The sequence below is a fragment of the Anabas testudineus genome, chromosome 9 (genome assembly GCF_900324465.2).
Source record: "Anabas testudineus chromosome 9, fAnaTes1.2, whole genome shotgun sequence".
NCBI lineage: Eukaryota > Metazoa > Chordata > Actinopteri > Anabantiformes > Anabantidae > Anabas > Anabas testudineus.
The window spans coordinates 10,240,874-10,384,674 of NC_046618.1; the positions used below are offsets into that span (position 1 = coordinate 10,240,874).

The following is a 143,801-nucleotide window of genomic DNA, read 5'->3' on the forward strand; positions in this document are numbered from 1 at the left end:
CTGCTGGTTGTGTTCGTACTAATGAGAGAACACAAAGTGTGGCACCTCACACTCTTCCAAACCACATCAACATTCCTGGCAAGAAAAGGCACTTCATTTTCTTTGTGCTTTTTTAAATTAAATTTTAGGAAGTAGCTTCTATGATAAGAATTTATTATGTGTTTGATCTTGAATCTGTGTGTTAAAGTTGTTTTTCAGTTCTATGCAATATGTCCTTTTTGGTTGTAGCGATGCCACTGAAATAACAACGCAGTGCATATTTGGAAAGTTCTTTTATGTTTTGGCTCTAGACTCCAGCGCATTGCATTTCAAATACAACAATGCCTTTGAGGGTAAAATGCTGGCCTAAGCTCTATAATTTGAAGGTGTTTATATACACATAGTTTGAATAGCGTAGGAACGTAACCCCGTCATTGTCGTCCTGCACTGCACCGAACCGTTCAGTGCTCATCCAGTATGAATCGTGTGAACACCCTTAAAGCTAAACGTCAGCACTTTGACCGCATAGTCCTTTTAATTTCATCTCGAAAACAGATCACTGTCCAAATACTCACAGGCTGCACTAAATGCACACAGGCTTGTCTTTCCGCAGGTGAGGGTGGGATTGACCTGTGTACATATAGGAGCTGTTTGCGAGAGCACTGACTCAGCACTCTCAATACCTGGCGGATCAAACGTGTTTAGTTTCACATTCTCCCTGCAGTGGAGTCTTCAGATCAGACTGCACTTTTTATGAGGATTGTGCTCATTGCTGTTTTTTTTCCATGTAGCACTTCATCTATGCTCTAATCTTATAGAATATAACTTCACTGTCCACTGGTTGGAAAATTAAACCACCATAAAATCCAACTGAAAAACATAAACAGCAACATATGCACACAAATGAAAGGAATTTCCTGTGTACCGAAGGTTGATCTTGAAAAGAAGAAGATTTTCCAGTTTCTCCTTGTTGTCTTTTTAGGAAATCATGTCATGCTTGAGAGACACGATTACTCACCAGTATCACCGTTGCAGTTACGCCACACGAGACAGAACATGAAACAGAAGCCACGGGGCCATCTTGACCTTCTTCTGACACTTCAGGTTATTTGCTTGTGTTTAAGTAATAACACCAATCATTCAACAAGAGAGAGTTAAAAAAAAAAAAAAAAAAAGAAATCTCTGCACTGTAGTGGTGTGAAGACAAGAGCAACAAGCAGAAGCAACAATAAACAGATGTGTGCAGAGGGCCCTGGATTCTTGAACGTCCTCTATTTCCTCCTCTGTGGTGCCACTCTTCGATGTAATTCCAAATTCCAGCAAGAAACATGCTGACCACTTCTTAAGCCTCTCTTCTTCATAATTAGTGTTTGATGTTCACAGAACATGCATTAAAAAACACCACTGCTTTTACTGTGGATCTCAGAAGAATGTTTTTTGGCACCGATGTGACTTTAGTGGAACCACTCGCTTGTGCTAATAAAACTGCGGAGCTTCTCTTTAGCCAGCGCGAATTAGGGTTAGAATGAGGTTGGTTTAAAGATTGGTGTTGGGAATGCATCATCCTATGGAAAGAACAACGTGTGTGTGTGTGTGTGTGTGTGTGTGTGTGTATATAGCTATAGTGGTGTTGTTGGTGGTGGTATGTAGGGTTCATACATTTCCCCACAGGTTGCAGCTTGCCACTTAAATTAGGCTGTCAGTGGCCTTTTATTTTTTTAATGAACTTCCCTAAACTGACAGGAACCGTGAAGTTCCTCAAAAGTTGTATTGTCACTTGTTTAGTTCGCCGTGGCTTCAAAACTTAAATAATGTTATGTCACATGTTAATGTGTCACACTCTTTCCCTCACGTGTTTCATACCGACCAAACAGGTCATTAACGTCTCACACACACATTTTATTGCTCTGTAAAACATAGCATGAGCGTCATTTGTACTTACACTCATCTACAGCTTCTTTCCTTCTACCTTTCTTTTTTCTTCATCCCTCTCTCTCGCACATATCCATCTGCTTGTTTCTCCTGTCAATGTGCATTCTACAGTGCTGAAATCTATCCAGGTGCAAATGTTTGGATAGGACTCGTGCTCTGGCATGAGCAACACGGCTCAGGGGATACAATGGAGATTTTTCAGGTATATTCAATAGCAGGCCTTGTAAAAATGAATAAACTTGGTATGTCGGATGCTATATTGAAGTTATCTATAAAGCATGATACGTCTGGATCTTCTTTATAGAAGGATCTATGCCCCTTGTCACGAGATGTAGTGCCTTGTCTTTGTGATTAATACACATATGTTATGTCTTTCCTTTATATGCTGAAAACAGCTAAAGATCCTCTAAAGAGCACAATAATCTGCATATGTACATGCCAATAACACAGTTGTTCCAAACACTAGCTGCTACACTTGGTGAATCCCAAAATAATGATTCAACAACATACAGGGTAATAATTTTACTGAAACAATATCTTGTAGGGCCTTAATACATCAAAGCTGGTCTAATAGTAGAATTCCAGCGGAGCCTCAGGCAACATAGTGTACCCAGCTAGATACCTCAAGATAGAAAACACATGTCCACAGCCATAATGTTGGTGAGTGCTGCTTGAGTCTGGTCTTTCAATCATCACACTGGTGGTTTTGCATGTTTTGCTTCATTAACTGCATATTGTGTGTATCGTACATTATTGCTGACAAGCTTCCAAAGCACACGTAGATTATTTTTTATAAACATTTGTCTAATTCTGCAGGGAGCCATTAAGTCTTCTTCATTTATTTGTGGTAGTTTCACTGCCATCACTCAGTGTTCAAACTGTTTACCAGAACTGTTTTAAATAGTGTAGCTGGTGATGCGTTCAATGATGCTCCACCACACTCCAGTGAATGACAGAAACCTGGCTTCGATTCCGTGATGGCTTGCATAATCGCTAATGTAATGCTGTTCAGATGCTGACTTTCAAATGTAATAGAAGTCATTTGACAAGTTGGACTTATTTTCAATTACCTGCTGTAGTATTGCTGAGGGGTACATGATAACGTTTATACCACTCCCAGGTTTGCTGGCTCCATTTCCACATGTAATAAACAAACAAAAGTGTCTCTCATCTCATTTTGTAGCTTGACAAGAGAGTGAATGAGCCCATTTCCCAAAATGTCCGGAGTTAGCAGCAGCAGATAAAGAGCATCTTGAACATTTGGAGTCATGAATATTCACCCTGTGAACGTGTGGTTAGAATGAACTTTAAGGTGCTGTGTGTTGTGTGTGACACATTGTTACATTAGTAATATGAGCTGTAAGAGAATCTGTGTATATTTTGCTTTTGAGAAATTTAAGGTTTAAAAGCAAAAAGAAAAATATAACAAATATAACATGAAAAAAAAGACATTTTTCAACAAAAATATATATATTTTTTTTTTTGCAGGGATAATCCTTTCTACATTAGATAACCTGTTATGGCATGTTATAAGTCACTGTACAAAGCCGCTATTAACTTGTCAGGATCCACAGCATATTTAGCCTTTGTGTGACACAGTAAATTCTCTGCTCAGAACTGAAACAGTGAGTGGGTGTATTAAGCTGGATGAAGAGCAGGCATGCCTACACGTCTCCATGCTTTGTTGATAAATGGCAAAAAGGCACGCCGTCTAAAAGAACCATTGGCGTGGACGACTAGGGCTGATTTGATTTATGCACTGATGGACAGAGGCCCAGTTCTGGCCTGTGGATACTGAGGTATACTAAATAAAGTGTAGCCTTAAAATAGCTGTGTAAAATACTACTGTGCACAGCATAATGACGGAGCAAGTCTCTTTTTGGAAACATAAAATCACTATTAAAGCTGAGTGAATGTAGTGATCACTGTGTTTAGTCTTGTTTCTCACTTAGCTCTTTCCTCTGGATACTGTCAAGAATCGCAGAGACATACATAACTGCATCTTGGGTATGTCACAAATATTCGATCTCTTTCCTGATCCAGTTTGGAGCTTATGCGAATGTTGTGTTATGTGCCTTTTTTCACATTTTCTTCTCCCTTTGGTAACATATAGTTCAATTCATTCTAACTAAGTCATTAATTTTCAAATGAATCAAGACTCATTGAAATCAAATAAATGATTTGATGGACAGATGAAATGAGCACACATCTTGTGTATAACAAACACACTCGTGCAACTATAAAAAAACAACAAAAAATTGAACTTTATTGTATTAATACAAAAGTATTTCCCCTCAGCCAACATACAAATATGCTCACTGTGTAGTTTATCACCCAACCATGGAATCACACACAAGATACAAACAGTTTTAAGACTTTGCTATAGTTACAAGAGAATGATGAAGTTGATATTGAACACATAATATTAAATTGCTACAATAGCTTCTGGTTGCTTTCAATTCATACAAAGGAAATGCTGGTTAGTCCTTTTACAGGGTAAAGAAAAAAAACTGCATATATAAACATAAACATACAGCAGCTTTGATATTGCTGCTGTGAAATAGCCATGGTGAAGTGAAAGTGAAAGAATATATGGGAAGAAAACGTGTCAGCTCTAAACAACAGAGTTGATGTGATCAAAGTTTCAAATGTACATTTTCCAATACTTTGATAATTCCCTGAATTCAAATGTTGAAATGACTGAAAGGCTGCATAGAAATGAGTTAAGAAGCACGTACATCTATATATCAATATTTTTATTGTATAAAAGTATGTAAAACTATATAAAAGGTGTATGAAACAACATTGGTACAAAGCATAAAATACTGTTTAAAGTGGAGTGTTATACATTAAGATCCACATATTCAAAAGAATTAATGTAATTCTGTATTTGTGAAGTAGTGTTTCTCTCTTTTACACATACACTATTGTTCTGAAAGACAATGCAGCCACCCTGTAATGCAAAGAGAGAAAGAGCCTGTTTTCACAAACACACATCTACTTTGGGAGACATCTCAACTGCTGCTGTTTTGTTGCAGAGAGGGAAAACTTGTTAGTTGGTATTTACAGTATGTGCATCTTTTAGAGTGTGTAGCAGTACATTTGGTACACACTCAGTTCACTTCTTTGGTAGCCTCTTTGGAGTTGTTGCTGTTGACGTTGGTGAGTCGGACATTCTCCGGCCCTGAGCCTCTCTTGTCCCGTGCTTCTCCCTCCACGTGGAACCCAACCATGAACTGGTAGATTAGCACACCAAGCATGGTGCCAATAAATGGGACAAAAATGGGCACCAGGAACCAGCCACTTCCAATCCTGAGGAGTTACAAAAATAAGGGTTACTATACAGAATGAGTTTTTATTTCAATGATGGTCAGTAGATAGTGAGTGCTGTGAGAGTGTTCATTACACAGTTAATGCTCAAAGTGCTTAAAGTCTGTGAACTTACGTGAAAACGCCGCCGCCCCACCCAGCTATGGCAGTGAAAAGACGTGGGCCGATGTCTCTGGCAGGATTGACAGCATACCCTGAGTTAAAGCCCATAGATAATCCAATGGCCAGAACCACAAATCCCACTGTGAAGGCCTCCAGCCCTTGGGGGATGGGGTTGTTGTATGGATCCACAATAGCCAGAATACAAACTATCAGTGCTGCTGTGCCAATTAGCTGTAGAGAGATACATGGAAAACAAAAGCAGAGTCAGGCACTTAACTTGTATCAGTTACATTACGGAAAGTTTAATGTTGTGCATTGCACGTATTTCTGCATTTCACAAAGATTACCTGGTCAAAGAAGCCATTGATAAGGGAGAGATGGGTTCCAGGATAAGTAGCAAAGATGCCAGCTGTGGAGTTGGGCCCATTAATATCAAAACCTCCGGTGTATTCGCACAGAGCATCTAAAGGAATATGAAAAACAAAACACAGTGTAAAACATTTTCTGTGATTGTTTATATGACGCAGTTGGTCTTTATGAAACAGAAATCTGTTCATATGTGGTTGGAACAAGACATTTTCTAAATTTGAATTAAATTGGACTCATCCCTCACCATAGTACATGGCATAAATTACGGCAGCACCAAAAAAAGAACCAATTGTCTGAAAGAGGAAGTACATTGGGAATTTTTTCCAAGGCTCTCTTCCCAGTACACACAGGGCGAAGGTTACTGCAGGGTTCAGATGGCCACCTGAAAAATGGGACAGTGACCGGATGTCAGTGCGTGTTATAAACCAACCAACATATGGGATAATAACATTATAGAAACATGGCAAATAATGCTTTAAATAGGCACAATGTAATTTTAAATAGAACTGATGGTTACCTGATACCTGGCCACAGACCAGGATGCCCAAGGTGGCAGCAAAGCCAAAGGCAAGATTGACAGTGAGGAAAAGGCCGTGAGAACCATTGCTCAACACCAGCTGGGCCACAGCGCCACAGCCGAACATCTGGAGAGACAGAGACGAATAGCAAGTTTACATTACTTCCTCATAGACTGTGACGTGCAACATCTTATCAGTTGTTTCTGCCTGAATGACAGTGATATCTGCTATTTTTCTAGCATTTTTCTACATTAGTGCTTTGTCAGCCAATCACAGTCATGATAAGAGGTGAACTGAGGGTGAACGAAGGGTTTATTATCAGTGGAACCAGGGAAACAAAGACACATTAAATCGGTTCCGCTCAGAATTAATAACCAGCTCTTTTGTGATGTTAATGGCACACAGGAGTACACTACACCATACTGTATGTGCAGAAAGGTCCATTTGAATGAGGGAAACTGTTTCCCCTTTTTTTTCCCCCCTCTGGACAAAGCGACAAATTCAGTCAAAAGGTTTTTCAGGAGGTGTCGTCCTCAGCAGCAGAGCTGCGTGGGCTTGTTTTGTGATAATGTGCCTGTGCTGTGTCTTCTTTGTGTGTGACTGGTCAAAGAAATACAGCATGTGTGGTCCACGATCAGGCCCCTGCTCTCTCGGTCCCCCCGATGAGGAGGCTTTTACAGACAGACCGCACGACTCAGAAGTTGAGGTTAGGTTGAGCGAACACTCAGATGGACTGGCGCCTGAAGGGTTCATCATCACTGGGCTCAGCCTAAACTCTTTTCCACCCCTGATGAGACCAGCCATTACTGGAAAAACCTGATATTTTTAGAGTGCGGGTGAACGTCTCCCTGATTTATTCCATGATACAGAAATATAAATGCAAAAACACAGGACTTTTGACTTCACTGTTCTTTAATGTCAGAGGCATCAGATTGTAAATGATGGGCCATTAGCTTTCAAGTGCCAACTTCCCTACTTGGATCATATTGCACTGGAAAGGTCTCATTTAAATGCAGCAGTGAACGTGGGAGCAGAACGTTTTATTCGTAACGGTGTGTGTATTTTCTCTTCGTTGAGGAATGACAAAACCTTGTTATGTTGCAGTCAAGTTAGAGCATGCTGCACTCCACCACCCGCTCAGCCAACATTCAGTTGGTTTGTTGAACTGGTCATGTGGCTACTCCCAGCTTTTAGCATAGCTGGGGAGTTTATAAAAAAAAAAACCCTGAAGCAGTCAGCCTACTGAGACACACATTTGGAAATTGTTTGAGAGTTGGAGGCAAAAACTCTGCTGGACAGTCTCTAAATCACTACCTGTGTGATCTTTTCAAATTCACGATGAAAGGCCCCAGAAGCCCCCCTGCAGCTCCTCTCCAGGTCAAAGCAGGAAACAGGGGTTTGAAGTGGAAAATGAAGAGCACATTTTTGGAGACATTATCTGACTATAGGCAACAAGAAATCTTATGAAATCCCCTTTGAAAAGAGTAACCTGTCAGTAACCTGACATTATACTAGAAATGTAGAAATTCCACTGTACGACGGGCAGAGAGCTGAGACATCCAAACACACTATTCATACATTACATTACTTTGAAGCACTTTGCTTTGCTGAACTTGTCACTGGTAGAAAAATGTACTGACAGGTTTATATCAGGAGAGAGAAGATGGTAAACAGAGATAATGACAGGGCCACGGAGAGACTTCTGCAATCTCAGTGAGAGGAAGTGAGACTATCTCACGTACAACCAATACCAATTGTTCTGCCATTGACCCTGTCAGCTCCGTGTACGTGGCTGTGACATAGAAACCGCACAAAAATTTGTAATGCCGAATGTGGCAGAGCACTATTATACTGTTATTTTCGTAGGAGGCAAATGTGTTATTGTGACAGAAGGTGATACTGTCAATTTCACCAGTTTATCTGGAAGTTGCGTCATGGCAAATGGACTTCCTTCTGGTTAGGTTGAAACCTTTCACTACTCATCCAAGCTGCTTCTTCAGTCTGAAGATAGTTGGTTAGAGACCATAAATTTATGCTCCAGTTTTGGTTTCACTCTACCCCTTGGCCTGAATAGGCTTGTTAGGTGAAACAATGGAAGGGGAGGTTGTGAAGGATGTAACAGCCACACCTCCACCAACCCCTCTTATCACCTCAAATGGGTCGTTAGGTGCAGATGTGAATTTACCAGTTTACTCTCATCCCTGTGCGAACCTGCCTCGACCGTGGACCAGATCTGCTTGTCTACTGCTGGGGACGAATGATCTAACGCCAGGTGAGTTCACCTCTCCTACCAAATGCATTGCTCACAAACCCACTAGAAAGACTACGTGGGCTCATGAAAATACGCCGACATGTGGCATGTAGTTTGGTAATGCTATGTGGGACTTGAATAGATCCTGAAGGTGCAGCCACTGCAGCAACAGACTCCAATCTAGATTATTGACATGAATCGATCACTCGATCAACTTCGATCCGCCCAGATTTACCTGGTTAGATGCTGTGAATTTTTAGTAAAATAATTGCTCCATCGACTTTGAACTGTATTTTTTAAATCTTTTCTTTCTCTCTCTTCAGTCTTGCTCCCTGCAAATCCTGATGTTGTGGTCCTGTGCTGCCGTCTCCTGCAGATCACCCTATCTGAAATAAACACTTCTCCTGAAACACTGAATCTGTCTCTAAAAACATGTTCCAATAAAGGTTTGTCCATTGACAGGCTCGCTTCACCTGACTCACTTTGATTAACAGCGTTATTAACTATTTTCGCAACATGTGTAGGACTGTGATCAGTTGACATTTGATCTTGTCCTAACAACAGAGTGAAACTCTGCCAACACATTCCAGACTAAAGATGAACAGTTTTGAAACTACAAACATTTGATGTTATATTTATTTCTATACATATGGTAATAAGTAAAACCTACTATTTTACACCACAATTTAGTTTTTTTTCTCATTTCAAAATGAAAAACAGTTGCAGTAATCAAGTACACAGACCCTCCCAGTGCTGCAATCAATACACATGCAATCATATGTCGTCTGTTAAATAACTGCACCACACCTCGCTTTCCTGTCAAGAGTCACAGTACATGATAAAATAGATTAATAGCACTAGATATCTAACTTAGCCAGCCCTTAGCTTTTACATATAAGTTGTTTTCCACTACATTTCATGTGCATACAATTTACTTGATTATATTTAAGCACCTTGAACTTCCAAGCTCATATAAAATACTAAGAATAATCTTTGTTTGACTTAGATTATGTTTTGGAATAGTCATGTCTACATCAATTAGTAGTGGCATGCTTCTGCACCAAAACCGAGCGTTGACTTCTAAATGAGTCACTAAACTCAGCACAGCGAAGGTTAAACCATTACAGGAGCACTTAGGCTGCTTACTAAGCTGTTTGTTGTACTAGTATTTAAAAAGTATTAACTTTACTTCCAGGACAGAGCTACGAATAATTCTTCTGGATTCATTTTACCCTGTTTAACTCCTGTCAAACACATTTCTGTTGTTTATTTGACCAAAAATCTTGAATGAAAAACACATGATGGAGACTTAATGCTGACACCTTCAAACTGTTTGTTTACCCAGTAAAGGTTTCCTTAAGATGTTCATGCACTCCCTACAATCACTGCTGTTTATTTTAACCTGAAGCATCTTGATGACTGAGGCAAAGCTGGATGACAAACTACTATTCAGTCAAATTTCCTCTTGGTCTCTTGGAATGCATCAGTCTGTGGTAAAGCTGGCTACGTTACTCATCCTTAAAAGTCCAATATATAGTTCGATGCCTGTAATACTGACTTTGGCATCTGTGTTCTTTTACACAGTGTACCCTGTAATATGATGAAAGGGCGTCATGAGGTTTTGGCGTGAGGATCCTGAATACCTCTTCCAAGCGAATGTTTTTGTGCTGTCAGAAGCTGATTTTCTCCACAGCACCAGCAGCTCTGACTAACATGTCACTTACCTGTTTCTCTTAAATCACTTTGCTAGTGTTTATACACTTAGCGAGCATTCAATCACACATGACAATATAAAAATGACAATGTTAGAATAAAAATGCAATCATAAGTTAGTAACTGAAGCACTAAACAAACAATGTCAGCATGGGGAATGATGTGAAGTTACACGCATACACAAACACTTACCACAAGGATGAGGGTGCCTAGACACTCTGCCAGGGACTGCCGAAGCAGCAGGTTTCGGATGCGAAAGAACCTTGCCATTTTGTCCAACAGCACTTTCTGTCTGCCCATCTTGCTGGAGGCTGTGGGGACTGTCAGAAGTCACACGCAGTAGGTAGATTGGGTTTTCTCCTGTGTTACTGTGCACCCGGACGGACCAGACTCTTCTTATAGAGGCAAGGTGGGCTTGAGCTTAGCCCCACCTTCTGCACCACACCTCCCTGCTTGTCACAGTGATTCATTCTGTTTTCCCACTGGCCCTCTCAGTCCCTCTCTTATACACACAGGAACGCACACACACCGCACTTACATATACTGCACATTCCTACTATTACTTGTTAGGTCCTTCCTGAACCTCATTCAATAAAATGCAACCTTTACATCACACAAATATAATTATTTGTTGGCATTTGGAGATGCAAAAGATGTATCTTGTTTTTCATTATGATCACATCCTCTCTTCTTTTGCAATCAGTATCTTTATTAGATTATGCAAACCCCAAAATAGTGAATCTTAGAATACGTTACTTGAAAGATGCCAAGCAGCCTCAGATTGAATGTTGCACAACTAAGAGTTGAAATAAAACAGACACCCACACACACACCAAAATTTGTCCACACAAGGAAGTAAAGACGTGCCCTCACGCACTCACATACATGAATGAATGCTAATCTGTTTGCAGCACTCCCAGGTTCATTCCCACTCATCTTTTACACTGTCCTTCACCTCACTATCTCTGAATCCTTGTTTTGTCGCCTGTCTGCAACCTCATTACCATATATTGTACTTTCTTTGTCTGGTTTCCATAAAGCTGAGAGAGTGTCTGCACTTTTAAAAGCCCACAGTAATGCCTTTATCTATAGGAGTCGGTGTTAGTTAGTGTACTCTGTTTAGAGATCTTTATTCTCTTTGGGTTATGCTTATTTTACTGTGATGGTGGAGTACATTATCACCTGAATCACCTTATTATTAGACAGAAAAACACTAAATAATCAGTTTTATAGCATAGTTACCGTATACACACATTTTCTATTTGTAGTATTACCTCAAATACGAAATTTCCGAGGCTGACTAAATGTGTCCCCTTATCTAAGAAAATTCCACTTTGCTGAAGGAAATCTGAGTTACAGTGCTGGTGACAACTGTATCTGCCTCATGAAAGTTAGGCAACTGCTCACAGCAAAATGTTTCTGGCAAGTGGCACAGAGAAGGGAGGGGCAGGACAAGATAATAGGGAGTGCTGTCTTCTGCAAAGGTAAATGTGAAATTGGATGGAAATAAAAAAGCATAAAACATTCTAGACACCTGGACACGTCACGCCAGGTACTGCACTTTCAGTTCAGTGGAAAAAAAGGTAGTGACTCAGTAGTGGTGCTGATCTTTGGCCTTAATGTTTTTCCACTGCCTGCATGTAATCGGGATTGGACGTTTAATTTCCTTTGCGTAGAAATTAATATGTGTGCAAGGTTTTGTCTTATAGTGTTGTCGTGCACGTTGTTCTCCGTACTCTGTGCTGAGCGCATACCTGGATAGATTTCAGTGCCCACGGATAGTGATAAGAAGCTGTGTCAAATCTGCTTTATTTGTATGGTTCTTATTTTTATAAAGCTACGCTGGATCCTTTTCTCTTGATCATTCTCAAGCCACAAACGTCACCGCTCAAACATCCTGAATCCAAATCCAGTCATTTAACAACTGGACGCTTTTTAACATTAAACATTTAACCTGACCACCCATCATATTCCACAAGGATAGTTCTAGGTGTGTGTGTGTGTGTGTGTGTGTGTGTGTGTGTGTGCGCGCGCGCGCGGGCACATATTTCTACATTGTTTTGTTTTCCTGTTTCAGTCGATTGCTTTAGGCTTCCAGAAGGAATCCCATCTAACACAACAGAGGAGCTGCATTTTTGGGCCCACATGGTTTTAGGCAAGTTTTCTGAGAATAGTTTGGCTCATGAAACAGGACAGTAAATGGTAAAGCGAAAAGAATGGTGGTACCCACAAACATTAAAGAAAGCTATAAAACCCACAGGAATTTCTATTCACACTCTGCAGTAACTAACTTCTAGCTTTATGGTTGTCATATTGGACACAGACTAGAGTTGTTCATATTTACGTAAAGCTCCTCTTTAAATAGTCACATGTTTCCCTGTTTTGAATGTTTGTGATTGATGACCATATGTAACATGTGTTTACCAGATGTCTGTCTCCACTAGGTGCGCCAAGGTGGCAGTTGTTTTCCAACAGGTGCTGGATGACACGACAGGTGTAGACATGTGAGGAAAGATTGATTTCACTCAGACAGCGCAGGTTGGCATACTGTCTCACGCCAGACGTGGATTTTGAAAATAAAGGATTAATACACTTCATTCCAGTTTAAAAGTCTTTCCTTTCTTGAGCTCCTAGGACGGCCTTCAAAATCCGACTGGCTAGGGTTTTTCAACCTCTTGTAAAACACATGGAACATTCTTAGATCTCTAGTGGTTGGATGTGCGTAGTCTGCAACAGAATAGTAAGCATAGGATGATGAACTACGAAGCATGATATCATTACTAATGCAACATGAGTACTGCCACGTGAATGCAATTCTGAGAATTTGGTGGTACTACACTTTCTTGCTAAATGAGGTTTCTACGAAAACTTCCTGTAATTGTGAACATTGTGAAGTTTTGACTCAGCAACTGCTGATTGTGATTGTGTAACATGTCACAAACGTACTCCGATCATCACTTTGAAAATATAATTGACCCCATCTCTGCGTTGGACTGGCTGAATCCTGCACATAAAGCCTGCCTCTTGTAGGTTTCAGCTTTCACTATAATGATTTGGACTTCAATGAAAAGTGTGTCCGTTTGGCAGTGAAGAGCTGCTGTGCTGTCAATGCATAATCATAGAACCCACTCAAAGCTCAAAGATTTGTGCAGTAGGTTAAGAAATGCACAATATTGATGTGGTACCAATTTTCAGGGACAATATTATCTAGCCTAACTTGGATTATACGTCATTCAGATGCAACTATTATTCTGAAAAGTACTGGACAGTATGAATAGAGAAACAAGATACAGTGTTAAAATGTATGTCAGATCTATGGGGTCTAGTACATTATATGCATAGGGAGGGGCTTCTTGTTTATTTTCATCCTAAGAAACATGATTTTGTGTGCCTAATACTTTGTTTGACATTAAAATAGATGCTCCATCTTGGGTGGAGGTGTATTTGCTCAGATTCACACCGTGCAGGTTTGAATCAGAGGTGCTGCACAGCAATGATTACATAACATGGCTGAATACTTCTTGTCCGGCGTTGTCTTTTTTTTTTTTTTTTTTTTTTAACTTGAGGATAAGTCTTAATCCCTTGTCTAGGCTTCTTGTAATTGGACCAATGCCTACAGGTGACTGTAAGCAGCACTGACTGATTTTCTAGAAATGGCAATCAGTTAGACAATCCCAGTTTATGTCAGTTTTCTAAGAATCAACAAGCCTGAGACTGACAAGTGTAGTTAACGGGCAAGTCTCTGCTTGCACATCACCTTCCAGTACTTTCAGTTTAACTGAAACCAAAGGGCAGGTGAAGATTTGAAAAACATCATACATGAAACATTCCACACATCAGATCTCTACATCGATCAGAGCGATAAAGTGCAGTTCTTCCTGTTGAATTACCAGTTTCAAGATATGTGGACAAACATGCTCAAAGATGCAACTGTTTCCTTCCTCAGTAACCTAATTTACTTGTTTACTTGTTTTTTTTTAATTGAGTAATACAACAAATGTAGCAGAGGATAAATGATGCTTTAGCTGTGATTTGCTTCATCCAACCAACAATCCAATGCTAAAGAGATCAGCTAATCTTTATATGTTTGACAAACAATAAGCAATTAACCACATAACAAATGCTCATTTTCTCATGTCAACTTCAACTTTGTAAACATGCATCATTATCAGAGACACATGACCTGGAGGAAAGAAAATCATCAAATACAAATCAAAAAGTCATTTATTAGTCATGAGACAGTTACAAATACTTGAAGGAACAGATCTGTGGAAAGTGGTGTGTGAAAAACTGTGTAGTCTAAAATGACCATTTTTCAGTTCTGGCCTCGATCGATTTGACCAAGCCCTGTCCCATGACTTGGAAGTCCTCCAGTATTGCTTCGACATTGGGAACGGTGTTTACTTCTTCCCCCCTCACCTCCACTCTTCGAGCAGATACCTGCGACGTCTGCGATGCGTGATAAGAAAGGTTTAATATTAAGGTTCGAAGGTTAGCAATGATTTAAGATAAAGTACAAGTGGATTAGACTTTACCTTAAAAGGCGCTGGGATGAAGGCCTTTGGTTTCCATAAAACTGCAATCACTGTTCCACCATAAGGATCACAGAAGAAGAGAGCCAGGTCTCCAAATGCCTCCTGAAAATAAATGAACATATGCAATGCATTCAGTTATTTATTACAATGTTTATTGAATATCAAGGAGAACATCAAATAACATAATCAAATAGGCACTTTACCCACAACTACTTAGTGAGCAGCTCTTGGACTGAGCTTTGGAGCATCACTAATGGCACAGACTTGTTCACACAGTGCACATAATGTATTGGTATTGCATGGGGAGATGGAGGAAAAAAACGGACAGGAAGCGTGACACAGACAGAAAGAGAAGAAGGGAACACAAAGAGAAGTTATACTTTATGTTCCTGCCAAGGTCATTAAGACCCCATTAAACATGAGTCATGCGCACAAGAATGTATGGAGAGGATGAGGAACACAGACAATATAAAGCCCAGTGTTGAAACAGTAAAGTTAACAGGAATGTCATCATTGTTTCTCGAAAAGCTACAATAGAGAGGTGGCCTAGATGTTGGCGCTTTGTGAACAATGCAAGTGCAGCCTAGTTTCAGTGGGCATATCTTTTCTATGCAATTTCCTTTTAATGCCAGGAAGCTATTGAACGTCAAATAGATTATTCCTCTGTCCTGAGCTGCCTGCTTGTAACTTGCATGCGTAAATCCTGCCACGCAGCTTTCCCCACGTCCTGTGTTGAGAAGTTGTTATTAACGCCACACCTTCCTTTTAACATGAAATGTATTCCTGACTAATTATACTCACTCTGAGCTCTGTCAGGTAGAGAGACACGGGGTTGTAGTCGATGACAGGCAGGGCTCCTCCAGACTGGGCCAGGCCACTTGTCACGACACCTCTGCTGAAGGTGACAGTGGGAGGGTCTACTGCCTGACTGAGCAGAGGAACCTGCTTGGGGTTCAGGTGAATCAACACATCGTAGGCATCCAGAGGAGGACGCATGGCCACCTGATAAACACACATGAATGAATCACAGTGCTCAAATATTGCATCACAGTTTGTACAGTCAATGGAGAATTTCTGAAGTGATGGAGAGCTGTGCAAACAGGAGTGTGTGCTTTTTACAAACCCTGACATCCTGCATCTGAGTGCCGTCCATCAGCTGGCGCTCCACGACCTTCAGACTCTCTGCAGCCACCACCACCACACGCTGCAGCATCTAAACACACGACCAAAAGTTGCTTTGGGCATTCTCAAGTATTTCAATAAAAAATATTCTCACGTCATAACATTGAGACCTTGTGGCTGCACAGCTGCTAAATGACAGTAGAACGCAATTTCCCAGCACTCATAAAATATGACTAACAATTGCAGACACGAAAAGGCAATAACAATGAGAATAACATTAGAAAGCGCCATATCCAGCAATTGTAATACAACGAGTAATACAAGGAGCCGCCTAACGTATTTGTTTTAACCAGTCTGATAAAAGCACGCCCTTATGTTTTTTCTGCATTAGTGCAAAGGGTCACATAGATAAACGACTGGAATCAAACACAGGTGGTGTTAGGTAATGTCTTCTGGGCTAAACTGAATGCTGGAAAGCACACTGCGTGTGTTAATCTCTGTGTCTTATTTGGGATCTCGGTTTCCATGGCATTCAATTATGTAACAAGCACGATAACAGCAAAATAGTGGAAACACCTAGATTTATTTTTGATGCAAAGTGTAAAATCAGCACCCTCAAGCTTCGGTCAAGAATGAGTTAAAGATGACTGAATAGTGACAATGACCCTCTTTTTAGCGAATGGTTCTCCACAAACCCATACGTTTAAGCGTTTTAACCTAATGATGGCTACTCCCCCTCAAAGTACAACAGCGTTTTTGTTCTGCCACTGTCGTTTGACAGATGGACCAGATTATAACCAATTCATCAAGATAATATACTTTCAATTAAACTCACTTGAAACCCCTTGTGTAATGTGAACTAATTAACATTTCTGTGGCCATGGTCATGCTGGTATTTTGATGATAAGAAGCATCTTGTCTCTTCATAAAGCAACTCTATTCTCATTCACTCCGTCACAATCTGCTCCCTAGTGGACATTTATATGTACTGAGATTACGACTAACAACAACCTGAACCATCATTCACACGCTTGTCTACATCTACATGCAAGCACAATTTCGGCTTCAGGAATCTAATCTGCGTAGGTGAACACGTTAGACAAGAGTTAAACAATAAACATACAGTACATGTCACCTGAGCAGCCAGATAAAGTCACGTGGAAATCGAAGGAGATGGCTGGGATTAGACATAGTGAATAAACCCCAAGATGACGTCCCTGTCAGGATGTCACAGAGCACAAACTTCCTGCTCTCCGCCATCATTACAAAGACATGTGCTGGGAGAGGTTCAGTGTTAAAGTAGGGCTTGTAGGGGGAGTGCAGGAAACGTATCTGGGTCAGCGGTGCACCATGGGCTGTTGTGTGTACCTTATCTGTACACTACTGTTTTCTGCTGGACTCTCTTATATCTCCGCTCACATGCAGACAGAGGAATACAAAACAAAGTATCTACCTTATTTCATTACGACAGAGGACAGCAATGAAAAGCAACTGGTGAGCTTCTCCTATCGGCCTCCAAAAAACTGCAGTTGATGTTGATTTTGACGCTTGTTAGAGTAATACATACAATTTCTGCATTTTCAGATCAATGACTTACATGAGGTTTTGGAAAGGCTACAGAATAATCAATTTCCAGCTCTGAGAAAAAAGCATGGCTTTCTGCCTGTGGTATGTCTCCCACAAACTCTGTCTCTTTGAAAATGACCTCAACTTCTAATTGATATAATCGATCTGTTCGGAGTAATACGTTAACAAGCTTTCTAAAAACCGTTTACTGTTCGAATATGACCGGTAAGTGCTTCATATCTTTTCAGTGTGATCCAGGAGACCAGTGCGCACTAAGGAAAGGCTCTAGGATTGGAAAACTATGCGACTGCTCTTTGCCAAGAACATGCAACTCTTTTCTACATCGGTGCTTGTGACTCTCTCTGTTCTAGTCTAAAAGAAAAATGCTGTAAAACGTCCTACTCAGCTACTACATGACGTAGTTCAAGTATTAAATTTTATTACTTATTTCCTTTTTTGTTTATTGTCTGTAATATTTAAAGTTTTTTTTAATTCAGTATTGAGATCAATCTATTAAATGTGTTATGAGAGTGGTGTGCTTGTTTTTTTTTTTGTTCGCTGACCTGTACACAAGGTGCTCGTTTGGTCCACATTGACAGTTTCTTGTCTTTAGGCGTAGCTATAAACATGACGGGCAGAGACTCTCTGGAGGCCATGAAGTCATTCTTGATTTCTGTGTAGTCGGCCGCTGCACGTGACAGAAAGGTGAACAACAATAAAATTAGGCAGTGAAACAGCGATGCGTACAAGCAGGATGTCAAAGTATGTAGGGTTTGTTTGTGTGTGTGCGTGTGAGAGTGCTTGCCTGTGAGGTGGTTGTTGAGGTTTACGATCAGCGGGTTGTTCCTCCAGTCAAAGGAGGAGAGAAGGTGAAGGAAACGAAGGAAGCCCACCTGAGGAGAACTGAGGAACACAGAGACTTTTTCTCACATGACCTACTGAACGAACAAAAGGAAGTGACAAAACTAAAATAAAAAAACAAAAAACAGTTTGACTGAGACAGGTGAGGTGGACAGATTCCTAAAAAGCAGAACTCTTTATTACCCAGGGGGAGTGAAGGGTGCAGGCTGCAAAAAGAGTGATGCCACCAGCAAGTCTGCTGTGTCCTCTGTAATGTCTTCACTGAAGAGTTGAGCCCCCAGCCAGCGCTTGGCCAGGCGACACACTGCCCCAAAACACGGGTGCTGCTGCTGGAGCCTACCAACAACAGGATGAAGTTCATTAGACAAAAAAATAAAAAATACAGTGGCAGAAAGGAAAACGAGTAAAACAATGCTGAAGAAAGCAAAAAAGCATTACACTACAAACAAAACTTAATGGTTTCACACAAAAACAGAGACGCTGAGTGATTTAACTTTACCCATGTAAAGTGCTGGTGAGGAGAGGCTTGTGGATTGTAGCCATCTCCAGAGCTTGAGCCTCCTCATTATCCCTTACAACCAGCAGGCCTTCGGCATTTACACTCTCCCTCAGCACCTGAGGCTCCCGATGGTACGCCACCTGGATGCGGAACACCAAGCCATCCTACACAGATAGGGATGATTAAACTGTTTAAATCGAAACGAAATACTGTGAACTGCTCTGAGAAAAAAAAAAAAAAAACTGTGCAACTCACCTGGATATAACACAGACTTATAATTAGATTACTTCATCACAGTCAAGTTTATTGGCAAGTGTGTGACATGTACATGAGCTCAAAATACCTTCCAAACATCCAGGTGTGTGGGGCTCGGCCTGCATGTGTAATTATGATGTTTCTTCAGCAACTCTCCCAGTTTGATGTGGAAGGCAGTTCGGATATGTCGGATAGCAAGGCGATCGTGAGGCCACTTTCCACTCCCCTCCATGTGGCAGATCACTACATGAACATGGCATAATGGTGGATGACTTTGTAGAGCTACATGTCTAGGATGAAGAAGCTGTTTTTTCCCTATTTCATAATAATTTAATAACTCAGTTCTTGTCTAATGTTACCTATCGTCAGACATTCAGCTTCTCCAGCAAAAGAGAAATCGAGTGACGATCTTTTTCAGTGTGAGTGAAAAGTCATGCACAGTACACTCTTTCTCTCTCTTTCTTGAGTCTAAAAGGAGTTTTCCACATTTACAGCTACACGAAACAACTTCTTCATTTGTTGCTGGTGATGAAGCACTAACCTGTGATAGGGGTGATATAAGCAGGGCATGGTTTGCCGTCCTTTGGCACCAATGATCTCTGAGTCTTTTCTCTGTCAAAGAAGGAGTAGTCCAGCTTCAGTGGCTGAGGGGGGAAGACCTGCAATGCAAAAATCAACAACAACAATAAAACATACATACACACAACCAATTACCAATAACCTAACCTAACAAAAGCACATTTAATTGCACAGCGGTAATGCTTAGAATTACAGTAAAATTATTTAACCTTTAGTAATACCTCCTCGTAAGAACAAAACGTTTACCTGTGTATATCTGAGAGCAGGGTGGGCTCCTTGCACTGATGTGATGGAGAGAGGCAGACCCTCCAGCCTCCACAGTTTTCTACTCAGGTCATCATAAGACTGAACAACCAGTAAACTCTCCTCCTCTCCAGTACTCGGCACCTATGGCGCAAAATGTACATTTAACACGTGTACCTGTACATTGTAGTGTATGCATTGTGGGATGAAAAAGAAACATGGGCAAAATCTTTTAGTTGCATAATTTTTTTGTTAAACAACGTGGTTTTAAATTAATTACACCACAATTTAAAAGTCAATTTCAGAAGGAATACAAAACAACAAAAGTAAAAGAAATTAAGACAAACATAAATTAATGTTTATTTACTTTTTTCCAATTAATCCCAACATCTCGCATTTGACTGCTATCCAACGTTATTATTCATGAGAAACATTTACATTTAATAAACAATGAAGAACTTTCAGTTAATAAATAAACAATTGTTTCATACTACCTCATTTCCTATCTGGATGACGTCATCAACCATCGCCGCCACATACCGTACACAGGAGTCGGGGAGAGCAGCATGTCTGGCGGGCGGACAATAAATATTTCTTTAGTTTCTACTTTGTTTTCCAAAATAGCCACATGATAGCCTCATGTTCTGTTACACGAAGCTATCATTGTCATATTCTCTCCGTGCATTTGCCGAAGTGAAACAGCTCATCATTACCCCACAGACGCACCAATATTAGTTAGCATGCTAATGTCGCATTAGCACCTGACATTAGCATTAGCATTAGCTGAGGAAATTATGAAGCGCACAGGGAGGAGACGGAGCTCTGTGTGGGACTGCTTTGAGCAAGTGGGCAACTTCGTCCGCTGCATGAAATGTGACGCCACACTGAAGTACTGCGGCGGAGCCACCAGCTCCATGATGAACCACATGAGCAGGCACCATCCGTCCACGACACCGCTAGACGAAGACGAGAAGCCGGTGATTTGCACCGTGCAGTGCACGGAGGAGGAGAGCACCTCGGACGTCACGCAGGTCGCCGTCATGTCACCCAACATAAACATGACTACCAACCCCCCCGAGCGTGAATACGGGGAGAGGAAGCGCCTAAAGCGGAGCTCTGTTTGGGACATTTTCATCAAAGTGGACGACGAGGTTCATTGCACTATGTGCGACACAAAGCTGAAATACAGGAGCAGCACCACCAGCATGATGTACCACATCAAGAACAAGCACCCTGACACTATGCCTAATGATGGTGTGTCTGTGGCAACACATGCGGAGGTCACTGAACTTATCTCCAGGATGATAGAGAAGGACCTGCTTCCCATCAGCGTAGTTAATGGGGATGGCTTTCGTGAGTTACTTGCATACACTGTGCATAATTATAAAATGCCATCTGTTAGCGATGTCACGCGACTAATAGAAAGTCATTTCCACGAGAAGGTGGAGGAGCTTTTATTACATCTGGGCAGAGTGGAAAAAGTGGCCCTCACTGCCGACTTTTGGACAGCCCTCCCATTTCAGAGGTACATTACAGTTTCCTGTTCATTCATAACGGATGACTGGCAGGGGAGGTCGGCCGTGCTGCAGACACACAAGCTGCCGTCAGACAGCCACACTGCTACGGACACTGTCACAGAGAGGCTTCTCAATACTGTGCAGACCTGGGGGATTGTTGGGAAAGTTACTGCATGTGTTCACAACGACATGCAGGGTCACTTGTCAGCCCATATGTGCGCACGTATCACCTGGGACTATGCCGCTTGCTTTGCCACCACGTTGCAGCTAGCAGTCAGTGATGGGCTGAGTGAGGATCTAATCCGCATCATTGTTGCTGCAGGGAAACTAGTAAAGCACTTTAGTCACAACTTGCTGGCAAGTGAGGCCTTGGAGCAGAAGCAAGTTCAGATGTGCCTGCCGCAACATAAACTGATCCAGTCAAGTAAGGCTAGATGGGACACCATCTGTGACATGTTTGAACGCTTGCTTGAGCAACGGTGGGCAATTAAAGCTGTGCTCTCTGATCGCACAATAACCAACAGACAGGAAGCCCAGACCCTTGAGATCGAAGATGACTGCTGGCAAATAATTGAGAATTTCACACCAGTACTGGCAACACTGAAATGGGCAACAACGGTCATATCTGCTGAAACAGAGGTGTCCATTTCAAACATCTATCCAATCACATTCAGCCTCATTCAGACTCACCTAGTACCAAAGGAGAATGATGTTGAACAAGTCTCTGAGTTCAAGCTAAAAGTTCAGAAGTCTCTTAGAAATCACATGGAGGTAGGCATATACTATTGGCATGTACTACTGTTTATACAACTCTTAATTACTCTTATTCATTTCACTGTTTTACTATACAGGTTGATTCTAATGACCTTGCTTCTAAACCAGCTCTAATTGCTTCTATGCTGGACCCGCGTCACAAGCATCTCAGCTTTTTGACCCCCACAGGGAGACTCGCTGCAAAGGTTAAACTGCATGAACTGGTTTCAAAATTAGATGTGATAACTACTACTGTGGACACAAAGGATGAACAGCAGGAGACCCTGGTTACACCTGATATTAGCCATGTGGCTGTACCCTCACAATTGAGAAGCGACACCAAAAACACCATGATGTTGCTCCTCGGTGACAACTACAGTTCCTCCTATGCCACAGACTCAGAGGCTCAGGTAGATTACTACTTGAGAGACATTGCTCCCTCATTGGACATAAATCCTCTGGATTGGTGGAGGGTAAATGGACCAAGATTCCCTAAACTGGCCACTCTGGCAAGACATTATTTATGTATACCTGGGCTATCATTGCCATCTCTATTGTCTGAGGCTGGGCAAGCATTTGCAATCATGCGTACAAGACTGAGCCCAGAGCATGTCGACATGATGATCTTTGTAAACAGAAATACGTAATTTGCTTGACCCAACATGCTAACGTACACCAACTTCATAGACAAACATTAGCAAGTTAGTAACAAGCAAGAGCAATGCAGTAGGCAGTGGGTGTGCGTTAGGTACTTTACTGGATGGCTGACATATCTTGCTTCAACAGTGTTCATCACATCAGCAGTGCGAATACATGACTAGAGATTCTTGGCGTTCAACGTCACACAGCAGGCGTATAGCCACATCTCTAGTGGAGACATCAAAGCTGCAGTCTTTCATGTGCCTCATTTACCTTAGCACAGGTACAAACATATGAAATATGACAGACTATATGTCTTTTAAGTAGTTTATAAATCAGGATAAAAGCTTCCGAAAAAATAATGAAAACACGACAGCATACTGAATATGTTTAATCAACACAGCTAGAAACACACTAACCTAAAGAACTACTGTTTACCCCTATTAATGTGATGTTTGTTGTGTTTGCAATGTTCGTGTACAATGAAATACTTACAGCTGCAGCAGGTGTGTGATGATCTGTCTAGGGACCAGTCGTTTTTGGCACGTGCTTTTGCCATCCCACAGCACAGCCTCAGTGATGGCTCCATCTTGGAAGCGACGCAGCTCGGAGCGAAAGCCCCACAGCTGGCGAAACTCTGCTGCCTAGTTGACACATACATATGGTTAGATTATTATATACAAAAATACAAAAGCATTACTTAAAAAAATAGTTTACCAACACAAATTTTACAGGGCAAGTTTATTGCAAAGTTACGCTGGATTTGAAAGCAAATGTCTTCCCACATTGTAGCACAGCTGATATTGCATTTGCCTAGAGCAGGGGTCGGCAGCCCGCGGCTCCAGAGTCGCTTGCGGCTCTTTTATCCTTATAGAAGTTTTGAAAGATGGAATTCATCCCCGACACCTACATAAACATGAAGAAATATGCATTTGGAGTCCTGTCGATCTTCGGATCCACATAAATATGTGAGCAGCTATTCTCCATCATGAACTCTGTTAAAAACAAACACCGCTCACAGACGACAGCTTACTGTCCTGCGTAAAGATGAAAGTGACTTCGTACAGCTCCGATTTGCAGATGCTATGCGCAGAGGTTCAGGAGAACAAGTCCCATTAACCAGGTAAAAGAAATATTTATTTTTCATTGTTTAGTGACATAGTGCTTTTTTTCCAATTTATTTTTTTAATTCAGGTCAAGGCTCTGCTATACACTCCGAAAGCCCAAAGGCGATATAAGGATGACGGCTCACGGCATTTTTTGTTTGCTACATGGATAATTTAAGTTCTGCTTTTTCATTCATTTGAAAGAGACTTTCAACTCTGCACGTTTGTTTTTTTTGTTTTTTTAGTTCAAAATGTGTTCATTGCATATTAAAATGTAATTTTCTCTGTAGCACTTCATGGATTTATAAGCAAAACACTATAGTTGTTTATACAAAGCGTAAAGGTAAAATATCAGTAACAATATATGCAGTGTTATCTTCACTTTAGATGTCAAAAAGTATTTGCGGCTCCCAGTGTTTTCTTTTCCGTGAAGACCGGGTCCAAATGGCTCTTTGGGTGTTAAAGATGGCCGACCCCAGGCCTACAGTAAAGTGACCTTGTACCTCAATAAGAAAAATACTAACTGAACACTGTGCATGCCTGCACATGCACACACACAGAAGAGAGCGACAGGTGACATTACCTTTGGGCTGTCTGCAGGGGGGCCTCTTTCCAGGACAGAGGCTGCCAACTCCGGCCTTAAGAGAAGGCCGAAAGAGAGAGGAGGCTGAGCTTTGTATTTTGGGGCTTCGCTCTCCACAGACCACTGTGGTGGAATACAAAAAAAGTTAAACAAATTCAATAAAATAAACATTCAGATTAATGCAGGTAAGTGTTGAATCAAAAATTTAACTCTATATATGTAGTAATTTTGATTTAATGAGGACAGTGTTAATAGTCGCCTAGCAAGTTATGAAATAAATGCACGCTCTGCCAATGCAGTAACCCAGACTACAACTACTGAATGTAGAGGTTTCTCACCTCAGGGTCGGGAGAGAGTGAATGGGTGAGGAGGCAAATCCTTTGGCCCAGTCCTTGTTGAAGCAGTGACAGAATAAAAGGGAGCACGGTCTGGACATAGTTTCCACTGTGGTCCATCAGCTCACTGAGGAGATTCAGTTTCTTACAGCTGAACTGGAGCTTGACCAGATCACATAACCTGAGAGGGAGATGACAGAATGAAGACTGAAAGCTGAACCATCTTTAGCTAGTTATGTATTACACAAGATGTTGTGGATCGAATCAGTTTTGTTGCATTAGACGAATGGGGCCATACTGGAATACGTGGTCGCTTGTCCTTATCATGGGTTTAGGGGTCATGAGGAGGGCATGAAACCCATCTACTGTAGGATTGTCCCAGAACTGTATTGACACAGACGCCTCATGCTGCAGCTGGAAAACCAATTTGAAAATGGTCAAAGCATGCTTAAACTCACCAGTAAAAACTGATCTTGTTGTATATTCTCATTTGTTGTGACAGCAGTTACCTGTTTGTAGGTACAAGCGGTCATGTCAGCACACATGTTGAGATGTCCCGACGGGTCAACAAACACGACCTGAAACGCACTGTGGAACTCTGCAAGAGATGGCTTCAGAGGAAAAAAAGTAAGATGAGAAATGATGATTAGTTAAAGTAAATGAAAGTGTGAAGAAACTACACGTACAGGCCTATAGTTTAAAATGTGTACAGTAGTACACTCACAGCTGTAGAGTCTGGATCTTTGGCTAGACTAATCCCATTCACTGTCAGGTCTGTAGATGCTGAAAGTTAGAACAAGTGGTAGGTAAGTTACATAATATCAAAAACAATCATAAGTAAAACTACAGTTTATCATTTTATGCTTTACTTTAAAATTTCTTACCCAGGAAGTTCAAGCTGTTTCGAAGCAGCTGATAGGCCGTCATGGTGTTACTGATTCTGTGAGTGGTTAGCAGATAAGCCAACAGCATTGAAGCCAAGAAGCCATTAAAACAACCAGCGCCCTGCAAGACATCAGGAGAGCAATACAGAGGTGAGGTGAGAGAAACATTGTAAAATGAAGGAAACAAGCTTAGTGCAACAATTAAGACAGCTAGTACAAGCCCCCCTACCTGGTCAAGCTCTCTTTGACGAAGCCAGACTTTGAGCAAAGCCACTCCATCAGCAAAAGCTGAGCACTGGGAGCTCACAGCAGAAAGAAACTGGAGGTGAGCTCGGGGTAGTAAATCCCCCAAAACAGAGCTATTGTAATGTGGAGTTGGAGGTTCGCTGCTCTCTATAAGAACAAGAAACAAAATTAGTTAGAAACAGACTGAAAGTAATACGGTAACTGGGGTGGATTGCATTTGGTTAATTTGTTGTATAAATTATCAGTCTTACCAGACTGGGAGGTCTGTAATCCAGTGTACCACTCTGTCCGTATATTGTTCCTTTGGGGATGGAAGCGGCTGGGCTTGAAGAAGCCAGGAGGTGGACAGGCATGAACCCGCACGGTAAAGCTAGAAGAGTCTTTCCCTGATGGAACAGATGGAACAATGCAACAGATCTCGTTTCATAATCATAACCTGATATAAAAACGTTTTAACCTATGCAAAGAAAACAAGTTGCTGGTAAAATGCAGATATCAAAAACTAAAGTGCTCTTACAGTGCGCTGCAAATCGAACGTTTAATACCTGGAGGGGTCAGCAGAAGAACAGGTCTGAGTCGATTTCCATGCAGACAGGAGTAACGCATGGTCCCAATGTCTGAGGACGATGTGAGATACTGGGCCAGGCCTGCCAGGTATAGAGCCCTCTTCCTTGGGTACCTCTGGTTTATGACGTCCTTTGGGTGGAGAATGTCCTATAAACAGAAAGACAAGCAGTCAGGAGACATCAGTGTCTCTCTTATGATCTGCCCAATGCGATCAAGGCTTCAAGTGATGTATTTAAGTAAAAAAGGGGGACAGTAACTTACAGCTGGGATGGTGACAGCCAGGTCCGCCATGACGCGTGGTTTGATGCAGGTGCCTAGTGGATAGCTGCCGATCAGATCAACAGAAGCTGGAGGCGCCATGTGGAATTTTCCCTTTGATGTTTTGGGCACCAGGAGGAAAGGGATCTTAACTGCCCCAGACAGCCATGACAGGTCGCTTACCTGAACGCAGGTAAATTAGTTAGTTTTTAGTTAAAAAAAAAAACTAAAAGCATGGTTTGGAGTACATGATGTCACCATGTGAGTGAATCTGTACGCACAATCAAATGCTTCATACCTCAACCTCTGGTGAATCCGGTACAGCCTGGAGCAGCTTGGTGATGGTTTGTATAAAGGAATCTATTTGCTGTTTCCTACGCTCTCTCAGGGCGACCTCTTTGAGCAGCTCCTCCATCTGTTTTTGGTGATGAGATTAGACACATTACCAGGTGTGTAACGTTTGTGCAGGTACGATTCACATGAGGTAACAAGCTGAGACATGACTCCGATTCTTCTTTTCATGATCATCGGGCTGAGGTCTCACCTTCATTTTGAGCAGGCTGCAGTGAAACAAGCTCTCCGCCTCTTTCAGCTGGTTGAGCTCCTCTGCAGTTGGAGGTCTGTACAGATCGCTCCGGGACAGCTTCACCGGCTGATAGACCACCTCCTCCCCGTCAGCCCCCTCTGGTTTACTCCTTTTGGCTTTCAGGGGAGCCTCTTCATCCTGCTTCTCATTTGTGGAGTCGGTGGGAACCATCTGTAAAATAACAGTACATGTGTTGACAGCAGCTCGGTTTCATTCAAAAAATTAAAATGTCGTTATAATATTAGTAGCAAATGTGAATAATCGAGCCACAATGAAAATAAACATAACTAAATAACAACTAAAAACTCACTGAGAGCTATGTGGCTAACTATTGAATCAGAAGTACGAGTTGTGCCTGTTGTACAGTCAGTTTCTCTTTAATTTAACATTGTACATTAGACACAAACTTACCAATATAACCTAATTTATAAATAGTGGTAAACCGTGCAACACTTGTAGTGTCGTTTCCAGGGAGTAAACTGAGCCATGTGTTAAGCAGTAGTTAGCCGCTAAAGTCGTGACGGATGTCGCCAGTCTTACCTCTGCTGGGTCCTCTGCCACCGTAAGCTTCTTTTTCATGTTTGATCTTCTTTAAAAAAATAAGAGATGTTTCAGATACTTTAAAAATTTGATCAACACTGCTTTTCCTTCATGCTGCTCTCACGTGTGTAAGGGGTTAGCCAAACATGCTACCGAACTAGTTACCCTATTGGTGCAGCAGCAACGGAGCTGAACGGTGATTGGTTCTCTGATCCTCGAGCGTCACGTCGGCTTCAACAAGGTAGGTTGCATTAGCAGTGTGTATGGTACGTCGAATGGTTCCCACGGACGGGGCCTGCAACCCGCGTCTCCGGGCTAGTGGATCAATATGTGGATATTAAGAAAATGTTTTAACACTCACAACAGTGAGCAAAATAATGGCAAAAGACTTAAACCACCGCAAGTTCTGTGCACGACCAGATGAGGTGGACGGCGCTGCTCCATAACAGAGTCTGATAACTATCCAGAGGAGGGGTCCTGAAACGGGATTAAGTTTGAGTAGAGTGGGTGAAAACATTTCTGCAAAGACCAGACCTATCCAGACTGCATGGTCCTAACTATGCTAATGTCACACATTCACTTACATCACATTCTTTTATAATATTTAGAAAAGAAATAGAACAGCATATATTTTTTCTATTTTAATTTCAATAATTACATATGGAGATGTTTACAGCAGATGCAGATAATTACTGGTGTGCATGTAATGTGCATACAGTCACTTGTATATTTATTAGGTAGAACAAGCTAAAACTAATACAGTCTGTAGGATTCCTGCACTATTAACTGCTTCATGAAGGTTATAATTTAGGGTTTGTGCAGAAGCTGATGTGAAGAAGCAGGTTTTATTGAACGTGTGTAGGATGTAGTGATGCTGCAGCGGAGCATTTCTGTTATTTAGTCAAACCACATCAATTGTTTGGTCAAAATAATAAAAACACCTTTTAGTTCAACAGCATCACAAACTACAGCCTTCAAAAATCATCACTTGAATCAACTTCTCATCAAACAAAAACTAACCTTGTCTATCATGAAGGCAGCATATTGCAAGATTGCTCTTATATTTTTCATAGTTTTAGGTTTTAGGTTAATGCATGAAATAAATTAGCAGCTGAATGCAATAATATCAAGGCACAAAACATACAAATGTACATACAAACACTTGCACAGACATATCATATGTAAAAAAGGGTTCTAAATGACTTTTTGGGAGTTTCCCAATATAAATATATAGTTTTCTAGTTAGTTTCCTTACATGAAAAGGATGGACAGGAAACTGGAAATAGACCTGAAAATAAAAGATTCTCACTAGAGTCTTTCATCCAATCAATACAATACAATATCCTTGTTTAACAGTTTGAAGCATGTAGAGCACTATAGTGTACACTGGTCACCACTGTATTGACAATGCAAAGTTACAAAGAGGGAAAATGGATTCAATCACAATCTTTCACAACTTAGCCAACAGCCACAGTATATGGTGTGTTCTGGCATTAAAAGATATAATCATATAGCTTATCCTGCTGTAAATACAGCTATAAACATGTAGTATTATGTGGGTTTCCCCATACATGTGTTGTAAGTACTATCCTCTCACAACTGAAGAAATGCAGTTAGATTAATTTGTGACTATAAATTGCCTGTAGATGTGAACATGAGCTTGTGTGCTTGTCTCTGTGTCAGCTCTGTGACAGACTGGCGACCTGTGCATCCTGCCTCTAACCGAATGACAGCTAGAATTGTCTCCAGCCCCCTTGTGACGCTTAACAGGATAAGCAGTATAGACAATGGACATATGTGCTATTACTGCATTTTATAATTCAGTTCTTTGACTGAAACAGAATGACCTGAGGTGGTGGACCTGAGGTAATCTGATCAACTGAAAACAGAGGCACAGCTGCAACACTTTGTATTGGCCTCAGTTTGGTTGGCTGGCTAGGAGAGCTAAACCTGAGAGGGGTTATTTCAGCTGCCTCAGAATCCAGAAGAGTAACACCCTTGGCCAAAACCATGGTGTCCAGCCTCAGAGACCCAGACGGCACCATCCCTTCCTTCCTATGTCTAGATGGAGACAATTTCTTCAGAAAAACATCTGCCTCTTTTCTCCTCTGAAACTCTGCTGGCTGATCCTTGGAGCGGGTTAGTGGCTTCAGTGAGGCTCCTGTCCACTCAGCTTGCTGCTTGTTATGTTTTGATTCTAGTTTAGATAGCCTAGTTGGCTTCTTGGGTTTTGTGCAGTTGTCATCCACAATCTCATAATAAGGAAACACACTTTGTCTAGGCAGGCAGGAAGGGTCGATCTTTGGTATGTGTTGGTATCTTTTGGACTGATGACATGGTCCAGTCATTTGGCTAGAAACAGAATGTGCCCGGGACAGGGATGGCAGTAATTTGCCTGGAATCGGCTTAGGAGTTAATAAAACCGTCTGCCTCTTGTTTCTGTCAATTTTTGGTGGGGGGCGAGGACTAAAGCCTTTACAGTCCTTATCACTGATGTTACTGACAGGTCTCATGGACCCTCTTCCCTTTTCAGATGGCTTTGGGGAGCTACTTTTTTGAGCCATAGCAGTACATTCCTGATCGACTCCAGGCTCTGTTTGTGCTGGGACCTGGACAGTGTGTGCCTCCTGTTAGACACAGATATATAGATAGACTGTAGATATGTAAAAACAGTTGATAATAGCTTGGGTGAAATTTGAAGATAAGCGTTGCAGAAGATACTTATCAAGATAACCTGTTGCAAGTTGCTGTGAGGTAGAGGAGTAGTAGTTACAACAGGCACACATCCTTGAGCCCAGGCATCTGAAATAGCTGGTGTAGGCTCTGGGTCTTCTATTTTACATGCTTCCCCTGGACTCTCTCCTTCATCTGGACACAGGAGTTGCTGCTGTAGAGTCTGTGTGAGATAGCTCTTGGCCCAGCTTGCAGAGAAAGGCGCTAGCTTAAGGGCAAAGACAGACAACACCATGGACATACACATAGTTGAAAAGGATGAAAGGAAGATTACTGTCCTCTCAGTGAATAGCAATGAGACTGCTGATGTTCAACCTGAAATGAAATCAAAATAAAACACACATGCATCTTCTCAGTTTTACCTGTCTTTCAATGTGCACCTCATAACAACCTGCCATGACCTTCATCAGCAGTTCGTCCATGATCTCCCCGACTATCTCCTCTGCATGCTCATGGATCAACAAGTCCATCCACTGAGCCCGAGTTAAGCGACCAGGGACGATATCTTCAGCCTCCAGCTCCTGTACTGGAGGTGTGCTCACCTGGACAGGCGGCATGCCTTTATGCTTATCTGCATGGGATTTGGCTGCAGAGCGGGACATCTTTGCTCCGTGGGTGTTGGGTAATATTAAACAGCTAAAAAAGAATAGAAAGACAGAATACAAAACCAAAGATGTTTGTGATGGTGCACATTGATACAAACTTGAAAAGGCACTTCTATCAGTGTTGGGTACAAACAAGACTCTGTGAGGTCATGTAACGTTAATTAGTTAATGTACTGTTTCACACTATGTACTGTACGTGTGACATTCGACTGTGAGTAATTCTACATAGTCAAAATAAGTACACATATCACTATTCAACCTTAAGATGTATTTAGGAGTTCAGGTGTGTTTAAAATCTTACCTTTAAGTTTCCGTGCTCTGTATCGTCTGCCTTTCCGGTTGCTTAGCAACCAAGCACGCAAGGAACACGTAGGACGTAGGGGCGGGGCTGTCTCTATGGCTGCGGACGACGCGGAGGTAATCTTGTTGCTAACAATAGCTAGTAATGTGCATTAGCGTTAGCTTGCTCAGCCTATATCTAACACTCAGTCATGACAGCGCCAGCGGAACCGGAGCCAGTTGTTATCTGATGTGAAGCCGAGGAATGCGCAGTCTGTCGTGCTAACAAGCTATGTTTCATTGTGTTGATGTTATGAAGCTACAGTTGGCTTTTCGCTAATTAGCTTGCTGCTAATATCGGGTATATACTAGCGTTGCAGCCTGCTGCTGAAACGGTACTTGCTTTCAATGAGCCCGCTTGTTTACCCTAACAAGATGTAAACGCTAACTGAGGCGAACATTATTTTATTTCTTATAGGCTGACGCTACTGTCGTGTCGACAACATCTTGGGGGGGGAGAAGGGAAATCTGCTCGATGTATCACAAAGAGAAAAGCATCCAGATCAAAAACAGCGCGTCGGCGCTGTACAACAACCTGAGCGTGCTGCGCATCGCCCCGCGGCGCCTCACCTACTTCACGGTGGTCCACGCTAATGTGGTCAACATGGTCAGCGCGTCCTGGGACGGCCTCAATTACTCTCACCGTCAGCTGCAGTCCAAGGAGCCAAATGTCGCCACAAGCACATCTCTCATCATGCAGGTGAGACCGCAGGGCGAAGACTGCTCTCAGCTTTGAGTTTGTTTTACATCACTTGTCTGAAGCAGTTCCCTTAAAACGGGGGCAGTGTGCACTAAACTCTCCTGCTAAACTCTTCTACAGTCTAGATGTAAACACCCTCAAAATCTAAAGTAAATACATATGTCATAGGGATATTTGAATTTCTAAATTAAACACTGTCTTACAAACAGTTAAGACAATTAGAAACTGTGAAATAAATGATTTAATATGTTGTTGGATTTTAACTTTAACACATTTGTATTTGATTATATTATCTGTAACTCACAAACTATATTTGACTGTGTCATAAAAATGAATCCATCTTGTTTTCTTGGACCAGGCTGCGTTTTGTGTTTTACCCTCTCGTGATCTGCTGGTGATAACCTCTCAGAAAGGAATCCAGGTGAGATTTTCTGAGTCTGTTCTTCTCTGTGGTCATTGGCACTGACCAGATTTGCAGGAGGCATGCAATGCACCTATTGCTGCTTAACAATGCTATGGTTGTATAGTCCGGTGGTGCAGAAGTCCAGACTGCAGTGGACCATTGGGTATTTTTAAAATGTGAATCTAAACATAATCATTAAAACATATTTTTCTGCCTTCTCCTTTCTTATTTACACGTTGTTTTAGATGTATGAATCTGATGGATCCATCATGGTTTACTGGCATGCGCTGGATACGCCAGAAACACCTACAGGTGTGTACATATTAACTGTGGATCAGCTAAACATATTGTCTGCATTGTTTAAAAATACCATTAAACATCATGTAAAAGGAAACTACTACATGTATTATATGATACAATAAGATACAGAAGACACAGTTTCATACTTTATTAGAGTGTATTGTGTGCACTTAGGTCTGTATATATTTGGACAGTGACACTGATTGCGTTGTGCCTCTGCACGTCATTGCACAAGCAATCTGGATGTGCTTCTAATATTGACCGTCTGCTTTAAAGGGTTTGGTTGAAAATAGTGGATAAACTGTGCAGGAATTAAAGCCATTTTTATTTTATTATCTATATTAAAGTGTTTGAGACAGATTAGTCAAAAATCAGCCTGTACCAGGAAAATGGAAAGAGTTTGAAGAAGGGGAAGAACTGTTCATGATGTGAGACAGATAGTGTTATGGCATGGACATGTATGGCTGCCAAAAGAACTGGTTCCCTTGTATATATTGATGTGTGACTGAATTCAGTTGCATAATCACACAATAATTTGTGATAGAAAAGTTTTAATCTAGAGTTTTATACCAAATCTAGCGTATTGACAGAAATTAATTATGTCCCAGCTCAGGCCGTGTTTGCTCGAGGGATATCAGCAGTGTGGGAGAACTATATATGTGTGGGTAAGTACTGATTGAAATATGTTTCCTCTAGCTACATACTGTATATTCATGGGCAAGAATCCACAGTTTTGTTGTCTCTTCCTCTCTCTAGGCATTTCATCTGGTGCAATTTTAGTCTTTGATGTTCCCAGTAAAGGTAGTAATATAACACTGTCAGAGGTCCTGGAGGAGCACAAGGAGTCTATCACTGACGTGGCGTCAGAGTGCTCTGGCAGCCAGGTACAGCATGTGTGTGCCTGTTCAGAGTGTGCTTTATCTCTGGGCTGTCTACCTGAACTTTTGGATACCTCTAACATTTCCAAGAATGAAACACTCCCTAAATAAATGATGGCTTTATATAATACTTCTAGGAACGACAATACTTCCATGAATTACCGCACATAATCCCTAGCATGTTGTTGCTGCCTCCCCTCGACTACAGGAGTGCATAGCTGATCTGGTCAGTGCAGATGATGGGGGAAACCTGTGTGTGTGGAAATCTGGGGAGGAATTTCAGCTGCTCAACAAAATCCCAGGCTTTGAGTAAGAAGCTGATTGTGTTAAAGTTTCATCCTTTTGGTGTAAGGTGTAAAGTTGAGCTCCTGTAAGGTGGCACATTTGCTTAGAAATTGCCTACTAATCGTGACTAATAGTGTTCTGTGTATTGTTAAAACCCCATCATCAATAACCTTCAACTCCTCTATACTCTTAATTTCTTCTCCATCTCTCTGCCCCTCCATAGATTATCATATACATCTAACCATGTTCCTTTCCACTGTCTGTCCTGTCGTATTCATTTCCTGTCCTTGCTGTAATCTAATGTCCATTATCCTTTCCCTTTATTTCCTCACTGCTCTCAGCATGACCTGCTCATCTGTCAAGTTGTGGAAAGGTACAGTGGTGGCAGGTTACGGTACAGGCCAGATTCGTCTCTATGAGGCAGTGACGGGAATTCTGCATGCTGAAGTCAGTGCCCACGCTCGCTGGATATACTCATTAGACATTGCTCCTTTCTCGGGCCTGGTAAGATGTACAAACTAAACTGATCAAATTGACAGTATATTGATATTTTATTTTATTATCATTTTAAAATACTGCTTGTGTGCTTTAGCTCCTGTCTGCTGCTGAGGACTCTCTAGTCAGGGTGTGGCACCTGACTGTGACCCCAGAGACCAACAGCGTGGAGGTATTTAGTGTTAAAACATCATATTTGCTTTTCTTAGAAAATCAATAATCAATGTACAATTTCTGATGTCACATCATTTTCTTTTACTCTCATGTCTTTTCCTCATTTCCTTTCAGATTGCCCATTTACACAATGAGTGTGTGACTGATACGCAAATATGCGGCGCCAAGTTCTGCGATGGTGACGGTTATGCCTTTGCAGTGACAGGCTATGACTTGAGTGAGATCATCCGCTACACACAGTCGTAGGATTCCACCTTAACTGAGGCGCTGAAGTGTGAGAATGTAAATTTAGTATTTTTATTAGTATGTTTGAAAAAAAAAAAAAAGACCCCCAGATAAAAGTGTTCACATTATTATTCTGTAAGGATATTTAACATATTTTCTGAAGAAGCTTTGGTATCATTGTCTCTATGTCCACAAAGATTAGAAAAATATTAGCATATAAGAACACAATGCAAAAGTGTTGAAGGTTATATAAAATACTTAGTAAAGTATGTTTATGTGTATGTGAATGTAGCCTTTAAAAGTAATAAAATCTATTAATCTTTGAAAGAATTGTTTAAATTGTACACTTTACAAATGCCCCTGTAGATGGGGCTGTGTGTTAATAATTTTTGGGCTGATCTACAACAGTGTAGTTCACTAGAGGGCAGAGTGGAGTTTCCTACAAGTTCATGGAATGAAGAATATTTGAGTTTGGACACTGTGCAGACCACTCTACACAGGCTATCAACATGGATACATTACACATTTTATTTTTCTCTGTAATGACTAATTTATTACATGATCTTCCAAACACCATCTCCTGTCATTACAACAAAAAATAATAAAATTTCTTACATTTTAACTTTTTCTGTTATTTTTTAGGATACTTTTCTTTTACAGTCCAAGGCATCTACATTTGATAGTAGTATTGTGTTTTTTTATCAACTGTAAATATGCTGTCTGTATTGTTTAATTATTTTTAAAGCAAACATTTAGCATTTAAATTTGGTAATAAGATGGTTTTATAATGATAACAGTAGAAAAAATGTACAGAACAGTCTCTACTAAAAACAAGTGCAGCATACTAAAACAATAACAATTACTTAAAATCTTCACAAGCTGAAAATACCTTTATTGAGGACAAATCCTGCCAATTCAGCCATATTATAGAAAATCTGTTCTTGTTGATCACATAATATTTATTTTATTTTTATACATTTTTAAGTTCACATTACGCAGTCAGATATCACTGTAATCCTACCCACCTTACAGAGACAAGATAAGAAGAATCAGGTCAATGAGGAAGTGTGTGCTGTTTGCCAATCCAGGGCAAAGCATGTATTAAATCCCAGAGTTCTAGTCTTTTCTGGTTTGCAGTCAACATTGGTCACATAACATCAACTGACAAGACTGTTTTGAACCAACACACATGTCAGGTTATGTAACTCAAATTTGGTAGGTACCAACTGACAGTCATGTTAATGCTGATGGCCAGGTCAAATTTAAAACCTAAACATGCACTAGTGTGACATAAACACGCAGATTCTTAATGGAATCAATCATTTTCAGTGGGCCAACGTTGTATCATGCCTCCCAGCTGCCTGTGCTGGGGTGGCTAACTACGCTGGCTGGAGAGGGACAGTGGAGGACTAAGCTGTCAATATGAGGTCCCAGATGACACGGACGCTGAGATTACATAACTATGTGGAACAGTACAGAGGGAGGGAGAAAGCTTGGGTAAAAAGTGATACATGAAATAAAGCACCAAAAAGGCAGAAGAGATACTGAGCGATGGAAAAAAGTGATTTGTTAAAGGAAGAAAAGAAGATAAGAGAAATATGGCATCAAAAAAAAAAAAAAAAAAAAAAGAAGAACAGCAATAATTTATTTCTTTTTAATTCAGTCAACACTGCTGTGCAATGCTCTGGCCCTGTACACAGCCCCAGGCCACTCATGCTGTGTACTGCTACAAAACTTGTCAGTAGTCAATAGCTCTTAGGTTTTAAACACAGCTGAGCACACAATGTTGGGGAGATCAGACCTCAACATGAACCGTTCCCAGATATGCATGTGAATCTATGTGGACTGTGTATGCATGTCTGCTAAGTAACGATAGTAACAGAGCAACATTCTCCTAGTCATATTCCCCAGTAGACAATTTAAAATCCTTTATTAATGAGAGTGACAAGACAAAAATGGATTATGTAAGACCTTCAATGTAAGCCCCCAGTGATCTGATGTGTCACTTTAATAAGATCACAGAGAATAACACTGACCATATGAGTAGGACCTACTGAATCCCCTCAGAAGAGTTACCATAGAATGATTAAGGCACCGACTTTTTATTGAGATATTTAACTATTTGAATTTGTATTTGTTGCATTAACAGCAACACATTTTATTTTGTGCACAACCCAAACCCTACACAGGTATTGGCTTAGCCAGGTTTTTCAGAAACCATGCAACAAAACCATCACATCTATCATGACTTCATGTATCTGCAGGTGTCCTACTGTGCATCTCCTGCTATATGTGTGTACATGTCATTTCCGCAGTGTGAATATTTGTAGGCTGTTTGTTTGTGTATATCTTCGTTATTCCGGTGCAGAAAGAACAATTTATCCCATGCCAATCCACCCTTGTGGCAGCTGTATAGGCCTGTGCCACTAAGCCTGCTGGGATAGAGACTCACCACAGGGGATGAAGCCTGCTAGAGCCTGCTGCCATAGACAGACCAGGTCTCTGATGAAGCAACCAGGAGACCAGCTCCCGCAGACATGTGGTATAAATAGATCTTTCATTTTAAACCCACTGCAATGGGAAGGAGGGGGTACTACAAACTAACAGGCCTGAAAAAGTGCCACTGCTGACTGACAGATGTGGCATAAAGACAGACAAACACAGGTGCAAGCCAAAACTAGGTTAGTCACATTTGCGAATGAGCAGCTTATATAATTTGTTAATGGACAGTGAAATGTATATATTACTTCTTGTATACAAAATGTTTGAATGGTAATTTAGGGTTAATAACAACACTTTATTTGTACATGCACTCCGAGCTGGGTATTGAGTTTCACTTCTCAAGTTTATATGATAATGATGAGGTGATTGTGACTGTTGCTTATTTGAACATTAAGCCCAGTGGTGGCTGACCCTAGTCCTCATGAGCCACAGCCCTGCTTGTTGTCCAACCATCCCTGCACGTCCTGCTTCTGATTGGCCGGACACACCTGATTCAGGTAATCAGCAGAGAGTAGAGCAGAGATAGTTGGAAATCAAGCAGGACTGTGACTCTTGAGGACCAGGGTTGGCCAATCCTGACCTTGCAGCTGCACAACAACATTAGAATGCATTAGGAATCATGTTTCTGGCCTCTGTAATCCAGTATTCACTTCTGTTTTGATCCCTATCAACCTGTGAGGGAACCATCGGGCTGATTATCTGTTAAATGCTCCACTCCACTGTGATTACATACTAGTAACAGTCACTAACTGTTTTTATTTGCAGTTACGTAGGTGCTGAGCAGGCACTGTACGGTGAATTTTAGACACTCTTCAATAAAAACAGCTCAACAACTCTGTGTGTACAGCTGAAGTGACCTAAAAACCAGTAAAGTTGCAAGCCGGAGCTGCTAAGCTCTGTAAGCTGGGGAAAGCTGCAGATTCAAGTGATAATAGGTTCATCGCAAACAGTGTTTCAAAACACCCCTCGCACGTTGTACACTTTCATTTTCTTAATTTAAACATATTTATTTAGCTTATTTTGATTGATATCTTATTCTTTTCCTTTCGTCTGTTCCCCTTCAGGGGTCGCCACAGAGAATCATCTCCCTAATATTAATAGTTCAGGATTCAGGTTACATTCAATTATTTATTTCAAAGGGAAATGACAGTAGGTGACCTATTTAAGTAGAAAGGTCTGAGTAAATGATTTTTGCTTTTCTTTCATCTTGGTGATTGTGATAACTGGAATGTGGGGTGTGACTAAAGTAGCCTGACGACTTCCAGCTCATCCGGTCTGCAAATATGCACCAATGACAAAAACGGGTGGCTACCAGTGTAGTGGTAGATCAGTTTTATTGCTACAAACCAGATTATAGTTAATCCAAGCCAACCCACGCACCTCCGCAGTCACTGTTTCAGTACTGTACTATGGAAAACCACGCCCACACATGTCATGCCGGGACAACCCACCCTCCCTGCTTATGTGGGAATTTGATTTGGGGAAAATGTCTCACCGTAGAGGAATGACTAACTTCCAAAGTAGAAGTCAACATCCCCACATGAGTACTGGAGAAAAGTGTAAACCCTGGAAAGAGCAGCAGATCTATGTAAAAACATAGCATTGATTTGCTGGAGGACTGAGGCGGGATACTCTATTCCCAGGTGGACAACAGAGATGGGGAGAAATGCATTACTGCTGACTAGCAAAGTTAGGTGGGGCAGCTCTGAATGAAAAGCGGACGTGAACACAAGGTTAAATGGACACCGGCCGTTTCAGTGTAGTCCATTATACAATAGCATTAGTAGATCTGGCCTGACCTCTCCACACATGCACACATGACTTGCATATCTTCAGTAACATAATTTCGAAGGCTTGGGTAGGTAATGGGACTTAAGTGCATTAGATTAGAGTAAAATAAACATGATCAGATCCTACCATCTGCACTGGGATGGCACGGTTGCCTAGCACTGGGCAGTGTTTGGATTGTCTGACGTGTATGTGCTGACGTCGGAGTGTGTGTGCGTTTATGCCTATGTGTGTATGTGGCAATATGTGCAGATGGCACCATTCAGACGATGATGGATTCGTTTTCTAGACAGGCTTCTAAATAAAGTCAGAGATCTGAATTGCCGTATCTTTGTGAGTGCAGATACTTTTGTATATGCTATGTCTATCTTCAGCTTTGGCTGTTGTTTAATGTAATAGTATGGTGATGGATGCTAAATCAATTTGGGATATGTTAACATCTCACACCCCTTCCGGCAGTAATGGAAATTTGACTCATAAACACCACTCTTATTAGTTCTAGTGTGTGAATGAGAGTTATTGAGGCTCAAAAAAGGGTCACAACAATAATAACAGCAATATCCTGGCAACCCTCGTCATTGTGCTCTGTCAGTGAGATGGCTAATACGGTTAATGTGAAAGAGATGAATGGACGTGTTCAGTGCACAACCTGGATTCAAAATACACAACAACGTTTCCACCAAACACCAGGTGTGTCAGTGAGAGAAACAGAGATAAAAATGTGGGCTTTATAAGTGGACCAGTTTCATTAGTCACAGTGCACACGCACTACACCTAATTAGCAGAATAGAGAAAGCCAATGCAATCTAACAATAGAGATGTCACACAGAGGTTATCCAGTGAACCGATGGAGAACAGATATGAAACAAATTCAGTCGTTCAAATCGTCTCGCTGTCAAGAGACACTAGGCTCAGAAGTAGACAGAAGAGTGAGTTTAGCAGTTTAAATGATCTGTGGTAACAGAAACAGAGCACCACAGTGAGAGGGCAGCGTCACATATGAGCTGCAGTGTGTCAACAGTTGTGGCTCTGGTGTTCATTTGTCATACGTGTGTGCATGTGTGTGTTGGTGGTGGGGGTCGAATGAGAGTTCATTAATCAGTCAACGGAAGGACATGCACATGGATGAGTGAAACACAAATATACCTACTTAAAATGTAGAATTCACTCTTTAGAGGCAGTCTAACCTTTTAGAGTTTGGGTGCATGCTTTTAATTCATCACTGACTAAGGAAGCTTTCCATGTAAGGGATATGGTAGCTCAGCATGCATGCATACTCATTGAAATACTGTGCCACACATTCACATCTGGCAGCATACAAATATGAATGAAATACAGTTTCATGGGGTGGCCGGGTGCTTTGCACATGCTCACCTCTGTTGTGCTATGCCTAAACACGTTTGTTAAACATTTTTTCATGAGTTGCTTTTTTCTAAAATTACACTTTTACTAAAACTGACAATAGATGGCAAAAGTCACATAAGGTATCATATGTCTAATTCTCTTCAGCTCACAAACACAAGCGTCATGTCAGAGTGGTGTCCTTCTGCCCCGTTTTACACAACCTATTTCCCAGCTGTTCTGTTGCGCACTGTTAATGTGCATGCACCACAAATACACACGTACTAAAAGTGTATCCACACATGCACTCACACACTCATAACCTTGTACAGACAAAGACCAACAGAAGTACTGTCAGAGTGGTTTAAACTTTAACTTACCAGCTCTGGGTAATTAAAGTCAGATACTGAACTCAGCGGACACGAACTTCCCATGACCAAGATATAAATACTTCTTTGAATACTGTGCGTCATTGTTTCAGGTATCAGTATTCACATATAATATGAGGCCAAAAATAAGTCAAAGAGTAAATCTTGCCTCTGGCCCAGACGGCTAGAGTGAACTTTTGTGTTCAGCTTCTATTGTCTGTTAAATAAATACTGTCATTATTGTTTAAATAGACTCAGCTCCTCTGATAATGCTGACAATAGCATGTTTTGCTGGAATTAAAAGATCTATGCAATTATGATAATAATGCTTTGGAAAATGTGGAGTAAAAGGGAGGAAGATTATCCATGTTTTCATATAAGCCAAACCAGTCAAACACTGACAGGAGGCAGCGATGTCGTACACCCACTTTGAAGAGATTAAAAAGTTAAAAACCATAATAGTGGCAGAGGGTGCAGCTGATGAGCAGCGGCTGTCTTTTGGTTTTTGTTTTATTAACTTAATACCTGTTCCATTCACCCATCTGGCGTCCTGCCAGGAAATGTTACGTGATCAGCTACGAAGTGGTAAATGGAGCAGAAGTGCAAACACTGCAATCTGCTCGTTCGTCCCAAGAAAGCTGTCAGACCTCCATGAAAAATGCGGCGACCCACGCACCCCACCATTATGGCCAGTCGTTGCCACTTTGCATGCCTGTGTGGATGGAGGGAGAGAAAAAGAGAGAGAGAGACGTTTGGCTATGAGACAAATTCAGACGAGGAGAGAGACGTGACGGGACCCATGTACTCAGAAGACTTTAAGAAGCTCCTGCTTTGGAAAATGAGTCACCGCTGAGGAAACCACTACAGACATAAAGACACAAACACAGACATTTGCACAATATCAAGAGGAGACTTGAAGGCTCAGCACTCATACTTTTGATCTGTTCATGGGTGTATTCCTGAACTTTTATGAGAGTAATGAGGATGACAACGACTTTAACAACACAGCAGTGTAGAGCTCTCTGGGTACAGTCTCAAACCTCCGGTTCCCTCCTGAGCGTCATGAGTCACGTAAACAACAGATAGAGAAACAAATAGGAACAAAGAGCAGGAAACAGATTGGAAAAAAAAAAAAGACAGGGAGAAGGATGGAGAGAAAAAAGAGATCAGACTTTGTCTGCAAAACACTACCAATGGATGTCAGGGCAGAGGTAGCTGTGCTCGTCCCTGTTTCCATAGCGACCCAAATGTGCTGTTGGTGCAGTGACGCCAGTCGGGAGCATTGCGCCGCGGCCGTGCTGACATGAGCCACACGTGCCAATGCCCAGCTGACAGCACTGAGCATACGCCAGTTTCTATTCATAGCACCTATATGACGCCCAGGAGGGACACAGGCAGCCCTGGAGTGCGGACCAAAGAGGCCAGGTGCCCGAAACTGGGTGGATAATAGCCCAGAACTGGATGGCCACCCTTGATCCAGGTAGATGGATGCATGGAGCGATGGAGATTAACTTAACTGGTAGGGGGTATGTCATCCTCTCTCTGATCTGTATCCACACTGACAAAGTGGCACCTCACAAATCCCACAGATTTCAAAGTTTTCCAAACATACACGATGTTTAAGTGCATGAACAACATGTCCACAAAGGGATGAAAATTGAAAAAACATAAATGTACTGTAAATGCACACTAAATAAGAATTGTAAAAAATAAAAATGGATGGCATAAGAAGATGTAGCAGAAAACGAATACAGTATCGATCCTGCAACTTTCTGGAAGATCACGTTATATGGCTGCGGTTGGGTAAAATGTTGAAGTGCAATAGGAGATTGGTGTCCTACTCATATTCATCATCGTATTTAATATCCTAAATATTATCTACTAACTTATTAGCCCTCAGTGTGACAGTGTGACTCATATCAACTGGAATATTCGAGTAATAACTATTTACAAATCAACAACTGTTCCCCAAGGTCACGTACCAATAATCTTTCTGTGCGTGACTGCATATGATTCCATTTTATCTTCACACCACACTGTCCAGAATGTGGTACAGTTGGCAAGAAGGCTGGAAACACCAAGTCAGTGCCTCCTTTGTGAGCAATTGTTCAAGCTCAGTTGGTACTTCTGTAATGCCACTTTGTCTGAGAGATCAGGCAGAAGAATAGCAGAGTCTCTGAGTCAAAGAGAGGCCCTTTATGGTCAGCGAGTGGCCAAAGTTGGATGTTGTCATTTTAGGGCCAAAGTTAAAGGCCATTGTGGCTCTTGAAATGCCACGGTGGAGGTATGGAATCAATCGGAGCCGGACAAAGCTCACCTTTTTCTTTGTTTGTATAGTCATGTTGGTCATGTGCATGTGTGGATGTGCATTTGTATGTCCGTCTGTGTTGCTTGTGCAAAGCATGGGCCAACTGTGTTTGGAGAAATTCAGCTGATCCAGGCCTTTCACAGCCCTGGGGTCAGCAGTTTGCCCTTCCAGGAGAGAGAGACGGACACAGAGAGGTTTGAACGGCTCCATTGTGCCCCTATTGTGCCCATGCGGCTGCAACAATAATGCTACAGCAGAAGCCACCGGCTGCGGAAAAGTGCTGTAAAAGACACTTTGAGATAAAGACTCGACGCAACCTGTGTGTGTCATGAAGAAGAGAGAGAGAAGAGGAGACAACAGAGCGACGCACATTTTTTCAGCATTGACATTAGAGGTTCATCCCAGGGGTATCGCTGTCGTAGCTACAGCATGATGTTCCACCGCTGTTGTGGTGTGTGTGCGTCTGCGTGTATGTGTGATGAGCTGCCAGCTGGTCACATACTGCAAGCGTTTGGTTGCCTAGGACTTGCATGCATGCTGAGGTAGGAGCAAGCCTGGGCAGGTTGCTCTGTTCTCTTCGCAGGACAATGACTGTTTGAGATGCTTGGCTGTGCAGGAGTCTTTGAGAATCTGTGTGAGACAGTGAGCCTCTCACGGCCCCTCAGTTGCCTGACATTTATACTTTTGCCAAGTTCAAAATACGTACACAGGGATCTTTTTCTCCCTCAAAATGCTGATGAAAGCTGATGCTGAAATGCTTTTTCTCACGGCTCAGATAAACAAGTCATCATGAAAACTGAATGCTGTTTTTTTCTATTTCTTCATCATGTTCCATCCTGTGCCCACTTGTTTCTAAGTGAAAGTTTGAAAGTTTCAGTCTCTTAAGCTGAGTTAGCAGGAGTCAGCAAAAAAACAAAAAAAAAAGCTTCTTCACACAAGCTGCCTGGCAAATTATGAATCACAACATTGTGTTTAGTTAAAGTGAGATCGTAAGATCCAGTTAGACTTGGTGTAGAATAAAGGTAGTTTCAAGTTATGTTGCTGGTCATCTCTTGAGTTTTGAGTACAAAAAGTGCAAAACTACAAAATTATAAACTTACAAAATGTTAATTGTACATTTTAACATTGACAGAAATGTTGGAAAATATACAGTGTGAATTCTACAAATGGGACACACACACACACACGGCAGATGACTGACCTGTAATTTCTCTACACTGTATACTGATTAGGGCACACAGCATCCTCCCTGAGGGTGGCCACCCAGTGAATTACCCAAATACATATTTTTAGAGTGGAGATAAAATCAAAGGTGTAAAGTGCCTTCAGACATCTGCACATTATGCATCACATGCTGTTAATCAAACTGTCACAGCCGAACAGGTTCTGCAGGAGGACGTGATGAAGTCAGCATCAGGAGAACCTGTATTTCAGCTAAAGAAGGAGCAGCAAGCGGGAGTCATCCTCAAATGCTCTTCAGATTCACATTTTAGCATCATATTATATTCGTTTTGGTTAATGATGTACTTGTATTGTCATTAAAATGAATGTGGAGTGTCATATTGTATGATCACTGATTCATATGACAGTCATTTTATCAGTTATTCAAATTATATTTTTGTTCATATAACATGAGGAAATACTCCCCTTAGTCATAAATCCAAACATATTTAGTTTTTTTTTTTTTTTTACTTTAAAATGTTTTGGTGATTTTGCAAAGGAGCTATTAATGCTCATCATAATGGATGAAGTTTGGTTAAATGTAGCTGTTATTTTCTATTACTGCACATACACAGCTGTTCACGTCTACACACTACACGTTTACATAACGTGGGGGATTCTGCTGCGTTTCTATCTAGACCGCATGCTTGTACAGAGAAAAAGACAATGTTACACATGCGTTGTCATCACGCTCCACGTTACGGTAAACATGCCCTGAAGTCTGATAATAAATTCCCTGTTTTGGATATGAGACACAGAATTAGGAGATACTTGGGCGACATAATCCCCTCCAGCGCTGTGATAGCCGTTTTATCTGTCCCGATTGGATCATAATGTATTTTCTATGGCCACGGTGCGCACTGTCCGGCGTGGTGACTGGCACGCTCTCTACTTTATGAATGGATGGGTGTGGCGCTGGTGACTGGCGATGAGGCTGGCGTCACCGCGCTCGTTGATATGCGCTGGCGCGCAGTCGGTGAAGGCTGATCTGGAGTGAAACATCACTGGGCTCTGCCACCGCTTGGGAGAGACAGCGAGGGAAGGAAAGAGGAGAGAGAGAGACGCAGACAGCGGCATCGGCCCACTCCCCAGCGAGGACAAACTTCTGCCAAAGACATTTGGTGAGACACACACGGATGAAAACAAGGGTGCGGTAGGTTACAGGGGAAAGGCAGAGACAGACTTTTATTTTACAATGTGATATTATTTCAAATGCGTGAAGTAAATAATAAAATAAAATAAACAACAAATGAGTGGAGGTTGGATTAGACATGGTCAGACAGAGGTGCTGTCGCGTAAAAATCCCTCTCGCATCCATGATGTAAAGTGTGTGTCGGATCAGTATTTTTTTTTTTTTAAGGCTCATCCAGCCGTGATGAGCAGCTCTGCCGTGCAAAAACAAACAGACAGACAAAAGAAAGTCGCGCCAAGGGTCCCCTCCTCCATGTGCTCCCCTCCTTGTAGGTGTGACAGAAACAACAAAGGGACGTGGAAAAAACTCGCATCAGGACCACAGGCGGACAACAGCCCAGACGGATCCCTCAGCACAATAGCGGGGCCCTGCAAACAAGAGCATGCCTGCAGGTTTTGCAATATGCAGCAGTCTTCATGTAATTACATTCCTCCTGGCGTCTCTCGGCTACAACAGTCGGGAGTATTTTTCTTCTGTCAGTTCTGGCAAATCTCCCCCAAACGCGCGCATTTAGGGGCGAAGCCGATCATTTGAGGACGTTTGAGTCCAGGCTGACGCGGAGCAAGTGATAAAAAAACAAACAAACAAACAAAAAAAAAACAAACAAAAAAAAACATGTGAGTTGTGATTAGATGTTGTTCTGCTGAGGAATGCTCTGAAGTGATCGCATGTGTCTGTGCCTTTGCAGTTTCATGGGGAGAAGCGAGAGACGGAGCGCTTCCCAGAATAAACCGAGGGGAAAAGAGCAGCGCAGAGGTGTGAAGTGAAAGCGGACGTCGAGGAGCGAGAGAGCCGAGCTGATTTCAGAGGTGAATGTCTTTTAAAGGTAGGAACGACTGGGGGGGGGGGGGGGGGGGGGGGATGCAACACAGTGCACTGTTTGATATAAACTCGTGGCTGAAGCTGCATATGCTCGCAGCCAAAGCGGCGCACGGAGCAGATCGTGTGGATAGACAGGGGTTACATAACGGTTCCGTCAGTTTGACTAGTTTGCAGGTAATGCAAGATGATTTCAGCAACCTGGGTCCAGCAATACGTAAATGCAACTTTATATGATAAAGTTTTAGAGCAGGCTAAAAACTGAAGTTAAAACAAACAAACAAAAAAAAAAAGAAGAATCAATGTGCGCATGTCGCTTTAAGTCAGCTGCAAATCTGCAAAACTTTGATAAAAGGTCACGTGGCTTCTGACCCAGAGGGCTAGTTATAGTTTGTGTTTTGACGAGTCACCTTATATTTATCTGTAATGTGTTTTAAAGTACTGAGACATGCACTAATGCACATTTGAAACATATCCCCATCAAATAACCTTGTTTAAAAACACTCAAAGGAAGTTTTTATTCACTGTTATCATGTTTAAATTGCAACAAGCTTATTACCTCCTACCTCACACTCAGCTGTGTTGATTTCCCTGTGGGGACGTTTTAGTAAAACGTTGCATCACAGCCAGCACATCTCTGGCTGTGTCTCTGACTAGATGCCCTTTGTGGTACTGTAATCAGCCATGAAGTCAGTTTGTGCTTTGCAAAAAAAAAAAAAAAAAAAAATCTAGTTTGCTTTGCCTGCTCAAAAAACCAAATTACATATCTCCACCACCTGCTTCCTGGTTGTGTGAATGAGCTTGAAGGCATAGCTGAGGATTGGAGTCACTCGCAGTGTACAGAGCCAAACAGTGGCCGCAGTCGCTGGATCTGCTAAAGCACGCTAAGACCAAAGTGGTAGAAGGAAACCTGGTGTCTCTGACAACAACCGACCGTTATCATTCACGCCAACAATGGCGACAGGAGCCAAAATGTCCTGCTTTCTTTTTTGTTCCCCCTTCTCTGATTTTCCTACTCTGTGAGCGCAGAACAGATGGTGGGTGTGGGGGGATGGTCTCATACAAGTACAAGTACATACAACGCCAGTTCCTTCGGTCTATCCCGCTCCTCTGTGTTTTTCTATCTGTGGAATTTGAACCATTCTTCCTTTGGGGGTGAGGCCCTGCCCCTGCTCGGAGGAGTAGGTCGTCTCCGGAGGAGGCTGGGAGTGAGTGTGTGGGTAGCTGAGGCTTTCCAGTAGGACTGCACACCAAACATTCCTGCCTGCTCGATGGCTGTCTAGCGGGCCAACTCCACGCAGCTGGGAATCATATAAGAAGTAGCGTCTTTGTGTCAGTTGAGCAATATCACACACACACATTCGGTCACATGCTGACACACACCAACATGCAGAGTCTGCTTCCCCTCAACTGGGTCCACGGTGTCTGATTGCTGGGAGATGTGTGCATGGGAATGATAATATGCAGTTTTGTGCACAGCATTCAGATGCATTTAAGGAGCATTGTAATTATTAGTGCTGCTAGAGAGAAACTCAAATGAATGCACACAGACACTCAGATAAATACCCTTGGACGGCAGCACAAGTATTCACACATTTAAAAAAATAAAATGAAAAAAACAAACAAACAAGAGACTCACAGTCATACAACAAACAGCGTCTTCCTCTTTTACCAGCACCACATGATGTTTGTTCTCTTAAGTAAGTTTTGCAGAGAGGGGAAATCATGGGGCAGCGAGAGAGAGAATGTAGAGAGAGAGAAAGGGCAAGTATTTGTGCTGGTGCTGATGGCAACTGTAGAGTTTATTTCTCTCCCATTTGCTGCCTCTTTGGTTGTTTTTTAAACTCGGTGTCAGTGAATGAAGAATGTGTATGAAAGAGCTGAATTGGCGAGGGGAAAGATAAGGGATGTCTGGGCTGTTGTGTGCTGAGAAGAGAAGAGAAGAGAAGAGAAGAGAAGAGAAGAGAAGAGAAGAGAAGAGAAGAGACGAAAAAGAAGTGCAGATCATGAAAGAGAGAGGGACATGAAGGGGTTTTGGCTTAGGGGAAATTAGAGCATAGCAGGCTGATGGAGCAAGAAAGAGAGATTGAAAGAGAGAGAGGGAGCGTATGTCAAGTGCTAGATCGCGTATGACTGTAAACATGATAAATCAGAGGGCACTCAGCTTCTAATTTCAACCTGGAAAGAGGGTGAAGTAAGGATGTGATTAGAAAAAAAGGAGCTACGGGAGAAGGAAAGGCTATGACATTCACTCAGATAGAAAACTCTCTCAACCAGCTCCACACGTAAAACTTCTTCGAACATCTGTCTTAACTTCCTTTAATGTGTTAATCCGACGCACTGGAGTTCCCACTCTCCCCGTTTCAACTGTACAGGACGTGTGTGAGTGTATGTGATTAGCTTTATAGGCCTCTACAGCTGGTCTGAGTTACACTGAGCAAACACGTCGTCTGGCCCACTAAACAATAAAAACAATATTAATTGGAAACAAACAACACGTAGAGTCGTTTCTCTAATTGCTTTGCATTACTGTATCACATGATTTCACGTATGTAGCAAGTATAACACGTCTTTACAAGGCCAGACAGCTCATGTCTTGCTGTTTGTGTGTGTGTGTGTGTGTGCATGTATGTGTGGTGAGAGACTTGGATAAGGAGGTGTTGCATCCTCAGCGAAGACAGGACAGAGTAGCACTGGACCAAGAGGGCGAGGGGAGATAAGAGAGGCCGTTCATCTCGAGGAGGGTGTTTTTGTTCATTTGCGGCTGCTCACGCAGCTCGAAGCTGGGCCCAAGCCAGAGCCTGACTGGGGTCTGTGTCCAGAGATCCAAGATGGCAACGCTGATATGGAGACGTCTTGCACAATCTCTCTGTTGACAGAATGTGGGGAAAGAGTTCTGGGCCAAAGGTTTTACACAGCGAGAATTGTTTCAGTGCTTTGTCAGTGTCAGTCTGGTGGCTGCTTATGGAGCCCCACAGTTTAGTTTCTTTAATAGTAGATAATTAGACCTCCAAACACTCACTCTTAGTGGCTGATTCTGTAGTTGAAATTGATCAGTGTCCATTTGTGTCCTTCAGGTTTTTGGTTCCCTTTCTCCAATACGCACATTTTTTTATTTATTCTTTCTTCTTGACCTGTACATGCAGGATATAAAACAAATAAAGTAATATATCCGTCTTCCCACCTGATGTTAGCAACTGAATGCAGCAGCTACTTGCATGCGTGCTCAGGGATAGGCGACACGTTGTGCCATGGACTCCGGCTCATCTCTTTTTATGTTCATGTTAGAGCTTGTGTGTGTGTTTGTGTGTGTGCTTTTGTGTATCACGTTGGTGTGGATCACTGCAACAAATATATCTCCCAGTTGATCTGTGTGTTGTTATGCATGCATATTTCTGGATGTATGCAACTCTGCGTGCAATTTGATTCCTGGGTGTCGCTTTCTTTAGCATCTGCTGCTCTCATTTGTGGAAAGCCAATCCCCTCTGGGTGAGTTGGCTCCAAAGTCATATGATTGAGGAAACACCAACTAGGTATTCAGAAAAATGCGTGTGCTGCAAAGACAGATCTCATTTCGCACTATAGGGAAATGTCTGAGGCTTTTATAGTGGCAGTGTGTATCTGTGTGTGCATTGTGGGGTACAAGTGTGGTTGGATGGGTGTGGCTGTCTCTTTGCATCCCCTGTGAGGTTAGGACCCACGCATTCACCAAACAGCCTCATACTGTACGTCTGGCCTCTGCCTCGTAGCCGTGATCTGCAGCGTCTCTGATTTCCAACGCCTGCAAACCTTGGCTGCCTTTCTCTTTATTTTCCTGTTTGTTGTCATGTCTTGTCTGCCTGTCTACCCACCTGCTTTTCTGTAACAACAACAGCTCACATTCCATCACACTCACACTCACACACACACACACACACTCTTCCGTGGCTGTAGCTTTGATTAATTGAGAATTACAACGCCCCACTTAGCACCTTCAGCAGCATCGGTGACTGGCTGTGCCTGGGTGTGACACAGGGAGAGTTCGCAGTTTCATTTTCTGGTTTGTCACAGAGAGTGTGTGAGAGAAAAAGAATGTCTGGGAGGTGCCCCTGTATGCTTCATGTCACGTAGACATTTGCCTTCATCTCATTTTAGGAGTGGTTACAACTGATGGCTGGTGTTCATTGGACACTTCTACATGTGGCACGGAGCAATGGTTAAATGATTTCATTGTGGTTTGTGTGTGACCTCAGCTGTGGCTGGCTATTTAGCAATTAGTTGCTTTCATTGTTCCCAGAGAGCATCTTATTTCTCAGAATGCTCCCGTCCTCACCAGTGAAGCTCTCCACAGTGTATCAGGGAGTCCTGCAAAAATCTTCCAGTGCACCCAAACCCATGAGCAGACATACACTGGCGTAATGACTCACAAAGAGAAACATATGAACTTGCAACCCCAGCCATATAGACATGATGACACTGACACATGCATATGCTTGCTACCTATCTGTGTCCCCGTCTGCCTTTTCTATAGTAAGACCAGAGGCTTTAAACTAATCTGTAGTGAGAGAAATGCCCAAGGGTGCAATTCCTGCTAATCAGGGTCAGACCAGTTTCAGTGTTGGCCAAGCCATTTAAGACTTGTTTTTGTGTGCTCATGCGGGTTGTATGTATCCACAGGTAGAGGTTAATCCTTTTCACACCTATTTTTAATCGCGCCGTTGTCTTCGCTGAGCTTATCATCACACGCACGGCGTTTGATTGAGGGAGGCATGATTTCTGCGGTTTAAGCAGGCTGATGCAACCTGTGTGTCACACTCTCTCTCTCCCAGACGCACACTGGCAAACACACACATGCACGGGCACACCAGAATGAATGAATCACACACGATAACTGAGGGTAACAAGTTGCAAACGAGCGCTCTGTCATCATCCAAGTCAGTGTTTGTCTGACTCCCGTCTCAGTGGTTTGCATCCAAAGGGAAATCTGAAATTGACTCACATGGTTTGGACTTATGTGGTTTGGTTTACCATTTCCAGCTTAGATCTATTTTTAGTCATCATATACTTAAGGGTAATTTCCCTAATTAAAAACAAAAGGAACCCTAAAAAGTCAACCTTACAGTGAAATTCTGAGTAAGCATGATGATATGTAAATCAAAAACATGACTGTTACATAATTACACTATATTTCAAGGGGAAATAAAGATAAGGCTTAAACTGTCATACCACCTGGCAATGAAATAATCACAAACAGGGGGATATCATACAGACATATTGACCTTTTTAGTGTTATGCTCCTTTATGACTGTTATGGTTTTCTGTTGAATTGACTTTTCCTCTCTCATTGATGCAGTAATCAGCAATACAGAAGGAACTTACCGCTTATCTAAACTAAATGATAAAGAAATATAGATTTGGACAGCCTGTGTACGTGTTGTATCTCCGTATCTTAGCAGTTTGTTCCATCTGAATGTTTCTAAGCGACCTCTGTTCACAAGTGGTTAGGATTAGCTGGGCTCAGCAGTAATGCCCCATCCAGAAGAACTTCCACCCCCTTTGCTCTTTGACCTTATTCAAATGATTAAAGTCTGTGTGGCCGTGCTGCAGCTTGGCAAATAAATGACGTGTGGTCGCGGTGTGCAGTGACTATTGTATTCCAGTTCTATCACCAGGCCACAGCACAACAGTGTGGAAATAACCAGACACCAGTATAGATTTTTCCATCACACTATTTTAGGATGCCTACTGTGTATACTGTATCATCTGTGTGTGTGTGTGTGTGTGTGTGTGTGTGTGTCCCTGCTTTTGCCGTCTTATTTAGCAATATTCCCGCAATTGGAGATGCATGTTGAGCTCCATTTGGACAGATTAAAAGCAGTACATGCTTGCAGAGTATCACATGCCAGTGTTACTGGCGATGGCGAGTTGCATTGCAGGTGAAAATCATCTACATTTGGTGATCTTTGTGCTTTCAGGACAGCTGTAGGATTATGTTACTGCCCGGGAAAATGCCTTGACCTATCAGGGTTGTAAAACCCACTCACACAGGATGACATTCATAACAAGTATTATTGTTTTTCTCTGTCTGCGAGATTCCAGATTTCACCTCAAAACAGATTTGTTTTTGTTTTTGCAAGTGTAATACAATAGGAGGAACTCTAAGTCACAGAGTAGCACAAATGGGTATATTCAGCCTGTTTAAAGGAAAAGCAACAAAGGACCTTCCTGTTGTGCCGGCTCACCGTTATATGGTTTATTTGTCTGTCTGCGATTTTTGCTTGTTACACTCAAAAAATTACATATTTTTGTGACTGAGACTACTCAGAGGAGACCGGCTTCATTTTAAGGCTGATGTTTGTGAACCTCTGCATTGTGTGCTGGATTTGCTGTATTGACTTTGTGCAGTGTGATCTCCATGGGCCTGCAGCTCTACCTTTCCCTTTTAGACCGAAGGTCAGTGATGTTTGGCTTGGCTACACATGTTGTTTGATCAGACTGTTTCTGGAAAACTGACTGACCCGTGTTAAGGCCAAATAAATGTCTTTCCTCAAACCTGTCCTTTGCTCCTCCTCTTGGTTGATGACACACTGGCCAGAACTTTGCATAATAACATTACATTTAATGCACATTAGTAAATTATTAAACCATGTTTAATACATATATGAGATAATATTTGTAACAAAGGTTCAGAAAAGATTTCCACCAGTCTTCAAATCTCCACAGGCAACAACAAGGTATCCATGTCTAGTAATAGATGCATGTATTGTTAGAAAGACCTTCTGGATTGTTACAGTTTTATTCAATTGTGAACAATCACTGATCTAAACTGAAGTCGCATCATCAAAACACAGTCATCAAAACAGAAGTCTCTGTGAATCACTTTTCATTGTTTTCACATAAAATGCATTCAGTGACCACAACAGGTATCACAATTCATGAACCCATCTCTCAGTCAGACACCGTCCCCTGCAAATCACCAAACTTTTACAGCACATTTTTCAAATGCTAACACACTTTGTTCAAAACAGTTAAACATGAAAAAAAAAAATCAAAAACAGAGTGAGTGAGTGGAAAAGAAGAGTTCCTTCTGGAGGTGAGATGAACTGTTTAGCTGAAATGTAAGTTTGTAATACAGACTGTGTGAAGAAGTAGTTTTAGTATTGACCAATACCTGTGAGCAATTGAAAAAACACTGTTACAAAAAGATTACAAATTGCAATTGGGCCCATCAGTAATGCTCTTCAGTGTACCTTGCAGTATACAGGGCTGTACAGCCATGATGGTAACTGCTGGATCAGCTTAGCCTCAACACTATTACAGTGTGTTAACTATCTCAAAACAAGTGTATCTTTTTTATTTTTTGGTGTTTTGTAGCATCTCCTCCCCACAAGAGTGAAGCACTTTCTTTTGGTTTAACGCGTTGTTTCCTGTCTTATTAGAAAGTGTATGTGTAATAACCATTTACCTTTTCCTTTCTGTTACTGTATTAACAAGCTCCAGGAAGAAAATCTCCCACCTATCCCTCTTTGCAGTACTATAAGCGCTTCTCTTCTCCATGTGGATGATTTTACTAAAGCACATTATAAGAAATTTTAGGGAGTATATTTGACAGATTAAACTTCCAACTAAAGCCAATGAAGCCATGTTTAAATGGGGAATAAATGTTCTAAATGTATTCAAAGGTGCCGAGAGAACATGTTTATTACATTTGATAAAGCGTATGATATAGCATGATTTGACATTGTTGTGACCTGAGTCAAAATCTTGAATCAAACTTAAGCATATTCTGTTTTCTTCAGCGTATCCAGAAGTCTAAGCTTTGGTGTTATCATCTGATTAAATGGCCATTATCATTATCATTATCATTATTAATTACATGCTGTCTCTCATTTCCCACATTTTTGATTTGTATTTTGATTTTTACTTTCATTTTCACTTTCAGAACAACATTGATATTTATTTTAACCTACATCAAAATCCTTAAACTTAAACAAGTAGTTTTTGTGCCTAAACCTAAACAGTTTACTGAGCCAATGATAGCAACGTACTGAGCCATCTAGGAGGTGGAGCAAGGTCTTACTAACCCACATCCCAACCGTACACTCGGTGCTTTCCTTTAATGCACCGGACACATTAAATGAGAACATTCAGACGTTTTGGGATACAGATACATTTAAAGCATGTCTGGAAGAAGAAGCTGCCATAATTCAGTTTACATGTAAATAAATGTGGCCTATTGAGGCACTCCATGCAAATCAACGTATTTGCATAATCAACTAAATTGATTACTTTGAGGTGACGTTTCAGCCCTGTTTATGCTTACCCTGCCTTTGCCTTGTACCTCTTTAGTTTCTTTGGATAAACACATCTGCCAAGATGACTTGAATGTGAATATTAAACATTTTTCTCAGAGAACATTTTTTTTCTGACATTAACAGAAACATTAGATCTCGAGCTACAACATTCAGTTTGTCTCAGCACAATATTTCTGTATGGTTGTTTTTAGGCTCTTGGTTAAGCTTAGGTAACAGTTTTATTTATTGCATAAGCAGTGGCTTCATTTAAAAACAAAACCATGATTGTCTGTAGTGTGATTTTATCTTTAGGAGGGTTTAGAGATGGCATTTGATAAATGGATTTGAAAACCAGGCTCATGTGACCGTCCAATATTACAGCAAACCTTTACTCTCTGTTTAATTTGTGTTGTTTTAATCCTTGTCGGTGACCTGCTGATTTTGGCTTCCTTTGCTAATCTAAACTCTGTCCTTAGCTTCCTAGGTTCACACTATTTCTGGTTCTGCATTCGCTTCCTTCCTTCATCCCCATTCCCGTATCTATCTCTGTCTCATTGCTCACTCTAATTCTTAGTCCTCACCCTGACGTCATTTCCAGCCAAGCCCTTGACCATGACCTAAGCTGTACTGTAGCTCTTTCCCTGTACCATCAGACTTACATTGTCAAAACCAATATATCAGACGCTACACCCCCCGCCCTCCCCCCAAAAAGGGCCTTTACTATTGCAACGGTTAGATTTACAAAGTGCTAATTTTCCAGCAAAGTGAATATCACTTTAAGAGCTTGGACCAGCAGCTGAAGAGAGTCTTAATAAGATTAGCTTTGCCACAGTCACAGCTTAAGAGGCACCTTTACTGACCTGCGTGTGTCTATCCAACAGAGTGTGCATGTGTACGTGTGTGCGCATGATTTTAACATGGTGTTTTGTTTCTCTGCTTTGAGACCTCATCTAGAGTGACAACGTGCTTGACAGATTTGGCACTGGACAACAGTTGGACAACAGTTTCATCATTTCAAGTCTGGTGCCCCTCTTGCTGATCATCTTTGGTGCTCAAATAACCAGTTTGAAGCCAGACAACCTAATTGTGGACTGTTCCCGGAGTTAGTGCTTCCAGATTCTTAAACTTTTCCCCCACTGATATACTGCAATGATAGGAGTAGAGCGTAAACATACCTGCCTACTGGTTTCTACTTAGCACGTAGCGATACTTAGGTGCTTTGGTGCTTGGTGCAAGAGAAACGTTGCACTTTATGGGCTGATGGTGGCAGATGTGTTGTTGGTGGTGGTGGCTGGTGTGCTAGATGACACATGACTCTGAATGGCCAGTTTTGGCAGTTTGAGGTCAGTGGCTGTGAGGAATATGCTGGAGTGCTTGTGAAAGCCAGGCGCCTCTCTGTGAAACATTTAAGTTGGCATTAATATCATCATCGAAGGTCGGGTTATTCTCATGCAGACAGCAGGCAGTTTAACAACACTACACACACCCTCAGTAGTGTCTTTCTCCTTCACTCACCCCACCTTCAGTCCCTCCTTTCTGTTCAGTTATTCCCACTGCTATCCAGCCTTTACACAAGGACCTCAGGCCACTTTACATTCCTGACATATTTCACAGTGACGACCCATTATCACCAGCACGGACTTGACCTGATCGTGCATCAGTATTATTGTCATTGACCACTTATCTACAGCTTGAGAGTCATAGCCACAAGCTGTGGTAGCGGGGGCCTCAATAGCAAAGTTTTACTGTTGATCCTTTGTTTGGGATGCTGAAGACTTTAGCCCTGATTAATAGCTCATGAATCTTCATCCATTAATAATTCCTTTTTTTTATGATGCTGCGATCTAAAGTAGACAATAAATTATGTATACGTTCAGTGTCGTGATTAGATGCAATTCATTTCAATATTATTTGCATATATTTGAATCAATGATGATGATGATGGTCCTGATTATATAATGTAAATGCATTTATATCTCAACACACCTTTGAGGTTGTAGTCATATTTTTATTTCATCTGAAAAAATATAATGAATTAGACATAATTATATTTTTTTGTCATATTCAGTGGTGTAATATGTTCCTGACATGAATACTCATTCATTTTGAAATCCTGCAGTGTAGTTTGAAGGGCTCTCACATTACATGTAATTACTTCTGTCTAATGCACTGAATCTTTTGGACTCCATTGTAATGCTTTTTTTTTTTTCACTGGATTGATCTGTGTCCATTATGATTAACAATGAGGCAACAGCTGGTCACACACAGAGTTTTCTGACTTACTGTAGATTAGACAATCTACTGATTACTTAGCACATAAGCAAGATCTGTGCCCTCTCTCTCTCCCTCTCTCTCTCTCTCTCTCTCTCTCTCTCTCTCTGTTTGTCTTTCTCTTTCTGTACTTTTAGGCCTTATCTGGCATTGAATGTTTTTCACTTGAACGTAACATGCACATCAGCCATCGCCAAATAGGCTGGCTATTACAAAACACACTCTGATTCATGCCAGGGTGCTGGACCTGGCAGCAACACATCTCTGCCACTTGTCTCATGTCATAGTGTGTGTGTGTGTGTGTGTGTGAGAGAGAGAGAGACAGATTGGTAATGCAAAAGAGTCAGAGATTGACAAAGATGCATGTGCATTTCTAGGCCATTGTCGTTTTCCACTCAGGAATTTAGGAATGTCAGTTTCCAACATACTCACTTAACTTTGGCTTCATTCATTCCATTCTCACCCTTGACCTTTGACCTCTGTGTTTTCTTCCCAAAGCAGTAAATAAAAATTCCTGTGTGACTTTTTTATGTCTTCCGGGAAACAAAACGTGTGCCAAAATCATCTTAACAGCTAATGATCTCACAGCCTAGATCTACATACTGTACGTACATGTGGCCTGTAATGTTTATGTGTGTGTGTGTGTGAGTGTGTGAGTGTGTGTTCAGGGCTGACGATAGAATTTAATCTTTGATACTGTTATCAGTTCCCTAAGCTGGAGGACTGTTTGGAAGACCCACTGCAGCTCTGACCTACTTGTGTCAGTGTATGGGGCTGCTTGTACACTGTTTTTCATTCAGTGTGTATTGCATGGGCGTGTGTTTGTTAGCGCTTGGAATGGTGTGTGTGTGTGTGTGTGTGTGTGTGTGTGTGTTTGAAGCAAACTCTCTGTGGACACAGGGAGTGTGAGAAGTTGGGTGTTTTTACAGCTTTAGAACAGTTCTAGTACAGTGCTTGGGCAGGGGGTGTGCAGGCCTGTTGGATATTGGATGATCTGTAGGGGTGAGAATAGGGTCATCGGGGGAGTCGACAGGAGGGCATGAGATGAGAGTTTCATTCCAAAATGCTCCGTGGCCATAACAGGATACCTGATAGTGATTGCTAAACATTAAATAAACCTATGATGTCAACTGAAATCTTTCCTATTGAGCCTAAATTCACTCACCATATTCATGCACTACAATGTAAACAGGTAGAGAATTTATTAAAACACCAACAAGAAGACTTGTCTCATTTACAGAATGGTGGACTGTAGGTTATAAGACAAAGCTCTTCCTAATACTGACAAAAGAGCTTTTTCATGAGCATGTGTGCAGCCTACTGATTTGAAAAAAGTAATATTTGGTATCCTCAGTAAACATTTGAACAGAACAGAGTATTTGTCCAAGCAGCAGGACACTACTTGTTGAAGAAGCCATGCCAAAGAATGATCTCAGCTCATTCTCCCAACTTTAATCTCACCAGAGTGTAAAAGCTATGGGAGTAGACTTCCCACACAGTTAATGAAAGAGCGATAAAGCTCATAAACAAAGCCGCACAGTCCTTTTTTCGTACTACTGTAGCTGAAAAAGCCAGACATCACCTCAGCCTGTGCTGCTTGAGAGTTCTCTCACAAGTACACCTCTCCAACAAAGCGGTTGCCTCTCAACATTTCTAAACCGCCTCAGTGCCAGTGCTGTTGAACGCCTGCTTTCTCCTGCAGCGTTCCAGCCCATCTTTCATGCGGTTTCATTCTGGCCATGCCAACCAGGTCAACGGGCAGTGTTTTCTCAGGCCTTCAAGACACCACCAAACAAACAAGATATAAAACAAGTATATCTTCTAGTTGCACATTTTACTCCTCACAGCATATGCACTTTTGGAAGAACGTACATGACAACGCACATCTTTGTGAGTCTGCAGGGATCCAGGGATACACTGAGCTGTACAAAAATCAAGAAATAGATTTGTGGTTTAACTGTTTTTTTCATTTAATTGTTTTATTTTTGGATGTATAGTCTGGTAGCCACTGTGGATAAACATTTGGGTATGTCACAAACATGTGTAGCTCTAGGCACTATTGTGTACCAGAAAGGCTTTATACATCCTTTGTTTCAGAAATCAGAAATCACTACCACATTCTGCCAGTAGATGTCTGTCTTAAGTCTTCCTCAGTCATGAAAGAAAGTTGTTAGATCAGACTGTCCATGGTCTGCACATGACAAAGCAATGCAAAATATTCCTAACAAATGATCTAATCAAATGCAATCTAATACAAATTCCACATGCACTTCTCATCTGGAATTCCAGACATGGCTATAATAAAAGCCATGTGGGCTCAAAATGAAGGTTCCTGTCTTAAAATATGCCCAGGAAGCTCTTCAGTTGGATAGCATCAAATGCACACAGCAGTTCAAGTTTAAATTAAAAATAGTTTTGCTGGCAGAATAGTGAGGTACGTTTGCCTCTTGGCAGCCCCTCTCTTCTTTGGTACAGCTTAACATTCCAGAAATTAATTCCCAGACATCAAGATCTTGGAAAAATACGAGGGCAAAAGGCTGGGTATTTTTCCACGGCAATCCATGATCTGCCCTTTTTCTTGGCCGCTGTATTGGCTTTTGTAACAAAGTGTTGCTATGTGATGCTAGTTGCTATGCCTGAACACCCAGAATACCCATGGAAGTAGATTTGTCCTTTCCTGTACAGTATTACATCATTAGATAGAAGATGACACACACACACACACACACACACACACAAGCAGAGATTAAAGGAGAAATAAAGCTAAAATCCAATTGATATTTATAATTTTGCACTTTAATAAAGGGCATGATTGACTTGTATAGTAATATCTGATGAGTCCTTAAAATTGTCATCCTCAGCTTTTACACCTGACACCTAACTATACTGAAGAAATGTGTTTTATCATTGTTCTTTATTGTAGAACTGAAAATGCAAGAAACAAAGCAGGGAGACATGGTTAAACTTTATGTTTTAATTAATGCACAAACCAAACAATCTGTGTAGTGTAATGAAACTGATACTGTGTAGTATCAGTTTTATTTCATTCATTCATTCATTGCTCTCACATTTACTCCCAAATCTATCACAGCCTCGCAGCTGTGTGTCGGTTCATTAGTCTAGAAGGGCGCTGCTCCGCTATCAAATGCCACTTTTTCCGACAGCACCTGAACGCGGCACAAAAGGAGTTGGGCGTCTTGTGTCGTGACGCGCAGTCGTGGAGGCGTGTCCGTGATCAAATCAGCTGGGGAAACAACAGAAAAGAGGGTGGCTGGCTCAGACCAGGGAAGTCTTTAAACCAGTTATGTTTAGAGTTGAACATAAAAACACCAAAACAACATTTGATCAGATCCGCAGCAGCCAGTCGATACTTGTCGAGTTGCGCGAGACGCTGCGTTAAGGAGGCGGCGAGGGGAAGTAAGAGGAGGAGGATGTGACAGGGACGAGGTCCTGTGCGACGTCCGCGGTCATATGTGCTCTTTAACCAAGCGGGGGATCGTCGGAGTCGCCTCTTTATTCCCCGTGCGTGGTTGTCCGGTTTCAGAGACCGGCTGAGCCACCAGCAGAGTGGCATGTGGGTCAATTCCGGGACCGTCGGAAGGTAAGCGCCTCTCCTGCAGCAGCAATACTGGGTCACATGCTCCAAACGAGTACATTGTTGTGCACAAAGCAATTCACACAGCACATGTAGCACTCTGCAAAGAGTCTGAAAGCATCTCTGTCCGTGCCACAGCGACCTGATTGCACCTAATGGTCTTGTAATGTTTCTGTAATATATCTGGACCAGTCCCAGAGGCTGTTCTACCTCTACTCGTATTACATGATCATTTTTAGCAAGATATGTTTCAGCGGATGATCGCTGTTATTTTTAATCCCACACGTGATGCACAGGCTGCTGGAATTAGAGCGTTTCGATTCATCATTGTAGTGCAGCTGATGGGCTTGGCACATTACGCAAGGCTTATCAGCGCATCATTTTGGGATGCAGGGATCTCCACCTGCCTTTTTAAACACATCGATTTGATTTGTAAAAAGGCGTCTAAATGCCGTGCGTACCTGGATTTGTTTTGTTTTTATTATCTCTCACATGTGTGGATGACTCTGCAATAGTTTGACTGGTTTGTTGAATCGATTTCCCAAAAAACAAAAAACAATAAAACAAAACAATGAATGAGTCAGGTGGTTATGAATGACTGCGAGGAGAGGGAGCACTTTCATTGATGCCTGCAGTGATCCTTCATCACAGTATGGAACAGCATGCGGACAACAGTGCATCACTTGCAGGATCTCAGCTCATGCACAAGCGCACACAAACAGACAAACAAAAAAAAAAAAAGCGTAATGTAGATCATGCAGATCCTATGGCCATGACGTCATCAGGATGCTCGTGTTATGCAGGTAGTTGCGTAGCTGGTGAGGAAGAGGCTGACTTCTAACATCAAAAACAATATGGTGCATGAGTATTTTCTTTTTTATTACTATGACATATTTTATAGTACTCTCTGTTAAGAAGTTAATCTGCAGGACATTTAAATCATTTCACTTCTCTACCATATTGTTCAATGTTTACGTTACACATCAAACATGTCTATTAATGGTAAACCCTGGGAGTGTGTCTCATCCTATTGTGGGCGCGTTGCTAAATAATCTGCTCTCCATATGACTCTGCCAGCGTTGATCACCAAAACACTGATTAGCATCTGTTATGAAATGGAGTTTGGTGTGATAGACTTTTGGTCTTGGTCGTACTCACTGCTGTTAATGAATAAATGATCGCAGCTGTAATTATGTAAACTTTCAGATGGATCTGGAACAGCGCTACTCATTGTCCCAGTATAGGCTCTATGCCCGATGATTTGACTGTGTCAACAGCTTTGAGATAACGGCACTAACGGCACTGACAGACCCACATGGAATTCAGCCAGCATTATATAACTCCCTTGAATGTTCTAACCCCTGTGTCAGGCTGTAGTGGAAAGTGCACAGAGGTAATAGAGCATTCAGTTGTGTATATTTCTTATGCTCTATGTGTGTTTTCTTTTATCTTAATGCTGCGCGTTATGACGTGGATGACAGAGAAAGAATTACTTTAAACATGTAACTACAGTTAGTGCTGCTGGTGGCGTGTATGTAAACTATAACTATATAGTAGTAGTTTTAGTTTAATAACAATTTTAATAGTAATTAGAGTTTAGCATGTCTTTTGTGGACATCCCTTATTACATTCTCAGAGGAGATACATAGCTAGGATCTTACTTAATCCACCTCCCTGTTAACTCTGAAATGTATGTAACAGACTGAATCAGTTGGTCCAGACAATCACAATAGCTTTGACTCAATGTCAAAGAAAGAAAGAACAAAGAATGAACGAACAAAAGAAAGAAAGAAAGAAAGAAAGAAAGAAAATCTTTGCATAGAATTTTCCAACTTCCCACATGAAAGAGGAAAACATCTGTCAAATGATGTAATGTGTTCATCAAAATGTTCTTTAGAGTTTACTGTAAATCTGCAAATGTTTTCTATTGTGCCATTTTAAAATGTAAAAGTCAAATGAATGTGTTAAACATTAAACCAGAGTATGCAATGGTATTTGGAAGGATGTGTGCTAATATGGAGCTATGTTCCACACATTGTATGGTAACAGTGCAGCACTTTGACCTGCGTCCTCTTAACAGAGTCAAATCTCATATTACTTTAACGGTCAACTGCAAATGAATTCCCAGCTCATCTGCTTATTTTATTAGAAAATAGAAATAGTAGCCTGGAAAAATGGGAGAGGTGTGGAAGATGCTGTATAGAAAACTAATCTTTATTTCAGGGGATATGTGAATGTGCTGTAACAACATGAAGTAGAGATGAGAAACGAGGTAAGACAGCAAGAGAGATAGAGTAGGTGGAAACCAAGATGCAGGAGGAGGAGGAGGAGGAGGAATATAAGGACGGATAAAAGAAATGAGGGCATCGAGAGGAGCCTGTCTGTGTTTACAAATCATTATTGCAGCAGAGAGAATAGAGAAGGAACGGTTTCCCGATCACACTGACACGCCACTATCAAAGCCCCCCCCCCTCCCCCCATTCGTCAGGATAGACGTGTATGTATCGCCCATTACCACGGGCTGTGCATTAACACCAGTAGCATCTGCAGTGGGTGAGGCAAGTACGTGCAGGCACGCATGTGTGTGAGTCTGAGGTCTACTGTCAGCCATCCAGGGAGCCAAGCAGAGGCTACAGACCAAGTTATGTAACCAGTCTGTGCCAGCTGCGCCTGTGGCAGTCACTGTCTCGAACGGCGATATAGCACACGCGCTATAGTCGCTCCCACACACACAAGCATACACACCTGAAAGTCCTACACGTCTATGAATGGATCAGCATTTTCTTCTTCAGAAGAGCAGACGTTTCGCACAAAACGGCATTCAAACATTGGTTGCATACATGATTGCACATGTAGCCCTTGTTTCTTCCAACAATTACACATGGACACCTCTGCCATGCAGTCAAGCCTGTGATAGTGTCTGCTCAGTCTGCCCATGTCTAAAGTGGCTGCTCACTGGGGTCTGTGTTTTTTTTCTTCTGCAGGGCTTGGTGGAGGGAGTGGAGAGTGAATCAGTTTGTCATGATGTTGGGGTGAACATAGCCCCAAGAAAGAGGACAGAGCATTGTTGGGTGGGAGCTTTGGAGGGTCATGGGATGAGTGGCTGCTGCCAGTGGACTGGGTGTAGGAGGGCTGACTTCTACTGCCACACATAAAAGTACAAGGTCACAGATAGATAGATGACTGCTAAGAAAAGCAAAGCCACAGAGGGAGCGCAATGTTGAAGGTGAGACAAAAAACTGGGAACAAACAAGGAAAAACGTGGGTGGAGCGAGGTTAGTAAGGGACAACGAGTGAAGTGAAGGATGAGACGGCTGTTAGATGGAGCGTTGCCGTTTTGAGAATACGGATGAGAGTGAGGGGCTTGAGTTTCGATTGAGTGGGCACAGCTGGGAACAAACTCGCGACAGAGGGAGAGAAGGATAAATGAAAAGATTTAGAAAGGAATCAGTTGGTGTGTATGAGAAAAAAAAAAAGATAAAGAAGTCAGGTGGTGAGCAGTGAGGAAAAACCTTATGAAACCCCGTCTGGCATTAGAGCAATTCATACTGAGAAACACACTGTCCAAATTATTTATGAGTTTCTCTGTCAGTCTGCTTCTCCTGTAACAAACACACCTGCACTCACACACTGATTCAATCCATGACGTTCCAGAATAAACCAGAAGGTCGGTGTAGATGTGTCGGGTGGGTGTTTGGGTTCATGTCACAGTGTTCCTATCACTGTAGTCTCTGCCCACACCCATCAATATGTCACTATAAGAACCAGAAACCTCTTTTTATCGTTGCATTCCAACACTTCTTTGTCCTTGCAGCCACATTTGCTGCCTTGTTGTGAAGACACTGGCCAGCAGATGAAGTCTAGCCATTTGTGTACAGTTCACTATAGGTCATTGGCTAAAAATGAAACCTGAGCATTACAGCTTCTCTTTCTGCTCCTCTGAGCCGCAGTGCGCTGCTCTCTCTGTGGCCGGCTTCCGCTCATCCTTCACTCACGCAATTAAAAATAATTGTTGGAGTCTGCGAAAGCTCACAAAGCTTAAATATAAACCCCGAGAGTAGGTGCATATCTGTTGGTGCAGTGGTGTGTGAGTAGATAATTGGGTTATGCGTGTTGACCGTTTGCATGAACGGAGTAACGCTCTGAGCCTGATGGAGAGGCTCAGGTGGAGGGTGATATCTGGGGCTCAGGTATTCTTGATCCGCCTGAGAAACTGTCCGCACCACCACCACCGCCGCTGCCGCCTCCTGGTTACATCACTGCTCACATCACTCCGTGCCTCACAGACTGACCCTAAGCTCATTACCCAATGCACACACATGCTCACGCGCACTTACACACGCTGACTTCCAGACTCCCACGGGTCAGAAGGAGGATCATAATCTCTCCTCTGTCTTTTTCTCCATCTGTATTTCTCTCTTAGAGGAAACATATTTAACAGTACACTTGGTTATTGTTGGTGTTGCACTTTTGATCCTTGTGTCATGACTGACAGATACTAATGTTAGACTGACAGTCCCTCTTTCTCTCTAGACTCCGATAATCCTCCTGCCTTGTCTCCCTTGCAATCCCCTTTGCTTATCTACTATTGCATTGGATACATGTGGATTTAACATGGCTATGCATCCCCCTCCACCCCTCCTTCGATGTCATTGTTTTGGCTCTTTTTGCTCATACTGCATGTCCTTTGTCACATTTATTTGCATAGTAAATCAGGCTTCGCTCTTACAGGAGTCCATTAGGCAGATAGCAGTTAGATAAGTGCAAAGTTGTGGTACCTTTTTTATTACTTCTACTATCTGGGTCTACCCGTAGTACGTGTCTGTGAAGGTGTAGAAGCCAGGCAGGTGACAAGGGAAAAGAGGAATTTGTAACTCTGAAAGGTGCACAGGTCTGTTTCATATGGGCCATTTAGGAAACACTTTTCTTCAGCTCACACAGACAAAGGTAAGCTCTCCGTGCTGCGCTCCCATGGCTGACGCAGTTTGGACTCGCTTTGAGAGGAAAACTTGAAACACGAAGATGGTTTTTGTTGTCACTGACAAGAAAAATCAGTGCGTTTGGCTTTTGGGGAAGAAGTTGGCTCCGCTTAGCAGCGATGGTGTTGTGGACAGGTTGGATGTGTGTGAGGACATGGAGAGCAGGTCATGGCTGAATGGCAGGGTGCACACATGGCTCATGTGTCTGATGAATAGATGCCATTTATAGCTTCAGGTGTCTGTCAGTGCTGGACTGAAGTGTTGCGCTGGCATTCACGTCAATGGAATAACAAGTGAAGGCCTTTATGAATGTTTCAAACACTCTATTTATGGGACCTTGGTGCGGTTCTTTGAGTCAAGTTGCAAGCATGGATGGACTTATTAAGTATCTACTGGCCTAACTGTGTGTGTGTGTGCGTGTGTGCATGTGTGTTGTTCTTAGATCCAGAGCTGACTTGTGGTCAAACAATACCCAGTTTTTTTAGTTGTGTCTCTCTGTGCAAGCCTACAGTAGCATGACGATGATGTACAGCTCTCCATCATACGTATAATTACAAATTGTACGATCATTTAGAAAGATTTGTCTGTCTTTTGTGCTACCAAGCTAAATGTCGCAGCATTTTGTGTTACGTGTTCGTGTAAAGATGCTATCAATGTATCAAAAAGACAACGGGTCAGGGGAAAGACAGACAAGTGGAGCTCAAGGGAAGTCTTTCTCGTCCTGTCTCTGTCTTTCTCTCTGTGTGCTGTTACAAAAATAGCTCTGTAGTCTGCAGTCCCTCTATTCCTCAGCCTGCGGACCATGTGTTCTGTAGAGGAGTTTGGCAGAATCCCCTGAACACTGGTCAATGCAGCTACGGTGACTTGGAGTCTCAACCAAGCTTCCCTGGACTCGGCCGGGCCATTTTGCATGATAACAGTTGCTTTCATTGTGGTAATGCGGCGTCAATCCTAAAGGGATGCTGTATCAATGTAATTTAAAATTTCCATGAATATTGAATTAACCTCTCTTCTCTCTCTCATTTTCCTTTCTCTTATTCTCCAGGGCCCTCTCCATGGATATAGACACAGACTATGAGCGACCCAATGTGGAAACCATTAAATGTGTGGTGGTAGGGGATAATGCAGTAGGCAAGACCAGGCTAATCTGTGCCCGTGCCTGCAATGCCACCCTCACACAGTATCAGCTGCTTGCCACCCACGTGCCAACCGTCTGGGCCATCGACCAGTACCGTGTATGCCAGGAGGTGGGCACACACACACACACACACACACACACACACACACACACACACACATGTAACCCCAGTGTAGAAAGAAGTGCATATAGACAAACGTGGGGACCAATTTTTCCAGTATAATTTTGTCCACTGTGTAGTCTTGAAATAGGTGGAACATCTCTTATTTGAGGAAGAAATGAAAAAAGATGATGTCCATGCAGTGTGCCATTATGCATTCCTTTTTTCATTTAGCCTAGTGATTGCATAATCCTTTAGTTGCCCTATAAACACAAGCACATCACAATAAAGTTAAGACCTTTGTCCTGATTACTGAGGGACGTGTCTGTGTTGCAGGTGTTAGAGAGATCTCGTGATGTAGTGGATGAGGTCAGTGTGTCCCTAAGGCTATGGGACACATTCGGGGATCATCACAAAGACAGACGATTTGCCTATGGCAGGTGAGCAGACACATCCCCACACACAGAGAGGTGCGCACACACATGCACACACACATGCTTCCAGACTGTCTCGCAGCCAGAAAACTACTTCCTGGCCTAGTACCACAGCAAAGACAGCTCTTTCTCAGCTGTATAATTTGTGAGGCAGGTTCATTGTTGGCGGTTTCGGGAGAATGTAACTCGCAGTGAGAATGTAACAAACGTGTCACACCCACGTTAACGTGCCCACATAACATTTACTTAGTCAAAAGTTGTTTTTCGTGTAATCCAGCTGCCACGCTTTTTAGTTGAACTCTGCCCTCAAGCTGTTACATCCTTCCTCCACCAGACATGATTGGATCATTGCTTTATCCTCTTACCCCTCCCCCCATCCATCTATCAAAGCTGCTTTATTGGCATAAAGTGCAGAAATACTTATTGCAGGGCAAAATCAGCAAACATCAGTTCACATGACAGTAACAGTTAATGCATTTTCATTTTTCTCTAAGTGTAGTTTCAAGTAATATCAATATATTCATATAAATACACGTCACCGTTTTAGCATGCATCTTTCTCCCAGGCCAGTCCTGGCCTGCCATTTTATCTACTCTATTGCTGTCTCTTAAAATTTTACATGTCCTGTAAAAAGTTATATGCACTAACCAGGCAGAAAGGCCACGTGCATGTAAACATTGTGCTGTGCAGTCTGACTTCTCCACTAAGTGTGGGTGGATGCACTGTGTGGAGCATGTCACCCTGTCACCTTCTTGCAAGTGTATGTGCATGAAAGACAGTTTGTGCTTTTGAAGGTTGCACGTAATTCAGTTTGTGGCTCAAATTTCCTCCCTTATGTTGTGTTCTTCCATCCTTCGTGTCATCTGTCATCTGTCACAGTGATCTGCCTGTGTTTGTGTGTGTGTTTGTCCGTATGTGTGTGTGTGTGTGTGTGATGTCTGTCCTCATGTCCTGTATGCTTTGTCAGCCTGCAGTCAGCTGATAAAGACGCAGTGCCAGCTCAGCTGTTTTCCGCCTGCCTGTCCCACGGGTGTCTGCACCTCCAGGCATCAAGGTCCCCTCCTCCCCCTCTTTCACTCACTCGTTCATTTGGGACACGTCCTCTCTCACAACCTGCCGTCAGGCTCATCTCCTCTACCTCCTTCGTCTCCCTCATTACTCGGTGACTCTGATCACCCTCCCCTGCGCCCTTCACACTTTGCTGCTCTCTAACCCCGTCGACACCTTCCACCACTTTGCGGCCTTTTGTTGATACCAAAACTCAAAACATCACATTGTTAGACAATACCCAGACTGTCACATGCTTTGTTAGAAGAGGAACGTTCTAGTCAGGAAAGCAATCAGAGCCTGAAAATAGGCTAAGCCAAACTTAACCTGGGCCAGCCTCAACTTTTTTTTCCAGTAAGCACAAATTTATTTAAAAGAAAAATCTTACTTTGGCTTTTGTTTAAATAAGAAAACAAATTTCATATTGTACATTTAAACAATGTTCTTGTAGCACATTATAAACTTTTATAGTGCTGATAGACTATCTGCATGTACTTTATGTGTTTGTTAAGTAATGTGACTTTCCATATGGACACACACAGAAAACACAACATAACCAGTAACTGCATGAACTGTTTATTATACAATAGTGCTGATCGTAAATTATTAGTGATAACACAGGTGACTCGCAGGTGCTTTCTCATTGAGGTGTGCTGTATTTTTACTATACTTCTGTTTAAGAAAACACCTCCCGGCCCTATTGGAAGACTTGACAAAGCCCTTTCCCAGTAAAGTGTATCTCAGTCTATACAGTGTTGATAGCACATACAGTGTTACGCTAACATAAAGCTATGCAGGTCCAAATTATGGTTAAGTTGTAAACAAAAAAATCCATTGGAAAAAAATGGCACGTACACATAACATGACCCCAAATAGATTAAGCTATTGTAGTGATCCTTTGATAACGTGCTAATTGGTATACCTGTTGAACTATGAGGTAGTGTATATAATGTCCTCGAGAGCACAAGCCTTTCAGAGATCAGATTAGAGTAAGTGAAAATAAGGATGGACTTTGGAACCTATGTTTACACTGTAAAAAATCATTCGTTGGAAATCTGTCGATTTAGTCCTCTGTGCCTATATTTTCTTCACAGAAGGTTAGGTAGGTTTTTTAATGCAAATGCTAATTAATTTGAATGCGAATTAAGTTGTTTCATAAAAGGCCTTCAAGGGTGTTTCCCATTTTATAACCATTGGAACTGTTAATATATTTAACACAAGCAGGATTCCCTCTCTTTGCTCGTCTATTTGTTTGATCTTAACAAACTAAGCTCAGACTTTAAGGTACAATACTAGATCCAACAAGCAGATTAGAGTGATTTCTTTTACAGTGCAGTCTTTGTCTGCTCAGTAAATAGGCCACACTCTCTGTAGCACAGGTATTTTACCTGAGGGAAATAAGGAAAGTGTTTAAGCAGTGTTTTGGTTGAAAACCTCAAATCTTCTCATAAACACTGTATTGATAAATGTCCAAAACAGGCAAATGTGTTTTGTTTTATGTGCTGTGTAGTTTAATATGTAGATCATTTAGGTGTTTTTCCCCATCCGCGATAATAAATAATCCATCCTGGTGACAGAGAGCTCGATCAAACATTACCTAGAAGCAGATGCATAAGCCCTAACAAGCCGCAGACATATCAGCAATAGAGATCAGCTGTAAGTGCTGCTGTCTGCTTGTTCAAACACACCGGTTTAGGAAATTAATTTGTGTGTGTGTATATCCTAATCTATTCTTAGCTATCTCTTTGTGGTTCATGTAGCCTTGGAGGGCTTAGGGAGATTTACGTAAGAGAGAGAGAGAGAGAGAGAGAGATGGGCCACGCAGATCACCAGCCCAGAGGCCCAGACTCATCAGACTCACACACACAGACACCGTTCTTGTGACCCCACCACGTAGCTTCCTTGATGGCACTGTCCGTGCTCCCTCGACGCCTTGCAGCACCACGAGCTCCTTTCATACACGTATCACACGTTTTAACGTAAAGTGACAAGATGTTCGGTGACTCAGTACAGATCCCTTTTTCCTTTAGCTGCTCTGTTCCATTCACTCCATCAAAGACCGCATGTCGTCTCTCTGCTGACATCTCTTTCTTATGACACAACAACTCAGTTGTCCTGTGTCATCTCTGTTAGGTTGTAAGTACATCAAACAAAGTTTTTGATGTTTTTTTTTTTGTGGCCCTTCTCTTTTGTAGGTCTGATGTAGTGGTGCTTTGCTTCTCTCTGGCTAATCCCAATTCCCTGCGCCATGTTCGCACCATGTGGTTCCCAGAGATTAAGCACTTCTGTCCCCGGACACCCATCATACTGGTTGGCTGCCAGCTGGATCTGCGCTATGCCGACCTGGATGCAGTTAACCGTGCAAGACGACCCCTAGCCAAGTGAGCCACCTTCCTTATTAGACATTAACAGAAAATACTGGGTTTGTCCTGTTAATCAGTGATTGGTAACAACAGCATTTTAAAAGTTTTTCATTCACTGTTGCGTAATATAAATGAGGCACATAACATGCCCGCGTACTTGTTATTCGGAGCGCTGCTAACATTAATGTTGTTCTCTTCTTGACTCACAGACCCATCAAACCTACAGATATCCTGCCTCCAGAGAGAGGTCACGAGGTGGCAAAGGAACTTGGGATTCCCTACTATGAGACTAGCATTGTAGCCCAGTTTGGAGTCAAAGATGTTTTTGACAATGCCATCCGTGCTGCCCTCATCTCCCGTCGACACTTGCAGTTCTGGAAGTCTCACCTGAAAAAGGTCCAGAGGCCCCTTCTTCAAGCGCCCTTCCTGCCACCTCGGCCCCCACGACCCATTGTGGGAATCCCAGACCCCCCTCCCACAGATGGCGAGGGCCCTGATTCTCTTTTCTGCCATCCACTGTGTGCAGATGTTCTCTTCCTCCTGCAGGGCGGCACCACTCGTGTCTTTGCACACAAAGTCTATCTGGCAACATCCTGTTCCAAGTTCTATGATCTCTTCACCCTTGATCTCGGTGGATCGTGTTTGGGGCCACGGGGGGAGGAGCAGGAGAGCAAGGAAAACTTGGAGAGCGGTGAGGAAGATGAGCAAAGCAGGAGAGGAGCCAAGGAGCAAGCTGGGCGCACTAAGAGCCTGGACATTGATAAAGAAGGGGTTGATGGAGGAGTGCGGGGCTTGAACCGACCCCAGCTGCTCCAGCAGGGTTCTTTGAGGACTTCCCAAAGTGATAATGCACTCCCCTCTCGAGCCCAGTACTCCCTGGGAGCACTAGGGACTGGGCGAGCACTTTCAGGATGGGGAAGAGGGTTTTTGAGTGTTTGCCTGGAGCATATTGAAGATCCCATGACTGGACGATTACGACTCATGACTGTGGTAGCCATGGATGCACTTATACAGGAAGAGCCGTTCAAGGTGATGGTATTAAAATAAACAACATTACAATAAAAGAAAGCATTCTGATAATGTGTAAATTAGAATTTTCCTGCATCATAACAGCAGACAAAGTCACAGTGTCGTATGAGAAAGAGTTTTGTGGTCTTCTTAATATTTGTTCCAAAGCGAGTATTTGATGTCTCAGTTGCTCTGGTTCCAGGCCGTGCTTCAGTACCTCTACACAGGCAGTCTGGACGAAGGACGAGGGGACCTGATGCAGGTGGCCACTATCGCAGAGCTGCTCGAGGTGTTTGACCTGCGGATGATGGTAGCTAATGTTCTGAACAGAGAGAGCTTCATGAACCAGGAGATCACCAAGGCCTTCCATGTCCGCCGAGCCAACCGCATCAAAGAGTGTCTCAATAAAGGGACATTTGCTGGTAAATCGCTGCGCCAACCGTTCAGTGCCTCGAGACTTTCAGCATCATTGGTGTTATTGTTGATGCTTTAGATGTTTGTTGGTAAATGTCAGTAGTTGTTTGTCTGTTTGCTGAATGTGTGCATTTGTGTGTGGGAGCGAATATGAGAGTGTGGGTTGCTGATGATTATTAGTGGCAAGAAAGACGGAAAGGATTTTGCTCATTTCAGCAAAATCTGTGTACACACTGCATTTGTTATTGGATATTTGATAAGGAAATATACATTTGTGTATTGTGTGTTCTCTGTTTCTAATAGTCCTGTTGAGGTCATCAAGATGATGACTGACTGTTATTTCAGTTTCCCTGATTGTCTTGTGTATGCTCTTGTGTTCTTCCTGTGTCCTGTCCGGTGTTGTCTGTCCCACCAAGCTGTTGTGTATGCATGGATTCACAGCATTTGCAGTCAATGTCAGATGTTGCTGTCTCTGAAATAAGCCTGTCTAGCTTACTCCTGTGCATCCCCTGTTGTCCTCATGATTATAGTGAAATCTCTCTTTAAATTTCTTCTGAGATATTCGTTATATGAACAATCTTCTCGATAAAATTTCTTCTTCAAGGATTGAATTGGAGTTAGATGAAATTGTCACAACATTAAGGCACTAACATTGTTGCTATGTCTGCTGCTAACATTTCTCTACCAACGCTGTAGTCCAGAGTCCACACGGGATTAACTCCCTGACCTATTACCCTACGCCTGCTCTCCTTCCCTTACTCTGTGTCAAAAGCTGTTCTGTCCTTCTGTCAATTTATCTCTCTGTCTGTCTACCTGTGTCTATGTCTCTGTGTGTGTCTGCGTGGCGTTCTGTCTGCCTGTGCGCGTGTTTGGACGTCTGCCTTGTCTGTCTTTCCCCCTCTGTAGCTTGGGCTTCTGTGGCACTCCACACGATGAATGCTCTTTTCCCACCCCGGTTTTAGATGTGGTGTTCCGACTGGATGATGGCTGCCTCCCTGCCCACAAACCCCTGCTTATTTCCAGCTGTGACTGGATGGCTGCCATGTTCCGTGGCTCTTTCATGGAAAGCTACGTTGAGGAGGTGAGGTCATACATACCAGGAAGAGCTTGAGGATGGAGTTACCTTTAAGTTTTGAGGAGGGATTTAGTTTCTGTGTCCTGAATCCTGGGAAATTTACAACAGTGCACTCAAGTCAGCCTTTAAGGGCAACCTAATCACCCACCTGAATTCAGCATGTGTTAAACTAAGCACCTGATAAAAGAATAAATAAATTATTGTTATTCAGATAAAGTGTATATCTTTGGAGGCTTGTTACACTTTGTGATGTTGTACAGAAACCTGCACACATTCACACACTATGTGCTTCTAGTATGCAAAGGTTTACTCAGGATGCTTGAGGCCTGTTATCAGATAGACCTACAAACCTTTTTTTCAACTGCAAATGTGATTGGAGGTCCGCAGTCACTCGACCTCTAGAGGCCTTGCGTACACCATTCTTACAGATCTGGCTTAACCTTATCATCACTTGATGTCCTATTGTTTGAGGCTGTGTGCTTTGGCATGCCTAGCTAAGATACACATTACCTTGTTAATACATATGCATTAAACTGCTGTCTTAATACTAAAGGCAGTAGTAGTTAGAAACAATGCGACATTTGAGCTGAGGTGAGATGACAGAATGATGATATTGCCCTAGCTTCTATCAGTGCTTCAAATAAACCCACTAAAGTCTCTCTTTTGAGGCCAGAAAGTGATGATTGCGGTTGTTTCAGGTGTGCCTTCACCTGATGCTCACCTTCTCTAGGAAGTGGCCTTTGCACCCGACCTGACCTAAACAGAGAGGAAGTTCGTGTCTCTATCTGCCTCTAAGTTGACACTCCCCAGACTATGTGCAGAACCGGATCACCTGAGGTTTGGTTACTTTCGAGTTCAGCAGGGTTGGGTTTCGGAGACTCTGGCCCTCAACAGGCCCTCAGAATCCTTAGAAATGAACAGGAACAGAAATTTTTCAAAGTTGTATTTAGTTTAGTCATATCAGGCATGTTAAAAGAACATAGAATTGGAAAAGAAAACCATTTAGGTTTTAGTTTCTACATGGATGGCCTGGATTTTATTCCAGAACACACCATGTGAGTGGGTGTTGAAACAGCCATTGCAGCTATTGTGGCCGATGGTGAAAACAGGACATGAGCATCACTGAGGGGGCACAGTGTTTTCTGTTGGTGGGCTATCGGTGTCTATGGTTACTCTAAATGTCTGTTTTTTTTTATTGTGGCACTGTTTATGGTACGAAGCTGGCACAGCATAGAAAGCAGGTGCCCCGGAGACAAAGCCTCAAAGACTGAGCACAATAAAGCTGTCAGCATTTATGAGCAAGAGTGTATTTATGTTTGCATATAAATGTATCTGCATTTTTTACACTGCTGAAAAGCTTTGCAGTGCTAATTAGTGAATTTGTTTTTATGTGGCATCAGCAAGTTGCAGTTATTGGATTGTCTGCTGGCTCCCCTTCTTAAACCGTTCATAGTATACAGATTGCATATCCAGAATCGCCATTATCCGATTCGCTTTGAAGTAAGGCTAGATGCTATACTGGGAAGCTGCCTCAGCAGAAGTGAGCAGACATGCTTGCTAAAACACTTACCACTGGTCATCCAATAGAAGCTTTTAGAGCAGGAGACATTAACACATTTGCACAACCATAACACTGCAGATGGTCTGGTTCTGTCCAGTTACTCTAAAAGAGAACCAGTACTGGGCAGTATAGATTAAGAGAGAGAATACATGAAAACCTAACAATAGTAAGTTGAGATGTGGTGAATTAGGGTCGAATTAATGTTAAAAAGTCAACTTTTGATCATCCATCCATGGGAATACTGTGACCTGTTCATAATAAATAACACTGTTGATTTCCACAAAACTGATTTTAGTGAGGCGTTCAGGACACAGCAGTGTAGTAAAATAAATGGTTAATGGGTCATGTTAATGAACAGATAGTATCATCATGTTATCAAATAACAATAGTTCTCAAAGCTTTGTAAAGAGCATTGTATGACTCTATATAAACTTCAAAGAAGCTGTAACTGTATAACTGTGAGAGTAGCGTGCCATTAGCCAGTGCTGTTCTATTTTCCTGCTCATGTCACACTTCCCTGTATTTTTAGACTCACATATTTCAGCGCGCATGCTGTTGTGTGATAACATGACTATTCTAATTTGGTGCACAACAACAGATATATGTTTCAAACCGATGTATTATTATTATTACCATTTTTTGTTTTTAGAATCATTGGTATTAACATCACTGTGTGTTGATACAAAACGAAAAGCTCCGTTGACCATCAGTCACAGGTTTTAAATGTGTGAGGTGTAGTAATCAAAAATCACGAGTCAGTCCACCTCCTGAGGTTTGTTGTGTGTGCACACAATTGTACAGACTGACCAAAGAATGTGTCATTGTCCGCCGCTAGGTTATGTGCTGGGTGTGTGTTTCATGTTGAGTCCACGAAGCTCATGTCTTAGTTATGTGAGACGATTTTCTTATTTCAAAAAAATAAATATTACAAACACTGTGAGAAATATGGGCATGATAGTTTTGCTATAAACGGCTCCAGGGTACAACAGCACGAGGAAAAACGAAAATGAATTTCACAGTCTCTGGAGAAACTGTTCGTGTAAGGCAGAGGCCACTCTGCACGTGCTTGTTAACATTTTTTCTTTCTTTGCCTGATCAACTTGCACAAAGGTAGCATTAGAAAAAGAAGTGATCTGTACCTGGTTGTGGGAATATCTGCTATAATAAGAAAAACATGACACTCAGTTGAGATAACTGATGAGTTTTTGGACAACAACAGAGTTCTATGGCAGACAAACAAGCTAAATCACACTCATTGTTGATTTAGGCTTTTAATGGGATTTGTTTTCTATAGCAAAAATATAAATATAATATACAATAAAAGTATGCAAATGTTCAGTTCCTTTGGGGCCTCAGGGTTAGTTTTTTTTTTTTTTTTCAAGTTGTTATCTCATTGAAGCTGCTTTCCAATGCCTTTCCACCATTAGACCTTATCATCATTCTACTTTGAGCTTAAGCTTTATGGGTTTGCAAATACACTAAACTCATAATTGTCCCAGAGGATGGCGGACTGAGGGAGCAAAGGAACATCTGTCAGCGCAGCTCATTGGTGTTATCCATAAACGTCCTATCACTGAGGATGTGTCCACTCAGTGATGCTTTCTGGTCTCAGCTGGGGCTTTGAGCTCCAGAGACCACCGCCTGTCTCAGTGTGGTGACTTTTCAGTCGTAACGAGAGGTCGCACCAAGCTGACATTCTCCTAATTGGTTATGGGACTAGAGGTTTAAGAGTACCTCGGTGGGGGAGCTCAGAGAGTCCCTGCAGGGGTCAGGTCATCACCGTCATAATCATTTACCTTCCTTCCGTCCTTTCTCAGCCTTAGACTGCATTACCCGTAACTAAATAGCTGCTGGTCTGACTAACAGTAGTTCAGCTCATGAAAATGTAATTTATATGTAAATATTTATATAAAAACGGGATTCTGGGCCACACTGAAAAGCAGCACTTCCAGTGCCTTTCATTGATGTCTAATTGATAGTATGGCGACATCTACAGGTCACTGCAGGTGATTGTTTTAATTTATACCACCGTCACGTTTCATTTGTTGCACACCTGAACATGTGAGGCATGTTTCGAGTGGTCCAGTCATCACCAGCGAACAGTTGAAACCTGCTGTGCTTTGGGATCTTTGTTGTGTTAGCCATTTTGCTGACATCAATAGCCACCAGTCAGTGCTTTCATCCGAACCCAGATCAAAGAGAATGTGGCCAGAATAGGATGTCCTCTGCCCTTTACTTCCAAATACTACTTTGATTGATATAACTCCATCAATTTCTGTCCATTTTACTCCATACAACTTCACTTCACATAGATTTGTGTTTCTCTTGATGTCATTTTTCAGGTGTCTATTCCCAACACCAGCACAGCCTGTATGCGTGGAGTGTTGGAGTTCCTGTACTGTGGTCTGCTGACCCCCTGTCCTGGTCTGGAGCCCATGGAGTTGATTGTTCTCGCCAATCGTTTGTGTTTGCCACGCCTTGTTGCTCTCACAGGTGAAGACTGTTTGTGCCCGCTCATTTAATTATCTTGTTCTGACTACAGTATTGGTGACATAACATGGTGCTGATAGTGTTGTTGTCTGTGCACAATCAGCGAGTCAGTAAAAGATTAGGAATTTATGACTGCGAAATGAAAGCGTGTGCATGGAAACGGTTCATATTAACATGGCTGCGTACAACGTGTGCATCTTCAGAACAGCACGCTGTAGATGAGCTTCTCCAGTTGGCAGTGAAAGGAGTTGACATTGATGGACAGGTGTTGGCGTACCTTGAACTTGCCCAGGTTGGTCCCTGCAAAATGGTTTCTTCTACTTTTAATAATGATTCATTTAAGTTGTTCATTTACTGTGATGACTCCTATAACTTCTCTTTTTTGCTTTGTTTTTTTCTTTTGCAGTTCCACAATGCCAAGCAACTCTCAGCTTGGTGTCTCCATCACATCTGCACTAATTATAACAGCATCTGCCGCAAATTTCCCAAAGACATGAAGGCAATGTCTCCAGGTACAGACACCATGCTTCTCTTGGCCCTTACAATCTGTCTTTCTTAAGCCCACTTTTTTTAAACCCATGCACGTCATACATCAGGAACATGAAAAGCAAAACTCCTCGTCCTCCTACCATGAATACACACCTTTTAATTAAGATTTGAAAAGCATCATCTGGCTTTATTCCTCTTCATATACGTATCTTTTGTCATCCTTTCTCCCTGTAGAAAACCAGAGGCACTTTGAAAAACAGCGCTGGCCTCCTGTGTGGTTCCTGAAGGAGGAGGACCGCTATCTGCGCTCTCAGAAAGAGCGCGAGCGTGAGGAGGAGATCTTGCGCAAGCAGCACACTAAACGGGGCTGGTGTTTCTGGAGACAACCATCCTCTTCTCCGCACGTCTCCTAAGGGGTTTCTTCTGCTGACTCCTTTATGTGGTCTTGGGTCATCACACCCAGGAAAACCAACCCCCTCTGTAACTCGCATACCTGGAGGTCTGCTCTAAACCCTCTGTCAGTGGGGAAACAAGTCTCAGTGCTACTATGCCTGAATGTCAGCATGTTTGGGGGAATGTATGTGCCTCTTTGTAATTGTGAGTGACTTCGTGAGTGCATTTTGGTATGATTGTGTGGCAACTGTAGACTTAACTGAGGGGTATACGCACGGATGTTGGAGTGTATGTGAGCCGTATTATGACTGAGTGATGCTTCCCGAGTTGAGTGCTTACCAGGCGCACTGATCTATAAGGGCGTGGAGCACTGCAGTGCAGCCCCATGTCTCCTCCACAAGAGCTCTGTCCCTCCACCAGCACTCACAGTGTGTCAGCCTTTGAGTGATTGGACTGGGAGCAAGGGCTCTCAATGTCTCTCAGTCTCCATCCTTCACATTGACCTTAATGACTGTTACACATTGGCCACTGCAGCTCCTCTTGGGGAGTTTACCTCTGCCTTCACTTCTACACAGACTGTTAGCTTGCACACACAGCCCTATGTCCAAGATCCACCCCTCTAAAACCAGCACTGGACTACCAGAAACTTACACTGAGAGTGTAATTATTATTTTGATATTATTTGACCTTTTGTATATATTTTGCGCCTTCTATGACACTATAATCAGGGTAAATGTTGTATGTAGACGGTGTGCACACTACCCCCCAGAAAGGTTTGAGGACCTTGACGGTTGCAATTGCAACCACAAACATGAGACTGTTAAGTGAGAAGCTCAGTTTTGGGTGTGAAAGGTAAACCTAAAACCATTAGCAGTCAGGATGTTCGATTGTAGCTGTTAGCCTCTGATGTAGTCCTGATGTGGTCATAGTGTCGATCACCCACCCTCCACCCCTTCCTACATGCCACACCTGCAAAAAAGTGAAAAGACACACGCTGTTGTGTGATGAGGTGGTCTCACCAAATTGCATTGCAGAGACTTGTGTGGCCACTCTATAACAATGATTATGATGATAAAGAGGGCTAGCCTTACTTGATACCTCTACTACAGAGGAGTGATGGGTACAGTTTTAAACAAATGTGCTTGTAACGTCCACCCATGACCACTAGGTTGTGTTGAAGCGTCTCAGCCAGCCTGCCTTTACACCCCTACACCACTAGGGGCAGCACTGCTCAGGGCCCTAGCACTAACCTTCACACAAACAGGAGTTTTTTTATGCATGTGATTTCTTCACTCTGGTTTCCATATAACTTGCAAAGTGTCAGAGGGAAGATGAAAACACATGCGCAGTGTTAGTAGTGCATTGAAACATTGTACCTGTTGAGTTTCACCAGATTCTTGAATACCAAAGCTGTGACTTTTTACTCCTCAGTTTCTTCGATTCAGCTTCACTGCTTCCTTTATCAGCAAGAAGGAATAGGGGTGAGGAGAGGAAATGGCTTGTAGGACAGGGAGGGTGCATAATATAATATTTGAAGTCCTCCTCTTGCTGGCATTTTTAGTCTGTGGGGTCAGGATAAAAGTGTCACTGCTGGACATTGCCTTCCATTCCTCTTCCTGGAATTAAAAGTGGTGCTCGAGACACAGTAAGACAGTGTCCACATGAACACACAGACACACATGTGATTCCATGTTCACAGTTAAAGCATCTGTCTAGTTGTTAAAGTGTTAATCTGCAATGAATGAGCAGAAATGTAATGATGGTATTCAAATTTTTAAACCTTCTTTTTCCTCCATATATTAGCAGTCTAAGAGGTCACAATCCATCATTGATTTTAGAATTTGTACATTTCTGATTTTACATACAACTTCTAATGTATTTTGCTGCTTTTATATTTAAAATTATGTGTTCTGTTTTGAGTCGTTATTAACCAGGAAAATAATATTTCTTTAGCCTGAATTTGCATTTGTGAGTGTGGTGAGAGCGAATCGGATTTTCTCGTTAAGGGTGCTAATTTCTTTAGGCTTTAGTGCTGAATGTGAAAATAAATCTTTGTGGTGAGGAGTATCTTTTAGCACGTTGTTCTATTTGTGGGTTTGCACCCTTCAGCTTTACCCAGGAAACTGTAGGAGGAAGATTGTGTGAGACACGTGACGCATTCTGGCGTTCTCCACGGGAGCTGTGTTAAAATCGGTGTTAGCCACTGAAATAGAAGTCAGATGGGATCTCATGAGACCCAAGTGAGAATCTAATTGATTCCTCTCTGATGAGGGTAAAACATAAGTAAAAGTCAGCAAGTCTCAGTTAGCCTTACATGCAGCCGACTCTTTTGGAATGATTCTACAGTGCTGATAGTTAAACCCATCCCAGTGGAGGGCTATGGGAATTCAGAGACCACACATGAAGAGGAGGAACCTGGGTGGCGGTTTTGTTAGACTCTCATGGCCTCTTTTAGTTCACCATAGAAGAGACTGATGTTAGATTTGTCTAATTAATGATTGGTGTGCCCATTGAGTTTATTGTCTTGGTATATGTGCCTTACAGTTGGACAAAACTAAAAAAGTAGTTTGGGAGTTCAGGAGAATTCAATTCAAACCTGCAGACTGGTTCTGCAGTAGACTACAGGCATGATAAGGTTGTAAAATTGATTATATATTGTTGCTTTATGCACTCTCAGCCATTATCTCTGTGGAGGTAACTCAACCTACGTGAAGAAGAATAGAATCAGCAGGGCCCACTGCTTGTTTTATGCAGATAAAGGCCTTGAATCACACCGTTTATAGAGTGCTGTACAGTAGGTTTTGTCTAGTCATACAGCTTTTTATCAGTAAGCCTTCTTCCATAGGTAATTGTTTGGATGTAGTAGCAGTCGCATCACAGTTGGATTCTCCACTGATTGATTGAGAGCTAAAAAAAATGACACATTGATTCATGTAGTGCAACTTTAAAACCACTAACTTTGTGAGAGCTTTGCTTTCCCAAAATCACTGACTAGCCTGTGCTAAGAGGGTGCAACCACTTCTGGGATGTGGTCAATTTGCATGGTGGCCTGACTTTGTCATTGTTGGAATGCACTTTCTTCTTTTTTTGTTTAGACATTTCTATGCTTAGCATGATTTGTTGGTTATGTGAGATCGTTTCTAAACCTGATGATTGTAGCACATTATTTCCACTTAAGTCTTTCAGTTTTTCTCACAACTGCTTAGTGAGAAGCTGAAAGCACAACTTTGGTTTAAGGTCTATTTGGCACTGAACCCCCCAAAAAACTTTTCTTCTTCCTGTATGACATTATGCACTTGCCAGTTTTCCTAAACTAGCTCAGCTTAAAGTAGCATCACTACAGATACAACTTTAAATAATATGCTGGGACATCTGCAAGCATTTGCTTGAAGAACTAATGCAGAAAATCTGCTTCGGGTGCTGTTACAGCTGTCTCTTTTATGCTATTACTGTAGTTAATGCAATCAGTCAGACTTTTTAGATTTTTTTTAAAAGATATTAGCTACATGGCATTAAATTGAAAAGCATAAAAAGCAACATTTCAGCTGGGTAAATAATGATGCATATGTCTGCTGTTAGACGTGCAGTGGTTTATTAACATTGGGGTTCTATTCTATTCTATTATTATATCTGGGAGATCATGGAACATTTCTACAAAATAGCAAAATAAATGAAAACATTATTGAAGTGAGCATTGTAGGAAAAAAAACTAGATTCATGGGTCGGAAAAGGCGAGAGGTACCTGCCTGCAGACAAAGACGATGGACTGACAGCAAGATGGTGTAAGTTTAACCTTGACCCAAAGTTGTTGAGTTTTCATGTGCATCCACCATCTTTGTCTGCCAACCAGGTTCTCTGGGGAAAAAAAAGGCAAGCCCAGATTTACACAGAAGATATGGCCATGAAAAACATTTTTTTATTCAACACTGACCCCTACAGGCCAAATGACATTTTGTCACTTTCAGATGTAGGCTTGTGGTATACCTACTGTATAGTCGCATTAACTCATCCTATCACATCCTTCTTACTGTCACACTCTCAGTTATTTTAGGTGGAGCTTTTCTTCCTTCTTAGCAGGACTGGCAGTCATTTTTGAACGTCACGCCTAGTGACTGAGAGAACACGTTGAGTCTGTGGTGTTTCCTTTGCTGTGCCTTCAGTGAAATCTCTAGACTTGTACCTGCAGGAATACGCTCTCAAATAAAAGTTGATTAAGCTAAGAAGTACATGCATGCGAGCACAGAAGTATTGTAGGCAGGTTTTCTTTAATGTGCAGTATTTTAGAGCTTTTGTGGATTGGGTTATGTTTTGTTAATAACTTCCAGTGATAACATGATATATGGAGCTTTACAAGTTCATTATGTAATATTATCTATGCTAAAGCAACACAACAGATGACAACAGATGAATAATTCAATGACCAAGAAACCCAGCAAACCACAATCCAGGTGCCTGCACTTTCTATTATGTAGCCTAATACTTTTTTGATACTAAGCTGAGTCTTTATATTTACCAGTTTTCTTCCTGCAAATTGAAAAAAAATTGTTAGTATAGTACAGTTACTCATGCTTATTTCTCTCTAAGCCAAATTCAGTAGTGTTTCCTATTGCTTCCACTGTTTAGCTGCAATTCAATTCACTCAGAGTCGGTGCATTCTTAGTTGGGGAACAACATCTGTGAACTACTAGTTGGATTAATGGCAGATTTTAGCCGCAACAACTTACACTATTATTATGCTCTAATGAAAATAGTTCTTATCCAAAGTACAGTACAGTACAGTGTTGTAAATTTGATAGGAGCTGCAGCTGAAATTAATCTGTCACCTTATAACTGCTCACCACGATGTATTTATGTACTAAGCTAGTGTATACATAGGATTGTATGCACAGAGAGGCAGGATTGAACGAGTGTTTATATAGATAGACATGGTATTATTAACCCCTGGTCTATTATGACATTTTTAAGTGTATCATATATACTGTACTTTATAGTATTGTTATGCACTTATGTTTCCATTGACTCATTTACTGCTCATTTGTTTATTACAGTAAAAAGCAACAGACAGCACACTATACTCAAACTTATTAAGGGCTTTCAAGAAAATATACAACAATCAGAATGTTTTGCTGCTCTTGCAAAAAAAAAAAAAAAAAAAAAAAAGTTTTGAAACTAAAAAATTTGTAATATTTTTGAACCACTGTGATTTGTACAAAAATAAAAAAAAGAAAGTAGAAAAAGTTTTTTTTTTCTTTTTGTTGTTGTTGTTGTTTTCGCCATTTCAGTATTTTGATGTTTGACATGGATTTTATTAAAACTGTTAAACTTTTGAACTTGTCTCACAGTTTTTGTTGTGTTCATTCTTCTGTAACTGTTATGTTATTCACTTTCAAGATACATTACAGTTATTCTAGCACACAACTGAAGACGTGGGACGTGGTTGATGGTAACTAAATACAACACTGACCACTAAAAACAAACTGGACAGATATGCTACACTGGTTTTTCTGTGTAAATGCAAACTTTTGTGGCAATTATTTTATTACCTCACAAATGTATGTAAAATATTTCTTTTATATTTCATATATTTTTTATGACACACATTGCGATTCTGGATCCATCACCCCAGTTTTTCCTTGCTAGCGGTTTCTCTACATTTACTTAGCAGGGACTATGTGTATGATTCATGAGACCCAGAGTTTGGATGGGGCCCTATAGGACATGTCAGGGATTATAGATATTTAGTGGTTCAGGGCAAGGACTGAGCTGCTGTCCGCGTGTTCCTGCACTAAATCTTGTTGTGTGCAGTGAAACTTACATGGGCAGGCTCTGAAGGTGATGACCGCAGCAAACCCTGAACCCAACACAGTGTCTCTGTCACTATCTCATGATTAAAACTGTACTTGTTCTATATTAAACAACAACTTTGGATGTACAGTAAAGCAGACTGAATCAGCAGCTCGCCCTGAGTGGCTCCCTGAACACATGCACCATCAAGATCGACATGCAATGAGCTGAGGCTTCTAATATAGTGAGTCTGGTGAAGGATCACAGAAAGCCACAGAAACATGAGGGGATAGGGCCGAGTGTTGCTATGGTGATGTTTAGTGATGTGGCTGGTGATGCTTAAGTTTAGAGGGGTGACGAGGGAAGGTGGTGGTTGTGGGGAGTGGAACATCCGTGTCCATATGCCATATTGATCTGTGTGGACGTGCGTGTGTGTTACAATCGGAGTCTTCTAGGAAAACACACCCTTCAAGCTGCTCAATCTTAAACTGTCAACACCCAGTGACGTGCACCAGTTTTCCTTCCATTCTCTAATAAATTGGGAAATTTACAAATGTGCATTTGTGGGAATTACCTCCGTCATCCATGGTCACAAGCGTTTGCCCTAACACTGATTACAGACCTTTGTCAGCTTTTTGATCTGTGGGCTGTGTTCAGATTTCCCACTAACCTTGCCCCAGCTCTCGCACCGCAGCCTCACTGAAAACAACTTCAGAGTCACAGACACACTGACATCACCACATCTGGCTCTCATTTTCCAGGGTTCCCTCAGGGGCAGATAAGAAGATCTAAATTTGAGCGAGCAAAAGACGAAACAGTGTCCCACAGTAACACGTGTGAATGTACTGGGGTTCTGGACCACACAGGTATGGTAGAGGATGGAATAATCAGACAAATCTTGCTAATGCTTCAGAATTGGGAAGTTTAAAATCTGCGTGTGCACCACTTGATCAAACCTATGATTGCACAGAGTACACTAGTCGAGGCCAATTTCCTAAGCCTTAAAAAATATTCAAGGACACAACAATACACTCATTCACACACAAATGTGTGCATGGCTTAGTCATTTAATAAGAAGACTAACCAGTAATACAAAATGTGCAAATGTCCATTGGTTGAGGAGTGACACTGCATTCCTCTGTATACTTCATCCTCCTCCAAGTGTGTCTCTCTAAATGTTGTTAGTCCAGACCTCCCCAAGGTCTGCTCCATAAACACAAGTGTCTGCCCCCACACACGTTCACATGCTTACCCCTCTAAATGAGAGCCTCCCAAAGCAAAGTTTATGAATACTTTATCATTCTGACACTGTAGTCTAATTTAAGGAGCTTTTTTGTATGGGAAAGCACAAGGCTGCCTCTTTAACAGAGATTTGTGGTGTCCTTTTATTTCCGCTTTCCCCTGTCATTTGTTTATGTTTGTCATATTTTACTGACACGAGGCGGCCCTCGAAAGGATGAGGAAGTTCAGTGCTTGTTATTCATGCCTAACGAGACAAAGTGTGGAGAAAAAAGTAGTTCCAAAAATCAAAAAAATCCTGTTTGTCAGTTCTTGTTTGTTTTTACAGAGGTTAGAATGTGATTCGTAATTGTACAGAGTGTGTGCGCAAACACACGGACACACTAAAGCTCAAGGGGAGGATATCTCAGGGTTGTTGTGAAGCCACATAGCTGAGCAGTGACCTCACCTGGAGGCCCGAAGAGAAGACATCCAGATTCACTGTCAACATGTAGGCTCCCTCACACAGCCAAAAGTGTGTGTTTGACTTGGACGTGCATGTGCGAAGTCCGTGTTCTCTTTCTCTTTTCCTTTGTCTTTCCAACGAAAACCCTTTTGTTTTTGAACTTGCCACATATCTCTGACGTTTCCTTCTCTTATCACACTTGTCTGGCAGCTAATTTGAGAACCATTGTCCGACGCTACACCATAGGCGTGTTGGCTGCTCGTGAATTCATTTGTTAGATAAATCTGTCAGATAATTGTGTGCACACCGCTGGTACATCACTCTGATTAAATTCTGCTCAGTTGTATCATCACCACTAGTGAGCCTCTCCCACATCCACCATTTTATCTACCTCCGGGACAGCAATAACATCATTCCCCCACTGAAATGAGTATTACATGACAGGAGGAGGTGAGAATGAGGTATTCTCAGTCTGCTGAAGTAAAAAGCACATTTGAAAGCTCTCACTGAAACAGCTGAAATGTTGTACTGAAAACTGTACCTCTTAAGATGTATCGCTTCTTCTGTAGTGTTTGTATCATACACATACAAGTGCTCATCCTGTTCACTCACCTTAACATAACTTTGCACACACAAAATGGATATGGATGGCTTGCTTGGTTGCTGTTGGTTTATTCAAGCTAATAGGCTAGACGAGGCCTGAATTTTTAAATGTTTAAAAGGATGAACACATTCCTGTACATCCACAAGACAATGGAATAATGTCACACAGGAAAGGCTTTATTTATGACAGCTTGCACACATGCACATAGCTTTTTTTTTTTATGAAAACACATGCTCACATGCAAGGAGGTACTGTACATAGGTCTTGACCTCTCACAGGGTGCAGAAAGGGCAATGGAAAACATATTATTAGTAAGGAAAACAGGAGGACAAGGATCAAGCTGTGACCCCTGAGTCCTAACACATGCCAGACTTTTAACACCTATCAGGTCTGAGCGCTCATAAACCTGCCACACAAGCCTTGATATGCCCCAGAAAAACAGGATTTGGACAAATCCGTGCCCACAAAGAAACGGTTTGCTTAGCGGCAGAAGTTTATTTTGTCAATTCAGAGGAAGATTATGCTTTGTGTGTTGCGCAATACCACACAATATTAGATGGTGGAACATTCAAGTACAAGTACGCATTCATGCACGGGGACCTGGTACAAGTTGGTTAATTACCGAAGAGACATTTCGTGAATGGATTGTAAGGTTAAGGAACGCTAAAGAGAGGATGTTGTTTGTGACTGGACCACTCAACACTCTGTCACCCACACTCTGTTAGTTTAGGCCACGTCAGGAAGGCAGGAAGCCGAACAAAAAGCCTGTGACAATTAGAAAAGGAGTTTCAGTAAATGAGGAGAAAATCCCCACTGGCCCCCACATACACACACACAAACACATATCCAAATCCCCACTGGACATACAATCATTCCAACATTTAGACCCCATCTCCCACAACAGCTGCCACCGCACCCCAGCAGAGGAAATGCCAAAGTCCTCTGAAGTGGAGCACAACAAGGCTGCAGTTCTCATCCACAGTGAAGGGCTGAGGCTGGAAGGGCAGGAGAGCCTCTAATAGCAGGAAGTTGTAAGAAAAATAGTTGCATGGGGATGTCATGTCCCCGGTCCCTTCTGGCATATCATCAGGCCAAATCAGAAGAGCATCGGGTTGCTTTATACTTCCTTATACAAGTAATGCCACATTTTTTGGGAGGATGAAACGAGTAACTTTCCAAACTAACGTGGACACAGTTAGGATTAGTAGCTCAGCATCATGCCAGATTTGTGTCACTGCTTTTAGTACTTCTTTGAAATGAAGGGACTTTAAACACCAGAGATGTCATTTATGTCACTGTGACTAACTCTAATTTAAATACTGAGCACATTAAAGTATTAACAACTAACTATTTGCATTTGCAGCGTAGACCTGCTGATGAATTCACTGACTGTGGTATAACTGAGAGACAGCTGCAACTCCGGCATAGAAAAAATGTGTGCGAAGAAGGGGAAATAAAGATGGCGGTGGAAACTGTAAAAGGAAGTGGTTATCATCGTCGCTGATTGTGCTGGGTGACTGTGTCAATCCAATATGAACCAGAGGATTACTCAGCCTCTGTTTCTAGGTCAAACTTTAGCGGGAAGGGATATCACGGTGTATTCAGTGTTTGGTAAAGTTATCTGAAATCACATTTCATGAGGTCATATCTGTCATCATTATTAAAACCTGTAGTTTTACTGCCTACATCTGCTAAGATTTCGCAAACTGTGTGTCAGTGCATGCCAGTGTTCAGGTGTGCGAACATGTGGTCAGTTTGGTGTGTGTGTCACAGACCATCCAGCCATTCTTAAACACTGAAACTGCTCTTTTTAAAACATAAAAAAAAAGGTGCAGCCTGCTTCTGAATCAGTTCCCATGAAATCGGCCCTCCTTTGGTTTGTTCAAAGATTGGCTGCACTCTAAATGGCTTCTCGGGAGCCTGCCAGGGGCCAGTGGGGGCCGATTCGAAGACAAAAAGAGACTGACAGATCCAAAGCTGCCGCACTGCCCCTGCAGCCCCTTTAAACCACATCACTAATTCCTACTCTTGATGGTTGGTTAAGGGAAAGCTTAAAAATCATGATTATTTTAGGAAATGCCATTCACTTTTAAAATTAAAAAACAATATTGGGCTGTTTCATGGTATTAAGCAAGTGCTGCTGATGTGGTGCAATACGTGTTTTCCTATAAGACAGGTTAAGTTGGTCAGGGCAGACCATTTGTCTGGACTACAGTTAACAAGTAATCAGACAAGGGAGGACACACGAGGCTGACTTTAATGAGTGTGAGTGCTGCACACCGTGCGCCACTGTAGTCATTATGCTTTCTACTCTGTCAACGGGAGGTGGGGCTTTTTCGTGAAAACTTCTTGCAGCCCGCTGCACAAAGACCAGTGTGCAGTCTCAGTCTCCTCCACGCTGTGGATCGCGCAGCGCCTGCACCGATCGCTCGGGTTTTGGACCTGAAGTCCACAGTGCATGAACCTGCGTCAACCCCTGGTGCACTTTTCTCGTTCGTGAACGACCCTCAGCGTTCCGCTGGGGCTGTTTTGCAGCAGATCCTCCGACCTGTGAAGAAAGAGAGAGAGAGAGAGAGAGAGAGAGAGAGAGAAGCTGCGGGAGTGGTGCGGAAACTTTTGCCATCATGAGCGTGCGGACGGTGAACCTTGATACCTACAGCCTGTCGCTGCTCACAGCCAAAGAGGACATCCTGAACCCCCGCTCCTCCACCAACTGGTAACGCATCGCGCCGCTGAACTAAATCGCTTCTGTCCTCTGTAGCAGAGCCCGGTTTGTCTACACCGTTACTTAAAAACATGAAGTGGCACCTTTTTTTTTTTTATTTCTGCACCGTTGTGGGGGAATTTAGAAAACATGTGGGATCAGTAAGTTTGCTGAAACTTTCTAGTTCTCCATCTTGTTTTACTGAACGGTTCGAGCTGCTTACGCACAACCACAGTGGCGGTTGCGTAAGAGGAAACTTGATTTCGATTAAAATCCAGTGAGGGACACGAAAGTGGCAAAGTGTCCACACGCAGGGACGGCGCGCTGTGCTGTCCTATATTGACAAGTCCAAGCAATAACAGACGCATGCAGGCTGCTTTAGTGGCAGGGGGATGCATAGACTCTCCCCTCCCCTCCACTCGGAGAGCTGATGCGAGGTGTGTGTGTGTGTGTGTGTGTGTGTGTGCGTGTGGGCTGACGTTCAGTACGCATGCCAGACGGCTGTGCCTGTAACACCTGGCCCGCTGCCCTGGCCCGTAACTCCATGACTTTCCTGTCCTCCTCCTCCTCCAGCATCTGCGAGGCCTCGTCCTTTTCTCTGTGAGAGTCGTGTTTCTGCTGATGTGCTTGTCTCTGACGTGGGGTTGTCTTCCAGCGAGAGGCTCTTTAATTTGACAGGCAGCATAGAACACGAGTTACCAGTAATATTGATCAACTCATGTTGAGCAATATCAGGATGTGCACAATAGAGGAAATAAGACAGACTGTGCAGAGTGGTAAGTTAAATCAACCACAGTGAGGTGTTCACTGTAAACTTTGAACATTAAGACATGGAAAGCTGAAATGAGTTTTTCCATTCTGCACTGGCTCATGCCGGACCACACCAAACTGTAACCTGAGCTCCCAACACTTGACAGATCGGGTCCTTTTTTAAAGAGGGTTTGTCTGGTCTGTCACCATGGTGACCTGTCCATCTTACCCAAACAATACCCATCTCCAGCTCTGCATCTTCTACTTTTTTTTCTCCTTCACTTATAGCTCGTGTGTGTGTGTGTGTGTGTGTGTTTGTGTGTGTGTGTGTGTGTGTGTGTGTGTCTGTGTGTGGCATTGTCTCCAACCACTGGCCTCGTTCAACAGAATTAAATATATATATGTCCCCTCTGTTGAAGTTTACAAAAGCGGGCTAAGGTCCAAGCCCACACGTTTGCTCATGTGGCAGTTGATTGCTGATTCTGCCCATCTCATGTTTAACCGTTCTCTGCCTCACATCTCAACCACAGGGCTTCCCTGCCCACTTTCTTCCAACTTTGGGGCTTTTCATGACAAACTGTACTGCTGAGGAAATGAGATTCAGAACTCTATTAGTGGAGAGCTGAGCTCTTACATCTCCGCGAATGCAACGGAAAAACAAAAAGTCCCCTATCCAGGCACAATAAGCTCAGTTTCCATTCTATCTTGTGTTTGGAAGATTTCTAGAAATGTGCAAGTTCAGTATCACTATGGAAGTTTTGTCCCATGGCGAGACTTCCTTATTGAAACTTTACTAATTCCTTATTGGAGAACTCTTTCCTAAGTTTCAGTGAGCAACAGATTGCCTGTCAAACTATCTCTAACTCACGTGCATGTGTTTGGCTGCGCTTACAAGAAATGAAAAAAGGCAGTAAGAAAGAAAAGAAACCCACCGCACACTCTGTAGAGGGCTGAATAACTCGGCTGGTGCTGAATAGAGAGGTGGGAGGGGGAAAAGATGATGTCATGATTCCCTCTGTCTGGCATTGGGGCAGGCAACCACCCCGCGTGTCTGTGTGTGTGTGTGTGTGTGTGTGTTGAAAGGATTTTAGGTGCGTGCCTGCGAGTTTGCATGTGAATATATTTATTTCTGGATGTACAAATGCATCCTGCAGAGATTATTCAAGTGAGTTGGGGGGAACTGGAAATTAGCATGGAGGCGGGTGGGGACCTTGTTCTATTGATTGTTTCAGCCATCGGTGTATAGCCTTGAGGTCCAAGTGTGTATTATGTAACGGCCGTGTCCCGAATGTGAAATACACCCTCTTTAAGTGGAGCAGCCTTGGAGGTTTCTGACCACTGTGGACTACACAGCATCGGACTTGTATGCTGAAACAAACGCTGTTGGCGTGTTCTTTGTTTTCTGTGTCCAGAAAGAAAGACAAATGGTGAAACAGTGAACATGCATGGTCCACAGAACAATGTCAACAGGGAATACTTCTTTCAAACACTTTGTGCAGCAGAAATGACTATTTACAGTTCACAAAAACAAACCAGCGTGTATTACCAGGGGCGTCTTCCTGCCAAATATCAAACACACTACAGCACTACCTGTGTCAAACATGTAAAAAGAGGGAGATACATCTGAGTTGTTTCTACCTTGCAAAACATATCAGATGGGAATTCTTACAGAGCTATGGAGCAGCGTGACCGCTATTTGTCAGAATTGGGTGTGGGCTGTTTCCAGACATCTGTGGGCCCTGGTGACTTTGTAACACACCTTCCTCAGAGATTTCGTTCTCACAGTCTACACTTTAACACTGCTGTGCTTGTGTAGGGATTATTACAGTCAGCGAGCAGTGACGCATAAAGTAAATATCTGATTTCATTGCAGAAACAGATCTATTTAGTCCTTATTCTTTCCAGGTTGAGAATCTAATTCTACACGTAGAAGGTCAGACATTTAATTTGGATTCATTTCCATAGATTAAACATGCACTGTAGCCTTATTCCCAAAATGAAAACAAGCTATTTAAAAAGTGACATCATGGATTTTAGTATGACATTATTCAGGCGGTATACGCTGTAGTATAATTGTTCCTATATTGCTCAAAAGGAAAAACAAACTTCACTAAATCTGTTTTACGATGTTTTTGTTACCAGACCATAGTTGGAGGTAGAGCTGGTTTGTTATTGATCTGAAAGCACAAAAATGTCCAGGCAGATCAAGAAGAATTGACTGTTGAAAGTAAAGTCTTCACGTGACATTTTTGTCAGCATTGTAGCTGCAAAGTGATCTGTTGCTGGATGGTATGAGCCTTGAATTACAGATATCAAGTTCCGACTTTAGCTGAGACTGTTTCGAAATAGAAGTCCACCTATGGCCTATTATTTCCTTCTCACATTATAAATGGTATTCAAGTTGCTAATCTTATGCAGCTGTTGGATAATAGTCCACCAGTATTGTAATAAAACATTTAACTCACGTAATTGATTAACTTTCACGTGGATGGATAAAAGTGTTATTTCTCTTTATTTTTTACCTTGATTTCCTTTTTATGTCGTTAACAGTCTGCAGGGAACTCAAGTAATCAATCTTACCCATACTAATTTAAGTAGCTGGAGATTACCTGCTCCTCTCCAGGCCTCGGATCTGTTGTGAAGGGGTTCTCTTGTTGATAATGAATGGGGGTGACTCTATTTTAGCATATGCCTCGGGTTTTTGTGGGACTGTTACTCGCCAGAATTTCCGCCGATTCATGCATGATTAAGCAAAGAGTTCCTGGGTCTAAAGTTACACACTAAATGAACTACACCTTGAGCTATGAGGAGAGAGGATGGGAAGGAGGTAGTGTATGCTGTAGGTGACTCCAGAGGGAGATTGAAGCAGCAAGTCATTTCTCTTTTTTGTAAAGGTAAATAATAATTAGCGTCATTCCTGTCTCTAGCATTGAACCTGTCTCAACTTCCCTGCACAAGTTCTGCTTTTTGTTAAGTTCCTTTATCGACCACAAAGACCCACTTAACAAAAGAGACCCAACAGCGTATTAATGCGAGCTGTCGTCACCCAAGTGTTTGTTTTATCCTTCATCTTGGTTGGTAAAGATTGTCATTTCTTTTTTAGTTGGAAAAAGAAACAAAACAAATCCTACTCTCACATGAGGCAACAAGTAGTGTGGTTGGTTTCCCCTGGCTCTTCAGGATAAGGCTTCAAAGGTTGCACACATTGTTATCAGGCGGAGTGATAACAGGACATGTTTGATCAAGCCTTGATATACAGTAAATAGTGGTATAGTATAAACGTGAAGTCAACAGTTACACTGGACCAGTGCCCAGTCCACCCTCACTCCCTATTTCTCATCATCTATCTCTCTATCTCTTGCAGTAATTGGCAGTAGCTGTCTGCGTGACGTAGATCTCGATGACTTCCAAAGAAGCAGGCAGCCTCACTTGCTGCTGCTGTGAAAACCTACTACCACCAGTTTTGTTGTCACTGAAATAATGATAATAATGAAAGTGACTGTTTATTCTTACACAATAACGTGCGGAGGCCCTGAAAAGGAGCGGCTGGGAAAATTCGAGATTAAACGTAAACCTTTACCCTAAGAACTCATTACAGGTGTAAGAGCTAGTGAGGTGAGCCTGACCAGAGGGCCCTTCCTGGGTAAACACCTGGTTACCTGAGCACTAACTTGGGTTGTCTAGAGCTACTTGGGCCAGCGAAGTGCTTCTGGGGACATTAACGTTTAATCCTTTTGCACAAGTGGGAAACAAAACAGGCAAATTAACTAAGTCAGAGAGAAGACACTGACACAAAGCGGCACAGGAGGAAATGTTTTATTAGACATTAAAGACGGAGTGCACACCTGTCCCATTAGGTCACAGGTATAAGTCTTCGTTAAAGTAACCGTTTCCTTTTTGTTTCAGTGTTGCACCTGGTCAAATCCCTGTGAATGTTTTTCCGGTGGCCTTAATAAAACAGTAGCTCCGGCCTGCCTAGCTTCTTATGTGAGCAGGCCTGTGGGTGGCACGTTGGAAGATGATGACAATGATAGCTGTAATGGCTGTTATACGTATTTGTGTTTAGATGAACTTAGGGAATGATTTGGGCAGTAATTACTAAACAACTGCTTACTACCACGTTAAACATTGTTTAGATTTATCTAGATTTTAAGACGAAGCTGCAGTGTAATAGAAGGTTTTATGCATGATGAGACATGACTGCAGAGGGTTATACTGTGTGTGTGTGTGTGTGTGTGTGTGTGTGTGTGTGATTCTGCGTGTTTGGGTTCTTTAGCAGGCTGACTATTGGGTGTAAGACCACAAATTGACACCGTGTTGCAGTGTGACTTGTAATTGTCCCATTGAAGATGTGAAAGGTTGGTAATTAATGTTTCATGACTGTGGTGGTGTTATTCTTCTTGGCTTCAAATTTCTACCAGGAAGAAAATACCTAATACCTTAAGGTTATTAACAAAGAGCTATTACAGAACATTAAAAGGACGGTGTAAGCTCGCACTTGTGCGGTCTGTTTCTTATGTGGTTATAGGAAGATTGTCATGTTACCCCCAAAATATTTTGGAAACTGTCCTCACATTTGACCTTTCTATCAAATCTCTCTTTTGTTCATTCAAGTGCCTCAGAACAGTTGACCTTAATCCAGATGCCCTCTACACATTGTTTCCACTGGAAAGCTGTCCTTTCAATGCCTACTGCCCTGAACACAACAAATATGTTATTGTTGCCCTGTGCAGATCAAGATTTAAGCTCTGAGACACTTTTTCAAAACTTTTGCTTTGTCTTTTTTTAAAACTGGATGGATTTTAGATGTAAATGCTATGAAAAATAGAAGGTGGGTCGAGGTGAATTGCTTGTTTAATCAATTGAATTGGCTTTGGCTGTAGCAGGCAGAGTGGTATTTGTAAGGGTTTGTCAGATATATGTAAATGTCTATATGTTAGCGTGTGTGTGCCTTAGTTCCAAAGCCCAGCTGAGAGATTTTTGACAGATGTTTGTGCAACAATATAATATTATAGACATGGAATCATGGAGCTAGTCTGAGTTGTCCAACGCTGTAATCTGTCAAACCATTGGCACCCAGGCACTAAAAATCTCATATCCCGCTATTGTAGATATTAGTGACGTACCCGTGTCAGTGTTGTTGCTATGCTTGGCTTTCGAAGTGCTGAAGCAGGAGATACTGAGACACTTTGTTCTCTGGTGTTTCTTCCACAACCTCCAGAGTGTCTCCCACACAGCTGTCTCATTGCTAAAGAATTATGTAACTCATGAGAATAATGGTCTTAGAGTAAGGTCAAATGAAAGTGCTCTGGAAAATCCTCTACTATTGAAAAACTAAGATGCGTTTAAAGTCCATCCTTTCTCTCTGCTGTATTTATATAAAGTCTAGTGAACGTGACAGTAAGGAATGACTGTTTCATCATTTTATGTGTTGCTGTAACTCATTTCTTTGTGAGTGTTCCAAGCATAATACCCGCCGAGTCTGGCGGCCACAAATCTTTTGACAGACGTTCATATGTTTATTGTTTTTTTGTTCTTAATTACACAGGTATGAGATAGGAGCACTGGGAGTTGTGCATTCACACATTCAGAACACAAACACTGGGACGACACCCTCTCATTCTGACAGCTGCCCTAGTACTGTGAGGTGCCATCCATTCACTTTGCCATGGTTACAGAAGCACCATATGATCATGACATTGGGGGTTAACTATTAGCATCTAACAGCAGCACTGGATGCAGGGCCTCAGCTGGGACCTACCCATTCCTTTTCTTCTGTCTTGTTTGTTCACTTGCTGGTGGGGATTGGGTTGTGGATGGATGAGGAGAGCTAGGGAGCTCCGTTGTCCTGACGACCCTGGTGGGAAAGCTTGCTTGTTTGTAAAGAAGGACTGAATGAAAGGGGGGAAGATGAGTGGAGAGGGATAGAGGAGGCTGGGAAGGGGGAAGAAATGAATGGGCAAGGGCTCTTGGTAAGAAATATAGAGGAATAAGAAGATGAGAGAGAATGACGTGTGAGATGAAAGACGAGGAACTGTGGTAAGTGAAGACAAGTTTAGCGGGGTGGTCTTTACATGCAGAATGAACAAATGGTTGAAGTTGGCGGTGGATAGAGCAGAGAAAAGGGAGAGAAGGTGAACAGGTAAAGAGAGAGACTTAAGAAAAGATGGGCCAGATCAGACCTATGTGGGAATAAGATTCTTCAGAGAGAGTGTGCGTTGTTTAACAGAAGGAAATAGTTGAAGATGAAGATGCCATCAACTTTTATGGTCCGCGAGTGTGTGTGTGTGCAACAGTATGGGACAGTATGAACAGGAAATGCCAGAGTTATCCCAGTGGACCATGAGTTTATCATCACTAATTCCTCTGCTCTTCTCTGCTCTCCTCTGCTCTCCTCTCCTCCATGACTCATGAACAAACCTTTACCAGTCATAACAATTTACCCCACAGAGGTTCACGTCATTTCCCCCTGTAATACTTCCATCAGGACACTTGCCCCCAATAACCACATACTCTCCTGCCCCCCTGGAAACCCTCTATACACTCTTTCTGTTGCCCATTGTGCCATTGTTAAATGTCCCCCGCTGCCCATTTATACCTCTCCCCTGGTGCTTTTCATCGTTTTTTCCCAGTGTGAACCCTATTTTAAGTGGCTTTTCTCCATCCAGAATATAGCCCTCTCCCTGTGCCCCATCAGTCTTTAAGCACACATCCTCACAACACTGAACTTCATATACCTTTTTTTTCTATGAAACCCTGCATGTGTCCCGGTGCTATCACTACTCTTTTACTCTTTTTGTCAACAGGCACTTTTGTGGTTATGTTTTAAAGCAGTAAGACGGAGCTGTTTGTGACATGACATGGTACGGTAACACATTTAGTTCTCACATTCTGCTGAAACGGATGCGCGCACACACACACACACCTGACGGCTGGTGTCATACGACACACAGAGAACTTTGGTCACTAAGTAATTAGTGCGTGTGCAGCTCTACTTACACAATGGCTGCCTAATGTTATCCGTGGATTAACTCATGGCTGTAACACGAGACCGACTGTTGTTCGTGCAGCCCACCGCTACATGCTGCACTGCCTCCCAGTTCATCACCTGACAACGTCTTGTTCGGCTTGTTTCTCCACCAGTCCAAGTGCTAATTGTGTGTTTCGCCTGTGTTTGTTGCCAATGTGTTATTTAAGGACAGTTTGTGTCAAAATCTCCTTTACTGTACAAGTGCACGCTTTGTTTCTCGTCCCCGCTCTTTTCCATCTGCCTCAGCCTCAGCACAGAGGGAGCTGTTTTCTCTCGCTGGTCCTTGGCACTGATTTAATTACTTATTTGTTTAGTTTGTCATATTCTAAACTTCTCTGGCTCCGTGTTTTGCTGAGAAAAGACATTTTCCTCCCTCCCCTCCTCCTTGCAGCATTCCATCTGGTCTCTCCCTCTGCCTCTCACTACCTCACCCCCCACTGACAGATATTACATGCACTCTGTTGTTTTATTTATTTTTTTTACCACACTTCACCTACATTTAATTAAGCTATATATGTTCTTTCCTCTAATTTAGTTCTACATTTTGATTTAGCCTATTTACCATTTCTATGGCCAAATAGCTTCAGTAGTCTGTAATAGCCTCCAAGGGACTATGATGTGTCCTCCACCCAGTCAAATACTGCACAGATCAGTCAGGGTTACTCAGAGGGTGGATTTGCAGTGCTCTTATAGTTTATACTTCAAATTAACTATTGTGACTGTGCATCTGAATTGTCAGAGCAGAAGGTGAAGCTTTTCAACACAGTTTCTGTTTGTTTTTGCTGCGGTACGTTTACTGATAGCAGTTGGATTAGACACGAGTTCATGAAGATCAGGTTTTTTTTTTTTTTGAAACATCACTTCGTGGGTTTTCCAGATGCAAGCCTTTCATCTGTAGCAACACTTGTATAGTTTGTTTAGTCTTATTTTAGCCTGTACTAAATTTGATGCATTGACTTAATCAAAGCCTTCTTTGAGTGTGTGTGTGTGTGTGTGTGTGTGTGTGTGTGTGTGTGTGTGTGTGTGTGTGTGTGTGTGTGTGTGTAACCAGCAGGATATCCTGACAGTCTGCTTGGCTGTTGGGACTTGGCATGCTATGGTCATTGAAAGAAGGTTTCTGTGCACTACCAACACATCACAACCCAAATCCCAGTGACTTACATAGAAATTTGTAGTGTTTTTTACTTTTGATATAATAATATAGTGTTTGTGGAACTGACTAGACACAATAGAATTAATCTCATTGGACATTGCTTGAATCCCATCTCATTGGTACTAAGTATTGCCTTTATTTGAAATGACAGCAGAAGGATATTACACCTACATCATTTCTCTAAAGCCGGCTTCCTTCACTGTATATAGCAAAGATTAGGTGCGTTTGAAATCTTGCTCCACGGTTGATTTTCCACTCGCATGCAGTGCCTCGAGGACTGTTTCACTGGTACTTGGAGACTCTCCACACATGCTTGACAGTGATGTACAGTGGCAAAAAAAGTATGCAAACCATTTGGAGGTTCATGGTTTTCTTCATTAAGTGTGCATAAAATGTGATCTGATCTTCATCTAAGTCAAGAGTATTAACAAATACACTGTGCCTTAAATAATAACACAAAAAATCTGATCTTTCATGCCTTTATTGAGAACTACCATAAAAACATCACAGTGCAAGTGGAAAAAGTATGTGAATATGGACGTGTGGCCTAGAGCTACTTCCACTGACAAAAAACGCTTTTTGAGTTAGCTTCATGCAAGAAAAATACGCTTTTATGAGCCACGCCTCACGAAAAGGAGATTTTAAAGGATCTATAATCAGGAATTGTTGATTTACAAAAAGCTGGAAAGGGTTACAAAGTGATGCTTGATGTTTTGTGGACTGATGAAACTTTATTGAACTGTTTGGAAACATCATTATTTGGCCCTAGTTTGCTGCATCAGGGCCTGGCCAGCTCACAGTGATTGAGGGGAAGATGAATTCCCAAGCGTATCAATAAATCCTTCAAGATAATGTGAGAATGTCTGTACGTCAGCTGAAACTCTGTAGAAGTAGGGTGATGCAACAGAACAATGACCTAAATCACACAACAGAATGGCTTTAGAAAAATAAAATCCACCTTTTATAGTGGCCAAATCAGAGCCCAGACCTCAACCCAAAAAAACACATGAGGCGTCCAAAGAATACGACGGAGCTAAAGCAGTTCGAATCCAATCCGCTTGGTTGAGGTTATTGATGCCAAGTGCGAGGTCAATTAGTTATTAATTAAAATGAAGATCAGATCATGTTTTATGACAAATTAATGCAGAAAAACCACATTCATACCACATACATTGAGCTACAGCTATGGGTTGGCATGGCAGGATATGAAAGATTCATATATCACAACTTTGCAAACCACAGGACAGCTTGTGGATCTTCCACTCTGTGTATAGACAGTATGACTTCATCCCCACTCAGTGCAGGTTACCGTTCTGTAGGCCTCTTCAAGCCAGATAAACGTAGTGCCATTCCTGTTTTCTACTTCAGTCTCTTGTTCAAGTACTTCGTTCTTACTCATATTTCTCCGCCTCTACTCATAAATCTCCACTTCTCTGCAGTCCAGACGGACAGAGGAATGTGTGTACCACAGGGGTCACTGTATGGACACAATATGAAAAACATGCTGGTCGATGGGGAAAATGACTTTTTCAGCAGCTGAGTCGGACTGGACTTCTTTTGCCCATGTTTGGTGAGAGGAAATGAGCGTTGTGTGCTACGGGGACGTCTCTAAGCGCCGCAGTCCAACGCAGACTGATGTAGACGCAGAGACTGACTAAAAATAGCACTGGAAGCCCAGGTCAGCTTTGAGCCAAGAGAGAGGTGTTAGGGGACTGAAGGGGAAGGAGAGAAAAACATGATGTAAAATGAAGTGGACAGAAGGAAGCTTGGGGAGAGGTGCATAGCTGAAAAATACAAATCCAAAAAACAGTACCGTTAAAACTCACAGGTCTTGACAAATGCCTTATGTGCAGAGGTGAGACCACTGCAGATGTGTGTGTAGTAAAAGAGAAAAAGAAGCGCAGAATGATCTGATGGGGAGCTCAATCTGGGCTGTGAACCCTGTCGAGAGCTCCCAGCCTCTCATCCATTTTCTCATATCTTCCTCTTCATCTTTCTTTTTTTTTTTTATGCAGTTTATCATATTGCAACAGCGTGCATAAGCACAAATCCCTCATATCTCCCCCATTGGCAAAGATGGTATGAATAAATGACCTATGAGCCCACAAGATCTTCCTGTCAGAGAGAAACAGAGGGTAGGAAGCGTGGAATTGAGGGGGGGGGGGGGGGGGGTGAAATGAGGCTGAGATATTGCTTCGGTTTGTGAAAGAGGTATGTTGTGCTACGGGAAGTAGGAGGGAAAGAAATATGCTGTTGTAGGAGACAGGGGTCAAAATAATGAATTTAGAGTAGCCATGATGGTGAGATATCAACAGAATATATAGAGACAGTGGGTATGTTGTGGTGAAATGGTAATTAGGTCTGGGGCCAACATATATTTTAATAGGTTCATTTTCGTGTTGTGTAAGAACAATGATATGCTTGAACTAAGAAAACAAGAAAAGAAAACGTGTGTACATAAACTTACATGGTTCATACTGCATGGTTTAGTTGAATCTCTGTATAGGCGAATATAAAGCCTTTTCCGCAATAGCTTGCAGCGATGTCTGTTTCTCTTATGTTCATGTTGAAATGGCAGATTGAAGCATGTTTGGAGGTATTACAGGGCCAGTGGTAGTCCTGCACAAACCTCCCCTATTGTTATTGGCAGGGGCTTACAGGATAATGTGTGTGCATGTGTGTATGTAGTTAGTGGTGCCTTTGTCGATGCACGCTCAGAGAAGAATAGCTGTTGACTCTGTTTCAAAGCCTCTCTGAGTGGCTGGCTGTACTAATGATGCATCAGCTTCATACCTCGTTATTACTTAATAAAGTTGATGTTTCACATTATGACATCATTGTTTTTTTCTTCTTTTTGGGTCACCCTCTGCACTTTTTCATGCACCTCAACCCCCACCCGCTTAACTGTGGCCACTTTCCACACTCTTCTCTTCTCTTCTCTTCTCTTCTCTTCTCTTCTCTTCTCTTCTCTTCTCTTCTCTTCTCTTCTCTTCTCTTCTCTTCTCTTCTCTTCTCTTCTCTTCTCTTCTCTTCTCTCCTCTTCTCTCCTCTTCTCTCCTCTTCTCTCCTCTCCTCTCCTCTCCTCTCCACCCTCCTTCTTCCAGAGCTGAGGTCATAGCTGGCGTGCTTTTGAGGTGGGCTGGAGTACAGACATAAGAGAGTCTGCTTTTTTCATCAGTAGTGGAGCTCTCCAAAAAACCTACATGTGTGCGTCTGGCCTCTCTGTTGGGGAAATGTTCTTCTTTTTACTACCTAACCGACGATAAAAATACTATAAAATACTAGCTAACATCTAACCAAGTGACCGTTACCCAGGATATTTGCATGTGAGGTGAATTTCCTACTTCACCTTGTGCTTGGAGAGCTTCATCCCTACACTCCACACCACACACCACTATATTCAGATAATCATTGAGCGGTTCACCACTTAGGTTTGGATATTATTGTCTGTTGCAGTAAATTACAGCGTAGTAGGAGCACAGCTTTACAAACATGTCAGATGCAGAACTGTGAGGATTTTCAAACATTCTTACAGTAATCTATTCACTCATGTTACATATGAGGAAGTTAAACATTATTTGTGTATCCACTGAACCATATAGATTATAGCAGGTTCCATTTGGGGTTCAATCAAGCAGTAAATCTTTTAAATACCACTAGTGAAGGTGTGAACAGTCTGTAGAATTAGACTTTCAGAAAAAGTTGAAAAAAAGGGTTTGGGATGCCCTAAATAAAGTTCATTGTGAATTTTCTGCCATTCAGACCAGAGGAGAGAGATATGCTTGATCACAATTAAGTGTATGCAATTATGGTTGTATCAGATCCTACCTACATTTACAGTCTACTTTATTAAAAACAATTACATAGCTGTTGATCATCTCCTATTTTGCTTTCTTTTGGTCTGTTTGGTAAAGTACTGAGGAGGAATTGTCAGAAAAAAAGATATTTGCATAGTCTCTATGCTTCAGTGTGCAAGCAAGTATCTTCCCTGTGGTGGGAGAATTTGCACCTGCTATTAAGACTCCTTCTGAGAAATGCATGGTATCTAAGGTTGTGAATGATCTGGGTGCTCACCTAATGCCGGTGAGCATTACCGTCACTTAAATAACATTTTTATTTAACCGTTTGGCTAAAGAGTGAGTGAAAGAAAAAGTGAGGGACACACACACATACACACGCACACACACTGGAACAACTAGGGGTTCGGACTCGTGTCCTCCTCACATGTGGTCAGGAGGAGTTTAGAATCATACCGCTGACCCCGCAGTTCATCTTCAGTCTTATTGAAATATAGTTGGTTTTGCACATGCGTAAGAGTGATTAAACACGCGTCAGCATTATCAGCACAATAAGAAAATGAAAGAGCAGTGTCAGCCTGCCTCCTCACACATGCAGAGCCAGGGTGCAGCTCGCTCAGTAGGGCACACAATGTGGTTATTGTGTCCTCTCCGCACACACACACACACACACACACACACACACACACACACACACACACACACACACACACACACACACAGTGATTGACTTTTGTTTCTCTTTGTTCTTTGGACAGACAGAGACTTGTTGTGTCTGGATAAATAACAGAGTGATTCAGAGATGCTAACTTAGTGATCTGACCTGTTGTCAGTGTGTCACTAAGCTGTTGTTTTTTACTTAATGTTCTATGTAGTCGACCAAAACGTGTCTAAAATTTCTCTTTTCATTTCTGCCTCTGTGACTGATTTTCACTGTCTCTCGCCTTTCCCCCTCCTCCCAACACATCTGCAAACACACATGCCACAAACTATTCACCTATGGTCCATTGTAATAGCTGCTCATGACCTTATGCTCTGGCTACACAGCTCCAGATGTTACTGACACACCCCTAGAAGTCCTACAGAAAGAAATTTACACAGGCACACCGCCAGACACGTGATCGTCACACTTTCTTAGGACAAAGCTAACAAATGCAATGAAACAGCGTGTATCCATCTCAGTCACCCTGTACTGTCAGCAGGAAAACACATCGTGAGTTGTTGAGTTGCCATAGTGACCTGCAGCCTGACTATCTGCAGGGTGTGGTGGGACAGGTTTTCACCTGTGAAATATCAAAAACCCTGTAGCTGTGAACAGTCGCAGCTTTATTTATTTCAGGAAGCATCTATCCGCGAGGCAAGTGCTATGAATGAAGGTTATTGTGCTGCTGACCTCCTGCATGTAGTGTAAAGGCTTCTGGGAAACAAGGACAGGAATAGTGAAACGCTGCATTTTTCACAGCTTGAGATTATTAATTTCTGTGCATTAGAGAAATATCTCTCACTGCATGCAAGCTTGCTATGGTTTGGATAAAGTGTTTGCATGAAAACATCTGGCTTTGCATTTGTGTGTGTCTGTGGGTCTCCCTTGTTTACAGTAATAGAGTGAACACATGGCATACGCAGCTGTCCATATGCTCGTGCTTGGATATGGAGGTTTTGAATGTGCCTTCAGTCTCGGGCATATGGAAATCGAATAAGCAGTTGTTTAGTTCGTAAAATCCAACCTGTCTCCTGACATTACAAATGTGGCTGTTATGTGTCTCACATCTGTACTTCTCAGTAGCTGACCAGTGTCTTTGTCTGTATGTCCACAGGGCTTTATTTGCATATGATGGAGTTACCAACAAGCTCAAACTGGCAGACTCTGGAGGTAAAGTGGACGTTTGTCAGAAATTAAAGCCTTGAAACTTAAGACCCACAAAGAATTAAGCTTGAAAAGTAATGGCCACATCCTGCATTTAAAAAAAATATTGTAACAATCACTGTTTGCTACTAAATGAAAAAGTAGCAGCTTTGTTGTCAAACTCTCAGCAACCAGTAATATCCTCCTGTTTCCGTTGCACAGCTGGTGGTGTGGCAGAGCTGGCAGGAAAGTTCAACATCTCCAAGCCTCAATACGGACTGTGTAAAGTGGAGAATGCGGAGACAGGAAGCCTCCGGATTGCCATGATCAGCTGGGTGAGTGATGATGATTCATGTAAGCACGAGTCTATTGCATTGAAGACACTCAGAAGTTATTAGGCAGCTCCAAGAAAATGGGCTTAACATCTTAAGTAGTCACATACAGAAAAATCAATGCACTTTTAAACCTGTTATGGGCTTTAAACTAAATAAGCTGCTTGGCCTTTTCACATTCTATGGTCATGTTTTGACACAGGCTTGGCATCGGACATGTGGGAAAGTGCTGTGCTGTTGCATCATTGCAGTAAAAAAGCTTATGAATCACGGGGCAGGTCGAACGTGTAAATAGGCACGCTCGATCGGAGGAACATGATGCGTTTCAGATAATTGTGAGGCTCTTGATGTTTTTGTTACATTGGTCCCAACATGCAGATTTTCAGTTTCCTCTGCCCAAATGCTCAGTTATATGCTACACAGATTTGTCTCTGTGACATCATTGTAAATCCTGTTGTTCCTCAGTCTTCCTGATGTTTTTTTTAGTCTACTCAGTGAGAGGGGAATGATATGAATGCAAGTGTCTACATCCTGTGTTTGTCCACAGGTCGGCCAAAATGTGGATGACTACCGAAGGGCAGAATGTGCCAGCCACATCCCAGCCATCAAGAACTTCTTCAAGGTGCAGTGGATCACCGTGTTCTTGTTTACTTAGCATTTATCTGTATCCAGATACTGTAATTGCTAGTGTTCATTTCACCAATAGTTCATCTGTTTCTTGGGTTTAACACTGAATTTAAGATTCCACCTGTGACATTTTTATTAAAATGCTTTGGACACTTTTATTAGAAGCGTTACAGTATATGGAGCTCATGCACGTTTTTTCAAATGTTTCAACTCGTCCTCTTTTATTTATCCCTGAACTCCAGACTTTGTACTCTCAAATTCTATATTTACACATGGTAGTTTGCTTTGTATTGTTTTGCAAGTTTCCTGTCCTCAGTCCACTTCCTGCTCTATCCGTTGTGGTCCTGTGCATGATTGGTTTATCTGCCATACCACTGCTGGGGTGAGATTGCTAATTTTGGGGGTTGAAAGCTCCATTGTTTGTGGCACAGGCCAAAGTCACACCACAAACCTAAGTAGTGATAGGACACACAGGAATTAGACAGAATTAGCTGCTATGTCTCTGTATCTGCGCCCTTCAGATTGTGCTTGTTGAGCATCGTAACCAGGTGAAACTCTGCTGACCCTCGCTAGTTTCCATATAAAGGCATCAACCAGTCAAGTGCAGAAGCATTTGTGGAATGTTTGGTTTTTTTTTTTAAACAGAAAATGTAGAGTTTGGGATTTTGTCAGCCGCTGTAAAAAACTTAACCCATCTGTGCATGTGTGTGTGTGTGTGTGTGTGTGAGTGAGCGCTCTTGGGCCTCTGTACATTTTCATGAGGAATTTCAGAAATGCTCACATGGTTAATATGGAGGGGAGTGAAGAAAATCATCTCTCCGTATGTGATTTGTGGGAGGATTGTGACCTCTAAGCTCAGCACACACACACACACACACACACACACACGCACACGCACATACAGTACATTAACCCCCAGACCTGTGTCGACACTATGAAAATAAGCTGTGGCCACTACTGTGACTGCTACTGCTTGTCTGTAAAGACAAGAAAAAAAAAGGGAACCGCAGCAGTTTAATTCTACATTATTCAGCAGTTCAAACTTGTTGTTTTATGTTATGATTAGCTGCAGTTTTTTATTTTTTGCAGAAACAAAACTACAAAAATAACCTGCATACACACACTGACTGCTGATAATAACCGAGGGCTCAATTTGCTTGTTTTCTGTCATGCTTTCATTGCCTTGGATACCTTGGCACTTTGTTGTTTTTTGTTATTTGTTTCTTTTCATTCTTTCTTTACCTTTTTTTTTTTTTTTTCTTCATTCACTTTGTTCTCTGCATGTCCCAGCTGGCAGTGAGGGGGTTTTGTCAAGGCGAGTCTGCAGCAGCAGATTTGGGTGTGTTACATACTGTATTCCAGTCTGGCATTAACTTACGAGAACCAAACCAAGAAGAGAGGGTGCAGATGTTTCCACTGAAATAATAGCAGATTAAAGTGGTGTCAAGTGGTGCGTGTGTGTGAATGTGTGTGTGTGTGTGTGATGACGTTAGATACTGATATTGTGAGTGATACATTAGAGGAGATGAGATGATAGACATAAGAAGAGGTAGGCAGATATGAGCAAGCGCTGTGTGCAGGATCAGGATAAACAGAAGTTCTATTATAATAAAAAATAATGCACCATGTTTAACTTAAGGTATAAGTGTTGATCATATCATCTCGCTCCGACAACCTCTATATAATAGCTGTGTAGTGTGCCTTCGGGACTCTCCTTACATTAAAGTAATTGCCATAACCTGTTCAAATCATCATATAATATTAGTGCAACAAGAATATTGTAAAAATGATATCCCTGTATTTTCATCATCTGCATAAATTCAGAATTCTGCAAATAATGACGTTTGTTGTAAGTAACCCATCAATCAGCCGGAACCTACTTTAGCTGGGGACGCTTTGCCACAGTTCCCCACATCCTCCTACTGCCTCTCACAGTCTTAACAACTCCTGAGTAGAAGAGAGACTGTCACAGTTTGGTTCCAGTGCAGAGAGACAGTTTGTGTAGAGTTGAGCCCAATTATAGCTAGAAAGTAACTCTCAGCCTGTCACACCATCCCGAGCTCCTATTTCTACCAGAGAGGTTATATTCTTATACCCCACCGTAGATTGCCACTGCCAAGGTCATCAATGTCATGAATCGTAAAAAGATCGTTGGTTCAGATGCAGTGTTTCGTTGGGCCACATTGAGTTTTCCCCTGGAAATGGCATAATATGGATAGGGGTGATTATGAGATAACTGTTAATACCACTAAGGCAATGCTATGAGTTTAAGTAGAAAGGTTTTATGATTGACTAGGTACACTTGAAGATTGTTCAAAAAGAAAAAACTCTGCTTCTATAAACATTTATGCGGCACTGTGAGGACATTTCTTCTAAATAATCACCTCTAATGTTATCCGCTTAATGATTTTATATACCTGTTCAGGAATCACAATACGTGAGGCTGCAGGGTTGATGTCAGTACGACACAATGAGTTTCTGCGAAGACAATGAACTACTCCGTGGGAAACTTTGCAGTAAATTGTGGTCCTGTCTTTTTCCATGATTTTCCCAGCGCCCTTGGCAGCACTCTGGACTGCTTGTCTGGTCTGTGTGTGTGTGTGCTGTTGGCACTGACAGCAAGAGTGATATGGATTATACACTGTACTGACATGTATTATAGGGCACATTGACTGTTCTGTTCGGTGTCAGTGTCAGTGTTGTCACTCAGATCAAGCTGTGGTTTCCTGTTGGAGGCTGACAGACTTGGCTCCGCGTCAACAAGCCTGAACTTAATCTCAATGGAAGTTATTCTGTCCTGGTTACATATAAATGCCTGGTATATGTACACAGTCATTAGTTCAACCCATGTTTATCACCCACAGTGGAACGTTATGTTTGGGTCTGTGAATGTAAAATGTGATCTGCCAGTAGTGTATTTTTCATATCTCAGTGCATTCCTGTCCTCACACTAAAGCCAGTGAGTGTATTTGTTCTCTCACAATCCTCAAAAGTGAAGCCGTTGCACAACTGTTTGGCTCCAAGTTTGCATAACTCAAAAGTCAGACCAAAACGAAAAACCACCAGAGGGACTGGGGTGTGCTTGTGCATGGATTTCTAGCAGCCTTTGTGTGTGAGTGAGTGGCTGCAGTACAGTATGTGAGGGTGGATTAAATTCACATCTGTCTCAGTCTACTTGCCATCTCCTTGTTTTCATTACCTACCCTCCGTGTTTTAGGAAGCACACGTCTTCATGAAAGCAGAGGAGGCGGAGGATGTGACAGAGGAGAAGTTAAGAGCTGAGCTCAGCAAGATCAGTGCCCATGCTTCATCACAGTGGGCGAGGAGGAGCTCCAGGTCTGCTGACAAGGAGGACATAGTGGTGAGTGTGCAATACCTTGTCTTTCCATTAGATGGCGACATATCCTTTACTATATAGCAGATACAGTATGAGCTAGAAACTCACTCAACTCCTTGTTTAACTTTTAATTCCACTATTAAAAGGCAATATTTTTGTGTAGGTACCGAAAATGATCAAATTTGTTGTCATTGTTTTTAAATTTTCTTATAGGGCACAAACTACAGAAAAACCAACGCTGCAATGGAGATGAGACTAATAAACAGAGACTCCTTCTGGGCACGGGCTGAGGTGCGACAAAGTAGCCCCACTGGCCACATCTGGATAGCAATCATGTATCAAAAAGCTAGTAAAGAGAGCTTTTTTTTTTTTAGTTGAAGCTGGAAGAGAACGACCACATAGCCTCACACTGTGATCTTTTCTTTGCGTCAGCGCGAAGAGGAGGAGAGGAAAGAGGAAGAAAGGCGCCGAGCATCAGACGAGAGACGGCGCCTTGAACGAGAGAGAGTTCTGAAGGAACGGAGGGATGCTGAAGAGAGAGACAGAAAAATGGATGAGAAACTACAGATGGTTGAGGCACAGAGGTTAGAATATATTTCCTGTCAATAATGCCCTCTAGTGGCTGCAGATTATATTGACTGGAATATTGTGTCTTGCACAGTAGTAAGTGGGTCTGTATGATTTGTTTCTCTGCTGCAGAAGAAAACAGGCCGAACAAGAAGAAGAGTTTCGCAGAAAGGAGAAAGTAAAATGGGTGAGAGGACACATGTGTATACTCTAACTTTCTAAATGTTATTTTTATATGTAAAATCATTTAAACACCTATTATCATACTGTAGGTTGTTCATGAGCTTTACATAGTGGCAATATGTTAGATGACTCTATCCTCCTCAGAGGACATTGTAAACTTGAGCCATGTGAGTGCCGCAGTTGTCTTTCCCAGCATCTGCTCATGTGCAGAGACTATTGGGTTTATTGGAACAAAGTAAACAGTGAACTGAGTCGAATGCGGTACCATCACAAATACTTCTGTTTTAAATTAGGACATTAGCTGCATCAATAAGTGTGTGCATGTGTCTGCACTGACAGGAGCAGCAGCAGAAGGAGCATGAGGATGATATGAGGGCTCGCCTGAGAAGAAGTGAGTCCATAGAGAAAGCAGCAGTAAGTGAATCTTAGAAACAATACTTAATAACATTAATAACATTATTAATACTTCTTTGCATTAGCACTTTGTCGACACACATTTGCCATTAGATTGCTGGATTTTTCTAAAGTCTAACAATTGCCTTTGCCGACTTCCTGTACATTTATTGACCTCTAGGAGGCAGCAGCATTAGTGTCACAACGATCCATGAACCCTAGGGAGTTCTTCAGGCAGCTGTCATCTTCATCATCACAAAGCCCCACTAGTCCTGGATCCTCGCGGACTGGTATGTGCGCTGTGTGTGTGTGTGTGTGTGTGTGTGTGAACTGAAACAACTAGACATTTTTGGATATCCAATGTGTCCTATTTCTGGACTACTCACAAGCTGTTTTCTTTCTCTCCAGGCAAACCATTCAGACGATACCAGCGCAGCCTGACAGACTCGGCTTTCATATTCTGTAAGGCAGAAGAGAGCGCGGCATCTTCCCCTCGCAGTTCTCCCCTCGTCTCCCCCTTCTCCCGGCCTCCTCACTCCCCGTTCTACCGTACCACTTCTCCCCCCACAAGCCCGGATTTCCGCCCCGTCACCTCACCACAAAGGCCCAAAGCCCCAGTGACACCGCCGACACCACCTGTTCACCCAGGACCTGCGTTTTCAGCCCTGTCCAGCGTTCCTCAGACTGACAACCAAGTCCAGGCTGTTGTTGAGCCAAGAGCGCCGTCACCTGCAGAACCTTCTGCACCTCCAGCCTCTCCTACCACATTTGTTTCCTTGTCCCCGACCTTAGTAAAAAACAATCCCACTCAGTTACATTCAGAGGCCCTGGCTGCCTCCCCACAGAATGCCCTAACCCATCGAGTGCACACAGCTTTCTGCTTCGAGGCTGATCTACCTCCACAGGCTCCCACAGCACCTCTTCCTGAGAGACCACAGCCAAACACAGGTAGAGTGGGAATAAACAAATGGTTGGATTGGGATTTGCTGCAACAGTGTTTGTCCTTTTCTAAACTAACCTTCAGAAAATGCTTCATTCTCACAAGAACTACACAGTACATGTTTCTCTGCTTAGTAACTAATGTGACTGATGAAAATCTAGACCACAAACTCCAGTAGTTGAAAGAAGCTCAGAATATTGTTTTAGTCCAGTCACAGTTAAATTAGTTTTTTATATAATATAATTTATATGATTTTTCCCATCAACAGACCTCAACACTGCCACTCACGTGCACACTGGGCTGGTCTCAGACACGAGCTACATAGCCCAGGCTGTACTGGTGGAGGAGGATGAGGAAGAGGACACGGAGGAGCAGGAGGAAGAAAAGACTGAAACACAAGCCCAGCCGTTAGCTGTTATCATAGAATCAGTTCAGGTTGAGGCAGAAGAGCAGGAGCAAGACGACGAGGAGCAGGAACAGGAGGAGGAAGAGGAAGCAGGATCAAAACAGGAAGCTGAGCCTGCATCGCCAGAGGAGCCAGTGGAGGCGGAAGAGGAGCTGGCGGAGGCGGAAGAGGAGCCGGCGGAGGTGGTAGAGGAGAGAGTGGAGTTTGAAGAGGAGCAGGTGGAGGTGATAGCGGAAAGAGTGGAGTTTGAAGAGGAGCCAGTGATGTTGATAGAGGAGCCTGTGGAGTTTGAAGAGGAGCCAGTGATGTTGATAGAGGAGCCAGTGATGTTGATAGAGGAGCCAGTGGAGTTTGCAGAGGAGCCGGTGGAGGTGGTGGAGGAAACAGAAGAGTTGGTAGAGGAGGAAGAGGAGGCAAACGAAGATCAAGAGGAGAACAACATATCAGAAGACAGTCAGGCCCCTGCTGAGCCTGCTGAGGAAGTGTCAGCAGTCACAGGTAGCTATCTTTTCCTTGTTTCCTGTTTTGTCTTGATTAATATTTCATAAGGAGATGTGTTATGCTGTCACAAACAATACGTATTCAAGTTATTTACCGTTGCTGTCTAACATTCACAATGCAATTTTAAAAAAACACCGGGACAAAGGGTTACAGCAAATTATTATTATTTTTTTTTCAGAACCCCTTTGTCAGGAAATCAAACATGAGATTGTCGTGCTATCAAGCAACGGGATAACAAATGGAGAGAACACACAAGAACAGAATGGCACAGGTTTGGCAACAAATCAGTGTCTATAGTATTACACAATGTTGAATTACTGAGTGATATCTCACTAATACATTCATTCTCTGTGCTGGGTGGACTGTGATGAATGCTCTCCTCACGTCCTCAGAGCGATCTCTGAGTCCATCTGACACAGAGCTCAGCTCACAGGAGCTGAGTGTGTGCTACAACCTTCACGTCACCCCAGAGGAGGAGGATGGTGTTGAGGACGAGGAGCAGGAGATCACAGAAAATGGGAAAGAGGTACTTATTTACTAACCGACGATGTCTTGTACAAATCTTGTTAGTCTAAAATGGAAACCTGTTATTTATTAAACAGTGTATATTAAAAACTGTCATCTGCAGGAAATGACAAACCTAGTATTTATCATGTAGACAGTCTTGATGAGGGCTAAAAAAATCAAAGGTTTTCTTGTAGATTTTTCAACAAATCACACAAAAAGGTGCAAATCAGTGTCTCCATACTCTGACTCACCTACGCTGTCTACAGTCTCAGCCTCAAGCCCACGGTTTTCATAGATGGACACGTAGAGCCACAAATATATAGTTTGATGTAATAAAATGCAATTTTCTAACAGAAATAAATTATTGTTCTACACCAATCAGTAACAATAACGCAACCAATGCTGCAGCCGATTGGTGTAAATGAGATTTAAAATAAACTCCAATGCCCGTGTGTGTAGTAGTGAAGGGACATTCACCCACGGCAAAAACGTAGCTCAGTGATGAGCTTTTAGTTTCTGGAAAACAATAATAATAGTCAAAGCCTGTAATAATAACATATTACAGACACAGAACATGATTTTGTTGTACTTATTTGTTGAGTTAGAAAAATGCAGCATCTTAATAAAGTCCAGGAACTTTTTTAAAGTTCATAACAAGAAAGCTTCCTAGGGTTTGAATTTGTTTTCTCTTCTTCCTGTTTTCCTTTCCCTTCCTTTTATTTTCATTTTTCATATTCTGTTCTGGGAATTTTAGTTAAGCAAGACATATATTTCATGATTACACGCTTTCCCTCACTCCATTTTCCTCTCCACTTCAGGTTTTAGCCAAGCGACAAATGTGCGTCCGAGCCCTGTATGACTACCAAGCAGGTAAGCTGCCATTTCGAGGATAATCGCCATGCATGTGCACGTAAAGTGCCTCCACTTATAGTAATTACTCTGTGATTAGTGGGCCTTCACCATGTTATCTCGCGGTTCCCACAGAGGATGAATCCGAGATCTCCTTTGAACCTGGTGACATCATCACAGACGTGGAAACGGTGGACAAAGCCTGGTGGAGGGGGTGGAGCAAAGATGGCCGTCAAGGCTTGTTCCCTGCCAATTATGTGGAGACCATATAGACAGAGACAGAGTAGCACACACACACACACACACACACACACACACTCACACACACACACACACGCGCGCACACACTCAGGGACACTATCTTCGCTCACATTTATGCATGTTTTTACCTTAATCCTCCTACTGAAACTTTGTACTCTCTGTTTTGTAGAAAGGATAAAGAACAAGTGACTCTATTTTTTGATGTGTTTTTTTCTTTTTTGAGCAAAAACAAAATATTTTCTGAAGCATACAGAAATTACCCAGCCTCATTTTCTTGGATAAAATAGCAAAGACCTTTTTCCTGGACCAAAATAACTTAACTTCCTTTTGAGATACAGTAGGAATGTTGGTGGGAGGGATCAGATCATGATGACAAATGATCACAAACTTCCTTTTCTTGTAAGAAACACAAACAGATTTTTATAGTCTATGGTCTCCTTTTTGATCCACGCATATAACAAGCGTTCACTGTTTGCTTTGTACGTTACATTGCTAAAAACTAATTTACTACTCTTGACTGGTAAATATAATCAAGATTCGTGTATCAGACTTCATCTTATAATATCTTCCTGTATTTCCTGAGTTTTTTTGCAGCAGTGTCTTTCTCACAGCATATTTTAATTACACAGCAGCAGTACAAAACAAAAGATAAGTAGGCAACAGGAAAAGGGCACAGTGTCTGTATTTTTATCACTTTTTAAGAAGGGCTGGGTTTTGTTCATATGATATTGTCCTTACATCCATTTTAAATTATGTCTCCTACTCATTTTTCCTAGATATTAAAAAATTAAAACATTACGTGACACAGTTTATATGAGAACAATCTTCCCATTTGAATCCTCTGTGATATGTTAATGCTCCACAGTGTACATATGAATGTGTAAAAAAAAAAAAAACAAAACAAAACATCAAAGACCTTCTCTGTTTTATGCTTGACTTGTTTGCCTGTGTGTTGTATGTTTTCTGGTTGGTCTGTATGCTCCTTGTATTTACTCCAAACTTACAAATATATTGCTTCAACAGTCTGCTCTGAAAAAGGACCTAAACCGTTTGTCTCGTTCTTCATTTATTAATTGGACTGTTTGCAACAAACTATTATTGTTGTCAGATGAGTGTCCACCTCCTTCCAATTATTAGCTTATAGTCTTGTGCTTGTTTTCAATGTCAGGAAAAAGGTAGTTTTCTTTCTCTTAAGTGTCTTAATATACTGTTATATATTGGAATTTGCTGAAATTCTCTAGTTGCCCAAAGTCAGGTATGTAGTATACACACATAACATGAGTTATTGTTTCAAACACACAATGACTATTAATAAAATGATCAGTGATCACGTGATGGATCGGACACTTTTTAAAATAAAAACACAGATTCTCTCTATTATCAATGATGAGAGCAGATGTTAACATTTTGATGCGTTGTATCATTTAATATTTATGCCTTTACAGGAAGTAAACTCATTTCAACAGTGCATTGATTGATGCAGTGAGCAGAGCAAACAAAAGTGAAGTTGTGAGAATTGTAGTGCTGTATTTGCACCTATAGGTGGAGACAGAGGCTTTTTGAACTCGTCAGCGACGGCGTGACAGAGACAGCTCACTGAAATGAACAGATTCCTCAGGACAAAAAGCAAAATATTTTGACAGGCAGAGAGGAGGCTCATTGTTGCACACATTTTAGGAGTGGGATATCCAGACATTTCCAAAGCTAAAAATTGCTAATGCTGCTACACCTCAAACAGGATTTTCCCCTAGGGTAATAATGATTGATTGAATATGACATTAATATTTCTTAACAACACACCTTTAATATTTATGGGGCGGCTGGGCTACGGTCTTGTAGTGTCAGCTCAATAACAGTGTTTGGCAGATGTGTCTCTGTTCCGAAATAGAGAGGTAATGTTTGACATGGGTCTCATCCTGCATGAACTGATGCCTGTTGACAGACTGACTAAATCTATCCAGGATACTGTTCTGTCGAAGTTATCCCAGAAGGCTAATCATCAGTGATATGTGTGAAAAGGTGATGAGCCTCTTATGAAATACTAATTGGGTTGCAAGGAGAAGACCATGAAAACCTCAAATGAGCAAGATTGAAAGATAGAAAAAAAAAAAGTTATGTTTATTAAGGAGCAAGTTCAGTAAAAAAGTGAAAGTGAAATATCGATTAACACAGCATGAGGACGACAAAGCGCCGCAGAGTTAGAGCTAACGTCAGAGAGCAAGGACACTGGCGCAGAGAAAACGTGAAGGCAAATTGGTCTGGACAGTTACGTCCCCTTTCTCTCTCTTCTCCATATCCCCGTTCCCATGGTCATCCCCACGACTCAAGACATGGCTTGTCTCCTCAGATTAAACAGAGTGATACCAGCTAATGTGCCACTCAACTCTCCCGTCCCCTTTGTCTTTAGGCTGTTCCTTCTGCGACCCTCATCAGTAACAAAAACCCTTCGACTGGGGTGATAAACTAACAGCGAACCTCCTCCCCCGCCACCCCTCTCTCCCTCCTCCTGACTTTCCCTTTATCTCATGTTTAACTGACAGACCCTATCTGACCGGTGGAGGACTGACAAGTGTGGGATGGCCGAGGTGAAGTGGCGGTAGGGAAGTGCCACTCACTTCACTGTTATCAGCACAAAGGCCAATGACAGAAACCTAATCTGACCTGGCTGCTGATGGCTTGTGGCTTATTGGCTGTTTTTTTCCGCCGTGAAGCAGGTCCTAGCAAACCCCCCCCCGAGATACTTGGAAGGTTAGAAAGGATAAGCAGAGGCGCGCACACACGTGGGCACAGATAGGCACGTGAAACACGCATGCATGCATGTACACACACCACAGACGACAGACGGCCACTATTCTTAGCCCCCATTTCTGAAGCAACCCCCTTCTCCTTGCCGCTCCTCAACCCCTGCCTGTCATCGTCGAACTAATCGTTTGCTGCAACTTTTCCGTGATTAATTATGTGTTTGGGAGAGGTGTCAGTTTACAGGAGAAGGAAGCCTCACTGCAGCAGTCTCGTAACTCCGTCTTCCTTCTTTCCTGTAGTATTCTGCAAGCACCTGTGCATATGTGAGCAAATGGGACTCGAGTGTTCTTTCTTTTTTTTTGTTTGTTTTCTGGCTTATTGTTCTGCAGAAGGAAACATGAAGGACAGGGTCACCATGTCTCTCCTCAAGGCTTCAGGTTACCTTAACAATCTTTGTGCCAGTGGACTCCCCGCTCGGATCTTCCCCGCTCCAAAGTGCTATGCAGCTCACAGTACCCACAGCGCTCTGCTTTCATAAACTTTTGGCAGAGCTCAGACTTGCAGTGTTATTCTTAAAATACTGAAGAACTTCAGCTTTTTTCCTCTTCCCTTGCTAAAATAAAGATCAATGTTTGTATGCACCTATACATAACAGCACTCACTAAGAAAATGGGTCTCATTTTCTTTTTGACTCTTTGTTCTGCAGGGACAGCAGATACTACTTCTCACCCACTGGATCAAACATTACCCACTGGCGATATAAAGTCTATTGTAGCCCTGGTGGTGTATTGATATGTGAATTCACTACTGACACTTCTTTTTTTTTCCGCTTTTGAGATGATCTCAAGTCTACAACAGTTAACCGGGAAGAATTTCTCTAAACTATAATGCTTCCTCAACATAAATCAGCTTTAGCTTGGTGATAATTCCATCCGATATAAGTCTTGATTAAACCTTTGCTTTTAGACATCTCTCTTGTTCTTGACATTGTCTTTTTCTGTTTTCCCTTTAAAGATAATCTTCAAAACCGCTCAAGTAGATAACGCCGCAGAAGCTCCTGATGGCTCCAGCCAAGATTTTACTGTCAGCATAGAAACCAGCCCATTAACTTCTGAAGCCCTCTTTGGCAAAGCTCCCTTTCCCCTCCACTGCCATCAAAAAGCTATTTCCCTCGGCCAGTCCCACACAGCCGTAACAATGAACAGGATTAGAATATCTCTCTGTCTTGAAGCAAAAAAAAAAAAAAGAAAGTAAAACGGAAAAAAAATAATAATCTCTTTTTACCAGTCACTGGTGAAGACTAGTTGGCAGCATTTTCTTCCTGGGATTTTTCCTGACATGATTCCCAAGAGGCGGTTTTTGCTTTTATGATACAATTCCTGCGCTTGCAATCAGCCAACATGTGGCATTGTGATCCAATCACAGAGATTTTTTTTTCCCCTTCAGTTTGTAAATGGTTAAGTCTCAGTCTATTGTGAAGGAATCTTCAAAGTGGTTGGAAACCACATGGGAACAGTGGTAGTTGTTAATTAATGCAACAGACTCTGCAAATTCTTTATTTTCCTGATTCTAGGGATGAAAAAAACAAATCAGGCTTTGAATCTAGCAACAGGCGCATCCAACTCTCTTACCTCATCTTCAAGCCGTTGTCCTGGACAATGAAATGCTGTTTCTACAAAGACCATAAGTGATTTTATTAACTCTGCTGCGGTTCCAGGAGAAATCTCTCTCTCTCATTTAGCTTTATTGGATTTTAGTTCATACCGATCATTTATGTTTCCATTCAGTAGATGTAAATGTAAAATGCGTTTTGCTAAAATGATCTTTTCTGGTCTTTATGACTATCATTGAATTGGAAAGAAATGGGAAACATGACAGAGGCTGTGCTAACCACTGAAAGGCAAGTGGAGGAAAATAGGCCAATATAAATGATGGATAATAGGGTTTAATCTAAAGATTTTCTAAATTACCTACAATCCAGGAAATGACTTTAAATGTTTTGGATAGCTTGTGATTTGTGTTTTCATATTTTTTAAATAAACAGCAATAGCACAAAAAATACATGAATGAGTATAGAGGAGTATTGTGGACGCGAATAATGACCCTAAACTGTAGGTTGAACTGTTTTCAGGAGTCACCAGTCAACATCTAAACATGGATAAGGTCTTGGAGGTCAACATTAGGTTGAGCTGTCTCTCATCCTAGATACTAACAGGGGTGACAGACCCTGTCCCTTTGGTGACTCACACCCGTTCTGTGTTTCACACACACACACACACACTGCCCATGGCAGCACAATCACTGCCAAATGCTGTGACTTTCTCCCAGACAATCCATTTCACAAGTATGGCTGAAGGAGCAGTGCCGATGGTGCCATCTGAGGGAGAACGGGAGCGAGATGTACAGAAGCGTGCACGTGTTAGTGAGTGATGGGGATGTGCCGGCGGCAGTGTGTGAAAAGGACACATATGAGATCAGATAGACTTGAGACTAATTCACAGCCTGGCCTGAGGACGCCAAGCAGGATAATGTGAGACATCTTTTCTCACACCATTTAGGCTAAGCCCATAGGGACACATTGTTTATTTCTTGGCTGAACTACACAATTTTCAGACTGTAAATGTGGTTTTAAAACCCAGAGTAAACATGTAGCTGCAGAAAAAAAAATCATAACAAAAACAAAGACAGGGCAGAGGTTCTGCTTTAATGCTAATGAAAACTGTTCTAACCTTGCAAACACATCCACTTTTTTTTTGCACCCTGCAATAAGATAACTACAGCAACTTGGTGCTTGCTATTACAATGATTGTGATGTTAACGGTGCAGATTTATAGTGGATGAGACACCCAGAGTCAGTCCTTGGCAGCCCAGGCACGGTGCCCGCCCCCAGGGGAGGGGGATGATGGAGAGCAAACAGCTAATAATTAATACCATGATTACACAGGCTGCAACAACACAGGGAGACAAACCTTTACACATCCAGGCAGGGACCTGACCAAGACTGATAGCACAGAAGCATACACGTACACTCACAGATGCACAAATATACAGATACGGGCATGCACGCGCTGCATGTGTCACACTCACGTACTAACAGCAACCAGGGGCAGGACTCGCACAATTAATACCCCAGCATCTTGGTTCACACAAAGATGAAGTAGAAATTCAAAAAAACTACTTTGGAAATACAAAACAGTAATTTTATAGTTCTGTTTGGAGCCCTTGCAGTGTATAGATTAAAGCCTATCATCTAGTCTTTTTTTTTTTTTTGGGCCTTGGTGTATCACTGTAAACAGAGCACCAGTCTCTCTGTGGCAGTTTGGCTGCCGTGAGACATATAAATTCAGCTTGCTAACCAACCACTAAACCCTACCTGCCATGTGTGGAGCTGATACTATAATTCAAAGGCTAAAAAGACCATAGAAATGTGTTTAGGCTGTAACAATACCGCCCAGACCCCCCCTTTGCGTATGTGGATGAAACCTCCCATCCTATACAAGCCATTACCTAAGCCACACAGTAGGATAACAGCACAAGAACATCACGGTCACCCTTATTAGCAACCAGACTAGAATGCCTTTGCACATTTGTACGTGCCTGCACGTGGTCTGCGATGGCTTCCATATGGGCACCCCTTCATTTTTTAATGTAACTAGCATCACGTTACTCCGTTAATGAGATGATCCCAACTTCTCCAAAACCTCAAGTGTTTTTCTAAACGTGCTCGACATATCCAGGATATCCTTCCATTTGAAGGGATGCAGGGGTGGTGTGTGTTTTCACTACGGTGTGGCTTGCATTACTACACCGTATATTTGTGTGTGTGTGTGTGTGTCAAATCCAAAGGAGGAGAGAGAGTCAGGTTGTGTGCAGCAATGCGTATGTGTAAATGAGTGTGTGTGTGTGATTAGAAAGTGATGCCAACCATGGGGAGGCCATATAGGGCCTGGGGCCCACAACCTTTGGCCACCACTTCCTCTCCCTCTGTGCCACATTGACTCTGTTTCCATTACCACAGTGAAAGGAACAATAAAGAACTGCTGTGTGGATGTGTGGTCTTCTAGCACAGCCGAGGCCTCGACAGCCCAGGACAGATTGGACAAAGCGTGTGAGACCTGGAGAGCTTTATGTGTGTGTGTGTGTATTCACTGGGTCTGGATAGACATTGTTTCGTGTGTTTGTGTGTGTGTGTGTGTGTGTGTGCATATCTTTACCTTATGAAAGCGTGTCAGACCAAGGGAAGTAGATAATTACTAAAGTAATATTATATATTTATACTATATTATGTTGTCTCTAGTCTAATTTTAACACGTCAGTATTCACTTCAAGTGTAACTTGAAATAGTGGCTCATTATTGTGCCATAACATTCACAAGATTTATTATTTTCTGTTTATTTTTCCCATTGACTTTTCAGCAGTGATCTCAAAACAAAGCCTTCTCTGCATGTGCCTCCAGCTTAAAAGACCTAAATCACAGCTGACACTGACAAAATCTAATTAAATGGAAAAAACTTAAACCTGATTGTGACATTACCAACAAACAATTAGTTTATGGCACAGAAAAGAGTTCCTCGTCTATTCGTTTCTTTGTTTGAGGAGATGATGACACATTTGATCCTGTCTCGCAGCGTCACATGTCAACCTCCTCATGCCCTGTCACTCTGACAGCTCACAGCCCGCGAGGCAAAGGATCATGGGTGCTGTGTCAGACACAGCGGGGAGGTCGGAGCAAGGCAAGCTAAGTGCATGATGCGTGTTTCTGTGTCTCCCCGTGCGCATGTGTCTTCGTGTGACTGTGTGAGTGTGTGCATGTGCGTCAGTCTAAAGGGATGGATGCATGCCAAAGGCGAGAGCAACACCATGTCAGAGCGCTAGCAGACGATGCCCGTTTCAGATACACTAATTCAAACAGTCAGCTCAGCCATGAAACCATTTCCTCCTGTGATTCCTCTGCTCCCTTCCTCTCTGCTCCATGTGCGTAAACAGCATATTGCAAGGTGCAGCAACAGTCATACTTCAGATTAACAGACTGTGGCTGCATTCAGGTGAGTGGATATTGAGGTTCTTCAAAGTGTTTGGTTATCCATGTGAATAATTTCTTGTTGCATAACCAAGCGACATATACGATATATTGCCAGTCAGCCATGTCCTCAAACATATGTGGGCACGAATGAGTTCTGATGGCAATTCATTTCACTAGCTTGGGTTTTTGGTGAGGCCTGCTGTTTCTCATTCTGAATTCTCATTTCACGTTACCCTGCAAATGTAGAAAATTTGGGAAATGAATTCAAATGCTATATAACAACATGCTAGCATGAACGAGACGAACGTCATTGCAATGGTAGTGATGGTGTTAAACAAATAAATGACTGGGCCTACAGTGTAATTGCCCATTAGAGTCTGGAACATTGCACGGTTATGAGGTTGGTCCAACAAAGACTATTCTGTAGTTTAAACCAGGGAGCAATCATATTACATACAGAGCTAGTATGGAAATTGTGATGGCCTCATGCAAAGATATGAATAGTAGGCCTATAATAGTTGTGGCTTTACTTGAATGATCCCTTTTAAACCAACAGTTGGTTATAGCGTTGCCTTCAAATCACTTTAGCTGTCCGCCACTGTCAGACGAAAGGAGCACCACCTACTTTCACTGTTCTGGTCAAGTTATAATGCATTTCACAGGTGTGGGAGTCTTGGGGTAACTGGTAATGGGCAGCAGCTACTGGGGCCCCAGTGTGCCACCTGGAGAATCACACTACCCCCGCCAACTACCACCCATTTACTTCCCCAGCACCCACACACACACACACACACACACACACACACACACACACAGACACACACAGTAGTCGCAGAAGGATGTTCCTTGGAAGCAGAGACAGAGAAAACTGGCTCTCGATGTGGATATATAAATAGTCCTCGCACTGCACAACATGTTCTGTTTTGATGTAATTATGGTGCAGGAAGAGCCTGGTTTAGCAGGCAGTGCTCTTGGGCAACTGTTGTGGGGTCTTTAACAAGGGATTTGGTAAGGAAAACGGTTGCACCTGGCTGATCATGGTGTGGTTCGGAGTATTGAGGCAAATAAAAGAAAAGACGTAAGGAGGCAGTGAATGAGACAGCCAGAGTGAGAGAGGGTGCGAGAAAGTAAAGGTACAACCGACACGCACAGTCACAGACATATGCACACACACACACACACACACACACAGTTGCGGGAACACCTGGACTTGATGAGGGACAGATGTTCTGGCCAGTTAAGCCTGCTGTGAAGTGGAAAGCAAAGAATTGAGGACTAACACAAGCTGGGGGCACAGAGCATATACTTTACCTATAATCTCAATCAAATGGATCGTTTAGACCCCCCACGCGACATGTTGTCACTTGCCAACATACTGGACTGATTCCGTTTACACAAATCCTCTCAGACTGATCGGCTTGATAATAAAAGTTGAGGAGACAGACATGTCGTTGGCAGACTTTTGCAGTCAAGAGTGTGGAGGATAGACTGAGGTAATGCTCACTGATTTAATAAGAAAGCAAGAGGATGAATGCGGTGTGCAAAACTTTGTGCAGGTTTCCATAGTGACAAGGTGCAATATCATTTTAATGTGACCTAGAGTTACAGTGTCCTACAGGTCATGATCACAGTTTATGAAAGCAGTTAAGAGACAGGATCAGAAGAAGTATGTGTGCTGAACACAAGGGGGAGCACTTATCCTTCCCCTGTGTTTCCCAGCCTTCAGTCTGCCATTACTTCAGAGCGAAGCAATCTTTTCCAGTCCATTGTTCCCTCTTGTAAATCATGAAGTCCTGAGTGTGTGTACCCGTGTGTGTGTGTGTGTGTATCCATGTGTGTGTGTGTGTGTGCGTGTAAAAATGTACTGAACACAACCTATCAGTCTAATCAACCTAATCGCACCCACCCACACACACAGTGTAAATATGGAATACTAAAAAAAGCACATTGTACCTTTACAAACTCAAACTTTTCTAAAAACTAAGTGCTCAACGTGAATATTGAGAAAATGTATGCGCAAAAAAACCCCCAAAACAAACACAACTCAGACGCCGAGCTGAAAGCTGTAACCTTTTCAGGACATGTAAGGCAACTGTAGTAATTCCAAAACACAATGGAGCTCAACACGCTCCCTCTTAACACTTGTTCAGGCCCGTGGCATTGAATGATTTGAATTCTTACTCTGGTGAGTTTCCCCCCTCCGTGAATTAATTAGTCTTTGCCAAAGCGGGCCACATTTGTCATTCGAATTTATGCTAATGAGCGCCGAGGTCTCGTGGAAGAGCTGATAGGCCTGAGCAGCTGCTCTGTCCTTGCGGGGCCTAACTGTCTCCCCCTTTTTAACTGCTCCATCTCTCTGTCTACTCCTCTGTCTGGCTTCTCATCCCATTTCTCTTTTTCAGATTTTGTCTGCTTCTTTACCCCCTCCCCCTGCTCTCTCACCCTTCAGCTCCTTCTCTCTCTCCCTCTCTCTCTCTCCTCTTGTCTCTCCTCCTGTGGCCTTATCATCCCACCTCCTCCTTTTCTCCAACCTCCCGCTGGTCCTGGGCTTCATGACCTGTCAGTGGAGAGGAGACTGCCTGTGTCCCAGGCTGATAAGGCAGCTAATTATCCTACACTTCACACACCAGGGGAAGTGGATCGGCAAACAGACAGCCACACACATACAGAACTATATGGGCTGCAAAAATACTGTTAGACATATGCATACACCAGTAGGATACAACACAAGACAAGGTATAACACAAGATAGATAGCACCTCCCAGCTTTTTAACACAGAGACGTTCAGATTTGAAAAAGTTTAACAAAGAACAGATGGAATAAGTCAACAATTAAAAAAGGAGGGAAAACAGGGTTCAAGCCAAAATGTTTTGGTCCTAACAAAACGAGAGGTACCTCCTCTTCACCCCTTTATTCCTTTATTATGCTGTTGTAGCTGAAAGCTGGTTGAAAATTCAGTGGCATATCTTGGCAGCAATTTTTGGAGCTGCACACTGCAATCCAGCCTCCCAGGCTCCCCATTTGATGGAGTAGAAATAAGCACTTTGGTGTTCTTTCTGCAATGTTCAAATGCACTATTTGGTCGAGGGAGAGGTCCACATTCTGTAATGCTCTATTTTGAAGTTTGCTTCAAGCAGTGGCTTCAAGTGGTTGAGACAGTGTGTTAGAGGACAGACCTTTTTTTGTCCTTCTGCGTACTGTAGCTAATAGAACGCTGTTTTCTGACCTGAGCGTTCACGGTGGCGGGCCTGGTTTGCGAGTTACAATGTAGAACACAGCACAGCGTAGGAGGGCGACTTCGACCTGATGTGACCGATTGCAGTAACTAACAGTGATAAACAGTTGTTTGTCATATTGGTGGGATTTCAGTGTTTGTGATGATGACCAACAAGAGATGATGAAAAGTTTAACTAGGTAAATATGTGTTAAGACACCTCTTTACTGCTGAGGAAGTTAAGTCAAACTATCATATGGACCAAAATTCATTTACTGTAGAGCTTCTAATTGGCTTAGCATGGAATGCTGAACAGACACGATATTTATACTTTTTAGACTTAATCAAATTACATTGGGAACTTTATGTGTTTATCGCATCGTTCCCAACACCCTAGAGTGTCTTCAGTAATTTGGCTCAGATACATTCCACCTACTCAAAGAGGAGAGTGAGGACTAATGTCATTTCGAGGGGATTATTGTGATCTTTCAACACATCTTTGGAGAGTTAAGCATGTTGTTAAAGAGAGGATGGGAAGAGCAAGAAAAGTGATAAAACCCCACCATAGAGCCTCTGTTTTAACTTTCACGTTTTTTTTTTCCCTCTCTCTCCTCCGATCTCGCTCATTTTCTCCCTCACAGCACCAAAAGCCATATTATGTGCTTGTCAAGATGGATAAACCCCTCAGCCAAATGTTCAGATGAAAACAAATAAGTAGGAGACGTTCATGTAATCGCTTCTGCCAGAGAAAGGCTTTAAGAAGAACATAAACACTTTCTGGAAATGTGCCTCGCATGTACTAATTCCCTCACGCTTTTGTTTGAGTCTCATTCAACTTCAGGACCATTTCATACTGCGCCATGATGAGATGTCACCATTGGAGACACGCTTAAAACTACTTTGTAACACGGTTAGCAGCACCGAACAAAAATGTGAGATCATATTACCTTGCTGCTTGTAAAACTGTCATGATTATATACTGGGGAATTAAGAAAAGAATTCTTTAATTAACCTGGCTGTGATTACGAATGTAGAAAAAAAAAGAAGTAGGGGGGCAAAGCCACTACTTTTTAAAATGATCAAATTCAGAGCGCCTCATTATCAGGTCACGACTGCTCTTTGTTTGTTAGATGTGTGTTTTTATATGGAATGGATGAGGCCTTTTCACATGAGAAAAGTCCCCCAACTGTCACTGCACTCCCACAATCTTTCCAGACAACCCCTCTAGTAAAGTTCCCATGGTGGTCCTTGGACAGCTCACTGACGAATGCTCCAACTGCCTCAGTCAGAGAGGGAGTTTGCTAAATTGTCGACACCATACTGTGACTTCAAATCCTGGTAGATAATCACGGGGCATATCGCACTGTAAATGCAACCCTAATGTACTGAAGAGAAATGTCAGAACATTTACTGTTGTGTGCATTTTTAAGCATAAATTATAAATATTGCTTTAGTCAATGGTCAGTGAGCATATTTGATTTAGGTGGTACCCTTTTCTCTGTGTCTGCAGCAAAGATAATACAAAAATAGCAGGCAGAGAGAGAGAGATGGTGAGAGAGAGAGAGAGTGAGAGAGAGAGAGATCAGAAAAAAAAAACTGACCAGAAAGATGGTGAAAAGGCTATTCTCTTGTTAAATATTAAAGTGAGAGGACATGCAACTTTCCTAACAACGTCCCTGAGTTTTTTAAACTCACTCAGTGTGTGTGCTCTACACAGAGTCCATTTCTTTTCTGTATCCTGGCCTGAAACTAAAAGGTCTGTATCTTTGCTTTGCCTCAGTGCTCACAATTAAAGTTTAAAGCTATGTCTGTTTCAGCTAAATGTCACATCTATATCAACAAATCAGGTAAACCTTACACGACTTTTAGCGCTAAAGCTACAATCATTTTCTGTTTATACAGTGAAATGGAGCGGCTCACGAATCGATTCCTTCTCAGCAGTCAGACGTCTGAAAAGGAAAATAAGTCCATGTGATGTGGTTGGAATTTTAAGGAAAATCATAAAGCTTAGCAATGGTTAAATCCCAAAACTAATACTCGGTCTGTTAAAAGGGAGCATTGAGAAGTCGATGCTTTGGACTAGCCTGATTTCAAAGTGATGTAATACACACAGAGCATAAATAGCAACTGGATGAAGGGCTGTGGTCATGACCTCTGTGTTTAGGGAACTCATTTTCATAGTAACTAAACACCAATGAAATGTCCTCCCTGCAATGAGGCAAGCCAGAGCACCAGCAACCCAATAAAAGGAATTGGGATACATAAATATGGTGAACAGGAAATAATATTGAGAATGTAAAATGAAACCACACAAACCCGTCCTGATGACCTTTCTAATTTCCTCTCAACTTTCACTAGTAAACGTATTAAGGATATACTGTTGGGCACATTTGTTGAAACATCAAATATACTACTGTGTTCAGTTTTATAGAGCTGATAAAAAGCTTCTCTTTGTGCATTAATTTGATAGTGCAGAGCAACGGCACTTAACCTCCTGAACCACAGATACCCAGTGGTTCATAAATATAATACTCCTGAATGCTTGAATGCATATCACAATATGAGCATTTACTGTGATTCGGTTCAGTTCAATTACACCTCAAGAGGACAGTCAAAAGAATAGAGCTGTGTATGGCCATGTAAGCCTGGTTTTAGGCCTGTGGTGTGTTAACTGATAAGCAGACAGAGCATGTCAAGCCTGTGGGCCAGCTGGCAGGGCTGTAGTGTTTGTGTTGTGCTAGTCGGGATGTCAAGGCTAGAGTGGGCTGAAGGGGGCTGGAGGGGCTACAGGAGGACCCGGCCTCCTCCAGACTTGGCTGCTCTGACTAAATGGACCAGATCAATCACACTGGACGGCCCTGTGACAGTGAGTTAAGGTTCTGCGGCACGGCACAGGGTTTTTGGACACAACGGCTCTCGGCAAGGCTAGCTGGTTGGCTGGCAGACGCGTGCAACTGTTCCTCTTGCTTTCCTTGGGCTCACCAAGCAGATGGTGATGGCAAGGACGGAGGCGGAGAGGCTGCCGTCAATCCCAGGCCCCCATACATCCAGAGACAAGTGATGAGAGAGATTAGGATGTGGGAGATGTGGAGAAGGATGGAGCGGATGGTGTGGATGGAGGGTGTCAGCCAGGTCTGGGCTAGACTGCACACAGCTGGGCAGGGCTGGCCTGGCCTGAGGCTGATTCTATGAGGCGTGGTGCTGGATGGTGGTTTGGGGATACAGTGGAAATGGAGGTCCCAGACAGTGGTGCAGTATGGTAACATGTCTGAGGTCTGCCTGGCACTACTTCTGTCACAGAGTGTGTCTGTATATAAGTGTGTGTGTCCCAAGAGGTCATGCCAGCTCTGTGTTTGGTGGCATCCAAAGATGGGGCAAGGCTAGCCTTATGCTGAGACACTCACAGAGTTGGAGGAAAATATGACCTACATTGCCATGAGGGAGGCAGCATGCTTAGCTTTCACAATAAAGTCAGAAGCGATCAGAGTAGTCTTAATGTTTTCAACACGCAACAGAGACATTTTTATTTAAATTCCTGCGTAGCCATCAATAAAATGTACTTTACATTTTTTCCATGCAGCTATTCGGCCTTTTAAATTTTAAGGTGACAGTGTTAATTTCATTAGATTCAATAGAAATGTCACTGGTAAGAAGCATGCATGAAACTATAGCTTGATTTGTCTTAAGAAAAGATCCATTGAGCTACTTGCGTGCAGTAAGTAATGCCATTCATCAAAAAACTCTTTTACCAGATGGTATCCCTGGTAAGTACCCAGAGAGGCTTTCAATCTATACAGTTTGAAAGTGCATGTAAAATGCCATAGGCAATTTATTCTTAATCTAGATTTGATCTGTTTCTTTGTTGTCTTACAAAACCGGTGGGGAGGGGTATTGGCTTGTCACACTGCTTTGTTTACTTACTAACAATGAATCCTCCCACTTATTCCTATGGATGTGGCAATGAGTGTGCTTTTTTTTTCCTGAAGCCAAATTTCAAAGCTCCCGCAGTTCCCTGTTTCTGTGAATATCTGCAATATTTTTCACTATGCAAGAAGCTTTGCTGTATTCATTGATTTTCTATAGTAATGTTGTCAGAATGTTGTCAGAATCCTAATTGTTATTCAATCCATGTGCGTCAAGGGAATCTAATCCACCTATTGAGCATCCATCGTTCCTTTCACTGTGCAACACATCTGTTTAAAATCAGTAAATGGACTAAAATGAATGCTGTTGCAAAATGATTTTAAACCATGCGCGTCGGTTCTAATATTGAATCCTGGTAATCGCTCTGGCCATGCAACAAAGACATCGAGAAAAATACCCAAGACAGGAAGTTAAGTGAAGAATAGTGAAGGAGCAAAGGATGTCAAGAAACAACATAACATAATATATGTTCCTTCAATGCAAGTCCAATGTCCACTGAACAGTCCTTTTAGAATTAAAAATATATTTTACAGTTTTTTACTTATGTGTTTGAAATCCCACTGATACTTCTGGAAAAGTTTTCAACTCCTCTCCTCCATAACCTTGGATGATGCCCAGCACAAACCAATGACATTACAAATATTTATCAGAACCGTCACAGCTGTCTGTGTCTCGCCATTCTCTGGAGACTGTAACTAATTGGAGATCCTTTTTTGTTATCACTCGTCTCTTGGTGGTTGAAATGTAAACAGGGTGTTATGAAAGTGCCCTTATGGCGTGGAGGGAAGCGAGCGAGGCCACTCTGGCACTTACACGGCATGCCTTATAAATAAGTAATGCTACTGGACGTGTAGCGGTTAGTCATAGAGAAGGAAGGTCCACGCATCAACCCCACCTCTGTTTGCCTTGTACATATTTCATAAAATGCTGGGGTGGAGGGAGGTGGGAGGTTGTGGGGTATATGGAAGGAAGGGTGGTTGAAATAAAAGGCAGCTCACACAGGCTCCTCTCTGTTCACTGTCATGGGTCTGTTACTATTAATAATACCAAGTGTCCTCTCTTTCTTTGCTGATACAAGTTCATGGTGTTTCTCTGCTCCCTGCCTTCCTGTATTTGACAACAAAATAGAGCCAGCTGCCGTTGTGCCCACTGTGTCCCAGGGAGAACACAGCACAGGTTGCACAGTGTTAGTTTTAACAATTAAGACAAAGTTTCCTTTACAGAGTCCAGATGACCGTTTCATTAAAGGCTCTGATCTAAGCTGGCGTGGAAAAGTACATACACACTTTGGGACGTCAGACTAAAAAGCTTGTGTGAAATGAAACAGTGTAAGTCAAATAACCATAAATATGTTATGCTATGATGTCTGCTTTCCTTGAGTAAGTGTTTACACGGCACGTTCAGTTTAGTTTGTCAAAATGTGCTTATTGTTTCATTTGGTTAGGGCTTGAGTACCGTGGTGTTTATCAGTTAGAAACCGTATGGGCTAGTTGAGCTTTATCTCTGCATTTACAACCGTGTTACATATTGAGTGGAGCTGAGGATGAATCAGCGTGATGATCCTTAATGATTCCCCATCAATTAATGACCTTCATGTCATAATGGAGGTCATGTTATCTGAATGGATCAGTATCCTGTTTACTTGTTTACTCACTCCTCAAACAACACCCTGAATTATAGATTCAGAGAGTCCTTCAGAACGACATTATCCAAATAAAGCTTTACACAAGACCACAAGCGCAAATAGGGAAAAACTGAGTCACATTAATTAGGTGTCCTCTCTGTGGAAAAGTAAGCAGCCGTCTGAGACATTCAGGTCCAGATAGGTCTCTGAAACATAATGTTAAATCATGATCATGGAAGACACAATGTAGGAGGATAAAATGGAACAAACTTCATATCTTGGTACAGCATATAGTTTTTTGTTCCAAATATTACCGAGAAAGGAAAAATCTCTTCGAAGCATTCTCATGCTCTTCCTCCAAGTATGATAAATGGCTTTGCATGTGATCAATCCTGGACAAAAGCATGCTCTTGAACTTGAATAATGTTGGGGGATACAATTTCCACTAGTAGAGTGGAGCGGAGAGCGCATGAACATGCCACATATGTGAAAACCAACTCTAATTTACAGCGCTCATCTAGGCCACAGCTTCAATATCACAGGCCATACAGGTTCAATCAGGGACCCAACTGTCATCTTTCTGTCGCCTTTCTTTCTTTCTATTTTCTTTTTTTTGGGTTGACTCTGCTGCACGTAATCTAGTTTTCTTGTAATCAAAGTAAATACAACTTTACACACTCACTGCTAGTGAGCTTATTTGACTTTTTCAACTGTGTTACACAGGCAAATATTTGTTTAATAAAAGCACACAATATGTGAAGAGTACCTAACCTGTTGCCAGGTTACTGCTAGCCCGCAAGCGCTGCCCCTTAAGGTGGAACAAAGACGGAACCGATAGGTACCAGAGCCTCATCAGCACACCTCTAAATATAAAGTCTTCCAGCGCTTGTCTGTTTGCAGTTCTCTCCCTCCTCTGTGGAGAAGGTTAATGGGAGGCAATGGTCATGCAGTGTGTCGCCACAGGCAAGTAAGCCTCAGGCCAGCACACATCTGACTGCACTGTGTGTATGTGCGTGTGTGTGTGTGTGTGGGTGTGTGTAAATGACCACTCTATGACAAATTTGGGATTTAAGGCTGCTCTATGAACAAAGTACTACATACTAACTGACTCTAACAAAGCTGCAAAAATCTTTGCAAATTACACAGATGTTCCACAAAAAAAAAAAAAAAAAAAAATCCTGTCCTGTGTTAATGTGCTAATGCTGTAGGGTCATAGGTTATATGAGGACGGCCGTGGTAAGCATGAAATTCTCTCTTTCAAAATCCTTTATACACAAATAAAACATATTCATATTTGATTATTGAATTATGTTAGAGCACAATGTCACCAGAAGTGTGACTTTAACTTCAAAGTAAAGTACTGTGAAACTTAATGTATGCTGCTACTGTATTGTACCTAGCATTGCGTTATGTGGGTCAGACATTGTGCTCCTGGGGGCCAATTCCAGCCTGCAGCTGAGGGATTTGGCTGAGTCAGCATCTGCAGTTCACTCTCTGGGACCAGGATGCAGCGCTGTGTTCCGCTGTGACTAGGCAACCAGCCTCAGTGTTATGGGCACACATGCAACGGCTGTGCCTCTCTCTAATTTAAGTCTGGCTGTGTCCCACTTTTACCTCATGGAGTCAGGACAATACATCTATACTTCATAGTATCATCCTACAAAGGTGACTTACACAAAGAAAACAACAGTGCATCCAGTTCACTTCCTGATCCTTTTTAAGTTGTAGTCCTATAACTACTCATCCTACACTGTACACAGTGGTATTTAAATTATTAGGATTTACATGACTATATACAAAGATGCATGTTGTGTTTTTCGTTTGTCACACTGGAAAGATGGAAACTTAATAAATTCCTATGGAGTTTAAAACCATGTTTGACCTTTTTGTCTAACTTTGGGGGCACTGAGAAGTCTGCCACATCTTCCCAATGTTTCTCACTAATGAAGTGCTATTGTTAACCTTACTGTTACATCACATAGGATACTTGATTTCCAGTTGTGAAATGCACAAGCTATACTCTATTCTGCTTTTTTGAAATGATGTAACCAATATCAGAATATAATCAATTAACAGAAATTAAAGTAAATCAAATCCACACAAATATAAACATCACAAAGATGCAGATATTTGAAAGGGGCTGACCTGGGCTGACATTTAAAGCCTCATTCTTAACACTGGGACAGAGGAATGACTTTTTAGGGTGATGCAAATGGATATACTGTGTTCAGTAGTTTGCCTGGCCAACCTGGTGATAAATAATAAAGCTTTATTCATTTTTTCCATCTCTGATTCTTGGTGACGAAACCTCACTCTGACATTTTGTCCTTCTTCATGATAGCATACATGCAGGTGACAGGAAAGTCCACAAAAAAAGGTTTCAGAGCAGCGCTGGCATTTCTTAAGAATCACCAACACTATCATAAGGGCTGTTTGCAAAGAGATTATAAGGAACCAGAGACATTTAGCAACATTCCCATGAATCCAGCTAAGTGAGTCTCTCCTAATGTCAAAATGTAATGTAATAAAACCAACTGCAAACAGCGAGCGTCCATTTGCCTTAGGAACAGTGTATTAAAACGTAGAAACATCACTAATTAACTATTCTACATTAAAGGTACAATATATAGCACTGATGCCAAGAGTTTAAAACAGGTACCACAGTCCAGATTCACTGGTTGTTGGTACTGCAGCCAAAGCCAAGCACACTAAAGAGCTGGAGACACTACTTTCAAAAAACACCAATTTATTTCTGAGAACTGTCCTTGTTGAAGATGATGCAGATCTCAGTTTATGAAGTGCCCTTACTGGCGTCAAGTGAGAGTTGGTCAGGTTTGCTGACACAAGAGGCCAAGAGCAGGCGGAGGCGAGTTAGAGGAAGCGTGGCAGAGAGACGCCTGAGATCATTTAAACATTAGCATGACGGCTGTAGACAGAGGTGTTCAGTACTTGAACTTCAATTACTTAAAATAAGCAGTCCTTCATGCAGCTGAGATAAATTAAAGTAAGCTAACACCAGTTGAAGCTCAGTGCCTACCTGTTCAGTCAATCCACCAAGCTGTTTCATATCTGGCAATCTGCGGTATCCAAATGTTACTGGGCAAATGGGCAGTCTGGTGTGAAACAAACACTTCTGAAGAGAACACACAGGACGAAGCATTGTTGTCTAAGAATTCAATATTTCAACTCTCTAATGACATATGATGTTCATTTTGTTATTTTGTACAATCAAATATATTACATAGTGTTTCTTTAGAAACTAATGATATCAATCCTTGTGTAAAAAATGTTCCTTCCACATTGTTCTCACGGCCACAAAGTTGTTGGGCATTTTCTCTTCTTCTGTCTCTCTTTGATCAGATGGAGTCATATAGATGTTACTTTCTTTCGAGAAAGGTTCCCATGGATACAAGGCTATTACTTAATCGCTCAGCTTGTGGCATTTGGAGCCGCCGCTGGCTGCCCCTTTGCCTCCAGATCCAACAACTCCTTCCTTTGCCGATGTTCAGATGCGATTTGAATAATTGTACAGTGAACCATTTGTGAGCCCAGCGGAGTTCACTGGATACTGTTGTGGGTCCCTGTGATTAAGAGTTAGCGAGTAATTGTGGGACATTTTGGATCATTTGAGGATGATAGCCTTGGTTGTCACCCGCCATCTGTCTCTCTCACAGAATCAACAAATTGGGTATGATGGGCGTTGGGGAGTTATAGGGTTATATTGTATGGTGAGTCTGTAAAAGTTAATAGGACTGAACAATTTAGTGTGCTGCAATCTAATAGGGGCGCTGACATGTGCTGCTACTGTACTGTATGTAGAGACTAACTACCTTCCAACACGTTCCAACCCCTTCTGAACACACAGTCCTGTACACACATGCACAAACCGAGGGAAACAAAAACATATTATATTGATCTAACAGTTGGTGCGTGTGTCTCATAAAGCCTTAGATCACAGCGTGATGGAGTGAATCAAGACAGCAGCGAGCAGCAGTATTTCATTACATTTCATTTAAAACTGCTGTTCCATCAGCATGCCTTTATGGGCCCCAGAACTCCTTTTTTTGTGTGACTTTGTGCTGTTGCATACTGTGTTTTGTGTGTGCATGTGTGTGTCAACAGCTCGCATTTCGGAGGCCGCCGGCTTTTACAGTAACTCCTGATGACAGTGCCATGGTACACAAATTACATACGCATTTTTTTCCAGTCCTCCCCACAGGAATAACAATTTGTTTCGCCCAACATAAACACAATGCCATAATAGGGGCTCATTATGAGGCGACCAGATTCATTTTGTAACAACAGAAAATGCTTGGTAGATTTAACATGACAGCTCCTTTACAAGGATAAACATTTTCCTTTGATGCATTGCTGAATTTCTACATGTGGTATGTTCTGTACTCAATAGTGTTTCACTGAATTATTGGATGGAAAAAAACTATATGTATATGCTTTTCCTTTGATGAGAGATGAGAGGCAATAAGTGCTTCATTCAGTAAGGCTGCCGTGAATTTTTCATTTCCGGTATATGCGCTATATGCATGGCTGCTTGTTAGGTGAATTATGATAGCGCTGTAATATGACAACTTAGAATCCATGTAACCCAGATATAGTGAGTATTAAATGCTCTCAGCAGACTTGGAGGTCTTTAGTCGATGAAAATCAAAGAAACTGGCACTTTTCTTTTGCACCCCCTCTGTGTCTTTGTCTTCCTTTAAGCCCTTGGTAGTCCTCAGCAGACAGGAGCAAAAGGCCACTTGCTGTTAATACTCTTCACTGGAGAATTTATTTTAGCTAGGATACAGTGCATCATGCCAAAGGGAAGACTTCCTGACCCACAATCCGCTTAAGCCTCGACCAAGGGCAGAGTGAGTTACGGCTCCCCACAGCATGGTGTCATGGAGAGAAGCATGGAGAAGCAGAGGTCTGGGGAACAGCGAGCCACATGGCAATCGATTTCTCCTTGGGGGAATCCAACACAGACACTGTTGTCGCCTTACTGATTCCTCTCTCCCACCTCTCCCTGCCCTCTACCTCTCTCTTTCTCCTCAATCTATTTATTTATCCACTTTTTCTTCTCTCTTTCTCACCATATTCAGGCCCACCTGCCAACCTCAGATCTGGAGTTGTTACTCCACAGTATCTTCTTCCTCGAGTCCAGCAGCCTGAGCTTTGTGACCCTGGCCTCACCCAGCCCTAATTAAACACAATTAGATAAATCCCGTGGACATTGGTGTAATCCTCTGGACTGAAGCAGGAGCGAGGGAGAGCACAAGCAAGTGAAATAGTCAAGGGAAAGGAGGAGACTTGGCAGAAAGGGGCAGCACATCCCTGCAGAACAAGCCAAGCGGAGCTTCTAATGTATCAAACACATGGATTAGGGGTTAGCTGAGAGAGCTGGGGCTGAGTGAGAGCCTGCGGTTTGCAGCTTTCTTGGAGGCTGACTTGGCCCAGTGAGAGACAGGGGGCTCAATTTGTCTTGTGGGCAGCCAAAAAGCCATCCCTGAATGTGTAAATTGACAACTGTATAAAGATAAGTAAATATATCATAATTCTGTCTGGCAGGATTTATTTTGGTTTGAAAAGACAGGTGCCGTGATTATTCGTTTTCCACATGCATGTAACCAGAATCCTAGGAAGAAACATAGAGAAAGAGAGACTGAGAGAAATAAGGTAGGATTCACTCTCGCTGCGCTGAGGCATACTTACTAGTCCTTGTTTAGTGGAATGTAATGCATTTCTTATTTTGTAAGTAGACTTACACCAGATTTTATTTTTTTCCTTTTTTTGTTTGGATGAATAGAAACAACTTGTGTGTTCAGAACAATTTGATAACAAATTGTTCACACAAGACAGTAACTGTGAGCCTGCTTCATACGATCATCTTCTCACCTCTCCTATTGTGTTACGAAGGCTGCAATATTTTCATAACTGTGGAAAGATAATCTTGCACTTGACTCCCAGTATTGAGTCATTTCAACAGACCCACTTTTGGCCATGTATTATTCACGGGTATTCAAGCCCCACTCTGGCCCAGGGAGGAAGTGCTCTCTCCTAGTCTCCGTCACAGGATATCAGCCTCTAATTCATTATTCAACATGCTGGAGCAGGGCCACTCAGTCTAACTCAGTGAGATGCTGGGTGGACAGGAAAGGATAGTGAGGGACTACAGAGGCTGGTCAAAGGCTTCCAGTGATTTCTTTCCTCTGCTCTACGCACACTTCTCTTTCTAGATGGACAGCCGGATGGATTGATGAAGTTCTATCTGGGTTTCAAATCTAGTTACAGAATTTGTTCTGCATGGCTCCCGGCAATCACAGTTGTTTACTCACCTGATGATGAGAACGATGATGCCATTAGTGACTCTGATGATAATGATGATGCAGCTGGGGCTGCCTGTCCAAATGATAGTGACGATGACAATGACGATAACTCTAATGACAGCATTGGTAAATACAGAACAACTTTATAATTAATAAATACACTGTATTTTTCATGATGCTCCTGTGTTTTTATTTCGTCTGCATGTGAAAAATCTGGTGAGCATGAATGCGCAGAGAGATTGTAATGTTTACTGTGTGAATTTGAGCTGGATCATCGAACAATCAAGTCAAGTTTCATCAGACACATCTTATGCATGGTACAGCACAAATTCCTCAGAAAAGCAAACATAACAGTTTCCTTTGAGGAACAGGCTATAAGAGCAATTCCTGTGATGCAGTATCTCCTTTCTGCACATTTAACCTGGTTAACAATAACACTGTGTGATCTTAGACAGCATTTTCTGAAAACTGCTTTTCTTTTTCCTATATTGTTCCACTCGTTTGATATTAAACTGCTTTCTCACTGTCAGGCAAAGACATAATGAAAAAAACAATAATACAATAAATAGACAGATCGACATGCTGGAAGAAAGAGCCACATTTTTCTACAGCTATACAATATGTACCTACTACTGTATGTAAATAAATAATAGGCATATGACATTGATTTGAAACATTAAAATCCACAAAAAAAAGTTTCCAATTCAAATTTGTAGTTGTGCAATGGAGAAAAGTGGCCGAGAGGTCATATTTGAGGGCTTGGAAGAAGATCAGTCAGTGTAAATTAGGTCAGTCCATGGAGGTCTCAGGAGGTGGATGACAGCAGGGAGAGTTCCTGGTTTTGGGTCATCTGTACCCTTGACAGAGCTAGCTGTAAACCAGGAGGCAAAGAAGTGACTAGCATCCATTTCCCTGCTTCCTTCCTGAGAGTTTCATATCGTTCTCTCTTTTATAGAGCTTTGCTCGAGTGCATAACCATCATCCTTTATTCATCCTTGGTATCTCTCACTTCCCTTTCTCATTTCCCTTTCTGCCCTATTATAATCACCACCTCCATATTTTAATCAGTCTCCAGTAAAACCATTAAAACTCCTCCTTTGTTGGAAAAATAAATTAAGTAAATTAAAAAATACATCCATCCATTTTATTCATTTCCAGACATTTTTCCAGGTCTGAGTCATAATGGGGTAGCCTGGATGTTTTCCCAGCCATGTTCTGAGCCCTTTCTGGAGAATAGTGGGACATTTCTAAGCTGGATAGAATAAAGTCAATGCACAAAATCATTTGATAAAAGATGACTTACAGTGAACTGAACATGGAGCAAGCACTGGCACAAAGGTGGGTCATATTCGGTAGCATGCTAGTTTGCAGTGTCCGTCAACCCTGTGCGCCTGTAGGCACTGCTGAGCGGCAAGTACCACAGCAGGACACAGTGAGTTAATGGAGCTGGCCAGCGCTCAACACTGTGTTATTAGGCTGTGATTCTAACCGGCAGTAGCTGAGATCGCGGCTGGGACAGTGCTGTCAGTGGTGACTGTGGCCACATCTGTGCTTCAGTTTTTATTATTGTGACTGTATTAGCTCAGTATAGATAAACAGTATATGAACAACTCAGTAGAGTGGTTTATATACTGTTTATATGAACAACTAAAAATATATATTTTTTTACATTAAAAATTATACTGTAATAGCATCTTTTTACATGCGACACACTACCCGGTACCGGGTTGTTATACAAATACTTAAAGTACCGATTCTTACTATGTTTCCCCATAACAGCAACATAGCAATCATGCAAATACATTGTGGTTTAGCGTGTACTGTACACATGGCAATCAGATCCATGGAAGTAGATATTTAAAATGATACTAGAAGTACAGAAAACCAGGTCTTGGTCTATTTCTCATACTATGCAATAAATGAATGTCAGATGGACACAAATGCCAAGGTTGATGTTATAATTGTAGTTTGCTTCACAATCATCCCATAGCATCCAAGGCACAGGTGCAGCAGGGAGGGGGGCAGGTACCAGATGGGTCCCAACCATATCCTATCTCTGAACAGACAGGGACAGGCATCTCCACTTGCCTCTCGTATCATTCATGGCTCATTAAGTCCAAACTGTACACTGGACATCTGCTCTGCATTTGTGTGCGAGTGGTTTTTACTGTCTACATTTCTTTTTATATACACTACGTACTGTACACTATTTAATCTCTGCTCTCATTGTCCCTGCAATACACAAAATACTCTTTTGTAGCATTTTCTAAATACTCGGGTAATACATGTTTAGCTGCAGGTAATCGATGGACAGAAAAGAGTGACGCAAGACTGACCTAATAGGTAGCTGAGATAATTGAAGAGATACACAGGATTTAATGATCCATGTCTTAAGTAATAGTGATCTCAAAAAGACATGCCCTCTAACAGAGCTTGCTGAAAAAGGCCACTGTTTAAAAATAACACTTAGGAAAAACATAGCTGTGTGTATTATGTGTACACTTACAGTAGTATACAGTATTTAAAGTTGCCACTCGTGGCTATTGAAGGAAAAACTAATAAAATACACTGACAGTGAAGGTTTTACAACTATGTTCAGTATAAATATTTTAGCAACTTTAAAAAAAGAAAACAATTTAGGTGGGTGACAGACATGTATTGTCCTCGCAGAGTAAGTTGTTGCAGTGTGTTCCCAATTATCCAGTGATCTGAGTTGGGTTATGAGACTCCAGTTATCTGTTGGGTTTTTTTTTTTTTTGCATCACTTGAATGAATGGTGATATTTTATCATTTGTGGTTATAACATTTGTCTCAAACCAACCCGTGCCTGTCACTGAGACACAACTGGGAAGTAATTACCGTCTAACACTGTGACCACTGTTTAGCACGTTGCTGTCACGGACAAATCTTAATAAAAAAACAAATAACAACACAAAGTGATCTGTGTCATTACAATAAAGCAATTCTTAAATATGGTTTAGTTGAAGAACATGTCATTTTAAGCTGTTGCATTTTCTTTTTAATGCCAGTATTTAAAGTATGGGTCATGTAATTGATTGTGTAATGTGACTGATTCATGTTAGTGTGTAGACATGCTTTTTACAGAACTGACAATAAACTCAATCAGGCATCATCATCATCAACAAGCATTTTGTTTTGCTTCTCTCTTTATATAAACATTTAAAAACAATGATGGAAAAGTGACGTTAGATGGAATACTAATTCCCGTTTCACATCTTTCAGAGCTCACTAGTTCAAGTAAATGAAATGATGTCACATCCTCACAAAGAAGTTGAGACTGACACAAATCCATCGCGAAACTTTGCAAATCTTCCCTGTGCTCATTAAATAAACCAATGTTGTGATGTTTTCACAAGCACCATGTTCCATTATGTGCAAATAGACTGTGAAATCATTAATATTTGGTATTTTTCAAACACACGATAATTAGATGCATCAGCCATACATTAATAAATTGTTTACTTGCCTTAGCAGGTTCCTTATTGCGCTAATAGGGCATGACAGATTTTGCTTGTTAATAATTCTGCCTGTTGCCTGCTAGAGATGATGGATGGGGTGCAAACAGCTGTGGTATCAACATGCATTTCATGTAAAACAGGGACATGAAGACATGTGGTATGTGTGCGCGTGTGTATTGCGTGCGTTTGTGTTAGTGCGTGTTTGTGTATCTGTTTGCACTATGCGTTGTTTGGCACATTTTCACGGAGGGGTGTGTGTTATCCTTGTCTTTTGGAGTCAGACCCGAGGCTATGTCTAATTGGAGTCTTCACACTTTCAGGCTTGACTCACACTGACACGCTCGACCTTGGCTCTCCTCCCTTTGCCATGAAAAAGGAAAACAGTGACACAGAAACATTCCTTCTTCTGTGCTGAGAAGAGAAACTTTGCTGCTACTTATTTCTTTTTTTTCCTTTCCCTTCTCTCCGCCTTTCTTCCGCTCTTGTCTGCTTCAAGAGATTTCTACAGTCTTTTCTCCATTTGAAGCGATGAACTTTTCAACTACTGAAGCGTGATCTAAGAGGCACGCAGGAAGGTCATATCTGTCTCTCAGCACTGTGTTGCAGCTTGACATATTCTTTCTCTTAATTACATATATATAGCACAGCACTTGTGTACATTTATTCGCCCGCTGAAAACATAGGTGCACAGGTATGCAGCACATGTAGTGAGACAGGGGAAAAGTGTTATAGGGTCAAACACTTCTACTTCTCGGAACTCACCTATCAATATACCACTCACCATACATTTCAATGTTTGGTCCCTCGGGTCTCACTCCCCTTTTAGCATCCAAGGGCCCGTTTTATGGGCTTGATTTTCCTTTCCCATCAGGCAGCATTGATCAAACAGCACACTTAGGGTTTTTCAAGGTGGACATTACATACTGATGGCAACCAGTACTGGCAGCTACTGTGTAAAAACCGTGGCCATTATTCACCTGATTGGCCTCTCCTCCATCTCTCAGTGGTAGGCATTTCATGATACGGCAGGTATTTATATCCCCACAGGACCAAATCCCCCTCAGTGTCAGCGGTGAAGTGCATGCTTTCTGGTGGTATCAATTTAGTTATTTAGCACTACGGAAGAATGGGGGTGGGGTAGGGTGTGTGTGTGTGTGTGTGTGTGTGTGTGGGAGGGGGTGAAGGGTAATGATGATTGTAATCATGTGTTATAGCTCAGCTTCAAAATACACTTTACATGTTTGGTTGTCTGTCCACCTGCCAACTGTTTTACTTTTTTTTTTTTTTATCTTGGAGGCTCCTGAGTTTCTAAATGTCCACGTAAAATTAAACAATGCTTTTATAAGTCAATGTAACTATTGTGGAATGAAAACTCAAAGGGACTGCTGGTAAAAATGTCACCTGTGTTGTTTTTTTTTTTGTTTTTTTTGGCAAAAAAAGTTAAAATTCTCTTGTTGAAAAAAGAAACTTGATAATAAGTCAAACTTATCATAACCACAAGTGTTGTTCGTCAGTACCAGTTATTTAGCAACACACAATCTTCCATTCCAAAAGGACTTAATGCTGAACTCCGTATTTACAATTCACGTTTGCATTTTTGATATAAATGTGTTGATAATTTCACTGATTAAAGTGATCGCATAGTTGAGATTGGGCTTCTGAGAAAATATGTTGTTACCAAGGAGACCGGTACAAATCCCTCCCCTCGTCTGTGGCAGTCTCTGAGAATGAAAACATCGTTCCCTTGCACCCGAAGCCTGCTCTTACTGTAGTCCCATTGGGCATACACATTTGGTCTGTGTGGGCTGATGGACACTGTAAATAAAGGAGCAACATAGATACGTGAAAGTTTTCCGATTGTTAACGCAAAAGCAGCAGTGGATGTAATAACAAAACAACAATGGTGTGTTTCTCTTGTGGCCCTGAGGCCTGCATCATAGTCCATGCTTCATGTGTAAAAAGAGATTGACAGGCAAGCAGCTTCAAACCAGCAGCTGCTACGCTGTATGCTGTGCACATCTTAAATTTTCTTTCTCCATAGTGCACCAGAAAATAAAAATGTATGCAGAACAAAAAGGGTCTCCACTGTGTGTATACAACAATTCCCCGCAACCTCTCTTCTTCATGTTCACATTGGAAACTAAATGATGTACTGTGTTTTAAGAATTAGGCTGCAATGGATAGAGAGTGGACATTATAATGGATATTGGTGTCCATTACAAAGGGTCACTCAGACCCCATGTGTGTACTTGCAAGTGAGACTCTCATTAGTGCTAAATGCAGATGTGTGGCAGTTGATGGACGTGGGTTCGGTTAGAAGTGGGTTAAAAGGAGGACACAGGGGCAAAACGAAGACCTTTTCTCTCTCCATACTCCTGCCAGCCATCCAGGGTGAGCTGATTCATTCCAAGCAGATCGCCGCCGTGCCCCTAAACGTGTCCATGTAACCAGGAGTTGGCATAATAGACTCACCTCATTTGTTTCCTGGGCTTACAGTGACATGGTTCACCATGACCTCAGCCTTGACAACATGTGCTGGTGCCACGAACTGTCCTTTGTAGAAGGGCTGCTTTTGAAGGGTGCCCAATCTTTTCAGAGGGCATTGTGACACAGATTAACACCGTGTTTCTTTCTAAGTATGTGTGTAAGTGAGAGTTTGTGTGCACGCAGAGAAAGCAGTGTAAATGTCAGGGCATCTGTACAGTGACCCATGGATTTGAAAAGCACCTCTTTAACTCCTAGAAAGGCAGAGATAAGAGAGGAGTGGGCTATTTGTCTGTCTCCACCTTACATCCACCTCTTACAGACCTCAGGGTACATGCACACATTTATAAAGCAGAATCACTCATGCCTCACTGGTCATATACAGTACACCGTAAGCATATATATCGTTGTATATTTGTGCAGCAATGTTGTTCAATTTAAGCATTTTAAGTGTCAAAGTCACATATGTTCAGCCATGTTAGACGCCTGACAACACAATTAAAGGGTAGTGATGCTCTGCAGAAAAGCCACAGAAAAGCCACTTTCATTTCCTTAGAAAATTGGTAAAATTGAGTTAACAATGTCTCATTACATTTCCGAGTAAAATAAGGGACCTTTGGGGCCTGATCCATAGATGGGGATGAGTACTCTTGTTCTGTCGTGTCTTACAGAGATGCACAGAGAAAAGGTCCTTAAGAATATCTTCCTCGCACTTGGACAGGAGGCGCAATTATGCCTGCCACGATTACAGCAGAGACGCACAGATACCCGTCATGTTGAGTGGGTTTGCAGGCTGTGGGCGGCGTGCCAGGGGAAGGTCAGAGTGCCCATCTTGTATCCAGATTTGTCAGCTCTGCTCCTACATGTGTTTTGTCAGTGCTGTGCAGTCCGGAGAAATCCTGAAATAAGAGTGCTGATTACTGTGATTGCTGCTCTGCCGTACACCTAGTGAAGCATTTCTCAGGAGATGTGGATATACAGTATCTTTATTTAATGTTTTTGAATTACATTGCAATTTTTAAGAGTAGTAGATCTGAAAAACTTCCCCCACAACAATGAGAAATACGCTACAGTTTGACGTGCATTCAGTTTAAAAGAACAGCATAACAGGCAAACTTTCTTTTGAAAAACATACTAAAAAAAGCTGATGCACAGAGAAATGCTAACTACTCTATCTCAATGTTACCCCATAGAACATAACACACTTTGTATTCAAAGCTTTATACCATCAGTCTCTGAGTCTGTTTATAATTCATACAGAGTAGGGCACTAAACACACCATGAAAGTGGGTGCCAGAATGAGGAGGGTGCTCCCAAGGGGATTCCCGTTTCTGCATTTGTACCTTATCCATACCTTTTCTCAGGTCCCATCTGTTTGCCTGCTCAAATCCCCCTGGCCTGTGCTAAACACAGTGCTGTGCACTTCTCCGTGATTGGAGAGGGAGAAATGAATGGGCAATATTTGGTATTTAAATGTAGTCTCTGTGATGCATGGTATTGCTCTTATGAAGCTATATCCCCAGAGTAACATTTAGCTACTGCTGAGCAGGTTACACATGTGGCTGGGTGAGTTAGCGGCACCCACACACTGTAAGTTGAACAGACTGGAAAATGAATAGCAGAGGAAGTTGAGAGGGAATAAGTAATGCTTCACCAGCAGGCTCTAGTTGTTGTGTATATGACTTACTTTGTAAGACAGATTTTTCTCTGAGGATGCTCATTTCCTCATGACTCAGTTCACTTTGTGAGGCAATTACCCTACCAAAACCCAGAGCACCCAATCCCTTCAGCTTCAACACAGCGCAACATACAGCCAAAAACACAGTTCTCCTGTCAGGTTGAACGACTGATTATAGATCTGAAACGGAAGCCATGATGATTACTGTACACGTACACCTCAGGAGAGGGGCGTTCTCTTGTGTTACGAACATGACACCGTCTAACCACCTCCCCGCGGTGCCTGACAGGTGCAGGGAGTTGGGATTTTCTGGATCCTCAGCAGGGGCATTGGACAGGATATCACGCCCTCTGATCCCACACACTGTCCCCTGCCGACCGAGAAGACGCCTGCCTTTTGTCTCTAACCCACTGTTGACAAGTACCTCTTACTGCCATCTGGTCTCCTGGGGCAGCTGTCATGGTGAACAGAGCCCCCATCACAGGCTACACTGTATTAATACCTACAACTCATTTTACACCCATTAATAACACAGAAAACGTGCTCCCAGAGGATGTGTTCATAGCCATAGCAGCCACAATCAATTTAAATATGACAAATAAATTTAAAGGGAGATTCATTGTAAGACCAATTAGAGAACTGGGGCTTATCTCAGCTGTCTGGGTTATACTATAAGCTTGGCCATTTGGTTGGACTGAAAAAAATAAAACCGGGCCTATTGCATTAGGCCTTGCAAAGTCTTACTTGTAAATGTTTAGTCAGTGCCAGTACCCAGGCGTACTGTGACAGAGTAATAAAATCAATATTTACATGTACATTTGTCTGCATTTTCTCAAAGCAAACTGAGACCTGTTTATAATGGCTCAATAAAATACCAAAG

The 143,801-nt window shown here is 42.1% G+C and overlaps 6 protein-coding genes across 14 annotated transcripts; 4 read left to right on the plus strand and 2 right to left on the minus strand.

The window, feature by feature from the left end:
- Window positions 1-4,153: 4,153 nt before the first annotated feature.
- Window positions 4,154-10,579, minus strand: aqp3a (aquaporin 3a). The gene is made up of 6 exons (XM_026343789.1): window positions 10,387-10,579; window positions 6,230-6,356; window positions 5,957-6,094; window positions 5,691-5,806; window positions 5,357-5,574; window positions 4,154-5,223 (listed from the first exon to the last, which is right to left on the minus strand). The coding sequence occupies exons 1-6, from the start codon at window positions 10,492-10,494 to the stop codon at window positions 5,025-5,027; spliced, it is 906 nt and encodes a 301-aa protein (XP_026199574.1). The 5' UTR covers window positions 10,495-10,579; the 3' UTR covers window positions 4,154-5,024.
- Window positions 10,580-14,400: 3,821 nt separating this feature from the next.
- Window positions 14,401-28,026, minus strand: nol6 (nucleolar protein 6 (RNA-associated)). Its single transcript, XM_026343341.1, has 26 exons — window positions 27,869-28,026; window positions 27,287-27,499; window positions 27,041-27,157; window positions 26,746-26,925; window positions 26,463-26,631; window positions 26,169-26,303; window positions 25,901-26,064; window positions 25,672-25,792; window positions 25,512-25,570; window positions 25,297-25,398; window positions 25,086-25,201; window positions 24,791-24,968; window positions 24,453-24,575; window positions 23,259-23,407; window positions 20,349-20,424; window positions 19,858-19,998; window positions 19,574-19,691; window positions 19,121-19,275; window positions 18,778-18,941; window positions 18,462-18,614; window positions 18,223-18,320; window positions 17,981-18,105; window positions 15,853-15,942; window positions 15,531-15,731; window positions 14,730-14,831; window positions 14,401-14,643 (listed from the first exon to the last, which is right to left on the minus strand). Exons 1-26 carry the CDS (start codon window positions 27,905-27,907, stop codon window positions 14,494-14,496), a joined length of 3,438 nt encoding a protein of 1,145 aa, XP_026199126.1. The 5' UTR covers window positions 27,908-28,026; the 3' UTR covers window positions 14,401-14,493.
- Window positions 20,435-23,252, plus strand: LOC113150708 (zinc finger BED domain-containing protein 1-like). 2 transcript variants are annotated; one of them, XM_026343342.1, is made up of 2 exons: window positions 20,435-22,142; window positions 22,223-23,252. In XM_026343342.1, exons 1-2 carry the CDS (start codon window positions 20,649-20,651, stop codon window positions 22,769-22,771), a joined length of 2,043 nt encoding a protein of 680 aa, XP_026199127.1. In that variant the 5' UTR covers window positions 20,435-20,648; the 3' UTR covers window positions 22,772-23,252. The 2 variants fall into 2 exon arrangements, with proteins under 2 accessions (XP_026199127.1, XP_026199128.1); XM_026343343.1 differs by having other exon boundaries at window positions 22,254-22,340.
- A 3,573-nt stretch (window positions 28,027-31,599) lies between the features above and the next one.
- On the plus strand, window positions 31,600-35,627 carry wdr54 (WD repeat domain 54). 3 transcript variants are annotated; one of them, XM_026342545.2, is made up of 10 exons: window positions 31,600-31,623; window positions 31,964-32,245; window positions 32,604-32,666; window positions 32,894-32,960; window positions 33,557-33,613; window positions 33,705-33,832; window positions 34,035-34,135; window positions 34,453-34,615; window positions 34,704-34,778; window positions 34,895-35,627. In XM_026342545.2, the coding sequence occupies exons 1-10, from the start codon at window positions 31,603-31,605 to the stop codon at window positions 35,024-35,026; spliced, it is 1,089 nt and encodes a 362-aa protein (XP_026198330.1). In that variant the 5' UTR covers window positions 31,600-31,602; the 3' UTR covers window positions 35,027-35,627. The 3 variants fall into 3 exon arrangements, with proteins under 3 accessions (XP_026198330.1, XP_026198331.1, XP_026198332.1); XM_026342546.2 differs by lacking the exon at window positions 31,600-31,623 and adding an exon at window positions 31,635-31,880; XM_026342547.2 differs by lacking the exon at window positions 31,600-31,623 and adding an exon at window positions 31,635-31,846.
- Window positions 35,628-45,509: 9,882 nt separating this feature from the next.
- rhobtb4 (Rho related BTB domain containing 4) lies at window positions 45,510-83,339 on the plus strand. 5 transcript variants are annotated; one of them, XM_026342246.1, is made up of 12 exons: window positions 45,510-45,654; window positions 46,414-46,551; window positions 66,708-66,909; window positions 67,237-67,340; window positions 70,577-70,762; window positions 70,954-71,773; window positions 71,955-72,174; window positions 73,129-73,247; window positions 77,145-77,295; window positions 77,496-77,584; window positions 77,699-77,804; window positions 78,016-78,194. In XM_026342246.1, exons 3-12 carry the CDS (start codon window positions 66,718-66,720, stop codon window positions 78,192-78,194), a joined length of 2,166 nt encoding a protein of 721 aa, XP_026198031.1. In that variant the 5' UTR covers window positions 45,510-45,654; window positions 46,414-46,551; window positions 66,708-66,717. The 5 variants fall into 5 exon arrangements, with proteins under 5 accessions (XP_026198031.1, XP_026198033.1, XP_026198032.1 ...); XM_026342248.1 differs by having other exon boundaries at window positions 46,414-46,534; XM_026342247.1 differs by lacking the exon at window positions 45,510-45,654 and having other exon boundaries at window positions 46,305-46,551.
- A 5,254-nt stretch (window positions 83,340-88,593) lies between these two features.
- si:dkey-40c11.2 (drebrin-like protein A) lies at window positions 88,594-113,469 on the plus strand. 2 transcript variants are annotated; one of them, XM_026343193.2, is made up of 17 exons: window positions 88,594-88,962; window positions 103,498-103,553; window positions 103,749-103,861; window positions 104,406-104,480; window positions 107,703-107,846; window positions 108,036-108,113; window positions 108,255-108,406; window positions 108,522-108,576; window positions 108,912-108,986; window positions 109,147-109,255; window positions 109,374-109,913; window positions 110,174-110,565; window positions 110,608-110,809; window positions 110,991-111,083; window positions 111,205-111,338; window positions 112,138-112,189; window positions 112,304-113,469. In XM_026343193.2, the coding sequence occupies exons 1-17, from the start codon at window positions 88,871-88,873 to the stop codon at window positions 112,438-112,440; spliced, it is 2,499 nt and encodes an 832-aa protein (XP_026198978.1). In that variant the 5' UTR covers window positions 88,594-88,870; the 3' UTR covers window positions 112,441-113,469. The 2 variants fall into 2 exon arrangements, with proteins under 2 accessions (XP_026198978.1, XP_026198977.1); XM_026343192.1 differs by having other exon boundaries at window positions 110,174-110,809.
- The last annotated feature ends 30,332 nt before the right edge of the window (window positions 113,470-143,801 follow it).

Bases quoted from the DNA above. Each gene is read 5' to 3' on its own strand.
- aqp3a (XM_026343789.1), bottom strand. From the start codon at position 10,494: ATGGGCAGACAGAAAGTGCTGTTGGACAAAATGGCAAGGTTCTTTCGC. The intron at 6,357-10,386 runs GTAAGTGTTTGT...CTGTCTCTCCAG, and splicing joins TAGGCACCCTCATCCTTGTG to ATGTTCGGCTGTGGCGCTGT. The intron at 5,807-5,956 runs GTGAGGGATGAG...ATATTCCTTTAG, and splicing joins AATTTATGCCATGTACTATG to ATGCTCTGTGCGAATACACC.
- LOC113150708 (XM_026343342.1), top strand. From the start codon at position 20,649: ATGAAGCGCACAGGGAGGAGACGGAGCTCTGTGTGGGACTGCTTTGAG. The intron at 22,143-22,222 runs GTAGGCATATAC...TTTACTATACAG, and splicing joins CTCTTAGAAATCACATGGAG to GTTGATTCTAATGACCTTGC.
- nol6 (XM_026343341.1), bottom strand. From the start codon at position 27,907: ATGAAAAAGAAGCTTACGGTGGCAGAGGACCCAGCAGAG. The intron at 26,632-26,745 runs GTAAGTTACTGT...TTCTGTTTATAG, and splicing joins TGGCTGTCACCATCCCAGCT to GACATTCTCCACCCAAAGGA. The intron at 14,832-15,530 runs GTGAGTATAATT...ATTTATTTTCAG, and splicing joins TCTACCTGACAGAGCTCAGA to GAGGCATTTGGAGACCTGGC.
- wdr54 (XM_026342545.2), top strand. From the start codon at position 31,603: ATGGCTGCGGACGACGCGGAG. The intron at 33,614-33,704 runs GTAAGTACTGAT...TCCTCTCTCTAG, and splicing joins GGAGAACTATATATGTGTGG to GCATTTCATCTGGTGCAATT. The intron at 34,616-34,703 runs GTAAGATGTACA...TGTGTGCTTTAG, and splicing joins TTGCTCCTTTCTCGGGCCTG to CTCCTGTCTGCTGCTGAGGA.
- rhobtb4 (XM_026342245.1), top strand. From the start codon at position 60,661: ATGTGGGTCAATTCCGGGACCGTCGGAAG. The intron at 66,910-67,236 runs GTGGGCACACAC...TCTGTGTTGCAG, and splicing joins AGTACCGTGTATGCCAGGAG to GTGTTAGAGAGATCTCGTGA. The intron at 71,774-71,954 runs GTGATGGTATTA...CTCTGGTTCCAG, and splicing joins TACAGGAAGAGCCGTTCAAG to GCCGTGCTTCAGTACCTCTA.
- si:dkey-40c11.2 (XM_026343192.1), top strand. From the start codon at position 88,871: ATGAGCGTGCGGACGGTGAACCTTGATACCTACAGCCTGTCGCTGCTC. The intron at 103,862-104,405 runs GTGAGTGATGAT...GTTTGTCCACAG, and splicing joins GGATTGCCATGATCAGCTGG to GTCGGCCAAAATGTGGATGA. The intron at 111,084-111,204 runs GTTTGGCAACAA...TCACGTCCTCAG, and splicing joins ACAAGAACAGAATGGCACAG to AGCGATCTCTGAGTCCATCT.